The sequence below is a fragment of the Tiliqua scincoides genome, chromosome 1, assembly GCF_035046505.1.
Source record: "Tiliqua scincoides isolate rTilSci1 chromosome 1, rTilSci1.hap2, whole genome shotgun sequence".
Classification (NCBI taxonomy): domain Eukaryota; kingdom Metazoa; phylum Chordata; class Lepidosauria; order Squamata; family Scincidae; genus Tiliqua; species Tiliqua scincoides.
This window is the reverse complement of record NC_089821.1, coordinates 103405151-103549329: the sequence shown is the minus strand read 5'-3', so window position 1 is coordinate 103549329 and position 144179 is coordinate 103405151. Positions and strand designations below refer to the sequence as shown.

General features: G+C 43.2%; 1 protein-coding gene across 5 annotated transcripts; it reads right to left on the bottom strand.

Moving 5' to 3' along the window:
* Positions 1 to 36641: 36641 nt before the first annotated feature.
* XIRP2 (xin actin binding repeat containing 2) lies at positions 36642 to 129519 on the bottom strand. 5 transcript variants are annotated; one of them, XM_066612138.1, is made up of 9 exons: positions 129445 to 129519; positions 89278 to 89441; positions 73595 to 73720; positions 56293 to 56406; positions 54399 to 54471; positions 52729 to 52862; positions 41476 to 50926; positions 38527 to 38660; positions 36642 to 36730 (listed from the first exon to the last, which is right to left on the bottom strand). In XM_066612138.1, the coding sequence occupies exons 1-8, from the start codon at positions 129479 to 129481 to the stop codon at positions 38566 to 38568; spliced, it is 10194 nt and encodes a 3397-aa protein (XP_066468235.1). In that variant the 5' UTR covers positions 129482 to 129519; the 3' UTR covers positions 36642 to 36730; positions 38527 to 38565. The 5 variants fall into 5 exon arrangements, with proteins under 5 accessions (XP_066468235.1, XP_066468237.1, XP_066468236.1 ...); XM_066612140.1 differs by having other exon boundaries at positions 56293 to 56403; XM_066612139.1 differs by having other exon boundaries at positions 73595 to 73717.
* Between the last annotated feature and the right edge of the window lie 14660 nt (positions 129520 to 144179).

The window sequence follows — 144179 nt, the reverse complement described above, 5'->3', positions numbered from 1 at the left end:
CTGGGGTAGGGCACACAGGCAGCGAGGAATGAATGGAAGGTGTGCACTCCTGGGAAAATCTTGCAAGGATGGTGGTGCTTGAGCCCAAGCCCATGCGGGTCTACTCAGAAGTAAGTTCCATTACAGTCAGTGGGGCTTACTCCCAGGAAAGTATGGCTAGGATTGCAGCCTCAGGGCCCAATCCTATCCAACATCCCAGCACCCCACTCAGAACAAATGAGGTACTCCAAGGTAACAGAACAAATGTTCCCAGACCTTGAGGAAGCCTCTGTCACTGCCTTTCCATCACAGGTTGCAGCGCACGCCCCACTGGCATGGCTGCACCGGCGGCACTGGATAATTGGATAGGATTGGGCCCTCGGTCCCTTTCTGCAGAGAACAGGGGTGCCCATCCTATGCAAATTTTCAGTGTGGATGCCACCGCAATACAGCTCTGAGGGAAGAGAAAAGACATTCTCCGACCTCGAGGGGGTCTCTGTGACTGCCCCCCCAATGGCAGGGTGCAGCACATGCTCTGATGTCACAGCTGCATCAGCGCTGGAAAGTTAGATCGGATTAGGCCAAGGGACTGTCAAAGAAACATGATCCAGGGTTCCAAGCCACAATGACAATTTCCACTGGCAACCATCAAAAACTTCGCCTCTCTGCTCCTCTCAATTCCCTCACCCATTTCCAGAGCTTTCCTTTTTCTTTAATCTCAATAAATTATTTTTTTTTGTAAGGTTTCATGTTGTGTTTTTTTTAAAACAAATATTTTCTTTAATTAAGGATTGTATTTATTATAATAAATGTGCAACATATTCTCAGAGTCAGAAACCTTTACTGGCATCATGGACAACAAATAAAACCTATAAAAGCAGCCGACAAAATAACCTATAAACATATATATTAATACAGCACAAAACCATGACCCAAATGCAGGGCCTGCAACAAAGTGAATAAAGCGTATGGATACATTATTAATGTTTAAAAGTTGTGATATTATGAATGGTTGCAGAGTGTATTTAATTAAAAATTTTATACCTCATTTTTCCCAAGCTGAAGCAAAAGCCCAAGGTGGCTTATGACATTTCAAACTAAAATGCACAGTTTGTAAAAACAATAAAATTGTTGATAAAACAATAAAACTGTGGGGGGGGGCACCTATTTCGACTATATATTACTATTTATTATTACGGGAACCCATCACCCAAATACCAGACGAAACAGAAATATTCTGAGCCCTCACCAAAACGCTATGAGGAAGGAGGTAGTTCTTAATTCACCCAGAATGTATTTCCATCATTGTGGCACCACTACAGAGAAAGCTCGCTCTCATTCAACCATATCTCTAATTTGGGGAAAATGCAGCACTTGTAGGAGAGTCAGATGACCTAAGAGGACAAATTCATGGGAGAAGGCAGTTCCTCAGATAACCTGAACGCAAACTGTGAAGGGTTTTAAAGGTCAAAACCAGCTCCTTAAGGTCAATACCAGCACCAGAAACATATGGGCAGCCAATGAAGCAGCCGAAGCAACCTAGCTCCCATAACCAAATGGGCTGTCACATTCTGCAGCTTCCAAACTATCTTCAAGGGCAGCCCCACATAGAGCATGTTACAGTAATCCAGTCTTGAAGTCACAGGCAGCCAAACCTAACCTGTGCTGGTACAGACAGGCCAAGTGGCCTGCGCCATATTCAGCACAGGTTAGGAGGCGGCTGTGGCACAACTCCGAGTAAGGGGACTTATGTCCTTTACCCCAAGTACAGCCACAGCCTCCTCAATGGAGCTACTTATTTTCACAATGAAATGGAGTCTCCGGAACAAGTACCATTGTAAAGATGTATTATACGCAAGCCCCCTTCCCGCTTCACGATTGGCTCTCTGAACGTGTGTCTTTATGTGTCAGATATGTCTCTGCATCCCTTGCAACATAACTCCAACAATGCATATCTGATAGCCCAATCCTAACCTGTGTTGGAATAGGCAGGCCGGCTGGCCTGCGCTGTATCCAGTACAGGGTTTGAGGTGGATGGAGCACAACTTAGAGTAAGGGAACTTATGTTTCTTTACCCCAAGTAATTCCCCAGTAATTCAGTGGAGCTACTCGGATCTGTGCCAACCAAATCACTGGCACAGATTCAAGCAGCCTGGTGTAATGCAGTCTCGTGTTGGGAGTTAATATTCAAAATAAGTGTTGGAGGTTGGTCCCACAACACTTTTGGGCCCAGTCCGCCCATCAGCCCATCTGCCCCTGCCCCAAAACGCCCCTGTTCTGTCCACCCCACACCAGCCAATCTCGACAATCTTACCTCCGGCGGTACTGAGGCTAGATGTGGTTCTCTGCAAGCCAGCTCACATCCATGCGCTGGCTCTGCCAACTTCTGTGTCATCGCATGCTGTGTTACAGCATGTTTGCAACACTCCCATGTTGACGCAAGAGACTTCCACTGACCCATCAACAAGGCTGGAGTGCACCTTGAAACTTTTACATATGTTTCTGTTAGATTTGTGAGAGATGAAGGCTGCAATCCTATCCATAGTTTCATGGGAGTAAGTTCCATTGACTACAATGGGATGTACTCCTGCATAGACATGCATAGGCCTGGGCTCATAGTCGGTTTTCTCTCTACGGAAACCTCAAGCTTTCTCTTAAATGTCAATGCATTGTTACATTTGTGAGTCACTTTTGCCACAAGCACGTACACTTCCCAACAAACCTGTGAGGTTGAGAGATTGTGACTTGAGTGCACTTTCTAGCAGAGCAGGGATTTGAATCTGGGTTTCCTACATACCAGTCTATTGAGCCATGTAGTTTGAGATACCATTTGTAGCTTCAGTCTCTTGTGGGTTCCATTTTAGCTACATAGTCTTAAAGACTTGTTTTCAGGGCCTGGGGAAAGTGTGTGTCTGTGTCTGTGTCTGCATGGCAAAATGTCTAAAGAACAGGGAAATACTGTACTCCAAACACATAAACACAGAAGTCTCTTTAATTCAGATTTACTTATTAAAGAGCAAATATCATCAATGTCAGCACTGATGTTTACGTATTTTGTCAGTTCACGGATATCTGTGGGAGCTATGCAGAAAGCAAATGTGCCGGAGTGAGTAAGACCAATGATACTTTTTCTTCCAGCTGGCTGTTCACCTGAAGGAAAGAACCTTCAGCCTTTGTTATTATTGCCTTGGTAAAAATACCCCACATTCCCTTGACTGCAAAGCACTTAAAGAGCAAAGCATTGATCTAAATGCTAATAAAATCCATGCCTATATGTCAACATTGCTTGGGTTAATTACCCCTGGGTATTTTCAGATTTCTTTTTTTTTTTTACAAAGATGTGTACAAAAAGATGTTTTAAAAAGAGCTGGCTCCAGTGTTTAAACACAGCGACACACAATTTACAAAGGTAAGCAGACATGCATTAGCAGGAAGGAGGACTGCTACCTCCTTTGTGGATGGACAGCCCCAGAATGCACAAAGCTAAAGCAGACTCTCATTGTAGGTTGGATCGTGGACCAAACAGAAGAAGTTGCAATTACACTACAAAGAAAGTGCACTACTAACCTAGAAAATGGCAAGTGAACAAAGAGCATGATGTTGATCAGGATGAAAACAAAGCAGTTTTTTCCCCCTCTAAACTTCCAAATAGAGTGGCGCATACATCAAGAGTTCCATAATATGCTGGTTAAAACAAAGCTGCAGAACCTTCCCACTTCCAAATGTCAAGCAATTTAGAAGAGGATGAAAGCAAAACAGCATCTCATATGCTGCTTTATGATTAGGGAGAAGGGAGGCCAAATGATTTAATCCAAAACTGGCTTCTTCTGCACTCCCAGAAAATGAAGATTTGAGAGGATCTGCAGAGCCAGTTGTAATCTCCTTTCAGTAGAGAGCTGATGTGTACCATGTGGATACCTTTGTCATATGTAGCCACTTCCATGTTAGCAGCTGAATGTGTAAATCTACCTTGTGTAGGATGTGGGGGGGGGGGGAGAGAGAGAGAGAGAGAGGTGATGTGGTGACGGCATCTGGCCTGGATGCCTTTAAAAGGGGATTGGACAAGTTTCTGGAGGAAAAATCCATTACGGCTTACCAGCCATGATGTGTATGTGCAACCTCCTTATTTTAGAAATGGGCTATGTCAGAATGCCAGATGCAAGGGAGGGCACCAGGATGCAGGTCTCTTGTTATCAGGTGTGCTCCCTGGGGCATTTGGTGGGGCCGCTGTGAGATACAGGAAGCTGGCCTAGATGAGCCTATGGCCTGATCCAGTGGGGCTGTTCCTATGTTTCTGTGTTCCTAGACAGTCAGATTTGGGAAGTATATACAATGACACCTAGTAAATTTCCTCTGTCATTATCAGGCAAGGTTAGAATTGCATGTATGCCAAAAGATTATGTTTTGATTACACAGCTGCCTGAGGTAATTGATTAGTCGTATCACTGAGTCCTTTTCCTATTATCATTCCTTCTCCCAGGTGGGGACAGTTCTTGGAGGAGAAGCTACAAACACTCCTTTCCTAACTACATCTCCCTAGGGATGATTTTGGGCCTTGTAAAAGCTGTAGTAGTGACTAATACTATACAGGTAGATTATCCTTTATCTGGACATCCAAAATCCAGACTGTTCTGAAATCCAGATATTTTTGTCCAAGGCATTTTTTTTTTAAACTTTCTGTAGTGTGAACACTGGAAGATCTTGTGCTCATTTCCACATATGAACATTGTTGAAAAATGTCAGAGGCCAGCAGACGCCCATATGGGTAACAGTGAAAAGAGCAATAATTTATGCAATTATTCCAAGATCCAGACAAAACCGAAATCCAGACACATTCCCACCCCAAGCAATCTGGATAAGAGATACTCACCTTATATAAATCGTCATGCCTGCTCCTTCCTTAGATGTATAAGAAAAGGGCAATGATCAAAATACTTTGAGGTGAGATGGGGTGTCATCAGCTAAAAATGAGTGCAAGCACTTTTCTTATATTGCCTCCTCCCCATACGGGCTCAACCATCAAGTCCTTGGACAACAGAAAGGGACACCCTGAAGCCACCATTTGCAAGCCTCTGATTTATGGAACTGGAGATGGTGGCGCAAAGATCTCAGTAGCAAGGGAGATGTGCCTAGAATCCCATCAGGAAAGTATTATAGAGATTAATGTTCCCAGCAATGCAATCGCAGAAACCAGGCCCATTTGGATGATGTTTTCCATTCACTTTGTTCATTTTCTGAAAAAGCAAGTCAAAACTTAACATGATCTGTATGATTTGTGAGAAATTAATCTAGGCACTTGAACTGCTTAAGCTTACAGAACTTGAAGAAAATTAAACCAATTAATTAAGCAGAATTCTTCACTGGATTTTGGGACTTCTCACTTAAGCACTTGCAAGTCTTTAATTCAGAGCATAGTAACTGAATTACTAAAAGCTACCACTGATATTGGTGCTTTTATACTTTAATGTACTTGTTTTAGTCATAAGCCTTCACAAGAATGTATTGTAGAGCAGTGGTTCTCAAACTGTGGGTCGGGACCCACTTGGTGGGTCACGATCCGATTTCTGGTGGGTCGCGAGAAGCTGATGGCAGCCATCTTGGAAGATGGCAAAAGACCTAGGTGGCGCTATTTTGGAAATGGCAAGCCTGGGCGTTGCCATTTTAAGCTTCCTGGCATTGAGACGTAACTAAGAGCAGCTTGCACATGTGCAAAGAAAGCAGCATGCCGCTTTTCCCCAGAAAAAGCGTGCTGCTGCCTCCAGCTGGACCTCCCTCTGCACTTGGAGGCTTCCCTCAGGGGGGCCAATCGCGGAGTGCAGGCTTGGATTGCAGGCAAAGAAGGACTGGTAGAGATGTGGATGAGCCAGCCAAGCTTCTCACCACCAGCCTTTGTCAGCTTGGCTGCCTTGATGGGATGGGCTGCCTTGGGGTTGCAAGACAGAGCAGCTCCCCCCCTGCAGCTGGACTGGGCTGGAGAGTGTAGGCAGAGACCTGAACACAGGGCTTGGGTGAGTCGAGGCAGACCCACATGATCTCCCCTCTTGTGAGCCTGCCTTGAAAGCAGCATCACCGCCACCATCACCCCGCTGCCATTCTCATCCTCTACATCACAACCTCTCTCCCTCTCTGAAATTGCCTGGAAGCCACGATCCTTTCCTTCCCTGACTAGCCCTGACTAGTCCTCTCTTTATATCTTTGTTGGGGTGAGGGGAGATCCCTGGCTGCCTAGCTGCCAAGAGAGCAGCCAGGAGTAGGGGCAGGAGGGAGGGCAAGCCTGGCATGTGGTGGGGAAGCACCCAGGGAGAGTGCTGCTTCCCCAGTCACCTCTCTGATGTTCACCCTTCCCCTCTTCTTACTTCTCTGTAAGGCTGCAATTCTGTCTACTCTTACCTGGTAGTAGCCCCATTGCCAATAATGGGAGTCAATTCTGAGTGAGTCAATGAGACGTGCTTAGGCTTGGGGGAGATGAGGGGAAGCGTCCCTGCTTATCTCCTTCTGAGGGGGATACTACCGTTGTTATTTCCTTTATTTACAAAAGCTCAAGCTACTTCTTGTATTGAGGTGCATGAGTAGGGTGCACTTGTTTCTGGCTAGTGCTGAGCACAGCATCAATCGCCACATCAATGTTTGTTAGTTTCAAGTGCAATACAAGAAGTAGCTTGAGATTCTGTAAATAAAGACAGAAATAAAAACAGTAGTAAATAAATAAATACACAAATATTTTGTTCCAGATGTAGTTTTATTTGTTGCTTGATAGCAATGGTAGCGAGGGCAGGGAGAATTGGAAGAAGCTTCTGAGCGAATACTGTCTCCTGTCATTTACAGTTTGAGTTTCTAGGCAAGAACTTCCTGCTTGATGACATCACTTCCGGCTCTGACACCACAGTGATGTCACTTCCTGTTTGATGATGTCATTTCTGGCTATGACATCACTTCCAGGTTGCTGACATCACTTCCAGTGGGCCCCAGACAGATTGTCATTCTCAGAAGTGGGTCCTGGGCTAAAAAGGGTGAGAACCACTGCTGTAGAGAAATCTGCTGGCACGGAACATGTATGGTATAATCCATACCACTACATCTACATAATTTTGACAAGAAGACCTTGGTTATGACAATATGAGATGGCAACGTTCTTAGTCATGAAATCTAAGTCACTGACCTTAGCAGTGGCAAATATAAGAAAGCAAATGTGGACACACAACAAAATTTGCAACATATCCGTGTGGTGAAAACATCTGGATTTTCCCTCTTTCTGTCCCAAAATGCTTTAATGAATACCTCAGGATCACTGCCATTACAAGCCACCACATGGTCTGTTATTTAGATTAAGCATCTTGTCAGCGTGAGCTAGGCATTAGTTTAGCTCATCTCTCCTAGTGGAGCTGGCACCCCTGCCCAACTGGCTTGGTGAGAATGCCCAGGTGACCATGACCTGACCACTAAGGTAGAAGAAAGGGCATACAAGATTAAATCAAAGCAGTAGCATAGCTAGAGGGGGACAAAATGGTAGGGAATGCAAGTGCCGCAACACACCCTCTAAGCAGCCCCTCCCACTTACTACTGGAGCCATTCTGGGCAGCAACAGCAATGTGCAGGCACTCACAGAACCAAATGGCATCTCCTGCTCATTGTCATCACTGCCCAGTGTGGTTCTGACAGTGAGTGGGAGGGGACGCTTACAGGGCACATTGTGGCGCCTGGGTATTTACCGTTTTGCCCCTTCTAGCTACACCACTGAATCAAAAGAGACTCTTGGCCCCAACAAAGGCTGCAATCTTTTCCACACTTACCTGAGAGTAAGGTCTACTGACTATAATGGGACTTACTTCTGAGTATGGATGTGTAGGATTGGGCTCTGAGTGAATCACAGGTCCTTGCTATCTTTTGCAGAGAGGTGTTATGGTGGATGAGAACCATCCTTCTGAGTAAATACAATCAGTTACTTTGTTTAGGAAGTCACACCAGATTTACATTTATTTTCATGCTTGTCTTTTACCTAATTGCCACTGTGCTGCCAGAATTGCTTCAGCCCTTCGTTGCATACATCTTTCTGATTTAATTTTTAATTCTGCTGCCCCTTTTTAATAAGCTTGAAATTTTATTTTAATCTTTTGTTTGTCTGGTCTGGCTGGCTCAGTGTAGACAGTTGTCTTGTGCCTGTAACCATTAGTCCTACACTGCTGCACCTGTTTTGGAGAGTCCCTGACAATCTGAGGCTCCCATTACACATCTGTGAGGAATTCCAAGTCCGGTTTTAACCTTGGTGGCGGAAGCAATTACTACTATTTTATTCCAGAATAAGGGTGAACTGGGTAGAGGAAGGATGGTTCAGCCCCCTTCCCCTCAGCCATTCACAATCCCCAGTCTGTAATAGAAGAGCTCCTTTTGAGCCCCAGTTTTGTTGGAAAGAGGGTTTTGTGATGCTATTCAGGGCTCACAAGGTGTGTGAGTCTGTGGATAACCTGTTTCACATCACAACCTATTCAGTCACATAGCTAGAGGGGGTCAAAATGGTAAGTATTGCAGGCTCCACACTTGTTGTCAGAGCCATTCTGGGCAGTGAAGGCAACACACAGGAGACGCCATTTTGTTCGGTGAGCAACTGTGCACTGCCTTCACTGCCCTGAATGGCTGCTATGGTGAAAGAGAGGGTCTTCTTATGTTGCATGTTGCGGCGCCCGCAGTACTTACTGTTTTGCCCCTGTCAGCAATGCTTCCAATCCCTCAGAAAGCCATTTTCTATTACTATTGCCTAAGAAAGGAATTTTCATTGAGGTTGTAAGAGGTTAATTTTCAGGGCAGCAGAATGGGGTGCCTGCAGCCCTAAGTCAGGTGAAAACATGCAACAGCTCTTATTTCAGTGGTGTGCATGGGTTTCCATGCACATCCCAATGCTAGATGAGGGTTCTTTCCTACACTCGGGTGAGGACCTAATCCAAAAACCTAGAGCCTTTGTTTTCTATTCTGTTCCAGTCCATGCTGGATAATGAAAGATTGCCATGAGTGTTCATGCACCACAATGTGCACAGAGTTGCAGCTAATGAAAATAATCCAGTGTCCTCTTGTGGTCATAGAGCTGTAAGCATGCAATCACATAACTTTTTTGATTGAAAGGTTTGAGTTCTAACTTTAATGAATGGGGCAGATCCATGCGCACAAAACAAGTGTATGAATTTCCACCTGTACTGAAGCAATTGACACAACCAACATAAGAGTAGTATCGTTAGTGAAGTGCTAAGAAGCTCTTGATTGGGATATAAAACTTCATATGTTTCAAAAGGGCAACAAGACTAATTTTCAGTTTTGATGTTTCAGATACAGCAGTATCTAAATATGAGCTAATTATGAACCATAAAGTACTCAGCCTTTCAATTAACAACCTAAAGGTAGTCTATGGTGCTGTGTGAGAGCATTTATAGCTGTCATTTCACTGTAGACATTGTAGTTATCTTTAGAACATCAATAATATAAGTTTACAATCTTACGTATAATGCATTCTGCTTTTTGGGCTTTAGACATTGTTCAAGTCAGAGAAAACAGGAAAAAAATGTTATGTTCAGGAGTTTCTATCTAAGAAAAAACATGTTGTTATCCCCTGAAAATGCAAAGAAAAAGTTTCAGCCATTCTACTTGGACCACACTGGCTGCCTCATAAAAATAACCTTGAAGATTCAACATTCTGGTCCAATTCTTTTCATAATATAATAGCTCGGATGTGTATAGGAGCTATTTTCTTGTCCAGAAAAGTCTGCCCTCAACCTACGCAGAATCAGTAATCTGTCTAACCCAATTCATCAAAAGTATTGAAGATAACTAAACAGCATTTGGTTGGAATACAAAAACCATCTATCACATCTCAACAGCTATATTGTTGCAGATTGTCCCCAAAAATGTTCACTCTTTTGAATGGAGGTACGGGGGGGGGGGGATTAAAAACACCACTAAAAAAGAGAAAGCTGAAAAGTCAGATCAGTGTTACACTTGTAATTGTATTTCTGAACACTGCTTTGGATTTCTTTTCTTTTTATTTGTATTCTCCCCTAAATGGAAAAGTGGACCTTGAGTGCAGATGCACCGAGCACAAAAAGAGGACCTAGGAGTTGGTTGGATGGGCATTTGCATCAGATAAGACACTCTTTCTTTCTTCCTTTCTTGAAAGAAAACACACACATAGCCCAAGCTTGCTGTCCAAGCTGGGGCCAGAAGCCTGTACATCCATGCTGCCCGCAGGCTGCCATGGCACACTTGCCACAGAAGGCATTTGGCACATGCAAATTCTCAGCTGGGTATAGCAGGCAGGCTGATGGGCCCAATCTATCCAATTTTCCAGCACTGATGTAGCCACAATGCAGCCCCAAGGAAAGGGAGCAAACTTTCCCTCACCTTAAGGAGACTGCCATGACTACACCCCTCTGCAGGATGCAGTGCATGCCACATTGGTACAGTTGCATCAGCATTGGAAAGTTGGATAGGATTAGACCCTAAAGCTCCTTTACAATGAAAAGGGGAACGTGGCAAGACATATTCATCCCCTGAGCTCAAGGCACTAAAGTCCCCACAAGCGTATCAAGGCCCAAGAGGGAAGCAATCTTGCTCTCTCTCCTGTTTAGTCCCCAAAGTCATCACAGGAAGAAAATTGGACTCAGAGAATATCAATTCATGGCACACATTCTCCAAGACTAAATCCTCCCCCTTTAAATTGCAAAGGATCCATTCCCCCTTATAATCTAAACACTTCTTTGGGTTGTCAGATTAGGCTTCCGCCTCCCTTCACCCAATTCTCCTTCCCTGCTGCACTTTCTGTAACCCTTTCCCTCCCACCTGCGGCACAGCATTTGATTGGGAAAGAATCAGATTCTGAAATGAGGCACTCCACTTCAGAGAGAGCCTAAGCGAAGGTCCCACTGAAGCATGTCAAGCCAAATCAAGCCATTTGAAGCAGCCTCAGCAAGCTGGCTGCTTCATTTGACTTTTCTCCTCCTCCTTTGCCTATCTCTAACTACCTGGAGCTTCTTCTTCCATATATATGGAAAAGGGCTTCCAAGCAGTTAGGGGGATTGTCACATTGTCAAGCAAGGGACAATGTGATTGACAGCTCAGAACTGAGAAATACATAGAGGCGGCACGAAAGCTGCTAATTGGTCCTTTCCTTTCACTTCCAATCAGTGTGCTTCTTGGGAGGGAACTATGAACATGTTAAAACATGTAGGTCTTGAGCGAGGTGTTTTTCCTGTCCTATGTAAGGTGTCTCGGAGTGAAGGTTGTTTCAGGAGCTTTCAGTGTGTTTAAATCAATGCATTTCTTTCAATTCCACTGTAGCTAAATTATCTATTCCTCCCCATCCCATTTCCTTCTTTCGTATGTGTGTGATTCAATTATTTTTTTCCTCTGTGAGCATGTTACCCAGGCCCAGACTAAGGCTGCAATCCTAACCACGCTTTCCTGAGAGTAAGCCCCATTGAACAAAATAGAACTTACTTCGGAGTAGACCTGGTTAGGATTGTGCCCTAAGAGTTCAATCCCCTCTTGCAGTAGCACTCCCAAAAAGTGCCATTTTATGACCATGGAAGGTTCATAAAACCCTGACCCCAACAGTTTAATCCATGATAGGACTGAGTTGTAACTTTCCCAATTTCTAGTTCAACCCAACTATTCCTGACCATTCACCTTCTATGCAATATTAGTTTTGCTTTGACTCAGTACTTGATCTCCGAAGAGAAACCAGAGTATGCTAGCATGGTTAAACATCTTTCCCTCTGCAGTGCTGACTGGTCGATACTCTAGGGCAGGGGTGCTCACACTTTTTTGGCTCAAGAGCTACTTTGAAACCCAGCAAGGCCCGGAGATCTACCAGAGTTTTTTTTTACAATGTTCGCACCATCATAACATATAACATTTATGTGTACAATGTATGTTGGTGTACCTTGAGCCCCAATGAGTATAACAGGACTTACTCCTGAGTAGACATGCCTAGGATTAGGCTGTGAGGCTGCAATCCTAGCCACACTTACCTGGGGGTAAGCCCCATTGAGTACAATGGGCCTTACTCCCGGTGTTTCCTCCCAGAGGTACCTGAAGGGGGGGGGTCGGCACTCCGCGATCTACTCATTTTGCCTCGCGATCTACCGGTAGATCGCGATCCACCTATTGAGCACCCCTGCTCTAGGGTACCTTTTGACCAAAGGCGCTGCAACCATTGCGGCATAGAACCTGATTCTGTTACTCATTTTCTTTGTGTTTGTCCCATGTTTAGTAAGCTTCGCTGCGTATTTTTGGGTCCTGTTATTTCTAGTTATTCTGGTCCCCCTAACCTTCTTGCAGCGTTTCTTTTAAACTACTTTTTAGCAAGAAATTACGCTTCTTGTAGCTAAGTTTCTTGCAAATGTGTTTATTTCCAATAGTTAAGACAGTCCCGATCCGGGTTTTAGTGTGTGTAATCTTACGGTTTTAATTAGTGGGTCATATCTGTGATTGTATTTATTTATTCTGTGTGATGCCATTAAAGGTTGTTGATTAACTAACTAACTTGATCTCCAATATACAAAAGTATTTCTTAGTACTATTCCATATTGATTTCCTTGGGAATTTCTGCAGTCTATCATTCTTAAATTTTTCAAGAAATATTTTCAGTCAGCTGTGGATTTCTTCTGATTGGACAGAAAATAATATAATAACCTCAAACACTGTTTGTTTTTATGGATAACTCCTGGACCCCTAAACCTATTTTTTATGAAACTTTGTAGGGTGCTTACCTTGGGGCACTTCTACATTTCCTGTGATTTACATGCAAATTGGCCACAAGAACATGGGGCAGTACCCAGTGGTGTCACTAGGGTTTGCATCACCCTAGCAAAGGAGACCAGTGCATTACGCCTATGATGGACCTTCTCCCAAGCAGTGGGAGGAGCAACTCCTCAGGCAGTGGGCATGGTGATGAACCATCGCTTTGCCCCCACTGGTTTTTTTTTGCCTGTAACTTTTGATAGAATAGAGAGACTTCAATAGTGTTTCTTTCATTGCATTCTCTATGAAATTACACATTGATTGATATATAACATGATGGTGTTCCTGAATGGGCACAGTATTCGTTGGATGGCGGAGAGGCAAACTACAGACAGGAGAATTCAGAGGGCTTCGGAAAAAGCTTTTACTACGTTTTGCAAAACAGGTCCACCACAGAGGCACGATGAACAAAGAATGGGCTACCATGATACAGTTTTTATAGGATTTTCTGAATAGAGGAGGGGCACAAAAGAACACAAAGAAAGAGGGGTAAGCATCCTTGGAAAATTACCAAGTAATTGGGCAGAAAGCATGGTCAGAATCCTTATCAGTTTGGAACGCTCTGTTAGGATGGGGTCTCACACCCTTGGTCTGGTTGGTTATTACCATCTGTCCTTCCTTGGAGGCCCATATTTTGCGTATATGGCTTATCTTGTTTGACCAGCTTGTCTCTGAGAAGGATGGTAGATGCTGACTGGTAGCATTCCTGTGCAAAGGGCAGAGAAGCCAGAGAAGCCTGATTTTTGAAGTTGGGCCTTGTGGGTATTTCAATATTGTGAGCTGGGCATTTTGGGGACAATGGTATTATTCTAAAATACCAAGATTTTAAAAATTTTGGCCAGTAGTGGTGTCACCCCCCTGTGCATTTCACTCGATGCGGCCCACACCCCTTAGCAATGCCGCTGGCGATACCAGCAGCACAATGATCAGACTTCAATTATCCCTAGAATGAAAACTGTAGCACCTATTTGGATGGACTGTCGTTCATAGCTTAGTCCCCTTGTGAAAGCTTCCTAGCACTGTAAAATGCATTCATTTAGGAGAATAAAAATAGTGAATAGAAATGTGCCTATTTAAATCAATAGACAATTATTATTATTTTTTTAAATCAACACTGAAATGAACCCACCACCCAACTTGGGTACAAAACACAGAAAATGGTTTCAATGTTGAAATGAGCCCCCAACATGAATCAGGCCATTGAAGGAAGCAACAAAGTGAAATCTGCGATGAATATTCTTTTGTGCACATTGCTCCTGAACACTGCAGGTGGCTGAAGATCCAGTTCAGAAGCGACCTCATCAGCGGAGGGAGGAAGTGCTGGAGGGCTGCATACAAATCTCCCATCTCAGGCTTTCTTGAGTCCTATGGAGTTTTGTACCCATGCATAATTCCCCCTCCACACCTAGTAGCATCTTTGGAAGTGATTAAAGTCAGGGGCATGAAGACAAAGGGTTAAAATCCTTGCCCCACATCACAGTCCTAATCAAAACCAGTGACCTCTCCCCACTTACACTTTCTGAGAAAGTAAAAAATACTTTCCAATTATGGAACATAATTATGTTCCAATATGTTCCAATTATGGAACCCCAGCATGACACCTAATTAGGCCCAACGTGGGTGTATTTCCGTGCCACCCTGCATCTTGATATTGGTTGTGGCAGTACCCAATACCATATCAAAATGTGGCATCCCCACCACCCCACAACCATATGAAAGGGACAGAACCATTCCGGACCCCAATGCATTATACTGAGGTCTCATAAAAAAATCTCTCAAGATACCTTCTGTAACAATAGTACTTGCTTGCAGTGTACATCATCAGGTTTCCCACCCTGGTGGTCAGAGCTCCAGCAGGTATATTAGTGCAACACCAGCAATGGCCTTGCTGAACCCAAAATTCCCAAAGCAGCGGGTGTGACAGCAAACAGCAGAGAAATACAAAGCTTTCCTTTGCCTTCATGTTTGGACCATTCCAGCAGGTCCATTAGGCACACAGGAAGGAAATGCTTTCCTCAAGGGATGTAATGATCATTTAGCTAATCATTGGTACTGTAGGCTGCAGTTTGGGGGCAGAGGCATGTTTCTTTCTTCCTTTCTTTTTTCTAATGTAAACTTCTAAATATAGATTTAATATGCTGGGGATGAGGCTGGAAGAAAGGAAGAATTTAATATGGCCGTGGTTATGACACCCTAATCAGACCACCTGTTTCCTGGCCAGTGAAAATATCAAAGCCAACCTTGGCCCCAAGGGACCTCAGTTCATTTTGTGTGATGAAGTCAGCATAGGACTGAGATGCTTCAACACCTCCTCTCATGCCAAATTGCTGGCCTGCACAGGGGAATTCCAAATCTATTCCAGGACTCAGACAGAAGGGGAAAGCGTTCCATGTGGAATATATTCAGCACCGGACAGTTTAGGTAAGTCACAGCAAGCCAAAGTCGGAATATAGGGGAGAAAATTACTTGCTGCCTCCTTGTTTCTCTCTTGCTTGTGTTCATTGTGCCTTCAAGTTATCATCTCAAGTTTTCCTTGGGGAGAAACACTCCAAACATACTCCAAAATCCAGGCATTTTTATTCATAACTCACTTTATAGAACTTCTTTATTTTTTTGATGGCTTTATGTTAAGTCTGTGGGTAAATAGACAGCTGCTAATAATCATCAGTGGCACACCTGAAGGATATCTCAATCAACAACATTGCAGTTGTGCTGTCATGATTCACCATCAAATTACTCAGCTCCCTCTGAAATTTCTTTTTCTCATTACACTTTAGTCACTTGTGTGTTTATTTGTGAGGCCAACTTAGTACGATGCAGCATATGTAGAGACCCTTTCCAAAAAACCAAAAGCACCACTTAAGGTTCATGTTTCAGACTGTGTAGAGTTAGGGCGCAATCCTAACCCACTTTCCAGCCCCAATATAAGGGCAATGCAGCTCCAAGGCAAGGGAACAAACATCCCCTTACATTGAGGAGGACTCTGTGACTGCCACCCAACTGCAGGATGCGGCACACGTCCCACTAGCCCAGCTATGCCAGTGCTGGAAAGTTGATTAGGATTTGCATTTTCCAGAGCACATGCACACAGTTCATTGACTCACAGTTCATTGTACTTGCGCTATAGGATTCAGGGCCAGCCCATCCAAGAGACTAACTGAAGTGGTCGCCACAGACAGAAGATTGGCAGGGAATGCCCACTACCATCTTCCCACTCATCTCCACTGCTCCTCTTCCCTCTCTTTGTATTAGAAAAAGGAAGAGAGAAATGACATGGAAGAGGAAGTATGGAGAGAAGAGTGGTAGGCTAGAGAGGATCCAACACTCTAGCTCACTACTCTCCTTTTCCCCACTCTTCCTCTTCTACTTCATTCCTTCTTCCTTTTCCAGCCTGGGAGAGAAGCAGATGCTGGTACATCCCTAGGTAAGAGGTCAGGATTTGACATGTTCCATGAGGTACTGGGAGCCATCCCTGACAGAATTATACCAATATTATATCAATTTAGCTGTTAGGGCTCCTGTCAATGAACCTCTGAGGTTCAGCAGAAATGCCAATATAGACATTCTAAGGTGTAGTGGTTTCAAAAAACATTGCTGTGAAAACAAATGCCTTGGAATTCAGTGAATCAACAGTCAAACCATTTCCACCACACTGAAAACTTATGCTTTTACCCTAAGGGAGCTCAACCTACACTTTCCTCCAAACTAATGTTCTTGGGGTGAAGAAAGTGAATGCCTACTAAACAAGTTTTAAGTCTATAGATTTATCCTGTACTATAGATTTATCCTGATGATAAATACCTAAATGGCCCTGCATATGAACCACAGACCAAATCCTTTTACTTAAAAAGGGGGAGGGAGCAAGAATGTGCTATTTATTTATTTATTTATTTATTTATTTATTTAAAAGATTTCTATACTGCTTTTCTAAACATCCAGAGTGATTTACAATGAAGCTTAAATACATAAGAATGTCAAAATTAATTAAGAACATAAGAACAGCCCCACTGGATCAGGCCATAGGCCCATCTAGTCCAGCTTCCTGTATCTCACAGCGGCCCACCAAATGCCCCAGGGAGCACACCAGATAACAAGAGACCTGCATCCTGGTGCCCTCCCCTGCATCTGGCATTCTGACATAACCCATTTCTAAAATCAGGAGGTTGCACATACACATCATAGCTTATAACCCGTGATGGAATTTTCCTCCAGAAACTTGTCCAATCCCCTTTTAAAGGCGTCTAGGCTAGACGCCAGCACCACATCCTGTGGCAAGGAGTTCCACAGACCGACCACACGCTGAGTAAAGAAATATTTTCTTTTGTCTGTTCTAACTCTCCCAACACTCAATTTTAGTGGAAGTCCCTGGTTCTGGTGTTATGTGAGAGTGTAAAGAGCATCTCCCTATCCACTCTGTCCATCCCCTGCATAATTTTGTATGTCTCAATCATGTCCCCCCTCAAGTGCCTCTTTTCTAGGCTGAAGAGGCCCAAACGCCTCATAAGCAAGGTGCCCCAGCCCCGTAATCAGCTTAGTCGCTCTCTTTTGCACCTTTTCCATTTCCACTATGTCTTTTTTGAGATGCGGCGACCAGAACTGGACACAATACTCCAGGTGTGGCCTTACTTTTATTAAAATAAAAAACCATTAAAACCATAAAACAATTTAAACAACAACAACAACAAAAGAGCAGATAGGATATAAAAAATATATAGCAGCATAAAAGTTTTAAGCAGTTTAAAAAGTTAAGGGGTCCCAAAGGAGTACCTCCATCCCCAAAGACCAGGTGAAACAGATAGGTCTTCAAACTCTGCCAGAAAACATGTACTGAGGAAGCTGCTCTCAGATCTTCTAGCAGCTGGTTCCAGAGGCGCGGTGCAACAATTGAGAAGGCCCTACACCTTGCTGCCATCTCCCTGGCTTCAGATGGTGGCAATATCCTGAGAAGGACTCTCTCTGATGACCGCAGGGGATGCGCAGGAATGTATGGGGAAAGGGGGTCCCTGAGGTATACTGGTTCTATGCCATACAGGGCTTTAGAGGTCATCACCTTGAATTTGGGCTCAGAAAGGAATGGGCAACTAGTGTAGCCACTGGAGCAATGGCATAGCAGATTGTTGTCATGAGCTCTATACGAGGAACCTCATAAATGCTTTTAAATACACTGCCCCTTTATCCCTCAATTTATTCTTCAGTTCATCCAAATATGAGTTTTTGAACTTGGGGAAGCTTGGCCTCACCCACAACATCTTTTTCCCTGTTGCCTTCTAATGAAATCGGAAGTGGAACCTGTGTGCATCTCATGCCTCCTGGGATATCTAAGGCTGGATTTATAACTTGCAAGAAAAGGAGGCTGCAATTTCTTCAAGTAGTGTAAATAGGTATCCACAGTCCACATGAATTATGTCACCTGAAAGGAGATAACCTCCACTTGAACACAGTACAGTAATATGATTCAGCGCAATTCGTTCTGCTGAATCAATTCTGGCAGCCATTTGCTTGTCTGGAAAGATTAATACCAGCAAATGACGTTTATGAAGACAACCTTCACCGCAAGGACTCTGAGCATTGTAATGCCAGTGAAAATTTAGGGCCTCTTTTAAGGACATGCTTTTCAAAAGGCACCTCGAGTTAAAGTTGCCTTAAAATGTATGTCTATGTCAGTGCTAGCATACATGCTCAGCTGTTTGCTTCCAGTGTTTGAGAAAATGTGTACATTTTTTAGAAAAACAAACTGTGCACATAAGCCTTTCAAAGGGGATGTTTGAGCTCATGGCTGGATATCAGGTGCTCCTGCATGTTGCTTAAGGACAAGTGAGTCAGTATGCACAAATTCATGCATTTAAGCTCCAATGGATGCTTCTTAACCTAAAGCAGCTTTAGGGATGATTTTCCTAGAGAAGTGAAAGGGGAGAAGTTCTTAATATATATTCCGGATGTTGGTGGTTCGGGAGTTGAAGTTAGACCTGGAAGAGCCAGGTTCAAATCCCCACTCAGCCATGAAACTTCCTGGGGGGGGGCAATCACTATCTCTCAGCTGCACCTACCTCACAGGACTGTTGTGAAGACAAGAGGAAGGGAGGGACTATGTGTACAATCTTGAGCTACTTGGACGAAGGGTAGTCTAAAACAGTGAATGAATGAATGAATGAGGATCACACCAGCTTTCCACAGTTACGTCCTTCCCAAGCAACTTCTCTCCACCATGGGTTACAAGTTCATGTGGAATTCTATGTCACAGGACTTCTATGTCACAGGGAGCAGTCACAGGGAGGAGTTATGGAAAAGGAATGGTGATAGATGGAGAAAGAGAAGCACCTCTTTCCTTCACCATGTCCCTTCTGCAAATGGCCCACTCATAAAGTTGCTTTTCATGACAAGATAAAGAGGCGGGTTTAAACACAGGTATTTGCATGAAACACCTCCGTTGGCCCAAGGCAATGTGCCAAAGTTCCAGAAATCCTGATGTGAGCTTTAAAGGCTATACAGCTAGTTTCCTGCTTTTAGTGGAAGACTTGCTCTAGGGGAGAGGGAAGGTTTTCTCATGTCTGGCATTTCTTAAGACACATCCGTTACTTTTGATCATGCAATACAGATTTAAAACAGGAGTGTGGGCAGCTGATGCCCGCGTAAGTTATGTCACTTTAAGCTGCATCTTTCACTGGGGCTTCTCAGACTAAATTTCCCATTTGGGTACAAACACCAGCATGCCACTTACAGTGTATCCACTGTGAAAGTGGCATGTATGTATAAATAGCTCTTTGGAAATACGCAGGCCAGTTCTTCCCATCCTGCTTCATAACCTGCACTCTCCTAGTAACCAAAGAAGGCTTTCCCACCAGTTGGTGGCAGTGTTCCCCATTCATGGGCATTCATCATGCCCATAAAACTGTGCAGATACCACCCATGAATTCTGATCTGGATAGAGATGCTAAGGAGGGGGGGAAAGCTGGAGAAGATCTTACAGCCCAATCCTATGCATGTCTACTCATAAGTAAGTTCCACTGAGTTCAATGGGATCTACTCTCAGATAAGCATGCAGAGGATTGCAGCCTTAGAGTCTGAAGGAAATCAAATTACACTCACATTCTGAGTTTTTGCGAGGGTGTCTAAAAATAAGTTATTGCATGGTTGATCTCAATGTGTAAGCTGCCTTGAATGGGACCAAAAGGAAGCATATAATTAAAAAACAAAAACAAAACAGATAAATATGCTGGCCCAGGAAATGTGGCAAAGAGCTTGCAACAAAATAACAAAGGCATTCTAAGTAACGAGAGCCAGTATCACATCAAATACAGAGAGCTTGAAGGGCAAGCATGGCCTTTATTTAATAGGGACCCACTAATGGCCCTTTGCAATCCATCTCCCCAGCCCCCAAGTTTCCTGTTCGCCAAACTATGCATGACCTTAAACTCATCATTAACAGATGGGTTTAAAGCACACACTAGACTGACAGCAGTCTTTCTGCCTTCAAACATTTATTGGGGTCTTGATCTGGCATGAGGAGAGCAGTGACAGAGCACTAACCTTTCTCCCTTCTTTCATTTTTGTGCCAAAACTGAAAATTTTATGTGCCGCAGGCAGGGGCGGCCTTAGGCGCTGCAGAGATCACTGCAAAACATTTTGCAATGCAAACCCCATGCAATAGCGGTGAGGCACCTGTCAGCAGCATCACCACAAACTGTTTGGGAGGGGGGATTTCAAGCCAATTGGACCCCGGGGCAGGCGATAGGGAGGGCCACCCAGCAGCAAAGCTTTGCTCGCCATGCCTACCTTGCAACACCATAGCATGGAAAATTCCATGCTGGAGCATCAGCCACAGGTGCCAGCTGGGGCTGCGGGCACTGTGCTTGCCGCCCCAATGTGGGGTCCCTCCAGGCGTGGGGGCCCAATTTAGTCAAATTGGTCTAAGGCCGGCCCTGGCCACAGGCAGCTTCTCCGCCTCCCAATGCAGCAGGAGATTCTGTATTCCTCCTCCATGTAGTCTGTGCCTCCAGTACTGACCATCTGTACTCTTAATCTGATGCAACGTCATGCAAGAATGAGCCTCTAGCAAGACAGTGAATTTATGTCCAATTTATGTTCCATGCAACACTTGTGAACTATGGAAAAAAAACTTTTCTTCAATATCACACGGAATCAGTGAGTGGCTGATACACTGCCAATTCTTTTCCCCTGACTTAGGGCTGAATTCTATGACGAATGCATCAGCAACAGGCTTAAGTTTACCTGAGACTAGCAGCCACACGGGAGCCCCAATTGTGTGTGGGACCACAGCATAGAGATAGGTGTCATTTAACTCTTTACCTCTGTGCTGTTTTCTCATTGAAAATTGCCCCTCTGAAATAGCTATTTAACTCCAAAAGTGCCAATGGCTGCAAACTTTGTGCTCCCTCCATCCGCCCTACCCCAAGGCACACCATCTGTTTCACGGAACATTTGTACTATCAGAAGAGAAAATTAATTTGAAAAAAACCTAATCCAGTTTTGAACTGGATTAAGCATGGGAAAGAACATTTAGCTTTCAGCTTGCATAAATCTATGATTCTCCTTAATCGTGATTAATATTTTCATTTTATTTATAATTTTGCATGTAATGTCTTTTTAAAAGGCTTTCGCTGGATAAGCTGACAATTGTGTTAATAATACTGAGAAGATAACCTGGTTGTCTTTCCCATACCAGTTATGTTACATGGCTTTTCCAGCAAAGAGCCAGACTTTGGCCATGTGACTAGATTAACCACAGCCAAGTTCTTTGGGAAGCTGGGATAGTCTGTTAAAGGTCAGACTTGTCTTGCATGAAGAACATAAGCCAGGATCCAAACAGCTTTGCCGTGAGAGCAGAAAGTGATTCTGCTTACAGACAAGAAGATACGCCAATTTTCCTTCCGGCTGCAGACCTCTGAGCTATACTGAATCCTACTCAGGAGAATGTTCTGTCTCTGCTATGGTGGTCACCAGGTGTATACCAGTGCGATGGATGTCGCCCAGGGGTCTTAGTTTGAAGACTCCAGCCTTAGTGCACAATCCTAGTGCAGTGGTTCCCAAATTGTGGATCAGAACCCACTGGTGGGTTGCGACCTGATTTTTGGTGGGTCTCCAACAGGTGATGGAAAGATCAGTTAACTAATTGTCTCAAGCCCTGAGGCAATTCAAAAATCAGATACTGTAACTGCTAATTGCCCTGCACAGATCTCAGCACCTGCTATTTGCAAGCATGTGTAAATACAGGGGAGATAAATGTTTGAGGGTCTTTTTCTGGTCATTAATACTTATAGAATTAAATGTTATAGATTAAAAGTTATTAGAAGTTATAGATCATAACATGTTTAGGAGGTGTTGCCTGACCAGTCCTTTTATTTTGATTCATGCAAGGATATGTATGGTGCTAGATGTCTCTTAAAGGCGGTACAACCCAGACTAGTAATGTGGTTTCCATAGTAGGACTGATGACAAGAAGCCTCTGATCCACAGATCAAGAGGAAAGCCACACTTTAAATTGTCAGTGCAATCAGTTCCCTTCCAACTCCATTATATCAAGTTGGTTTGGATGGAGCCTCACCTGCTCCTTGGAAAATTCCATGGGTGTTTGCACCTTACTTGCATAGTACATTTTACACTGTGAACAAAAATCACCTCCTAGGAGCTTCCTGACTTGAGAAAAACAAGTTTTAGCAACACAAAAGAAGCATCCCCTACCCTAGCTGTCCTCACCAATTCCATAGCCAGACTCAATCAAGGAGTCAAGCTAACTTAGCTCCTGGCCTCTGAAGCTAGCTTACCACATCCCCAGCCAGGCCCAAGAACAATGGAAGGACCCATTTAAGAGCAAGGATATACCATCAAGGACCATAAGGAGGATTATTTGATGAGCTCACCCCACAAAAGATCCCATACAACCCTATAGGAGAAAAAAAGATTTAAAAAGCTGGGCCATAGTATCCAACAAGCTTTTGTTCTTTGGCCATCTTCATTCTTTGGTTGTCTTCAGACTTTACTGCAGGTCCAGCATGCATTTACTCAACTGATGCTGCATTAAGCCTCCTCCATTCTAGCCACAATCCGAAGACTACCATGCCAGGGCGGCATCCGTGTAGCCCCTACTGATTTCCTCTTTCTCATCTCTTCCCCTTTTCTCTCCTGAGGCCAGGGGAAAGCTGCTGTGCCAGTACAGGCTGTACAGCCATCTTTTGTTGGCCACGTGGCAACATGCCCCCTTCTCTTGAGGAAGCAATTCTGGCTCTCTTTCCCTGCTTGCCTTCCTTCAGCTAGCGGAGGAAACTGCGGAGGTTAGCTTTGCTTCAGAGACCTTTTCCTGCTACTTAAACTTCGCTTTCAACCAGGAGAATCAGCCAGTCTTGGCACCCTTGTTCCACAGCCCTTGCAATGCATCACACCCCACCCAGATGAAATGGACTGGTAATCTTAGTCCTTGGCACAGCCCCACCATCAACCCACAAAGTCCCTTTTAGCTTTCCTTGTTTTGTCTCATGTGAAATCCAATCAACTACATGCTTAGTGCTTCTATCATGACCTTTCTTCTCACAGATCATGTGACTGCTCTGTGTGTGTGTGTGTGTGTGTGTGTGTGTGTGAATCTAATTGCTTTATTTTGATTCCCCTTCTCTATTACTGTTCATTTATCCCTACAACTAATATTTCATCCTCGCCTCCCTCTTCATTCTCCACCAAATCACTGAACTGTGTCATTGGCCACTACACAAAGCCCCAGCCCATGAGACAGTGATCATATATGTACATATTAATGCACATTTAAAAGCACACCTGGAAACAGACGTAGGGGCACACCATGGGACCAGGCAGTATTAGGTCAGAAGGTGTTGCCAGGCCCTTGTGTCCTACAATCTTCTGCTGGACAAAAGCAACACATGTGGTCTTCCTTTAACACTTCCCTAACGGTAGTAAAAGTACTTGAGGCCTGGTTGTAGCCTACATACATTAACCGAAAAATTCATTCTAACCATGTCTCTAGCTGGTTTGGGGAAATGCTGTTGGGGTTTATTTTATGATATTACTGCCATTTTGCCTGCAAAACCAAGCAACTGAGATGGTGCTCCAGCTGCGCAGAGCTAAGTGGGACAGAAGCAAGAAGAATAAATGTCAAAAAAAAAAAAAATTCAGACTTAGTAGCTTGATAACTAAATGTGTCACTTCTTTGAAGTGCTAGGGATCCTCCAGGGCTAGTGTATAATGAACATATTGGAAGGTTAAACATTTGCATTTCCTACTGGAACCAGGCCATTCTGTATCTTAGCTGTTCAGGCCCCTGAAAATCCAACACATTTAGAAGCCAGATACCCAACTTTTGACTAGAAGACAATGCCATTTTCAGGTGTGGCGTGCAGTCCAAGTAAGAACCCATCTCTCCTCATTTAGTTTCCTGATGCCTCTCCAGCCCTGTCATCAAGAGCCCATGTGTGCTTATGTCAGGGCAGCAGAAAGCACCAGTGAGCTTGACAAGTGAATCATTTCATCGCAACATGAATGACTTTGTTTCTTCGTTGCCTGTGTCCCCATATGGTGCTTTTAAAATGCTTCCAAGGTGTGATCATGCATGGATTGCAGGGTTACTCGCTTCTGAAGATGAATGCTGAATGGCTCCAGGCTTCACTTCCTTGGCCCACAGGCAGGGTGCAGACGGCATCTGTTTTATTGTAGTCTGACAGCCGAGAAAACCACTGGGAGCCTTTCAAATTGCTCTCCATTTCCGCGTACCGGAGAACTTCAATGCTTTTGCCCAATGGGGGCAACAATATCCCCCCCCCCCGCCAAGACCACTCACAGAGACACCATTTGGGTCTGTTTGAAAAATGAGCTCCATCCTGATGAATTACAACCACAGCTCAGGCAGGAAAGCAAAGTTAGAGGATTCTAAACACATGTCTCTTAAGAGCATAAACATGAATCTCTCTCCCTTGTCTTGCTTCACCCTAGGTTGCATGAGCTTCATATAATGAGAAGGGAATAAAAAATGTCCAGCAATGCCACGTGCAGTTAGTATTTTCCATCTCTTCTGTTTTTAATGATTCCATTGTGAAGCTTGCCCACCCTTAGGGGCTGCACCTATACAGGCTCAATGACTCCCTGATCGGGACAAGTGTTACATCTGCAAACTGGACAAACTGGGGATGCAAAAGGGGCAGACCCAAGGGAGAAAGCATCCAACAGTCTTGCACCTCAAGGTGTATATGTGACACTGAACTGGGAGTTTTAGAGGCTCTCAAGCCTTTGCAGGTGGAACAGTCATGACTGACTTTCACTGTGTAGCACCGAAAGTTGGCAGCTAATTTTTCCTGGTCTGGCATCTATGCCCTGAACACAAAGCTTTTCCTGTTGCTTAAAAATCCTCCACCTAAATTTCGCATGTCAAGCTGCTGTTAAAGACAGGAGCAGAGTCAATGAAAAGGTGGCAACTTGAGTAGCAAAATGTCCCTAAGGTAGGGTGGGTAGAAAGCTCATCAATTAAAGTATCTTTCAATAAGATAAAATGAGACTTTAAAAAAACCTGTTGCCGTCTAACCATTATAAACTTAATTTTCAGTCACAATTGATAACCCCCAGCCATTTGCACTTACAAAACGTTTGATTTAAATTCCCATAATTAAGAATGTGATGTTTTTTGCCCTGCATTTGTTTGTTTTGTGTTCAGAGAGGTAATTTAATATGCTTCCGATTGCATTTACCAGTTGGAAGTTAACTTCTGTGACCCAAAACTTACATAAACAATTCTGGTAATTATCTTCCATGTTGGAACTGAGGCCTTGAATATAAATATTTATAACTGAGATTCTGCAGGAAGTGCTTTGTGTTTGGCTAGATAAGTTCAATTCCTTGCATAATAAGATTTTTCTTAAATATCACTGTAGAGCAGGGGTGTCTCTCTGACGCTGTGCTAGGGGCCAGTGGAAAAAAAAGAATTAATTTACATTTAAGATTTGAATAAATTTACATAAGTTTACATAAATGAATATATGAAAGATGAACTTATATGAATGAATGAAGGTCTTGCAATAGCCCAAGGCCTATAAAAGGCCTTGCACAAAACAAGGCTGGCCTTTCCTTTGCTGCCGCTACTGCATCACAGATGTGAAACAGCAAGCAGTGGAGGGAGCCCTCATCCCACAGCTCATGCAAGAGGTCAAACAGTTGCCCTCACGCTGAGAGCAGTTGCATCAGGCCAGTGTGGGCTCCAACAAATCTCTGGAGGTCCAGAGTCTCATTGGAGACTGGGGGCTCCCTGAGGGCCGCATTGAGAGGCCTCGAGGGCCGCAAGTGGCCCCAGGGCTGGGGTTTGGGTACCCCTGCTATAGAGAAATGTGGAATACTGTCCTTTAAGCTAGTGTTAGGGCTGTCTTCAGAGGGGGGTGGGACAACCTCTCCTAGCATACTTTCAAGCAGGTCTGTTGACAAACTCTAGCCTATGGGTTGATGGAGCCTGGGCCAGCTTAGATGCCCTACTAACTTGGATGTAAGTGAGGCAGTGAACCTGCCCAATTCCAGCAGCTGGAAGGCTTCAGCAGGCCTCCTCATCCCATGAACCAGGCCTAGAATGTGTGAGGAGCAGTAGCTCATCACACAGTGAATCAGTAGGATATTAACACTATATAAAATGGAGACAGTGGTGAATTCTCTGTCTTTAGAGTCAAGGATGAGTTTTCTACCCAGGAACAGTCAACTCCAGAAAAACGAAGAAATGGAGTGAGACTACAGTATTTTCAATGAGACTTGAAATCATGATTTCTCTTTTACTCCCTCGCACTCATTCTCTCTCACCTCCCCACTTCCCAGCTCCAGGCCAGTACCTAGAAACCTTACTTACTGGGCAGGAGGGCTGGTCTAGAGCCTCCATTAGCCCGAAGAAGGTCGTGAGTTCGAGGACACCGGCGGCTCCCTGAACAGATGTGAATGGCAAGACCTTGAAGCAGCTGACAAGCCCAGCTGAGTGATTCCCCCTGCTCTTCGTGTGAGCAAGAAGCATCTTGGCTGCTCTCCGTGTGAGAGATGGAGCTGCTTGTCAGCCTGCGTGGGAGAACTGGAGGCCAGAAGTGAGACCAAACCAGGAAGATCCATTCTGAAATGTTGTTGGTTCTTGAAAGAGAGAACCTCTATGATTGTAAAAATCCCCTTGAGGGATTTAGAAACACCTGCCTATGTAAACCGCCTTGAATAAAGTCAGAGGAGTAATCCGATGACCAGAAAGGTGGTATATAAATACCTTATTATTATTATTATTATTATTATTATTATTATTATTATGCAAGACCCCAGAACAGTCATTCTCACACTTTTAGCATTGGGACCCACTTTTTAGAATGAGAATCTGTCAGGACCCAGCAGAAGTGATGTTATGACTGGAAGTGACATCATCAAGCAGGAAAATTTTTAACAATCCTAGGCTGTAATCCTGTCCACACTTACCCAGGAGTAAGTCCCATTTACTAGCAGTGTTAAAAGAATATACATAGTAGCTTGCTAAAAGTACAGGTCTGTAACATTTCCCCAAATGCAGTCACATGCCATGGTAGCATCAAGTCTAATATATTAAAAATAAAATATGGAAATGAATGGGAATCCACCTAAAATTGGTTCATGACCCACCTAGTGGGTCCTGACCCACAGTTTGAGAAATACTGCTCCAGAACATTCTTCTCTCTAAGAGGGGAGATATCAGCTTAGAACTGTACAGCTACTACTAAACAAGGTCACCAGTTTGCCAAAAATAGCTGCTTTTCTTGGTTGTGTGTTGTTGTTTTTTTGCCTTTTTCTCAGGTGCAAGGGCAGCAGACATTAATCACAGGCATTTTGAAATGGCTGGTGGGCTCAGCCTCTTTCCCACTGAATCTGGACCTAATTTCCCAGTCTTCTGGCATCGCCAGCCCCCTCAAGGTATCATAGTCTTGTGATAGCACCAGAAGTGTTCCTAATTTCATACAGCATTTGCATGGGATGACAAGTGGTGAGTTTGTACTAGAGCTGTAAACCAATCAAATAATGTTTGCTTGAGTGTTGCCTCTTAACCAATTGATGATGGTTAAATCAGTGTGTGTCCCTCCCAATCTCAATACTATCCTGTCTATATTCAGTCTATGAAACACAGAAGAGTTTAGTAAACAAACAGAAATACCCACTTAAATTGACTTATTTCACACTATCTAACATACCAGCATGGATATAAAATGACTACTCCACATCCAAGTCTTCCATAGGCAATTTAGTAATTATCTTCCATGTTGGAACTGAGGTCTTGACTATAAATATTTGAGCTATAATAGCTCAAAAAATAAACAAGTGTGCCTTTAATTCACAGTCTCACCAACTGCAATTGGCCCCCACTGAGTAATCAGCTAAAGCTTTGGCTGATTCTTCTACTGATTAAAGAGATGAGAGCCTGCAGTTCTAATTTCTACCAGCATTTGTGACAGGAACAAAATCACCTGTTGTTGACATTTTCTTACCATTCTTCTGCAATGAAGTTTTTTTTTTGGAGTACATGTCCCCAGGTGGTGTTATGGTTTGTTCTGTACATTAGTCATCTTTTCTTGTCATCACACGCGCCAATACTGGGTGGGAGGGATTTGGATGACCCTTCAAGATGGTGACTGATGGATTGAAACCATCATGAGATAGGGGGTGGGGCAATTTTCCTGCCCAGAATCCAGTCCCCAAATACTCATCCATAGCATGATGTTAATCTATGGCTGGTTGACATCAGTGACAAAATCCCACTACCGCCTGTGAGGTTGACGTATTTTGCAGACAACAGTCAGAGGTGATTTGCCCTTGAAATGACCAGTAGTAAAAAGTCAATGGTTCCTATTTTGTGGGTTGTTTTTGCTGCTTTATCGCAGGCGCTGGCTCTACAGCACAGACTCATTCTGAGTTAAATATGGACCTGACAAAACCGAAAATGAAGCTGTCCCAGGATGGCATTTTTACAAAAGACTTTTAGATTTTTATCTCTCTTCCACCAGATTGACTTTTCTGCTTAAGAGAGACACTGTGCTATGCGTCAGAGCAAATGTTGAAAGGTTTAATGTGGCTTTTAGTCACAGTCCTGTGGCAAGGGCACAAAGCGGCACTTTCCCTCCTGCTAGTTCTTAGAGTTGACTGAATTTGTTGGTAACCGCTTGATAGCTATAAAAAACGCAAGGATTGAGCAGAAAGTTGAGTTTTGAAAGCCCTTATGACAACCTTCCTACCCCTTGTTGATATTCTGTAAGGTGAGCAAATGGAGCTGCTACAGGTATTTTGCCTCACGTGAAATCTGAAGTGAATTTGGAGCTGGAAGGAGGAGTTCTTGGGCCAAAATGTTTGGATGTTTCAAGGGAACTGGAAGGGGTTGTACCAAGGGCCCATGGGACCACTGCCCAAAGGTACATTTTAAAAATACAGAATCATCGCATGACTCAAGTCACAGCACTTTTTCACTGCCACATATTCCACAGCAGCCATGGGCAGATCCCCTGGGAGGATCTGGGCTCCTGGCATGTGCTTATGTAGGACGTCCTCTGTTGTTGGCACTGCTTCCCTTACCTGTTTGTCTCAGCATTGGGCCTTCAAACGGTGATTTTAAACCTTCCCCAAAAGAAGGACTTCCCCAAAGTCCAGGGCAGGGAAGGCAAACCTAAAGCTTTCAGGTGAACTCTGTAGTCCTACCATAGCATGAGGCAGTTTGTCTTTCAATGAGCTGTGTGGCTCCATTCGGTCACACTTCATCACTGTGTTGGTGGATGGCATGGTCAGATGTTATATTGAAACAGGAAGTCTGGGGCCTCCTCTTTCGTTTGTCCACGGAAGGGCTACAAGGTAGTTCACTACAGGTTGCCCTTAATGAGAGCTGAGAATCTGTCAACATTTGCAAGAGAGGCTTGAAGGTGACACTTCCCCTACACAACAGGAAGCAACACCCCATTACTGGTGAGTCCAGGTCTGATTCCTTTCCTTTAAAGTATCTAAATTAGAGAACAAGGTGGGAGAAAAGTTGACATGAGCCTGCCATATAGAGCAGCATCCTGTGCCAAGTGTAATCATTATATCTGTACTGACCCACAGTGCGCTCCGTGCCCCCAAATATGAAAAGATATTTTGACATCCATAACCTGCTCAGCCATTATGACTGCTTCAGCCCTGCTTTTCTTCCACCACTCCTTCGATTTCAATACGGCACACCACTGCTATTTCAGAGAACACAATCTCAGTTTTTTCCATTTTACTTTGCAAGAAAGAGTCTTTTCCTATTAGCCTGATATTGGATACTTTCAAGGTTGTCGCTGTGTGACTGCCTCTTCCCTGATCTCTCTGACTTCAACTTTTTTTTTTTGTTAAATGCTAACTGCAGTGTTGCACTGACTGGTTTAGCTTTATTTTAGTGTTCTCCTTTCTCTCAGTCACCCTTCTTTGCGGAAATTGATGGGGATTTAGGCAAGTGATCCATGTTTCTCATTTCTGGTACGGATGAGTTGCCTCATTTTTATCTCCTTCAGGGAAGATTTAGAACATTGCTGCAAGTTTTAGGCCACTGTGCAATGAACACAAAGATACGGAGAAGCTTGTTAGTGAACCCTTTGCTGTCGTAATCGTGTATGCAACGCCGTCTAAGCTTGCAAAGTCACACTTGCCAAACACTCAAAACACCAAATCGTTTTGTTTGAGGCAGGGTGAAGGATACAACTTTTCCTCTCCCCCCACTAGTAAAAATGCGTGGCATCCAGAAGACCATGCAGAATTGGACTGAGGAGGAGAAATGTGATTCTGAGCAAACTTTCAATGATGCGTAATAGGAATTGTTCAAGGTTAGCTTTGCACAAGCCAGCACAGAGGACACCATCAGCCAGTACCAGGAAGTTGACAGTAAGGGAAAGCAGTGGAAGGGATGGAAGTGTTGAGGGGAGGGGAGGGGGAAGGAACCAGGGACAGGGAGGAGATAGGAGGGGGTGGGTCTGGCAGCGGTGCATGGGATCTTACCCCTCTTTCGTAAACCTTCCCATCCCTTTCCTCGGACTATGCCACCCAAATAGGTGTTGTATGTTTGAGGAGACCCATTGGCCACCTCAGGGCTTTACTTACAAGGAAATAAGTAAAAAAAAATTTTTTTAATTTGCCTATGGCTCACTCCTCCACCAAAAGATGCAGTGCATGCCTTTTTTGGTGTGGCTGCATTGGTGCTGGTGGCAGGGGATGGGATTGGGTTACAAGTCTGCCTGCTCCAATATCAGTGCAACCGTTTGGCTATACGCCAACGCACGGCTGTGTTTTCTGCCAACTGGATTTCAGAGCCTCATTTCTCCCTCAGTCCAAGAGCTCCTCCAACTCCCCCATGCTCATAGGATCATGTCTCTGATTCCCTTTTAACAGAGAGCTATTTGAGCTTACAACACTATTTTGTCTCTGATTACTTATGCTTTAAGCTCTCGGGCAGAAGCTTAAATTCCAGCTTCCCCCCCCCCCCCAAATCATGTGCAAACAGCACTTTGCAGTTGCAACACTAGCTACCTAATTTTATTTTTTCAGCTCTCTTCTGAGGCGCTTTTGCTGAGTCACCCGCCTTCTGACTAAGTTTTAATGTGGGACATGTTCAAGTGTTTATTTTTTTGTTTTCATGGGACCAGGAAATGACAGCAGGGGTGGGCCAGATCTGAGGGCCCATTCCCATCAGAAGCCTCACCTGGCCAAACCAACCCTTTAACCCTCAGTCCCAGTGGTGGTAGTAGCACCCAGTGCATCATCATGGGGTAGGTAGGGGGATCCAATGCAAGGCTTTCCCTCAGGACCCCCAGCAGCATGGCATCAGCACTGCATGGGACAAAGGAAAGACAGCAGGAGATTATGCAGAGACTTATGGAAAATATAGCCAAACTTGAGGGTCATGTATTGAGCACTGTGTCATAGGGTAAGCTTGTGGAATGCATTGTACAACCCTATGTAAAGAACAAAATTGTTGGTCTAAGGCAGGGGTGTCCAAAGTTTTTGGGAGGAAGGTCACATCATCTCTGTCAGGGGTGGGGGAAAAAAGAATTAATTTACATTTAAAATTTGAATACATTTACATAAGTATACATAAATGAATATATTAAAGATGAACTTATATGAATGAATGAAGGTCTTGCAATAGCTCAAGGCCTATAAAAGGCCTTACACAAAGCAAGGTTGGCCTTTCCTTTGCTGCCGTTACTGCATCACAGATGTGAAACAGCAAGCAGTGGAGGGAGCCCTCATCCCACAGCTCACGCAAGAGGTCTCACACTGAGAGCAGCTGCATTGGGCCAGTGTGGGCTTCAACAAATCTCCGGAGGGCCAGAGGCTCATTGGAGACTGGGGGCTCCCTGAGGGCCGCATTGAGAGGCCTCGAGGGCCGCAAGTGGCCCCATAGCAGGGGTTTGGGCACCCCTGGTCTAAGGAATCATCACAGCATCATTTTTCAGGGAAAATGGAATGTGATAGATGCTTTTGAGGAGGGGAATGAAGCAGGAATTCCACAGGAAGTTAGGTGTTATCTGTGGCTCTCAGTTACAGGGGGATGATTTCACCTTTTGCTCATCACTATTTTATGTACCCAAATGATGACAAAAGATCCCAAATTCATAGAGTTCCAACAGCTAACACAAATATAATTTTATGATTACAAGTTTCTTGCCTTCTGGATAATTTTGCATCACCCAAAGAGTGTTTATTTTCTTAAATTTCAAGGTTTAAAAAATTTTCTTTTTTTTTTTTGTTATTGTTCAAGATAAGGGCAAATTTCAATAAACTGCTGGTTGAAAAATAGTTAAAGGTACTATCTGAAAAGGAAATTGAGTGTGAGGTCCAGGGTTGTTACATAATCATGCAAATTGATCAGGTTATTGGTTTCATCTAATCCACATAGCAAGGCTCATTTCATATATGACACTCTCCATGTAGCAACTCAGCCCCTTACACTGAATGCTGTCACATGGAGGAAGTCTTTTGTGGCTGCCATGTATGAAGCTACATGGACTTCTGTGAAGCCTTGTTCTCAATTGCAGGAATGATCAACAGTGGCAGACCTCCCCATCCCTTCCCCCCCCCGGGGCAAAGGTCCGTGATGGCATCCTCTGTAGAATGTCGCTGCTCCCACGCACAAATCTGCCCCGCCCCACTTACCTGGAGCACACAGTGCCTTGTGTGACTCCAGGATGCATGCGGGAAGCCTCTCTGAAGTTGCCTGACACTTTATATGCTTCCAGAAAACCAGAAGCACAATTTCTGACCCCGTTGGGAGCCTCAGAGCAGCTTCTACAGGGTCCTAAAGGTGCATAAGGCTCCCTGCCTGGGGCATTTGCCCCACAGAATGAATGGGAGGTCCGCCACTGATAATCGATAACTGAAGCATTCCAATTCCAGGCACTAGGACCCCAGTAAGCCTGGGAACCATTGGTCTATCTATCCTTGTAGCTAAGCAGAACCTCCATGGTCAGAGATAGTGCACACATGACAACCAAATGTTGGGGAGAATAAGCATGGAAAGAGTGTTACTTTCATGCCTTGGCATCAGGCAGGGGTGTCAAACATAAGGCCCGGCCCTCAGGCACTGAGCAGTGCTAAAATGTTACTGCTGAAAGAGTAGCCCACATGAAAACTGGGCTCTCCCATATCTTGAAATATGTCAAGGTTTGAGTGTTTTCTCTTTTGTCATTTGCAGCTAATGAGTTCCTAAGTGAGAAAAAAGTGCTTATTTTTGGTTATGACCTGTTTAATGACATCACTTCTTGCCTAATGACATCACTTCTGGCCCTCAGCAGGCATCATGAATGCTATTCGGCCCTTTATATGAAATGAATTTGACACCCCCACACTAGGGCTTTTCTTATGATCTTATCATGCAATTACTTCACTCATGGGTCAGTGTTTCCTCACCCCCACCCTTTTATTGTTCTCTATGAAGTAATTCTCTTATATTAAAATGATTATAACCATTTGCTATAACCAACATTTTAAAAGAACCCTATTACAGACTTAAAAATAAATTCAGAAAGTACGTTTTGTAAAGTGCTTTTTATTAGGCATTGTCAACTGCTCAGTGAAGTGCTTTCATGCAAGCTCAACTAATGTTTACTGCTATTCAAGACATAAAGTTAGGCATCAAAAGTGCTAAATGTCTCTGTGGGTGTGTGCAGGTTCTAAAAATGGAGCAGAGTTTTCTTTGCTTTCCAATTGTACTGGAATATTTTACCATTGCCTTCCCTGCTCCTCATTTCTGTGGATATTTTCCATGATCTTTTCTCTTCAGGCTTTCTCCTTTGCACTGTTGCACAGTTGGACAGACTTCAGCCAAATTTAAACATATTTAGTTCACTTGGATTTTGGTATAGGAAACTGAGACATGAAACAATTAACTGCCATTGAAACAATTTCATTTTTAAAGCTGCAATCCTATAGACAGACTTCTGATTAAGTCCCACTGAAGTCAGTGGTTCTGTGTTTCAATAGACACAAGATTTGGCTGCACAGTGCATAATGTTGGTTGGATTGTATTCCTTATTTTTTGCTATCAGGCATCATAGTGTACATATTAGTCCATAGGGCAAAATACATCTTGCTTCAGAAAGATAACAATGAAGAGCATATCTTTCAAATATTGGGGGAATGGATGATCTTGCATTTTGATGATTTATTTCAAACAAAGTACTCCAACTTGGTATTTCTTTTATAAAAGAATTCAGGGAGAAACAATGCTACTCCTATAAGCTAAGAAAGCAAATGTACATATTATATCCAGAAACAACTGCTCATTTACTTACAATAATAATAGTAGGTGAAAAAATAACTTTAGAAACTTTCAGAGCACGCCAGGTGCATAATCTCCTAGTAGTTCATAGATAAAGCATATCTTTGAAATAGTGCACTGATAAGACAATCATATTATCATCTGTCTTCAAGGGGTCGATTCACCCATGCATGCTCATTATTTGATGGAGGAAATGCTAAATAATGATTTGCATGTATGAATGGACCCATCATATATCAAACACCACAGACAGAACTTTCGCATCACCCAATGTCACCTCAAATGCATCACTTTTCAGTTCACACCTTCAGCCCCGAGATATGAAGTGTTGAATAAACAAATGTGCATGCATGTAAGAAATAGCCCTTAAATAATAAACACAAAGAAGGATCGGTTATTTGCAACCTGAACAGATGAAACCACCTTCAGTGGTTTCTTAAGTATACATGGATACACTTTATATATCTCTGAGCAAAGTATACACTTGCGCAAAGTATACACTTTGAGCAAATTAAGCGTGAATCATTGGTAACATATAGTACAAATTAAAATGTGCTTTGGATGTTAAAAAAAAATCTAATAGGGTAATTGGAATAAAAAGGTGTATTCCACAAATGGTAGGTATACAAATATTTAACCACATTCCTTGGAGTAAATAGCAACTTTCACTTTGGTCGATGAAACGGCTTGTATTAATTTTCGTCGTGCCAACTCTTTCTTCCTTCGGTGGGCTGCTCTGTCTTGACTTGATCTTCTTCAGATGATTGAACTGCAGCCTGGTGAATCTCTGCGTTTACATTTGTACCTTTCTGCAACACTTCCATTCTTTCATCATCTTGACAGATGTTAATATCACGAGCCACGTAGCTTTTTGCATGTAGGCTGGGAGCAATTTGGGTTGTGGGTGTAGAGCCCAACAGACCAATGCTGTCATTCCCAGGTACAAAAAAAGCTTCCACATTTTCAGATGGAACAGTATTTAACTTTTTGACAGGTCTGATTGCTTCCCTTGTGCCTAATAATTCACTATCAAAAGGAAATGTTGTATTAGCGGCCTCCCTTAAAACGACATTGATAGAGCACGGATTGTGACAGGAGGCATCTTCATTATTACGTCGAAAAAGACTACCTGAGCTAATGGTACCTTTGCTTTTGATGTTTTCAACAGCTGCAAGATTGAAAACCTCGGTGGAATAGCCCACTTCAGAGTCAGTTAAACTGAGCAGTTTTGAATTCACAGTGTCTCTTTCTAGGTTTTCCAATGCATATTCATGGGCTGTGCTCTTTGCATAGCTTGACTGAAATAATGGGGAATACAAACCATCTGTAGATACTTCCTGTCTCCAAATGTTCTGATGTGGAAAGGCAGTTTTGTAACAATAGTTATTGTTGTTGTTGTTGTTGTTGTTGTTCTTATTATCCTGCAGTACATCATCTTCATCAGTATTAGTAACGGGTATAATATCTCCAATGTCCACTTCATTGATTTTTTCATCTTTCTCCTTTACAGCACCCTGCACAGCCAAGTTATCACATTCTTTCACATTCTTTCCATTTTCCTCCTTCCTTCCTGATTCTTCAGCTTCTTTTGTTTTCCCTTGCACAGTTCCAATATCCCCAGTTTTTCCTTTTGTGCTTTCCTCCATCTTAGATACACCAGTGGCAGATGCCTGCTCACTTGATCGAGAGTCACTAGTTTCATCTTTCTTTTCCTCCTCAGTCTCCCAAAGACTGTTATGTCCATTTGCTAGGTGAAGCTGATTTGTATCACCCATGGTTGGCTTTGTGTGGGTGCTGGTGGCCTCTTGTTCAGAAGCATCTGGGGGCCATTTTGGTTTATTCACTTTGACCTCCTCCTCTATAGAAAATGATTTCTTTGGTGCTTCCATAGAAGGAGGCCACGTGATGTTTAATTTGCCCCTCCCTGTGTTCCGTTTCAAACTGTCACCCAGCCTTTCACAATGCACTTGCCGACGGCCAGAATGCAAAATTTGATCAGTTTGTTTATCCACCTTAGTTATGGATGGATTAACTTCTTTAGCACAAGCAGGCCCAGTGGAACCTTTTTGATCTTTGGAAATCCATAATTCTTTATGTTGTTTGTGTCCAAAACCTTCATCATAATTTCCTTTGGCTTTGAAAAGTTGCTTAAAATGGGGTTTACAGTATATTTTTCCATGGAGAGAAGCGTAATTTCCTAAGCTGTCAAATCAAAGAGAAAATATTTTATGGCATCATTCTATCTCTCTATCTATCAGATAAGCATGTATAAATAACAGTGTCTATAAATATAACTTTAACTCATATCACTTTCGAAAAGAAATAAATACATTGTATTTAATGTGTAATACCCAACAGATTAAATAATCTGTTCACTTTTAAGGTTTATTTTATGACTTTGTTTTAAACATGCCTAACTGTTTTTAGTGTTAGGAGACATCTACTTCCTCCCTGTGAGAGAAGCGGCACAAACAGTGGTGGCACGCAGGTCTTGTGCTTTATGAGGGAGTGTGAAGACAAGTACAGTAACCCCCGTATCTGTGGGGGGTATGTTCCTACTGCTACTGTGGATACCCAACACCACAGATAGTAGTGAATCCTGTATTTACTTTTGGAAGTATACTTTTGAAAGAAGCATTTCGGAAAAGGAAGCAGACTGCGAGAATGCTAGACTCATAGCCACTAGAGGAAAGCTAAAGGAGATGACAGCAAGAACGAAAACAGGAAGCAGAATCCAGCATTCTTGCTGTCTGTCTCGTTCTTCTGCTGTCCACTTCTTGTTAGCATTCTTGCTATTGCCCCTTCTAGTTTTCCTCTAGCTGCTACAAGTCTAGTGTTGTTGTTCTCTGCTTCCATTTCCAAAATGCTTCCTCTGTGGTCTGCTTCCTGTCTGAGTAGCTTAGCAAACAAAGGCTGCAATCTTGCCTTCCTGAGAGTAAGCCCCATTGTCTTCAATGTATGTATGCTGTGTATAGCTCTCAAGTCCCACTGATTTCAGCAAGACTGTTAATCACATGGTTACTGTTCCTAATTGGAAATCAACAGGAATGAAACTTGACTTTGATTGGTTGATGTTCATTTTTATGAAGAGATAGATAGATAGATAGATAGATAGATAGATAGATAGATAGATAGATAGATAGATAGATAGATAGATAGATAGATAGATAGATAGATCGATCGATCGATCGATCGATCGATCGATCGATCGATCTGACTTGGTTAATCTACTTCACATTGTGTAACTTTGCAGATTATATAAAAGTGTCGGTCAAGAAGCATAAGCGACTCATGCTTCTTGTCTCCTAAGACTTTTGTGGCAACATGCAAAGAGAAGAGCCGTCCTTACATCTGACACCCACAGCTCTCCCCGCTGAGGTGATGCACGGCTTCCTCTTTCATACAGAATGCCTTAAGAGTGGAAAGAGGCACTGTGACCCATTTGAACCTTCCACATAACTATACAAAGCTGACCTTCAGTTTGAACTGACTCATCACAAAGTACTGAAAGCAGTGTCAGATACTCTGCACATTCATATTCCTGCAAATCGCATCTTAGCTTGACAATTCTACCAGAACTGGAGAAGAAAGTGGAGAGAAACTGTAGTTCACAACTTGAGATCTAAAGTTGCTCTTTCTCTCTCTGCACTTTCTCTCTCTACTCTTTCCTTTCTCTGTTGAAACATACCCCCCTCTCTGATTGTGCAATCAGAGCTAATGATAAGTAACTTTTAAAGTACAAAATCAACTTGATAATTCTTCCCACTTTAATTCTAGCTAGAGGATTTATGTCACAGATGGCTTCCAAAAATGATCAAATTCTAAAATGCGGAGGAACAATACTTTTTTTCTCCTAGAACTGGAGATTTCCAGCTACACAGAATTCAGCAGGAACGCTACATCTGTTGACTTTTGATCCAGGTATCACTCATATGACAACGGTTATCAGTCACAGTAGCATTTGCATGTCAGCCCTTTCATTGTTTGCTTCCTCTTACCTTAATTTACTGCCACAATGGTGACACTGAAAACATGATTTATGAAAGGTCTGCTTGTCGGCAACCAGGCACTCCATTGGATAAACTCTCTTTTGACAAAGCAGACATGTTTCCTTTCCCTGAAGTTGCAGTTTCTAGAAATAAATAAGACAGGGTCTCAGTGCTATGTGTTATTATTCCTCCCCCACCCCCCACCCACCATCATGCCATGCCATGCATAAAATATTTCATAATCATAAGAAATGCTGCAAAACCTGGCTCATAGATAATTAGAATCTAAGCCTCCAGCTTTTCAGGTCCAATAAAATGTATGTTATAATGAAACATATTCTCTATTCTTTGGAAACTTCAAATATGAGTATATTTGCTTGAAGAAATAGACCATGTTCTGTGATTTTTTAATATTATCAAACCAGGGAGAGGGGGAAGTGTTGTGTACTGCTTCTCGGACAAGTAAGCCCAGAAAGGGAGGCCTTACCATAGGCAGCCAGAAGCAGCTTTGCATCAGCAGCAGATTGCAAGGGGAGCAAGGGTTTGGTGTTCACCCCAAGACTGCCTCTGTCTCCCTCCAGTCCACCGTGGATGCAAGCCCCATTGATCCCCTTCTCTCTCACTCTGGTGAGACGGGAATCACCTGCTTCCTTACCATGCTCCTCAATCAGTTTCCTCAAACCTAGAAGTGCAGGACTTCTGGCTATTCATGGGGACTGTACGAACAAAAGACCCTGTGACCCAAACCCTTGTTTCACATGATCCATTTAAATAAAAGTGGAAGTCCTAAGTTTGAGGAAATGGCATGAGGAGCATGATAAGGGTCTTTTTCCCCCCTTACAGCCTGCTGCAGCAGAGACAGCAGCAGTACTGAGTGGCATTTGATATTGTGTTGCCCCAGTCTGGGCAAGTGGTTGAGCTGGCATTATTGCCTCAAGAGCATGAAGTGACCTCTGCCCAGACAGACCAGTAATCAGAGACAGTCCTCGGATAAGTTGCATTGTGTTTGCCTTGGATCTTTTCACTGTTAGTGACAAGTAGTTGAATTATTACATGTCTAGAGTGTGCTGCTGTCCTCACGTACTCAGAGAAAGAGGAAGCATGATTGACTCACACTTTTTAGTTGTGCACTCCCACTGTAATGGTCAAAGCAGGATTTTTCACAGCGACCTGAACCTTTCCACATATGGAGCTCTACCCTCATCTTGTCACAGAAAAGAGGACGCTCTCCCTGTGCAAATTACAGGGAACAAACTCATGCTTCCTCTTTCACTGCACTGGGGATTTCATACTGGCAGAAGCACATACATTTTTAAAAGCTGGATCAACAATGCTGATCAATAATAAAGACTTTGGATGTTTTTTTTTTCTCTGTTGAATCAATCTGTCTTCCACGAACAGCAGTGTTGATTCTTTGTGTGGATGACAAATGGTCCAATCCAAGTATGCCAGTGTACTATGAGTTCCACCAATGTGGAATCCTCTCTGCCTGCCTGTGAAGCACTCCTGCCTGTGCAAGGGGGGCCAGGAATTGAGGTGGATCGGGAGAGGACAGGGGAGGATCTTGGAAGCACTGGCATCTCCCATATCAGGAACCCTCATCCCAGGCCTGACACAACCCCAGCAGGCTCCAGAGCTATACCAAATACAGAGCTGGTGTAGTACTGAGGAGTCCCATCAGGAACCATGTGATGGACAGAAAGGTAAGTAACGTTCTTTTACCGTTCCCAGCCTGCCTTGTTCCATGTGCTCACAAGATCTCATGAATCTAGTGTATGGGTGAAGAGAGCAGACAGAGGGACTGAGCGTAAGTCTGCCTTAGTCTTACACAGAAACAACATGTAAGTGTCGAATTGAGATTCTGAGAAATCTCCTTCTGAGATTGACAGCCCGATCCTATGCATGTCTACTCAGATATAAGTCCCATTAGTGTCGATGGGGCTTACTCCCAGGAAAGTGTGGATAGGATTGGGCTGTAAATCTTCTGTTATGCTTATAACTTCTCTTTTTTCACTGGAAAAATGGATAGGATTGGGCCCTCAAAATGCCTTCTAAGGGCCAGGGAAGCCATGGCTCCTGGGGCATTTGCACCCCTTGCTACCCCTTGGAATGTAGTGGAGCCTGCTCCACCATCACTACCCTCTCCTGAGTCCGAACCACCCTCCTCCCTGCCCTTCCCCATTCTGAAACATCCCCTCCCTCTCCCATTCATCTCTCCCTCACCTTCCTGCCACCTGGTGTTGGTCTTACCAGGATTGGCATGGGCTGTTCTAATGCTCATGCAGGCCTCTCTACTGGCAGCACTGGCCTCTGTGCAGCTGCAAGGTGCTTTCCAGAACATTTGTGACTGTGCGCATGCCCGTCCTGCCGGCGGGAGTCAGTTTAAGATTGGGCTGCCTATAACATTAAACTTAGTAGGACTTTCTTCCAAACAGACATGCTTAGGAATAGGCTGTAAATCACATTATAATCATACACTTTCCACAGTCCTATACAAAACAAAATGAGGTTGCATTCATGGTGCTTCATTATGAACTTCTCCTGGTCTAGCCAAGTTGAAATAAATGTGAGCTGCACAAGATCACACTGCGTTTTTTATACCATGCAAATCCAATGGCCTTGACTCAGTTTAATTCTGTAAAAGCACATTATTGTATATTTGTTTCCATTAGTAAAATTCAAGTATAGTATTTACCTTTGGCAAGCAAAAGCTTGGTATTGGTTAGTCATGCACTCAGCACGTACATTAAGGCACATGCCTTTGGAAAGAGAAGAAAGAGCAAAGATTTCTGAGAGGAAAAGAAAGAAAGGGGAGAAGCACAAGTCAAGAAATGTTAGTTGGAGTTACATCACTTCACCTTCCACAAGTACATATTAGTCGCACAACGTGGTTTACTGCCACTGTGTCATACTCTTTAAAGCTGTGCAACCTTCTTCACACCTAGCATGCTTATTTACCACTGATAAACTCTGCTTCCTCATGGAAGCTGCTTCTCATTTCTGCTTCAGCAGCATCTGAGACAGTGTAGCCAAGGCTTTTAAATACCCTTTCGCTTTCTTGCCAAGTCTTCTGGAAATTCCGTAGCAGTTCTTCGGGTGAATCGGCAGCAGAAACATCCAACATGTGCCCTGAGATGACATCTTCATAGGTTGGAGGCGCACGTTTGAAGCCAAATGCTGCCTGCATCCCGTCAGCACTTCGCGATGAGGAGGTGGCGGTTCTTGATTCAATGACGGTGTTCTCAAATGTATCCATAGCGGAAGAATGTTCGCTGTGAGACTTTGCATCAAAACACACCATGGGTTCAAAGGAGTGCTCTTCAACTAAACATTGCTTTTGCCTGTATGATTTGTTTTCCCTTGGTTCTCTTTGCTGCTTGTCTGGAAACTTTTGGAAACCATCCTTTTCTTTTTTACTCTCTTGAGAAATTTGGCCAAATTTCTCCTTTCTAGACCTGTGCCTTTCTCCCTTTATCTTGCCACTGACCACACCATTTTCAACACACTTTTTCTTGGATTTTGCTTCAGCTACTGACTTATCCCATTTCCCAAACGATATATCTATTTTATCCTCATTCTCATTGCTGGATCTTTCAGGGAGCTCTGGCTCCTTTCTTATGTGAAACATCTGCTCTGATGCTCCAGACCTACATACAAGTCCTTTATGATCAGCCTTAGAACCCTCAAACTTTTGAGCAACGGAAAGAGAGTCTACATTTTGTCCACATGACCCTAAGACTTCTGGAATGTTTCCTGTCTTTTTGGAGACGGATGTCTTGATTGCTTCAGATTCTTTGTGCATTTCATTCAACTTCTTCACTGTACCAGCAGTTACTTGTGATTCATTTACAGGTGGCACTTTTGAAGATGGAACATCAGGCTGCCGTGTCTCGATCTTGATTTGTCGACGGAGCGTTGCAGGAGACTTAACAATCTCCGACCTTTTTTCTACAATAGGAACTGGGGTTACCGACCTGGTTTGTGTTGCTCCTTGGGACAGTTTTACAGTGGTGTCCTTAAGCTTGGCAAGCTGCTCAGAACGGCTTCTTGTTGGAGAGGGGGAGGGGGAGGGGGAGGGAACTGACTGCTGGACCTTAGATGTTGGAGTCACAGATCTGGGAGGTGGTGATGGTGGAATTGGAGTACTTTCCCTTTGAACAGGAGACAAAACTTCCCTGACAGGAGAGTCAATGCGCCTTGATTCAATCGTAATGTAAGTAGGCGAGGGTGCTCGTGTTCTTAGGGATGGTGAAGCTGTTTTGATTTCTGAGAACCTATGAGCACTCCCTTCCTGTTTTATTTCCTGATGTGTCATTGTGTCATGGATCACCTCCTTAGTCTTCTGCAAATCCTTCCTGCTGGAGCCAATGCTTACTTTAGCTATTTTCTGTGATACCTCTCCACTACCAAGAGAGTCTTTTCTAGATTTGAGAGGTTTTGTGGAAGTCATGGCTGTCTGGATCGCCTCTTCGCATGATTCAAGCATTTTGGAAGCCTGATACTTAATAGCTGATAGTTCTTCTTTCATCTTTTCCACATTATTCTCTTGTGCGATGGAAGTTAATTTTTGCTTCCTTTCGAGTTCTACAAGCCACCCAGGAATAATAGTTAAGAATGTCTGAAATGTTTTGAATCCATTTTTACTTGGCTCACTTTCCAGTTCTTTCACTCTGGACAAAACCTGCTGTACTTCTTCCCGTTTCCTCAAGAACTCCAATACATCTACCGAGCTCTTCTCATTACTTGGCAACAATCCTCGTGGCAAACTTGACACTGGGGATTTTTTCAGTGCAAGCTCCTGTATTGGCTCTGTGGTCTTAATGAGGCTTTGCCTCTGTTGCATCACAGTTTCCCCAGCACATTCTCTTCCTTGTAGAGTTAGACTACTGTTTTCCTCAGACACGGTTTTGCTTTTGACTTTTGTTTCAGAGATAAGGGTTTGCTTTCGCTCAGAAGTCAACGTGTGTGAGTCCTGGTGCATATCAATTATCTTTTGCTTGACCATCTTCTCTGGTTTATTGCTAATTTCTTGTTTCCTTTGAATTAATACTTTCTCTTCTTTAGGGCAAGCAATTACCTGGGTCTGCTTTCCTTCTACAGCCTGAGACACTCTCACCTGTTTAATTTCTTCTTTCCTGGTCTCCTTCCTTTGAGCTAACCTTTGTTTCACTTCACTGGATTCTTTGCCACAAACACCTGGCCTGCCTTCTGTGTGTTTTCCAAGTGTGTTTTCCATTCCAACCTTCTCATTAACATGCACCTGATTATTTGTTTTGGCAATGCTTTGCTTTTTCTTCATCAAATTGCTCACATTTTCTTTCTGTTTCTCTTGCATTTGTTGCCTGACAGTGCTTTGCATGCTAGTTTCCTCTTGCTTATGGTGCACCACAGCATCCTTGTGGCTTTCGTGTGCGCTTTGATCTAATGTGGGCAGCTTGATGGTTCTGACTTTGAAAGTGGGGGACACAGTTTTATTTTTGGACACCTGAAAATGCTCCTCAATCTTCTGTTGCTCTGTCTTGTTCACTGTGTATTCTTCCTGGGTCTTTTCATTCTGGGAAGAAGTGTCATGCTTGATAAGATGTTGAGCATCTTGCAAAGCCTTTTTTCTAACATAGTCTTCCACTGATGTTTTTGAAATGTCTTGAGGCTGTTCAGCTGCTGGTACTTCTGGCGTAGGTTGTGGTTCATCACCTTGTAATCCTGATGCTGGTAGCTTTGCCTGACATTCAGGCTCAACGTTTGTCACTTTTTCTGGACCTGCAGAGGGCAATGGGCCTTGCAGAGGAGTTTGATGCTGTTCCTCTGGTTTTGGGAGATCGTCCTCTGACTCCGTATAAACTGAGCTTCCCCAACTTTCACTGTTTCTTCTCATAGCCAGTTGGCAAACATCTTTGGCTTGCTTCTGCTCCATCTGCTCCCTTTGCTTCCTGTATTTTTCTTCAGCAATCATTAAAGGGGTTTTAAATTTTCGTATATTAGGCTTGGGCTTCATTTGTGTTGCCTCAGCAGGAAGGGAGGGAGATCTCACAAGAGGAAATGCACTTATTTTCTTTACTGCTGTCATCTCTGGCTTGACCACTTCTGTTACAGACAAAGGCCTTCCAACCTCTTCGGTTCTTGTACAGACTCTTTCCTCTTTTCGTTCCTGGCTAGTGCTAGTCTGCATCATTGCGTGTTCTCTGCTTTCTTCCCTTGTTTTTGTAGCGTCAGTTTCTTTGTGTATTTGAACAATACCTGGTTGGATTTTTTTAGGCAGATTTCCTTCTGACTCTGTCTGGGGATGTTTCTTGATGGATGGGACTCTACCAGGTTTAACACTGCTGTGGAGCTGAGTTGATTGTTGCAACGTTTTGTCTAAATGTTTCAGGAAATGTTCTTTCTTTTGCTTTGTCTGTGGAATTGCAGAGGGTTGAGGAAGTGGTGGCGGGGGCAAGGAAGACACCAATTCACTTTCGGATTTGTCCTCAATTGGGGGTGGAGGAGGAGGAAAATGATCATACTCCATTTTTCCCTGTCCTATTGGCGGTGGAGGTGAAGGAAAACTTTGTCTGTCAGACACCATTATTAAATGGGATAGAGGAGGAGGTGGCGGGAGAGGCAAGTCAGCTTCAGATGAAGTAAATGAAAGAGGGGGTGAAGGAGGAGGTGGTGGTGGTGGCAGAGAATCAATATCTGACCTTTCTGGGCCTTGAGGATTCTTTGGATTTAGAGGATTGTTCCTCAGACCTCGAAAGCCTGATTCAGCAGCTTCCACTTCAGCCTTTCCTCGAAACCTCAGCATGGATTTTTCATTTTGCTGGATAACGTTACACTTTTGCTTCCTTTCAGTTTCTTTAAATTGGCTGTGCATTTCCTGCGTGATTCTGATCTTTTGATTGGTTTTCATATTTTGTTCGGATGCCATGGAAACCACAGCTTGGCTTGCCTTAATGTTATTTTTCTTGTCGTGCAAAACTTCCTTTGAATGCTGAGATTGTTTTCTGTCTTGCTGCACCTCTTGCTTTTCAAAATGACTAGTTGCCTTGGAGATCCTGCCCGTTGACAAACTGACCCTTTGCTCTTCCCCTCTGTGGCTTGAGCTGTCATCATATGTTGATAATTTGGATTTTTCTCTTATCTCTTCCTGGTTCTTCATGCCAAAATGTTCTTTATCTTTACGTTCCTGAAGTACACTCTCTTTTTTCCCAGCTAATTCTTTGGAGGACTGTACAAAACTGGACAAATGATCTTTCTTCACTGTTCTGCTTGCCTCCAATTTCTCTGCCCTTTCATTCTTCTGAATGTTACTATGAGAAGCAGATCGATCAATCTCATATTGATTAGTATGACTCTTTGCTCCTTTCTTTGCAATGTTCTGGATGTTGACTTTATCCAGAGACTTATCTGCTTTTGCAGTGACCTTGTGCTGGGCCTTAGATAAGCACTTCACATTTTTCTTATCAGCCTCTTGTGCCTTCATGCTCTGTTTCGGATCTAAATGAATTGCTCTGGTATCCTCACCGAGGAAGCTCTTGTTTTCAAATGTCTTTACCTCATGATGTTCCTGATGAGATTTAGTATGGTTTTGTACACTTCCAGTTGCATTAATTTGGCTCTTGACAAACTGTTGAGATGGCTCAAAAGGCATCTTGGTTGTTCTTTTTATGACTCCACTTGTGCCTGCTTCACATTGTATTTTCTTTTCTGCTGAGGCTTCTGACAAGCTCTCTGCAGAAGTCTGAATATCTCTTCTGATGACTTCTTCTTTACTTATTTCTTTGAAAGACCGCTGAGCTGCTTTTAGAGATCTTAGTGTGGACTCAAGGTCACCTCGAACCACCTCTTCTCTGAGGACTTCATTTTGCGTGTGCATTGCTTTCTCCAGAGATTCAATGGCCTGCTTAATATCGCCAGGAATGACATCAGGTTTTTCTGTTTCTTTCAGTCGATAAGCTGATTCTTTGAGAGACTTCAAAATTGCCAGGATGTCAGCTTTTATAATTTCTTCCTTTTCTGTAACCGTTGTTTGATTTATGGCCTGACTGAGGGAATTTAGAGCTGCCTTCAAATCACCTTTTATAATTTCTTCTTTGCATACATGACAAGATGCATTTTGTGGCTCAGTCATAAAGATTTTAACAGCGTTACACACATCTCCAGGGATGATGTCAGTTTCATTAACTGTACGTTGAATCTGAGACTTTTTTCTCTTTAGTAACAGCTTTGTGCCTTCCACATCACCACCAATTATTTCCTCTTCCTCTTCTTGATTCCTTCTCTCAAATGTTTCATTTGTCCCTGTCTGGAGCAGTTTCAGATAATCCAGGGCCCCGGCTTCTATGCACGTAGTGAAAAACTGAACATTGCCCCTTTCAGAATCATCTATTTTTGCTCGTTGTGATATTTCATTGTTCACTGTGGAAGACAGAAGGCTGTGAATTGTACGCTTCACATCGCCACCAATCACTTCCTCTTGCTGGGTTTTAGTGCTTGCCTTTTTGTGAAAGAGAGAGTAGACTGTCATGTTAAGATCGCCCCTCTCATTTTCCTGAATTAAAATGCCACGTGTCACAGAGCTATCCTTACTGAACAGGTTTTTTATGGCTTGCTGTATATCACCCTTCACTATCTCTTCTTTTTCAATCTGAACATCTGTTGATCTGTTCAGCAGCTGCTCTTTGGTCAAACTCACATTGCCCTTTTCCTCTTCGTTCACTTTTGTTTCCCTTGCAACAGTCCTTGGTTTGGACAGCAAGTTCAACATGATGTTGGCCAGATCTCCTTTAATAATCTCTTCCTTTTGGATTTCAGGAGCCTCCTGATTCATCAGCTTATATTTCGCCATCCGGACATCCCCAATTTCATCTGCTTCCAGGATAATTCCATGAGTCTCTACAACTTTGTGAGCGTAAAGTTCTTTCAAAGTTTCTTTGACGCTTTTCCCTATAATTTCCTCCTTTTCAATTCTGCTCTCATTGAATTCGTGGAAGGGTGTTGTTTCAAAAAGCCAGGTTGTGGTCTTCACATCTGCCTGGGGCATTTCTTCCTTCTCTATTTTGGTATCGCTTTCATCCGTCTCCTTAATGGAGTCTAAAGGTTGGTTTTCAAAAAGCCAGACTGCCTGCTGCACATCACCTTCCTGCACATCTTCCTTTGTCACTGTTTTGACACCTTTATACTCTGAGCCCTCACCTCTAATTTCATCTATCGTATATGTTTCAAATAACCAGGTAGATGTTTTAACGTTGCCTCGCTGTATTTCACTGACACTCACAGTTCTGACATACGTGCCTCCCTGGGCCTCTTCAGACTCAAATAATTTCTTATTGGCCTTCACATCACCACCTTGGACAGTATCAACGGTGGGAACTATGAGTTTTTCCTCATCTGAAATGGTGTCGAGTGGTTGTGTTTCAAATCTGTATCTGACAGAATTCACATCTCCTTTCTGAATGTCTTCCTGGGTGACGGATTTTATGATATAGACATTATCTGATTTATTTATTGACCCCAAGGGCTTCGTTTCAAACAGCCACCGAGTTCCACGTACATCTCCATGAAGCACTTCTTCCTTCTTAACGGTAGTCACCTCATGATAATACCCTTCTTTGTCCTGAATTGCATAAAACGGCTGGGTCTCAAAGAGCATTCTGTAGCTTTTCACGTCTCCCTTTGTAATTTCTTCTTCGTTTATGGTTTTCTTGGTGTTTACGCCTTCTTCGGATGATTCCTCTTTAATCTGGTCCAAGGAAAACGTCTCAAAGACAAAGCAGCCTCTTCTCACGTTTCCACCCTGGATGTCTGTAACCGTTTTCACTGAAGCCCTGTCTTCCTGGTGCTCTGTTATCTCATCAATAGACCGATTCTCAAAAAGCCAGCAGCAATGCAAGACATCTCCTTTTTGTATATCTTCACTTTGAATGGTTTTAATTTTGTTCAAAACATCCTCTGACTCAGAGCTGAAATTTATGGAGTCTAATGATTGGTTTTCAAACTTATATCTCATGGTAGAGACATCTCCAGGCTGGATGTCAATTTCCACAACTCGCTTGAATTCTTTTCCTTCTTCTCCTTGTATATTTTCTAGTTTCTCAGTCTCAAAAAGAAAGCACGCTGTGCGGACATCGCTGCCCTGGATCTCCTCCTGCTTCACTGTGTGCAATTTGATGGCTGCTTCTGATTCTTCCCCTATCGCATCAAGAGGCTGTGTCTCAAAGAGCCAGGTACATGTTTTGACATCTCCTCTATGTATCTCTTCACTATCTGTCATGGCCTCGACTTTGTCATACAGAGATTCCATTGGCTGTGTTTCAAAGAGCCACCTACACATCTTCACATCTCCTTTGACAATGTCTGTGGTCTCGGTTTGTTCTCTGCTATCTTCATCTTCAACATTGCTAAAATATTTAATGGAGTCAAGAGGCTGCGTTTCAAACAGCCATTTAGCTGTTTTCACATCACCAGACTGCACTTCTTGTGAAGAGATCCCTTTGATGATCTCAATTTTTTCAATGCTCTCATCAAACTGGTCAATGGGCCTCGTCTCAAAGAGCCACCTGCAGTTTCTTACATCCCCTCTTACAACCTCTTCTTGTCGAATTGTTTTAACTTCATGATATTTCCCAAGGCTATCCTGGATTGCATACAGTGGAGTCATTTCAAAAAGAGCTTTATTTAATTTTACTGCACCACTTGTTACACCTTCAACTTGGATTTTATAGGAATCGTCGTACTTATTTAACTGGCATGTTTCGAATGCATGTTTGCAACTGCTCACATCTCCCTTGTCAATTTCCTCAAGTTTCACCGTTTTTATGAATTCTTTTCTCTCTTCTCGAATCTGTTCAAGAGGCCGAGTCTCAAAAATCCATTTCTGATGACTCACATCCCCTTTTTCTTCCTCGGTGGCAGCCATTTTCTGAAGCTTCCCAACATCTGGGCTGTCTTTCAACATGTCCATGGGTAATGTTTCAAATAAGTGTTTAGTGGTATTTACATCTCCTCCTATTATTTCTTCTGTGGGTACAGGATTTGTATCTTCGCTTTCCTTTAGGGTATCAAGAGGCTGTGTCTCGAAAAGCCAACATTTTCTGCAGACATCAGTGCCTAGGATGACTTCTTTTTCCACAACAGATGCTTCAGAATCCTCTTTAATAGTATCCAAAGGCTGTGTTTCAAATAACCATTTGGCCTTGCCCACCTCACCTTTGACGCTTTCCTCCATGGAGATTCCACGGACAACTTTGATTTCCAGGGAGTCTTTGTTGATCATATCTAAAGGCTGTGTTTCAAACATCCAGCGTACTGTTCTGACATCCCCTTTCTCAAGGTCTTCTCTATGGACAGTTTTAATCTCTAGCATTTGGCCTAAATTGTTTCTAATAACATACATTGGGAGCGTTTCAAAATGCCTTATGCTTCTTTTCACATCACCTTTAATCTCCTGTAGCTCAGATTTGAGCTGCAGCAACTTTGCTTCATCCACTGAGCACAGCTGCCCAAGCTGATCCAGATGCTGTTTTTCAAACATATATCTCACTGTTTTGACATCTCCACCAGTGATTTCCTCAGTGGATGTTTCATCAGATTCCTCTTCTTTTTCATGGTGAATTTTATTCATGGAATCCAGAGGCTGAGTTTCAAACATCCAAGTGGCCGTGCGAACATCTCCTCGAGCCAGCTCAGGAATTTTGTCTGCATTTTCTGGATTGTCTGAAGAATGTGCACTTAGTGCATCTATGGGTTGAGTTTCAAACATCCAGGTGGTATATTTTACATCTCCACCTGCAATGATTTCTTGATCTGCAATGCTTTTAGCTTTGTCTGGATCAGGGGATTCATCTTTGATCAAATCTAAGGGTTGATGCTCAAAGATCCACCTCATAGACTGAACCTCTCCCTTTAAGATTTCGTCCCATTCCAAATATTCTCTCTCAGGGCTCATGCACTTCTGAGGGCTGCTGCCTGTGTTTTCAAATACAAACCTAGCTTGATGTACATCTCCTGCTACTGAGCTACCAAATTCTGCATCATTGGAGACTATCTCAGAAATATCATTGATATACTCTTTTTCTAAATTCTTTCTCAATTCTGGGTGAATGTGTTTGTACAGACGCTTTAATTCATAAAGATTCCTTTGCTTAGAATACAAATCTTTGAGAAGCATGTGCTTTGCTGGAGGGGGAGAGGGTTCAGGGGACTGGGAAAACTCCGTCATCTCAGATGGAGCCTGTAGTAAGTCTGGAGATGGTGGGGGAGGAAATTCCTCTGTGCTTCCATATTTAGAAGAGTTGCTGTAGGCTGCAGTGGATGCATACCCTGTTTTCTTTGCCATATATATTTCTTGTTGTCTACTCCCAGAAGCCGTTTCAGTGGAAGAGGCAAAGGCTGCAGAAGGCCAGACCATTTCTTCAAACCCATTTTCAATCTTTAAGGAACAAAATTAGTATTTTTTTAAACTTATTTTCTAGGCTATAATTGTCTATTCACTCAGCCCAAAAAGCAAAGCCACATGACATCAAAGGAAGCGAAATGTTCTCATTTGCTCCCAAACAAAACTTCTGAACACCAGGGTAATTCTATACTTTTTGTGAATTTAGCTATTATAATTACTACATAACCTTTTATGACTGAAATAAGCCTGTTTATACTTAGATCATTTATCTGCTCTATATTCATATTCCATTCTGAGATAATCGTGATATAGTCTGCTTTTATCTCATATTAACAGATGTAGCAGTCAAGGATTTACGCTTTCTTGTAAGAACTGGAAACAGACAGAACAGAGATCATATGCCCAGAGAAGATAATAGCTGAAAAATACACAAAAGGATGCTTAAAAGAGCAAAGCTGTAAATAGATATTTATCAAGAATAAAGGACATTATTCAAGATTACTTCAGTTGTGTATAATTTAATACACAAATTAAATCCTATCAATTCTATGAGTCACTCAGCAGGGACAACTGTTCATGAGACCATAAACATCCATACATTGGCAGGATAATATAACTTGCAGAACCCACCTGTGTCGTGGGTACAGCAACCTTTCATGGATGAGAGTGGAGGACCACATGTGCTATCCTGTTTCACAACATCCTAGCAACCAATGTAATCAAAGTCAACACAATCTCCCTCCCTATTTCATTGCAGTACAGGAGGATCAGCAAGTAGGTTCTGTACCGCTTGACAGAGATGGAAAAACACTTGACTGGCAACCATTGTTTGCTGCTGCTAAAGTGGGCCCAAAGGATTTGAGCAGAAATCACTCACTCTCCAAATGCACCCATGGTATTCAGATTTAGACCAGTATTGTAAATGCAACTGAAGCAAATGAATGACGGATGCCTACTCTGAGTTTAGGGCTAATGCAACTCTGAAAAGAACAGAGAAGCAGTGAAGTGCGGCAGCAGTGAAGAAGGCCAATTCTATGCTTGGGATCATTAGGAAGGGTATTGAGAACAAAACGGTTAGTATTATAATGCCGTTGTACAAATCTATGGTAAGGCCACACCTGGAGTATTGTGTCCAGTTCTGGTCGCCGCATCTCAAAAAAGACATAGTGGAAATGGAAAAGGTGCAAAAGAGAGCAACTAAGATGATTACGGGGCTGGGGCACCTTTCTTATGAGGAAAGGCTACGGCGTTTGGGCCTCTTCAGCCTAGAAAAGAGACGCTTGAGGGGGGACATGATTGAGACATACAAAATTATGCAGGGGATGGACAGAGTGGATAGGGAGATGCTCTTTAAACTCTCACATAATACCAGAACCAGGGGCCATCCACTAAAATTGAGTGTTGGGCGGGTTAGGACAGACAAAAGAAAATATTTCTTTACTCAGCGCGTGGTCGGTCTGTGGAACTCCTTGCCACAGGATGTGGTGCTGGCGTCTAGCCTAGACGCCTTTAAAAGGGGATTGGACGAGTTTCTGGAGGAAAAATCCATTATGGGGTACAAGCCATGATGTGTATGCGCAACCTCCTGATTTTAGGAATGGGTTAAGTCAGAATGCCAGATGTAGGGGAGAGCACCAGGATGAGGTCTCTTGTTATCTGGTGTGCTCCCTGGGGCATTTGGTGGGCCGCTGTGAGATACAGGAAGCTGGACTAGATGGGCCTATGGCCTGATCCAGTGGGGCTGTTCTTATGTTCTTATGTTCTTATGTAACATTTAACTTGTAACCGAAATGAGAACTGCACGCACAGAAGTTTCCCCTTTCAGATGTACGGACCTTGATCTGCTTTGCAGGCGTTCCACTTTCTCTGCCAGAATGAGAAGTCTTTCCATGGGTTGTTTTTTCAAAGTGCTGCTTTAAGGATTGGGTGGAAATCTTTGGGATCTCCTCGTTTGTAGCTGCATTGACCACTGCAACATGAAAGGAAAACTAAACATGGTTATTCAAATACCATACTTTATTCAAGTTCATTGACTTTAGTCATTGGTGTTTCGTTAGCAACCTTACAGCAGAGGCGTATCCAGGGGCAGCGCTGCCAGGGGCGAAGACATCATGGGGTCACGCAACATAGTGACATCACATGATACTGTGATGTCACTTCCAAGTTCAGAGGAGGGCGGCAAAAACTTCGCATTGTGGCTGTGAAGCACATTTAGCTCTCAATCCTTCCCCAGCAGCTTCTGGTCTGACTTCCAGCTTCTGCCAAGCCTCTGCAGGCCCCCGAGAACAGTGCTTGGAGGTTGGCAGCGGCTGGGCAGAAGCAGAGATTCGGCTGCAAGTAGCTGCACAATGGCACCCCCCTTCAAGTGGAGCTCAGGGCACTTGCCCTATTTGCCATAGTCTAGGAAAGGAAGTAATTATGTTTACACATCTATAAGGGCATTCATGGATGGAGGAGGCTGTCAGAGGGTTGGGTTCATGAGGGTTCCACTAATGAGGCTATACTATATCTTTATACTATATAAAGTATATACTTTATACTATATAAAGTATGATAAAAATAAGGTATAATAATAATATCTCCAAAACTAGACGTGATCGGGCAAAACGGATGCCGTTTTTGGAATTGGCACCCCAAATTCTTATCAAACCACTGTAACGTTTGGGAAAAACTTTTCTGACCCTCAATTTTGTAGGCCTGTGTAATTAATTACAAATCTACCTGATCTTCATTATGTGTAAATATTTGCATGTAAGAGGAATGATTCCAGTTAAAAAAGTCAAGCATTTGCTTAATCCCATTTCAGTTATGAAAAACATCTGCGCTTATACTTGGCAACTTTTAGCAAATTCCTGTTCATATTAATGGAACTGATATAGGTGCCTCACAGGGCAAGGGAAGTCTGCTGCGATGGAGTAAGCTGATATATCCTTCATGATATTCTAATCTGTTGTGCCAGCCTGTTGCACTGGCCACCGTTGTGTGCAGTTGCAAATGTGCCATAAAGCCAGTGCAAGAAGGAACACATGTTGGAGCAAGAAAGAGTTGCTCTGAGCAACACAGGGGTGGGAGAAGGGTGCGGGAGGGAGGGAAGAGTGTGTGAGATGAGCAGGTCAGGGAGAGGGTGGAATTGGCAGCAACTGTGAACACCATATCCTATTTCCCTTCTTGGGCCTGAAATCCTGACATGGTTCACTTAGATTTATGCCAGTGAATTAGCAGGTGCAGGTCCAAGTAAACCTGTTGCGCAGGCTGGGGCTTCCTCAGGGCAAAGGGACAAATGTCACCTTACCCTGAGGAGACCTCCAGCCTGCTCAGTTCAGCATATGATGCAGCATGGCCATATTGGCCCCACCGCATAGACACACTGGTTAGGATTTGGGCTGTAGGATTTCCAAAATGAAACTGCACATGGATCAGGCCTTATAACTGTTAGATACAGAATTTGCTGGCAGTTACTTGTTATTTCTTGCTGTTTTCCATTTTCTTCTGATTCTTCTCTTACCTGACTCTTCAATATGCTGAGTGACATTAGAAGTTTTCTTAGCCTCAAAGGAAGTTTGCTCCTGATGAGACACCTGCGCAAAAATAAAAACGAAAATTTCTATTAATTACAATATAAACTAGTAAGATCGTAGGGATGTTTTCTGTGTCTCTGGGAGCACCTAGCAATGCCATATGAAGGAAATGGCCTGATGTCTATGCTGGCTGCAGTTGGTGTACTATACAGCCCTGCGAACCAGGAAGACCGCATTCAAAACTCACCATTCCCACAAACACATTAGGTAGGCTTAGCAAGATGCTATTGGCTCTCCTCTTGGTCTTTAATAAATATAATATAATATAATATAATATAATATAATATAATATAATATAATATAATATAATATAATATAATATAATATAATATAATATAATATAATATAATATAATGGAATCTTATAACAATGGGGTCTTAGAATAGAATATGGGTCTTATACTTGGCTACTTGAGGGCTACTTTAAAGATTAGTGAGACAATATATTTGAAGTGCTCTGAATATTCAAGAGATTCTATATAAAAACAATATGTCATGTGTTACCTAAGTCAGAGAAGGTACTTTCTATTGAGTCAGACCAACTGTGATCCTGGCTCATGGTCTGCCCAGGGCCAGTACCGCAAAATGCCTCCCCAAGGAAACTGCTGTCCCCCACTTACTGGTTATGCCCAGAGCCTCATGTGGCATCCTCTAGCCCTCCAAAATCCTTTGCAGTCCTCTGGAGGGTCTTTACTTTTGGTTTCCGTTGGAAAACTGGAAGTGATATTTAATGGCCCTCTGGAGGCTTCAAAAGGCTTTTAGAAAGCTAGAGGACACCGCACAAGACCTCCCTGGCCCTCAGAAGGGCTCTGGAGGGCTGGTGGCAGTGCAGCGGTGGGGCTGCTCGCAGTGATGTCACCCACACAGCGCCTCACAGGGGTAGCACCCCATAGCATTTGCTCCCACCCAACCCCCCAGGAATTCCAGTGAATCAGATTACTGGAGATCTAACTCAAGATTGTCAACACTGACAGACAGTGGATCTCCAGGATTTTAGCCAGGATTTTTTCTCTGCCCTACCTGGAGGTGCCAGGAATTCACCTAGGACCTTTGCATGCAAAACATGTTCTCTAACATGTGCCCCTCCCACATTCACATACATGAGTCGCCATATTGCTATGAATGTGGATATATGGCCATGGGAAGGAACATAAATGTGACTGTGATTTTTCAGATGGCACAACTGCACAAATAGGTACCACCATTTCCAGGTATTGTTCCTTTCATAGTTCATGCAGACATTTCTTCCGGCATTTGGGTGCTTGTGAATATGCTCATGCGGTAGGAAAAATTAAAAAAAAACAAAACAGTTGGCCACTAGCCCTACAAGGGATTTCACAAATACATGTTCATCACACAATGACCAAAGCATGAGGTGATGAGATCAGAGATCCGACACCACAGACAGAGGTTTGGTAACATCACTTGAAAATACTGTTGAACAGTGGCTGCTGGATTATATCTTACAGTCACTGAGGGCTCAATCCTATCCAGCTTTCCAGCACTGGTGCAGCCACAATGCAGCCCCAAGATAAGGGAACAAATGTTCCCATAGTTCACAGTTGCCTCTGTGACTGCCTCCTCACCACAGGATGCAGCGCACACCCCATTCGCACAGCTGCACCAGCACTGGAAAATTGAATAGGATTGGGCCTGGGGAGTGATGAATAACTTACAGGGAATGAGTTCTTGAAAAATACCTGCTTGCCACCAAAACAGAATGGCTGCCACAGGCCCAATATGGTGAGAACAAAATGGAGTTTCAAAACTGTGCATCTCTGTGTAGTTGCATGGTGACATAAGTATTAGTTGATACAGATACCTTTGCTGATTGAAAGGCTTCCAGTTGCGTTGCTTGAGAAATCACTTCATTCACTTTGGTTTCTGTGCTGCTGCTGCTGCTTGACATCTTGGCTTGACTTCGGCTTGTCACCTTCTGAGGATGAATAAAAATCATTGACTATGCATTTCCAGTTAAGAGCACTTAATGATTCTTAATATACCACAGCTTTGCGGTATACTAAAAAAAAATGCGCACATTCATCACCTTATTTCTTTCTTGTAAATTACTCTTCAGTACATATAAACCAATATAAAATTATTTAGAAGTAGACTATAGTGAATAGCATACTTGACAAGGGTAAGGTAAACAAAACCAAGATGAGTTTTGTTATAACACGTTAATTTCATCTTATATGAAACTGGAAATTTTTTTTTAAAAACTAGAATCTGTAGCATAAGATGCATATTAAAAGAAGCAGTATAGGACAAAGTGACCTGGGTTTTAATGAAAGTTCTGTCGATTTGATCAATCACCAGGTCCTATCTACTAGCAAGTGTGCGATCGGAATATATAGGAGAAATGTAAACTGCTAAAATATATGGATGAAGGCCTTGTTTGCAGGCTAGTTATAGCTACAGCATGTGCAATAGCTGCGCAGCTACAGTCTGGAAGCTCCAATGGTTGAGTGACCAGGAGAGGCACTGGCAGGCCAAAGAAAGTCTGACTGATTTCAGTGCAGGAATTAAGTTGATGGTTAACAGCTTAACAATCCTACCTGGGCTGCTAGCGCCATGGCACAGAAGTGCCAAAACAGCTGCTGCTGTATCCTGTGGGACCAAGGAGGCAGCCAGAGTTCTGGGGTCTTGGGGTAAAGGAACTTTTGTCCAGGACCAGACAGCCCCTTTCAGGTCTGTCAGGACCTGGTACAGATTTGAGTAGACCATGAAGGCTTTCAGGCATGGGCGGAAAATAGAATTCGGCCTATGTTGCTGTCCCCACCTCCTCCCGCGTCTGAAGTGCCTTCAGACTGCCCTCCTCTATCCAGAAACATCCCCTTCCTGTGCCTGTTCCGCTCTCCCCATGCCGCCCCGCTGCTCAGCAATGCACTTATCCCTGGTTGCCAGGCAACACTGGTCTCCACGCAGACACTTATGACTGCGCATGTACCAATTCCGCTGGCGGAAGCCGGCATAGGTAGCAGGCATTCTGAAGAAAGTGATAGGATTTAAAGGTGCTTAACTTTGACTGGTTCATACCCAATAGTAGAAAGTGAAAGAGGAGAACTTTCATAGTGTTCCCTAGCAAGTGACTGAGTTGCTCTTTCCCAAAGCCATAGTACCATGATTACGCTAGTACTGTAGTTTGCAGTGCCACATTTGAAGGCTGGATGCCTGTCATCATCACGTGAGGGTCTGGAGCAGATGCAAACGGTCTGAGATACAAAAATGTGATGCAGAATGTAGTCCATATCCTAAAACCCTCATCAGGGACAGGAGGGTGCGTTTTTATGAAAGCATTTCCTTCTTTGATATGCCCTAGTTTCATAAATATTTCCTTATAGCCAAAAATGAAAGAGGGAATGTGAATTGCATGTCTTAAGAAGCCCTAACTCTCTGCTTATTGCTTACAACTGCAATAGTTGAGGCAGCAATTAGGCTGGCTACAGGCAGAAGACACTAGGTTCAAGCTACATGGGAAGCAACTGGAAGAATGAGCAACATTATTATGACAGGCCTTTTTTCATAAATGTAATTGTGGAAATGCTGCTGTAAAGCAATTTTCACATAAAAATAGTGTGCTATGGAAAGAAAATGAAGAAAAAAAAAATCAATGCATATCCCACAGGTAAGAATGGATGTTAAGCAGTGTTCAAGATTGACTTTTACATACAGAATAGATCACAGTTAAAGGAAATTGCAAGTCAAGGAAGAGCTAGGCACAGAATTGTAAATTAAATTGGATAGGATTGGGCCCTAAATGGTTTGGGGACTACAGATGTTTCATTGAGAATTTGCCCCATCTTTTGTCTTCACAGAGACTGAGTGGAGGGCACAATATGCAAACTGTGAGGTCTTGCTGATTTTACAACCGTGTTTCATCTATAGCTATTATCTGAGCCATAACAAACTATCGTTAGTTTCTCATCTGAATTGGCCCCTACACTGCTTCATTAAATCAATAAATAATAAACTTTTACAAAAGAAAAAGTTCTCTAAGAACTATATATTAGGTGACTAAACAAGAAAAGAATTCAATAATTCAAATTATCTTAACAAAAAGGTAATAATGCTGTCTTAATTTCTTTGATGCATTCATAACCAGTTCATAATTTCATCAGTTTTAATAGGTAACAAAGTGCAATCCTATATGCATTTACCTGGGAGTAAGTCCCATTGAATTAAATTTTGATTTTACTTCTGAGTAGACATGCATACGGCAGGATTGCACTGGAGCTATAATCTGCTTTTTAAAATATTCTAAATTTTGAATTGAGGATTATGCTTTATGCACACTTACAGCCAAACTGCATGTTATGCCAAAAGCACCATCAAGAGACATGCTCAGGCTTGATAATCTCTCTTTTTTAACAAAAGTAGGCCAAGGAGGAAGGGGTTGACCTACACCAGGGATGTGGCTCATGATATGACAAGATTTCCTATGCATATCTGCTTAGAAGGAAGTCCAACTGAGGTCACCGGGACTTATTCCCAGGTAAATGCGCATAGGCTTGCATATAGTGCATATAGGATGGCAGCCTGAGTGTGGGTAATGCCTTTTCCTGGATTGTTCCAGGGAAACTCCAGACGTTTTTTGCCCCCAGGTTGCTGAAAGCAGCCACTTTGGGGTGCTAATAGGGGCTTCGGGGATATTAGACCTGCAGACTTTGAACTTAAATTTACCTTTTCATTGTATTGCTTCTTTGTTACGTTGCACAGGTTCATTGTTTGACACAGTAGCAGGTATGAAACAATTAGAGAATACTAATTTTGTGTTAAGAAAAAACGATCTTGGACTAAACAGCATGGGCAGTATGAAGAGTTTCCGCCATCTCATTTATGAACTATATTAGAATCAGCATGGTTTAATTTATCCTCTGTATCCAACACTCAGTCTCTCTGTCTGTCCACCCATCCATCTTACTTTGCTTTTGTACATCCGCGGTAAAAACCTGTCAATCCCTTTCAAGCAAAAGCCTAAACAGAATGGATGAGGCCAACGTGTTAGTAACCAATATCTATAATCACATTCTCCTGTGAGAGATCCAGCTCGAGGTCTCGGAAGGGAGTGATGGCCATATTCTTCAGAGGTGACCCAGGTGCACTTCTCTGGTTCTACTTGCAATAATCCATTTTTCCTGAGCTTTCTGTGTTTTTATGATGAGCCAAACTTCATAGTAGTGAATACTCTTTGTTATGGCTTGGTGTCCTCCAGTCTATAATAATTCACCTTGTATTACATTTATCCGTTTCCATGAAGAAAGCCAGGTGCTTTTTGTCTGACAGCGTTTGTGCCTGACAGACAGGTTTAAGCAGTACTGACTATCTGGCTTCCCTAACCTTCAAAATCTATTTAGGGGATGTGCCTGAGATTTTTTCCCCCCCAAGAATGGAAATGGTTCTTCCCATTTTCAACAACACAAGGCACACACCTATGTAACTACAGTAGATTGCATTTTATTTTTCTAAAAGGCTCAAGTCCTGCATTATATATTATTTCTAATAGACTTAAGTCTAATTATAGTAAATGAAGCTTACTCCAAGTAAGTGTGGATAGTATTGCAGCCTCAGAGCCCAATTCTGGGCTCGCGCTCCAGCTCATTGCCAGCGCACACTGTCACAAATATGCCATAAGGCACATTTGCAGGCCCTACCATCGGGCGAGCGCGATGCGGTCACACGGACCACCGAGCAGCGGAGATGTAAGTGGGGTATGGGGGAGGCGGGGAGGAGGCGTTCCAGGGAGGGGGGAGGCAGGCAGAGAGGGTGGAGGCAGGGGGAGGCGTGCTGGGGGGAAGGAATGGAGAGGGAGGGAAGCGGGACAGGTGGAGTGACGCTCCACTGGATCCAGAGCCTCCATGTTGAGCTTGCTACCCTACATGGAGGCTCTTGATTCTTGAGTAGACCCATTTTGGAGCTACTCTCTTTACCCAGGGGAAAGGGACAAAAGTCCCCTTCTCCTGAGGAGCCGCCGGTGGCTGCCTGAAGCGCACAGGATGTGGCGGCAGTCATTTTTGGTGCCGCCACAGCCACGCGTGCCGGGCAGCTCAGAATTGGACTGTCAGTTCCCTACCTTTTCCAAATAGCAGCTGAATAAAACATGAAAAACTGTTCATAATACCTGAGGCATTGGGAGAGGGGGAAGAAGGTACAGAGAGGCACTGTCAAAACTGACAGCATTGACCATTTGTTTGGGGTTCCATACATGGTCCCAGCCCAGCAACAGGACCCTGTATCAGGCTTAGGTACTGGATGCAGGGATTCAGCAACAGGAAATGAACATATGGAACACATTTGCTCATATGGGACCAAGTCCATTGCAGTTGTAGCGCTATCTCTATGAAGAATGTCCCATTGCATGTGCATTGCATATAATATATCAGCGGCTGTCATACTTACCAGGACCAGGACCACCTTGTCCTGTGTGTGTGTGTGTGTGGGGGGGGGGGTGATTCAGATTGGGACTGCAGCAGGTGGAGAGGTCAACCTTTCCTCCTTGTGCCATTATCTCTGCTGAAAACCACCCACTGTGCCACTGTATGCTCCCAAAGTGGCTATTTGCAGCAACAAAGATTCTTTGTCCAGCCCTTATCCTTAGGGATCTTGTCTATCTTGAACCTGATTCTTTTCTGTCTCTTTTATGTCCTTTACATTCTTCTGTTCTTATTTCTGCATTGTCCACTAGTGAGCTTGTTTCAAATTCTTCTTCCGACCACAATTGATGCTCTTGTTCCACTATCTATTTGTACTCATCATCCTTGTCCATCTCAGTCTTGGTTTTATTCTTCATTGTGTTATCTTCATTGATGTACTTGGGCTGATAAACATTTACAGGACAAGGCCTGAACAAATGGAGAATTTCTTCATTATGAATGTATGCTCATGCTACTTTCTTTTTGGGTTCACAATCTTATTTTTCAAAATTGATTTATTCTAATCTTCCATCTTCTGGCTGCCTCTCTTCAGCTACTAATTCTGTGCTCCACCTTTCTATACCTTCCTCCTCCTCCCCCAATGCCTCAGGTATTAGGGACAGTTTTTCATGTTTTATTCAGCTGCTAACTTCTCTATTTCTGTTATCTAGTCTTCTTTTGTTTTCTGTATCTCTTCTGTTTGACACTTCTTGAGTTACGATAACCCCTTACTTTTCTACTTTCCGATTTCTTTGGATGGTCTTATTTTTTGTTCTCTAAAATTACTGCTTCTGTTATTGGTATTATTCCCTCTTTTTTCCTTCTAAATAAGTTTATTCCATTTATACTGGGTTTTTTTACATTTTGATTCTTTTTTTTTTGGTATTTGATGAATTTTGTTCAGACTTGGGCAGCCCAATCCTGAGCGGCACAGCACCTGCACTCTGCCCACTGTGCCAGCACTGGGTGTTGCAAAAGTGCCATAAGGGCACTGGTGGGAGAGACGCAGCACTAGTTGGTGCTCTACCTCAGTGCCGGAAAAACGCCAGGAGGACCAGTGGGCGGTATCCCTACCAAGTAGTGGTGAGGCTTTTTGGGGTGGGGGAAGGAGGAGAGGTGGGAAGGGGGCAGAATTGGGTGGAGGGAGGGAGAGAGGGCAGATCGGATCTGGGAGGGGGGCATGGATGAAGGCTGAGGCCTCCCTCCACAGCCATGGAAACCAACACGGATCTTCTCAGTTATGCACCCGCACAAGAGCGGGCACAGATTCAAGTTGACCCATCAAGGTAAGCTGCACTGGACACGGGTAAGGAAACCAATGTTCCCTTTTCCCAAGTCGACCGCCAGTAGTTTCCCTGGCTCCACAGTTTACGTTGCACCAAGGACGTTTAGAATTGGCCTGTCAATCTGCTTTAATTTCTCTATTTCTAAAATCTTGAATATTTTATAGTTTTTTCTTCTTTCTTTTGTTCTTAAATTGCTTGCACATGTTATTTTCTCTCAGTATTTGGATTTTATTATACAAGTGGAGCCTCTTTATCCACAGATTCAGCATCCACAGATTTGCCCCACTGTGAATGCCAAACCCCTGGATCGTCCCCCCTGCAGATCTCCCAGACATGACCAGAATCTTGTTCTGATTGTACCTGGGAGATTTTCTGAGCCTCAGAGAGGCTCTCTGAGCCTCTCTGAGGCTCAGAATGACCCCCAGAGCTGTTTTCGGATAACTTTTGATTTTACCAGAAGTCATGAACCATTCTGAGAGTCATTCTGAGCCTCAGAGAGGTCGCATGAGGTGGCGCACAGTCTCTCCGATGCTCAGAACAGCTCTAGGCATGAGGCTGTGATCACATTCAGAGCCAAGGTGAGCTCCGAATACTGCAGATTTTATTATCCATGGTTTTCAATATCTGCAGATGGTCTGGGAATGGAACCCCCAAGGATAAAAAGGTTCCATCTGTATCCAATACTTTATTAATCCTTATCAATCTGATTCCATGCTTACCAGTGAACAAAACTATTTTACTTTCATTTCTTAACTTATGTGAGTGAACAAGTATTTTGTTCTTTTCTTGATCTGTCCTCTGTCTTCAACACAGTCAATCATCCTTTCCTTTTGTATGATTCTGATTTTTATGTTTCTGTTGCATCTTGGTTTTCCTCTTAGCTTTTTAATCATACTTGTCAAGTTTTTGTTAATCCGTATTCCTTATGGTTCGGTTTTAGACCCTTTGCTTTTTATTCTTTATCTTCATCCTTTAGATTCCCTTATTCAATCCTTTGACATTAGTGTTCATGTATATGCTGACGATATTCAATTATCCTTTTCTGTCCCTGTCTTCTTCTTTTGTTAGTATTTCATCTTGTCTTGATGATACTCCTCATGGCTCTCTGCTCACTCTTTGAAGTTAAATCTTCAAACAGAAGACACAATTTCTTATTTTTCCTCTGGTCTCTTCTTTTCCTGTTCCTTCTGTTTTTTTTTGTTTTTTGTTTTTTTTTTTGGCTGTTGCTGATGTTATCATTTCTTTTCCTCAAGCTAGAGTTCTTGGTGTGACTTTTTGATCTATTTCTTCACAGATTCTATCATTAGCCAAGTCCTGTCATTTTTGGTTTTCAAAGATTCCTAACATTCATTCTTTTCTTTCTATTGATTCAGCCCATGTTTGGATCATTCTGCTTTTGTCCCAGTTGGGTTACTGCAATATTCACTTACAAGGGGGCTGAAATGGGGTGAAAGGGGCAGGGAGGGGGCAGGGAGGAATTAGGGGGGCAAATCTGGCAGTGCTGGCACATGTTATACAGTGGTGGACCTCCCCTCAAGGAGCCTGGGGCAAAGCTTTGAGACGCCCCCCATGTGAAGCTGCCCTTCCCCACTCACCTGGACTGATATGGAGCCTTGCACGACTCCAAGACCAATGGGAGACCATCTGAGGCTTCCTCGTGGTCTTAAACTGTTCTTCCAAAAAACCAGAAGCACAGTTTTCAGCCTAATTAAGGCTTCCTGTATGGTCCTGGAGTCACGTGAGCCCCATTCATCTGATGGGAGGTTTGATGCTGATGCTACACTTCCTGGTTCATTTCTAGCTCTGAAAAATGAAGCTCTTGTCTGATCTTGGAAGCTAAGCAGAGTCAGACCTGGTTAGTACTTGGATGGGAGACTGCCAGAAAATACCGGGTGCTGTAGGCTTATACCATAGTCTTTCGAGACTGAAGGTTGCCAACCAGAACTTGTTTTCTATTAACAATTTCCAAATTTTACCGTATAAGTATAATGCTTTTTATAATGCTTTAAAATGCTTCCCCATCCTCAACCCTAGGATTGCAATACAGGGCACCCCCATATCCGCAGATCCTGTATCAGCGGATTCAGTTAACCATGGATCGAGTCTGCCTCCTGTTTGCCCATATCCACAGTTTCAGCCATCTGCATGGGGGTTCTGGAACGGAACCCTCGTGGATAAGGGGGCACGCCTGTGCACAAAACAAACTTTAAAGTAACTTACTGAAGAAAAATAATGAGAACACAGTTCTATCCAACTTTCCAGCACTGATGCAACAACAATGCAACCCCAAGATAAGAAAGTAAATGTTACCTTGCCTTACCTTGAGGAGGCCTTAGTGACTGCCACCCCCACCAAGATGCAGTGCATGCCCTGTTGGCACAGCTACATCAGCACTGGGAATTTGGATAGGATTGGACCCTAAGTAAAGTCAAAAGCTGCACAATGAAAAGAAAATCCAGGATAAAATTGTCTACATTTGACCTAAGAGATGAGGAATTATTACTGTAATTTATCATCAGATCTGTTTAAAGGAACATTATGCAAAACCATCAATAGTATTCCTAATATTGGATTATGTCCAGTGCTGAATCTTGCTCAAACTCCTATGGCAAACTTGGGTATAGTGGCTGGTTGGCAACCTTCAGTCTCGAAAGACTATGGTATAAGCCTACAGCACCTAGTATTCCCAAGCGGTCTCCCATCCAAGTACTAACCAGGCCTGACCCTGCTTAGCTTCAGAGATCAAACAAGATCGGGCATGTGCAGGGTAACAGGATTGTGATGCCATTGTCAAATAAGGGCAGATCTGGATTCAGATGTTACCATAAGCTACATGCATTCTTGCTTGTGATAGGATAATGAGATGGACTTATCTTTACATTTCCTTGAGTGGCTTAAAAGAACTTTCAAAATGGAAAACATCACACTGATTAAAAGAAATTGATTGATTTCTTGTGGTGGCAAAGTACTGGGCATGAATTCCCTTAAGAACCATCAAAAATCTGTGAACTCAAAACCTCAGCTTATGCTGCTCCAGAAGGGAGAAAATGAATAACACGATTAGATGAGACTTTTGCTGGAGGCTACTTTCTGTGTATGTGTCAAAGATCCCTCAAGGGATGAAGATACCACATGTGTCTCATATGCACTTATTTTTAGCCTTGGGTCTACTCTAAGTGAATCTGATGTGCAAGGGATACGTACTAGTTGAGACTGCACCAAGGGAACATTTGGTACATTACTGCCAAATAATGTTAAGTCAGACAGTGAGCACCTATTTTCCACTAGGAGTGTGTATTATTTATGATTCTACGTCTAACAGAAGAGAAAGCGCCATCAGATACAGAGCGCAGGGAAAGTCAAAAAAAGAATATGAAAATGCACAGCAGAATTGCAGAAGTATCTGCCTTATATATCAGAGGCAGAAAGAAGGTCACTCCAGAGCTACCAGCCATTCCTGAACCTTTTGCTCCCCCCCCCCACTCACGGTGGTTTGAATTTGTTGGGTTCTCCCTTTCTCCCAGGAGCAAATCCCAGCCCAGCTTGGAAGCAAGGGTGGAATATTGAGGGGAATGCACTACTGAGGTTTGGGTGTGTGTGCGCTCATGAATGCATGTCTATAAGAACAACCAAAAAGGTGTCACTTTTGCAACTAGCTCCACCTCCCCAAGCTGCCATTTCACACTGGTAGCTCCCAAGGCTCTGGCAGAAAAAAAGGGCTCCAAAAGCCTACAGACTGCCCTCCTATAATATCATATGCAAAATGTTAATGATGCAAATCCAGGTACAGCCATCAACCACTAAATACAATTCACCCATCAACTACTAATACAACACCTACAATGCAAGTTTTATTTAATATGTATTTTATTACATGCATTTTAATAGTATTGGAAGCTGCCTTGGGTGCCCTTTGGGGAGAAAGGCAGGATATAAATTGAATGAATGAATGAATGAATGAATGAATGAATGAATGAGCGCAATCCAGTCTAAATGAAGTATTCTGTGTTTTGCTGCTTTCAGTAGAAAGATTAAGCATATAATGTGAGTCTCTTGCACTGAAATTAGGAGAATATAAAAAGCCCCACTTTGGATGATTTTTTAAAAATCTTTTTTTTTAGTTGCAAAGGCAGGTAACTCTATAAAGGAAATAACATGTAAAATAACTCAATGAACAAACTTTTAAATCAGTTAAAGTTAAAAAAGGGAAGTACAAAATGTATTTGGCCTTGGTATCCCATGTTGGGGGGCAGGGGCTTCAGGGGTGCTTTTCAGCAGGTAAACAATAATTGAGGTGAAAAAACTCCTCTTCCTCTGCTGCCGCTCCATTCTAAATTGTCCCTACTTATTCCTACAAGGAATGACTGTTGGGGTTTGGATGATGGTGTGGATCAGGTTGGGCTACAACCAAGGGATTGAGTATATAGTTTACAATTGCTGGCACTCAAGTTAAAGGATTTCAGGTAATGAGAAAAACCTCTGCCTGAGACCCTGAAGAGCCACTGCTAATCAGAGCAGACAGTACTGGGTTAGATGGATCAATTTTTCTGCTCAGTATAAAGCAGATCCTTATATACAAGTTCCTGTGAGATTGGCATTGCTACCTGCACAGTAAGAAGTTGCGTACTTATCAGAATCAATATGTAACTCATGGGAGGAAGCAACTTTGCTTTCTTGAAGAACACCACTTGCTGTGAATTCAGCAACTGTTGAAGTATTTTATCTTTGCATCTAGCAGTAGCATGTTAAGCACATTAACAGCCCAATCCTAGGCTGTCCTACTGCCAGTGGTGGGTAAATGTACGGTAAGGAAGCAGGGCTGGTGGGGAAGGTCTGTGCCACTCTGTCAAAGCTGCAGATTGACCCCTGGACGCCACTGCTGAGCAGGTAAGCACAGAGCAGTACAGGAGTATGAACAAAGTGGCAGGAGGAGGGCAGGAGCAGAATGGGAGCAGAATGGGGGGAGGGACAAGCCCAAGAGGGGGTAGAACCAGCAGAGGCCTCCTCTGTTGAATCCTATCCTCTGTGTCAGATTCTAAAGCCCAACACAGGGCTTCTCGAGTCTCTGCCAGTGAAATAGCTGGTGAATACTTGAGAAGCCCCATTGAGTAGGCTGGGGCTTTACTCGGGGTAAGTGGACGAATGTCCCCTTCCCTCAAGGAGACCTCCAGCCTGCTTGGATCCAGCATGGGATCCGGTGGTAGCTATTTGGAGCCACAACTCCTGTGCTCAATAGGATTGGGCCCTTAGAATGTTATTTGGATTCTTTTAATTTCTTGGACACCGAAATGCGTAAACTATTTTTTTCGAAATTGCTTTTTCTTGAAATGCCCCTTTGTTTTACCTTGATTTATAAAGCCTTCTGCAGCTTCGGAATGCGTCACTCTGGGACTACCTCATAGGCATATAACAAAAGAGAGTTAAGGAAAGTGTGCATAGCAGTACTCAGTACCAGCCTGCAGCCCAATCCTATGCATGTCTACTCAGAAGTAAGTCTCATTATAGTCAATGGGGCTTACTCCCAGGAAAATGTGGATAGGATTGGGTTGCTAGACTGTGGTGAAGTTCCAGGAACCATTTTCTGTCTAAGAAAAGGGATTGCATAAATTTCACTTTTAAATATATTTATATTGTCTATATCACTTATACTAATTATGTTTATTATGTATATATTAATATATTAAATATTTTAAAACATATTTTATCATTATAAAAACATAATTATATGTTTTAATGGTCGTATTATTATTTTTTGATTGTACACTAAAAACAGGTGCCAGTTTATGCTGTGTTTTTCTCTTACACACACACACACACACACACACACACACACACAAACAAATACACATGCCCTAGTTGCTATTAGCTACAGAGAAAACCATGGAGGTAGTCATACTGTACCTGTGTGCTTTCCTCTATGGCTGTTTGTTTATTTTGTGAGAAAAGCATATAATTTATATTGAGAGATGGCATGTGGAAAAAGGACTAATTCCCCCCTCAGTTGTGTTTCGGCTCTAATCCAAATCTCTTACCACTACCTTCACTGCATCTTGTAGCCTTAAGAAAAAGATCTGAATTGGGATCTCCTGCATCATGTAGAAAATATAATACCAGGTTGTTTTTTTTAAAATAATGTTGTTTTATTGTTGCTAAACAAGATTTCATTGTTTTATTGCCCAATCCTATACAGGCCTTACAGTGGTGAATCTCGTGATCTACCAGGTAAGGCCTGGAACAATGGTGCAAAAGTTCTTCCTTGTTCTAAGGGTCAGGCACACCACTGCAAATGGCCAGAGGCCATACACAGGCACCACTGACCCAAAGAAACTCCCCCATCCTCCACTGGAGTAGCTCACTGGTACACATGAATATTATATCCCCCTTTCTGGCCTGGCCCGCCCCCCCTTCTCAGATTTACACCAGCTAGAGCTGCTATCAGTCCAAGAAGACCCACTGGAAGCCAGGCCGCCTATGAGGAAGAAAGTAAAAAAAAAGTTCTCTCTCCTTAACTGTCTGGTTACTCCCCCACTGGCGTTTGGGGGGGGGGGGATGCTAAGTTTTTCAGGTGCCTGAATGCCTATGTAAAGCAGCCCTTCTCACTTGCCTGCAGAGCTATTTGGAGTAGGGAGAGTGAAGTGGAGGCATCTTCTCTGCTTTACTCTCCCTTCTCTGAATGGCTCTGCAGGTGAGGGGCTGCTTTGCACCAGGGTTCAGGCACCTGAAAAAATTAGTGTTTTGCCCTCTCTTAGGAATCCCCCAGTGGCTCCCCACCCCAGTACCATACATCGTGTGCTCCAGGAGTGGCACTGCATGCTATGGACTGGCAGGGGACAGGATTGGGCCCTTAGTGCATTGACTTTGTAAGCTGTCCTAGAAATGCTTATGTTGAAAATTGGGATAAATATTTACAAATAACAAAAAAAAATGAGGAGAAAAAAGAGTCTTGCAACTTCTGGAGACTGAAAGAGGCTTTCATTCAATTAGTAATATCTCATGAATTATGGCACTCTTAATTGGATTTTCACATGCAGCAGCTTACCTACTACAGGTTTGTAAAATGCTAAGGTAAGTGAACCTTTAGGCATCTGTTCTCTCATCTCTGTGTGCTGGCTTTATACAAATAAATCCTATTAACAGTAATATGTGCTTCGGGGCTAATAGTACCTCAGTACTATTAAAAATATGTTGGCTAAAAAGGAATCCCAAACACAGGATTCATTCAAAGAGAAAACAGAGGTTACTTTTTCAGTGTTAATGAAACAAGGCAGAGCAGCAGGAGGGACTGTATGGATACAACAAGTGGCCAATCTTATCATGATTTAGAAGAAAGCCTCAAATGGTTCAATGGAACTTACTTCCAGGTACGTGTGCACAGGGTGACCAGATACAGTGGAGGACAGAGTGCCTATACCTTTAACCAGTGTATAGAAGAGGAAATTTTGGCAGGTGCAGCTCAACATGAAGGGTTTGAAAAGCTACACCTGCCAAAATTTCCTCTTCTACACACTAGTTAAAGGTATAGGCACTCTGTCCTCCATTGTATCTGGTCAACCTGGCCATAGACTATGTGTCATTTAAGTGTTACAAGTAATAATTGATTAAACTGTGATAATATTGGTTTAGATACCCTAAATTCAGATTAAATATATAAATATATCTTTTCAGTATACTACACTGAAACTCAAACTGTTTCTCAAACTGTGGGCTGGGACCCACTAGGTGGGTTGCGAACCAATTTCAGGTGGGTCCCATTCATTTCAATATTTTATTTTTAATATATTGGACTTGATGCTACTATGGCATGTGACTGCATTTGGGGAAATGTGACAGGCTGTACTTTTCACAGGTTACTATGTATATAGAAGATCTGAGGCTGCCAGTTCGAAACAACTGGAAGTACCGGAGAACTGATGACACGCTGATATACTGATGAGCTGACCCTCGGTGGCAAAGAGGAGTTGCCGTCAAGTGGAGCGTGGGAGGCGAAGGGCCAGAGAGAGGCCAGACCGGGAAGGAATCCAGCTGGAACGAGGAGTTCTATGAAAGACTATTCAATTGTAAAAATTGAATAGCTGGAAAGAGGAGTTCTATGTAAACTATTCAATTGTAAAAATCTCTATGGGGGTTTAGAACAGCCTGCCTATGTAAACCACCTTGGATTAAAGTCTGAGGAGAAATTTGATGACCAAAGAAAGGCGGTTTATAAATACCTGCATAAACAAATACAAATATGCTTTTAACAATGCTAGTAAATGGGACTTACTCCTGGATAAGTGTGGGTAGGATTGCAGCCTAAGATTGTTTAGCTGCTTGATGATATCACTTCCAGTCAAGACCACTTCCGGTGGGTCCTGACAGATTCTCATTCAAAAATGTGGGTCCTGGTGCTAAAAGTTTGAGAACCACTGCAGTATAGTATTTAAATTGAGCATAGTCAATTCAAGATGACCCACCTCAGCTGCCTGTGATTTGGCAGGGGTGCTACAGCTCAGAAGGGTTCAGGAAGATGTAGATGCTCTTGTCCTTGACTGTGTGGGTGTGGCTGATGGTCATCTGAACTGGCCCAGGACATAAACATGTACTGTATAAATAAACATGTGCCTTACAGATTTGTTATGCAACACAACACAATCCTATACAGGTTTACTCAAAAGTAAGTCTCATTGAGCTGAATGGGACTTACTCCCAGGTAAGTGCATGTAGGATTGCAGCCAATGTCTGTTAATGATTTTGCATTTTTATTGTGATTTCCATAGCAAAACAAAATCATTACCCTCATGACACTATAAGATGTGGTATCATCTGAGCCAGCACCCACTGTCACGAAATGAACTTGTTGGCCCCAGTTCACCAGTTCTCTGCATGCACAGGACATCCAGTGCACCTACTTCTCCCACAGTACACATCTGCCTCTATTGTTTTGAGTTGCAAAATCCACTGCAACTGCTTCAACTAGGTGTACGTATGCAATATTTTAAAAGTTTAATGTGAAGAAACTATATGTAGAACTACGTATTATGTGAGGCATGGGGTTACCACCAAAAGTGGCACCCACCTGTTGATCTTTGCAACATCATCTTCTGATTTTACCCACCCCAACGCTGCTAAATATCATTGGCAGCTGCTGGTGGAATGGGGAAATGCAGAATGTTAAGATGTCATCACATAGGGTAAATTGTCCTACATGTTTGAGAGGAGGGGGCAAAGCTTGACATTGACATACAGTCTTCAGATGGCAACCGTTTGCGGCATAAAACATGTCATTCCACCTTGGGTCTTAATAGACAGCAAGAAAGCATAGCAGCTATTTTAAATTACTCTTTTAAAATTCACTGTTTAACTATAAAAGCATCCTAAGAGCATAATGTCTCAGTTGTTGACAACACCCAAACTCCTGTATGTTTATGAAGTATCCAGGAGAACCTGGTTCCATAAAGTCTATTCTTAGTCATTTGAAGCTTTTAAAGCTCCCATCTTTTATAATGGACTAACGAGACAGGTGGTACAGTACTCTGGGAAGACAGACAAGATTGGCTTTGTGCAGTTAAATCATGCATTTATCTATCAGCAGCCTTGCTTTGGTTCTTGCCTCCTCCTCCCTCTTTGTGAAATCCATTTCCCCCCACCCACAACCTGATATGGCAGTTTCACATCCTTGTTTCTGTCAGATTGTGTGGAAGAGTTTAATCAAAATTCTGCATTTGCAGATGCTCAGTGTCATTGACATGTACCTCCAGCATTAAACGCACAGAATTTGTTAGCAATGTTTTTCATTCTTTATATATTCTTCACAGCCCATAGAGAAAAAAAAACAAAAACCTGCCTTTGGATACAAAGTTTTGTTTTTATGTAAAGAAAACCTGCTCACGTTGATATCCAAAGGCTGTTAACTGTCTCATTGTGGGCTTTAAGAGCTGGATGGCATAATTGACTATGACCTTGTGTGTGGGTGACCTTGACAACTATCCTGAGACCACAGGGCTTTATTTATCCATTCGGTGGAGTTTTAAGTGAACACCATTTGGTTGCTTCATAGATGAGCACAACATATTAGAGTAAATGTGACTGTTTATCAAGAAGCCATTACTATTTTTCAAAATGAACCGCACAATGAGTTTCATTACACCATCCCTCACATATTCCAAAAATCATTAACTTGTCTGCAACAGTTTTTTTCCTTCTTCATGATATATGATAATGAAGTAATAAAATACATAAACCTCTTATCTAAATCAACATTTGGAAGCTGCATTTATATGGCTTTGTGCAGCATCTGGTTCCTTCTGTGTCATTTTTGATCTGTTTAGAGAAGCTGATTAACTTTAACACAAAGAAAACAGCAAATTCCTGAAGAGAACAGCTTAGCATAGCTTCAAGCAAAATATATGCAAAACACAAGCAGATAGTTTATAATGAATTATAACCTAACGATGCGGCTTATATTTTCATATATTTGGCCTTAGATCAGATGTAAGTTTGGATCACTATTCTATAGCGAGAGGTTTAGCGGGCTTTTCTTTTCTAACCTTCGGAGACAATAGTATGCGCAAAATAGAAATGCTAGGTAGGCATGCTCATGTCAGAAACTACCTCTTTAAAGCCAAGTGGATGCTCTTGCAGCGATTCAATCTCAAAGACAGATGAGATTAAAGCGGCCACTGCAGTTCTTCACTTATGCCTGGATGTGTCTGGGAGTGCAATCCTATGCACACTTTCTTGAGAGGAAGCCCCACTGAACTCAGGGAAACGTACTTCCGAGTAAACATGCAAAGATTGTCCTATAAGGGTAGAGCATCTGTGTCTTTAAAAAGCAACACAAAAAGATGCCTGAGTTGAAATTGTACAACACACACAGTCAAGGTGACCAGATGTCCTCTTTATCCAAGACATGCTCTCTTTTTTAACCTCGTGTCCTGGAGAAAAACTTAAATGTCCTCCTTTCCCTGTGAGCAGGCAGTGCATAGCTTTCTTGGAATTAATAAATTCTATGTAATGTAGTTTTAAATTTAATAATAAGATGGTGTTTAAATTAACCACATGAAATCAACATACGAGTGTTTTTCGCTTTTATTTTGTCATGTCCTACATTTTTCTTGAATGCCCTACATTTTGGGGTGCCTGGTCTCTTTTGCGATTATGACATCTGGTGACCCTCCACACAATGTGAGATTACACAGGCCTGAAGCTGAACCTTCCAGCAATGCTCAGTTTGTGGGGATGGGGGAGGTTTGGAGCAGGTAGGATAAAAGGGCACATTTTTTTTCTTCTCCACTCCCTTGAGGCCCTCCTCTGTGGTGCTATATTTTTGGGCTGGTTTTTGACTGGTTGCCAGTCTTGAACCTAGACATTTTATAGCTAGATAGCTCTGGGAAGATGAGTGACCCAGAAGGTCATTATTATTATTAGGAACACTGCATAGTGTTACCTGTATAGAAGTGTGCTGGTGCTGTTGTTGGTGCTGCAATGAGACACTTTCCCCTTTTTCAAATTGGTTCTTCACACTTGCCAAGCCTCCAGGTATCCTGCAAGCCTCAGATTCTTCCATAGCCTGCTGAGATAAACAAAGTGATTTTTTTTAACTGTTGCAAAAAACAAATATCTACACCTCTGTGTGTATGTACCTATGTGCCTCCTAATCTTTCATTTAAGCCTTAAATATTTACTTGTACAATCCACACATTCTGGATTTATTTATTTTGTATTATTATTTTTTATTTTGTATTATTTATTTTGTATTATAAATACAATATTTATTTTGTATTTTTTCTCATTCCTTAATTATAACTTGAGTTCTTACAAATTATGCTACCTTTTTGTAAAAAAAAAATTGCTGCCTCTTTGTTTTTTAGTATGTAAAAACATTTGAAATATTTAAAGTGTGCAAAACTGAAACAGGCAAAAAAAAAAATTCTGTATACAATGTTCTGAAATATTTCCTACTAGTCTTGGTTTGGCTAAAGTGCCTTTTTGATACCTGATGGGTCAACACTGTTAATGATATTCCAAAGTAGCTCCTTCACTTACATTTCTTAATAAGTCATGACAAAGTTATACAGCAAATCCATTAGGAGACAGTCAGCAAAAATACGTAAAATATGAATGGGCTATACATTATCAAGATTCACTCTTCGAAGCTCTCTGTGGTATTATGATCTCATTGATTTAAAAGATTAAAGGCATACTAACAAAAAGCAACCTTCAGAATCCCCTAATCAAGAGCTGATTCAATGCCATTAATGACTTTATACCATCAGGTGTTCAGAGACAAGGACAACATTTTGTTGTTATATGGCTACGAATTAATCTGTTCTTAGAACCGGCCTGTGAAGTCTCACAGGCCTCTGCCATAATGCTAAGGATTAGTGCAATAATGCAGATTATGCGTTTGGAAAGAGGAACTATATTCAGCCACTGACACCGAGATCCACAAAGCGGGTTAAAAGCCAAGGCTCAATGACAAATTGGAAGCAGAGATTCTGGTTGAGACCACAAGATCCTCTCTCTGGATCCCAGCCATCTGCAATGCATCAGGAAGGTACTTACGTCCTCTGACAACCACAATGATGACTAATCTTCGCTACTTAAGATTTTCCCATTACCCATACATTCTCTTTTGCTCTGCTCAACCTCAATAAGATGCTGGTGTTTTTAATACTTTGTGGAAGGAGGGAACAAGAAAGAGGAAGAGACAAGGGAGTAGTTTTGGTCCCCTTCTCCCTTCATCAGAACATGACATTGAGGAATCTTTTGTGTTTGTTTATTTATTTACAAGAGTTCTATCCCGCTTTCTCTCTGTGTTGAGTACCCAAAGCGGCTGCTAGGCACTCAAATTATTGCAAACTAACCTTCTCCTGGATCCCCAATTGAACTAATGGTGTTGTACTGTGAAAGAACCAGTCTGCACATCACACAGCTGCACATCACACAGCCAATCAAGAGAACAAAGAAGATCAGGCCATATAGTCTAAGAAATGCATCAGTGTTATTTGCTTCCCTGGTGGCAGGTTCTAGATTCCTTTTCCTTCCAGTGTGGCAAACACCATTGCAAGGGAGCTCCAGATAGACTCTAAGAGAAAGCTTCAGACAGCTACCATTATGGAAGGAAGGCTTTTCCTTTCCCACTAGGGCAGACTAGGCAGAACCATTGCTACATTACCAGTGGTGAAATGGCTGCACAGTAGACAGAGAAGGTAGAAGGTTTCTTTTTTTAGTTTCAATGCACGCACTGCCTTAACTTGGGTGTTTGTGACTCTCATTGCCAGGACTGCATGCAGAACCTTATCTACAGCAGAAAGAATCCCTGCCAAAATGGTGCACTCGGGTCAGTGAAACCCGCCTTTAGGGGAGCTGTTGTGCTTTGCCGATCCCTGCTCTGAGGTTCTTGAGCTATTGTATGGTGTATGAGAGTGAATCCAGGGTCCTTTCTGATAGATACTACTGCAGTGACATGAGAGTTTGTGTTGCATGTGTATCCACTCTAAGCCACTCTGGCCATTTTAGGAGCTCCAGGTCTCATGAATGGAGCCCAATATAGCTTACAGGCATTTATTATTTATTTATTTATTCAATTTTTATACTGCCCTTCCTCCAAAGAGCTCAGGGCGGTATACATAGCTGCTCCCCTCCTTTTGTCCTCACGACAACCCTGTGAGGTAGGCGAGGCTGAGAGAAAGTGACTGGCCCAAGGTCACCCAGGAAGCTTTGTGGCTGAGGGGGGATTTGAACCTGGATCTTCCAGGTCTAAGTCCACTTCCCAAACCACTACACCAATTACAGATTCTTAATTATGATGTAAAATGAAAATGAGTGCATTTATACACAAACTGTATTCATTGACATTGACATTCAAAAATTTGCTGTAGAACTTATATATTTAGTAACACAGAAGCTGCTTCCTGCTGAGTCCAACCTTTGATCCATCTAGCTCAGTGCTGTCAACACTGACCGGCAGCAGCTCTCCAGGGTTTCAGGCAAGGGCTTTTTCCAGCCCTACCTGGAGATGCTCCCAGGTAGCATATCCGGGACCTTCTACATGCAAAGCAAGTGACTGGTTCCTGAGCTGTGGACCCAAGTTTCAGACCTGGTAGCACAGTCTGATTCATAGGCTCATCTGGAAACAAGAGGCTAATCACTCCTTCAGCACAGACTGGAAGCTATCTCCCCATATCCATGAGAGATGCATTCATGGCCCCACCATGGATATAGGAAATAATGCATATTTATGGACAGGAAGTCTGGTCTAGAGGGTAGAGCCTCCATTTGCCTGAAGATAACATCCACAAGGTTGCCAGTTTGAGGCCACCGGCACCGTGCGACCTTGAAGCAGCCAGTCTTGAAGGACCTTGAAGGAGGCCAGAATGTGAAACCAGATCAGAAAGAAACATCTAAATGTTGTGGTTCTTGAAAGATAGAACCTTCTTTCAATTCAATTTCAAGCCGCCCTGGGTCCCGTTAGGGAGAAGGGCGGGATAAAAATAAAGTTTTATTATTATTATTATTAACATCATCATCATCATCATCATCATCATCATCATCATCATTATTATTATTATTATTATTATTATTATTATTATTATTATTATTATTATTATTATTATATGGGGAAACCCTATCTCCTACAGCTAGAGAGGACAACTCAGGTAATGTTAACAGGAAGCAGGAAGCACATTTGCTGCCTGCATACTTGTCTTCCTATAAGCTTCCTGCTTATAGTGTCTTGTTAAAGCAAGTATATGATTCCTTTGTGCATCTATAAACAACATAATGAAAGTAATGGATGGGGCAACAAACCACAGATAACCGGATCCGTGGATACCAAATCCAGGGATACTGGAGAGGGGGGCATCTGTATTCCCACTTTGGTGTCTCTGGAATAGAGCGACTAGTATACGATAGACATACATTGTAGGCTTCTCCCTGGTGAGCTTACCTAGAAGGACCCTGATGCCATTGGTGGGGTGATAGACAGACACATGTGGCAACGGTTCTTACACTTCTAGGGTAAATGTCAAAGTGGCAAAAGTTGTCACACTTCTAAGGTAAGTGTCAGCTCAAGTGAACAGCTGAGGACATAAGGTCACCAAGCAGTAACCATTGGCTTGGATATGCTGCCATGGCATGCCAAATGTGGAGATTGCAGTTGGCTGGGATCTATCAACAGTTGGCTCCCATTAATTTCCAAGGATTTAACTAAAGAGGTGTTTGCTGCCATCTCATGACATGGCAGTGACATGTTAGGGTATTCACACAAATACTCATGGGCGATTTCTTATCATCTCAGCTGTTCATCTGAACCAAGACTGAAGCAGATGCAGGGATGCAATTTCAGCAGGCAAACAACACTGAGCAATCAGAGGACATGAATATGTGAATTTGTACTCAGGGGGATCGGTGTTCCCATCTGCTCTGAGATGGTTTTGGCAGAAAGTATAGCACTGGTTTTTCTTTTTTTAAAAAAAGAATATGTCCCAAGTTGCAGAGGTCACAGAATTGTACAGCTCTCCTTTTGATCACATTTATTCATGTCTGCCGCCTGCAGCAATTAAACATATCGGCAATAGCTCCTAAGTCAATGTTTTGACAAGAGATGGGAGATTTATGCTATATTTGAGTTTGGGTCATGCACATGTAAACTCAGCCTGGACAGATTGGAGTCAGGGAAGACTGGAACATGAGACACTTTTGATATAGGAGCAAACTACATGTTACATATAAATGCATGTAACACACCAACAATGAATGCTGTTTGTTTTGGAAGAAAAGAGGTTTTAGAAATGGCCTATGGAATTGAGAAGTAGTGGGTGATGAAGGGGTGCTTAACCCTTGCTGGCCATTTTTTCTTCTCTTGTCGTGCTAGGCTGCCTTTTACTCCCACTCAGAAAAAAGACATCCACAGCAGCTTGAGAAGGGACAATCTGGAGTGTAAACATGGCTAAGAATCCTCTACCCACCCACCACTTTGTTCTTTGTCAAGCAGCTTTTCGTAAAAAAAAAGTGGTTGCTGGGACTGCATTTATGTGCATTTGCACGTAGCGTTCAGTTTGCCCATAAGCATATTGATTCCATTTCTTATACTTTGTTGTGTTGTTTATATTTCAAAGTATTTCTTATACTTTGTTGTGTTGTTTAAAAAGTGGGTGGGTGGGTGAAGCACATGTTTTCCTCTCTGACTGCCAACTTGATAAATCTGCACATTTGCTCCTAGTATGCTTGCATGTGAAAAACTGAAAAACAAATGAACATACAGACATTAAATCTCAATTGTGCACTTCATTTTCCAGAAACGCACAGGAACCTATTTGTAGAATGCATTGTGGGATTTTTAAAAATGTTTTGGGCAGAAATGTATTCACTCAGTGATTCCGCAGCTTCAAGGCTGGGAAAATGCATCCCCACTCCTTACACAGACTCAGAAACACGTCTGATTTTTGGATGAAAAGTTCTGCTTTGTCCAATAGCAATGTGCATTGTGTATGGTTACTGGGAAGCAAGTTTATAGCATTTAATGAGGCTTGCTTCTTAATAAGTATATTTAATGATGTTTTATATGATATACTTGCCTGCTGCTATATGTATTTTGAATAGCTACTTGCATGAGCAGTGCAATATAAGAGGAGGGAGATCAGCTGACCTGATCAGGAACACATTTCATGCTTTATTCTGTCATTTTGCATGAGCTGTGTCCTCATGCTGTTCACACATGTCAACCACAGCCAAATCTAACACTGCGGCTGCCAAGTACAATGCAAACATAATTCATAATGCTTCACATGAAGCACTATGTGAAGCATCCCAATTATCTGGGAAACCAACCATGTTGTTTCCAATCTCTGCACCTTGAGAACCTGACACAATATTCATTAGAATCTTGTTCTCCAAACTTAATTTCCTGTTCAACAAGGGAGCTCCCTTGCTCTGGGACTAGCAGGGGGAAAGTTAAGATGTTCTTTGTGCTGTGCCTCACTCTTTGACTCAGGTCTCTAGTTGCCCCTTTTACAATGGGGTTTTTGCACTAGGGCGCTAAATAGCCCAAGCGACCAGAATCTGACATGTTTCTAAAAACATGATAGCAACAAGCAAGTCAGTGGGGAATGTAATGTTCTTGAAACGGCCGAGTCATTTTGCGCAGCCAGTACATATATCTGAGGGGCAACTAGGCATGTCCTGACAAAACAGCACTGTTTTCCAACGGATGCAAAAGACATGAAGCTCTGCTTGAAGAGCTATGTTTTGTCAGAGCAAATGCAAAGAGCCAGTTATATTAGCAAGCGGCCTAGTGCAAGCCAGTGAATTTTCAATGATTTGTAGTGTACAATTTTAGTCTGACAGTCTTTAAGCTCTCCACTGAATGTTACTTATATAAAGGCCACTGGGAAATATCCATTGTCCTTTCAGGGTTCCCGCTCATGAAAAAAACTAGCACAGATTTGAGTGGTAGGTTCAACTAAGCCTGTAGTCCTTAAATGGTACAGAACAGTGTTCAGTATTCAGTTAATTTATAATGCATACATGTCTAGAATCCTTAATATAGTTCTTCCATTTGGAGAGAGATGACAGGTTTCTGTCAAATTCTAATTATAGATCTTTTTTTAAAAAAGTAGAATCTTCTCCCAACAGAAAATATAACACAAAATACGCAACACCTTTCAACATCACTAACCAAAGATGAAGCACCAATCAACGGACCATCTTGAAAGACAAACAAGTTCACACTTTCAATGCAATGGCCATCATAGAACAGGTGATGGTTAAGATGTGATAAGTGTACCATTGTCCAGTTGGATCCAATTGCTGGATAACTGCCTGAGGTGTTAGAAGGCATTCATAAGTGATGGCTGATGACAGCAATTTCAAATATCCATTCACAAGGGAAAACCAGGAGTACCAAGTGACTATTGTATTGCAGGAGGACCCTCAGAGAAACAGAAATGTGAATATGCTTGCTCTGTTTAAGCATAAGGGCAGCATATTCATAGCTTATGCAGCCACGCGTGCTGCATTGAGTAGCAAATGAGTGCTTATGGTGTGGTACAGATTATAGAATATAATGTGCAATCACCTCTGCCGAACAGTGACTGAGGATGGGAGGACTCCCACACTCTTGCCCAGGGATGTTTCTAGAAGGCAGCCACTGCTGGTGCCAGGTTGCTGAAGACCTTGGGGCAAAGCCCTACACTGGTCTCCCATGGAGCCTCTGTCTGCCTCCTGATGCTGCTTGGAGGGCATTACCAACAGACTGAGGGTTCATGGGTTGGTTGATGACTATGGGCCACTGGCCCACCCCAGATGCCACCTCTGAAGACAGCAAAGGCAGAACTATGTAGGTGGTGAACGTTTAGCAGTACCCAGTACTACACAAAGCAGGCCCTTGCTGCTTCTTTTTTTTAAAAGCAGCCTTCCTCCCTCCTAGTGTTGGCAGTCAGTTGGCATTCAGTGCAATGCATACAATGGACTTCAGCTGATGTGGGCCTAGAGTGCTCAAAATAGCTTGCTACTACCTTGTCACAATCTACGGGCACCCATGCATCTAATATATCACTCTAGAACAGAGGTTCTTAACCTTTTTCTTACAATTACAACCTCTCCCCAATTGATTGCCCAATGTGTCCCCATGTGGTCACTGACACCCAGAGCCCATACATTTTTGTTGGCCCTATATGGCATAATTAATTAATTACATTGCATTTTTATACCACCCTTCCTCTAAGGAGCTAGGGGTGGTGTGCATGGTTTCTCCTGTATTTTGTCCTCACAACAACCCTGTGAGGTTGGTGACACTGAGAGATAGTAATAGTCATGTCATGAAATGAATAATAATATTGGCCAGAAAATAAATGCAGTGAATATTTCCCCTCAAGCAATTGATGAAATTCTACATCAAATGATATATAACATGGTGGTATTAGTCCTAAAAGCCACATTTCCACAATTTTGGTCACTAGGGTGTCACCCACTTTTTAGAATGACAGTCTGTCCAGGACCCAACCACGATGCCATGGTTGGAAGTGACATCATCAAGCAAATTAAAATAATAATAATAAATAATTAAATTAAAGAAAGGCAAATAATTAAATAAGGGGAGGCCAGCCCTAATCCGTTAAGTGAATTTTCTCTGTAGCCTGCTTGCAGTAACAGCTCGCCCCCCACACACATAAATCAGTGAGATTTTCAGCCCTGCCCAGTGCCCTGTTCAATTTATGTTCTTGTATTTTAACCATATCACTAGCAGGACCCACCTGGCTTTACAAGTCTAAAAGAGAAAAAAATTCACCTTACCAGCTCACAGCCCAATCCTGAGCTGCCCAGGCTTGGCGGCACCAAGAAGAACTGCCGCCGGATCCTGCACCTCCCAGGCTACCATGGGAGGCACCTCGGGAGAAGAGGACTTCTGTCCCCTTTTCCCAGGTAAGGTAAGCAGCCCCACAATGGGGCTACTCACTTTACTGCCGACCAAAAGGCCTCAGTGTCACGCCTCCCCCCGCCCTCTCTCCGCCCTCCCGCCAGCCTCCACCCTTCCTGGAACACCTCCTCCCCGCCCCCATCCTTGCCCCACCTACCATGCCACGCTTCGGCGGTCCAGGAGACCACTGAGCCATGGAGGCTAGACAACCACCCTGTGCTAGCCCAGCACCGGCCGTTTGCGACAGTGCTCAGCGGCATGCAGCCATGCCACCGAGCACAGGATTGGGCTCTCAAGCCTCTGTTTTATTCTTTTTACTGGAGGGAAGGGGCTGCCTTCTGGAACATTTGTTGAACACCATGATCATCATATCAGGACCATTCTGGCAGCCTCGTATTCCTCTTTGCCTGACATGACTGAGTCAAGGTATGTTTGCTTACCCGCAAGTAAATGTAAGCATGTGGCTTACTTTCACTTTCCAAAGAGCTCAATACATTCATCAGCTTGGAGGGAGAGACTTTCTTCTTGGGTGTTTTTGTGGGGCTGTGTTCATCAGATCAGGACCATTCTGGAGTCGTTGGATTCCTCTCAGCCTGCCCTTTCCTATGAACTATGGCAAGTTCACCTACTCATAAGTAAAAGTGTGATTTGACTCAGTTGCACTTTCCATGGGACTCCATGCATTTTTGTTTTCTGGTTTTCTGGCCATAACTTCTGATAGAATGGAGATATTTCACTCTGGTTTTTTTCTTGCATTCTGCTGTAAATTCCCCATTGAATGACATGATGGCATTATTCCTAAACACTGCAATTTTAGCGATTTTGGTCACTTGTTATGTCACTCCCCCCCAAGGCCTTAGGGTGGGACCACCTCATGTCCCTTGCTAACTACGCCACTGTCCCCATGTCCCTTTCATCAGACTGTCAAAATCATCATCGTCACCAGTCCTATTAGTATGGCATCAAAAGATGTCAATAGCTTGGATTTACTGGTACTTTACATATGGATAGCTAGGAACAGAACGCCTCAATCCATGTTGATAATGGTGATAGTTATGGTGATAGTTAAATCTAATCTAACAACATTTTTTTTAAATTGCTCAGAGATCGAGTCCCATACTCCCAAGATTTGGTTTTCATACCCCCAATGTTATGGCCACCCCTGTTAAGAATCCCTGTTCTAGAGTTTGGAATCAATAACAAGAATTCTATTAAATGAAGGAGTGTAAGCAGATCAAATAGTACCTTCAAGAACCTCCATCTTCCCCAGTACTTCCTTACACATTTTAATGCAAAGCTAATGGACATGTAGCACATATTCCAACACTTGTACTCTGAAGCTACTCATTAGAGACGTCAAAAAAAATTGCAGTTAATTAATCATTTGACTTTTGACTGATTAATTGATTTAAGTGTTGTATTTAAATATATTTGAACATTAACAAAATCTAGTTTTGAAGGACGTGTATGATAAATACACTTACTGATAAATCAATTCAAGCCTGAATCAGCAACTAAAGCATGTTAAATATTATCGATAGCATTGCTACCCCAAGAGAATTCTCAAGTATAGGATCAGAACCTTATTTTGAAAAGCTGCACAGAGCACAGAAATATTAGCTGCTGAATTTTTATTCCCTTTTCAAACTTAGGCAAGGGAACATAAGAAAAATTTGCCCTTCACGGCTTCATAATTTTTGATGTCAGCCATATGGATAGCTGTTCCCCAACTGCACTGAGAGAGTTCAAGTACCTTGACATTTCTCACACTGGTGTAGTAAAAGATTGTGACATATATCATTTATTTATTTTATAAATGCAATGCTGAGGGTACTGCTTATGGACTCTGTTCTGGCATGTGCTAGCACATGCAGCCTCCCTTTTAGGAAGAACTGCAGTATATTAAAGATTGGAGTATACATACACTCCAATGTGTAGGGAAGAAAAGCAAATGTTGCGTATGTATTATGCAAATACAGGTCCAGCATATTTATACATGGATTTTTTATACACGAATTTGACTCAACACAAATGGCCACTGCAAATGAGAAGGAATGTGCTGATCCCTGGAGAAGGGGAAAAATGCATCTGTCACCCAGGGACTTATCATGGGCAGTGATCCACAGCAGGGAAAAAGGAGGACCAAGGGGGGATAGCTGAAGGAAGGGGTGTCCAGCCCAAGGGGACCATCAGGGGAATGTTCTGGCAGAACAAGGAGCCAGCCAGAGACGGCAAGGCTCCTGGGTCGGCATTATAGCCAGCCTCCTCACCCATTGGGTGAGGCAGAGGCCTCCTCAGAGACACGGCAGCCCAGGTGCAGCTACCCCTTTTAAAAGGAAGGGCGGGGCCTGCAGGGAGAGGACTTGAGATCTCACGAGATCTCAGACCCAGGTGGGGCCAGGAAGAGGCGGGGCTAGAAGGACTGCCCGGGAGGATAAGAATGGAGGAGGCAGCCAAAGGGGGAGGAAGCACCTTCCGGAGCTCCAGGGGGAAGGAGCTAGGGGCGGCAGGAGAGGAAGGGAAGGCCATGCCTCTGGGAACCTGGAAGCAAACACAGCCAGGAGATAGCCTGAGGCCGGCTGAGGCCAGGGACTATGGCTCCGTGAGGAGCCCCTCGTGCCCGACACTGTTCCTGGTGAGGATTGCTGGAGAGGGTATCCTTGGGGGTAACTGGGCCCCCCCTGTTTCGGGTAGTGATAAGGACTGTAACTGAAAATGTATGGGGAAGGCCCCCGGGTCCTGTGAGGAAACAGAGCCCCTCAGATGAATGTAAAAACCGCGACCAAATTAAAAAAGGTCAACAAACCCCTTTTTACGGCTCCCCGTTCTTCGCGCCGGCCAGGGAGAGACTGGGCTAACCTGGACTGCACAGCAAACCCAACCTCTCGTGACTCCACCCCCAAGATGGACATCACATCATCCCTTTAAAATCAGTTTTAAAGACTGAACAGTCCTTTAACAATAGCTTCGTTAATGAGAGGGGGGGGGCAGCTGGCTGAAAATTAATCAATCCTTCTCTCTCCAGGCGACCCCTCCCTTTCCCCTGAGCACGTGAAAGAAAGGTGATTGCTTTGCATTGGTGAAGGGAGGAGCTGAGTGAAGCACTTGGAGGAGGACCGATTGATAGATTGTCTTCTTAATGACTTTTATCTTAGAGTCAAAATGTCAGCAAGGCTGTTTTTAAATCAAGGGAACTTTATTTTTTAAATTGATTTGCTATAGTGCGTTTTTCGCCATCCACATGAGTGCTTAGAACAGAACCCGTGCAAATAATTAGTCTCAACCTTTAAAGGCTCCCAAGAAAGAATGAAACACATGCTCCATTCCCGGTCTTTGGCTCAAGACTGAAACCTATCACAGCTACTTTTGTTGAAAAAAAATAATAATGGAGAAAGGTCAGTGATAGCCATTTATGCGTGCAATTCTAACTGCTTAAATCAAATCAAAGTCTGTTTCTCCTGATCTTTTTTTCTGCAGATGAAAAAGCAGAGGTTGCAATCAGGACCAGTTGAGGAGCATGTAGGAAAGAATGCTTGACTCTTTCCTACTTACCTGCTTCTCCTAGGAAAATGGTCCCCCTTCAAGCTGTTTTTACATGGAGCTGGCATGTCATTTGGACCCAAGTGTGAGCACGGCTGCACCTTGTTTGTGGAAAAGGCCATAACTCAGTGGCAGAGCACATGCCTGTATGTAGAAAGTCCCATGTTCAATCCCTGATGCCTCCAATTAGAACGCCCCCTGTTGGGACAGTCCTTGTGTTGTGCTGAGCTCAGGGTTGACAATACTGAGCAAAATGGACCAGTGGTCTGATTCAGGGCAAACAGGCTTCGACATGCAGATCTGCTGGGCTGGGTATGAGGTGTGCTGCTAGGCCCCCTGAAACTATGGGATCATGTATGCACAACCACACCAATTACTCTTTTTGAATCCTTTTAAAGCAACCAGTTCTGTCAAATGACAGACACAGCAGCAGGCATCCAGACTGCTGCTGCTTCCATATTTCTCCGTATCGGGGTATCCATCTTCATTACAAATGGCTAATTATTATAATGATCTGGTAACATTCCTGTTGTTTCCCTCATAGCAGACGGCAGCTGTACCCGTACATCAGTTGTTTCAAATTCCTTAAATTGATTAACTAGCAAAAGGGAAGTAAATATTCTATTATTATCACTGTTATTAGGATTTAAAATCAACCGCTAGCATAGAAGCCGACGTTTCCCTATTATTTTCTCAAGTGACAGCATTGCAAGTATATACTTTACTTCTGTGTTGACAAAGCCAGTTCTAATAGACTTTGTCCCACTGAAGACTCAATGTGAGTGTCCTCTTATATTTAGCAGGGGGAGAGCAATTGTCCCTCTTCACCCCAGCATGGAGTCTTTTCTAGTGGTTGTTGCTGGTGTCTCTTTTGTATTTTTTTTTAAAGATTGTGAGCACTTTGGGAACAGGGGACCATTTAAATGTGGTCCCCTGTGTGGGAACGAGAGGACCATTTAAAATTACCATTTTACTGTGTAAACAGTTTTGGGAATGACCCCTGTTGAAAAGCTATATAGTTTTAAAGGTATATAAACATTATTATAATTATTATTAATACAACAACAACAACAACAACAACAACAACAATAATAATAATAATAATAATAATAATAATTATTATTATTATATTTATATAATTATATTTATTTATTATAACATTATAATAATTATAATAATAACAATAATAATAACTGAAACCTTGACAAAGTTCTGCTTTGTGATACACAATACACATTATCTGTCATGCCTTCTGCTTAAGTGTAGGCAATTCTTAAAATACTAGTGTTATAATTACTGGTAGTAGTAAAGTACTATTAGTGTTCCTAGAAACCATCTTTATTATTATTAGGTGTTATTAGGTGAAGCTTTTCTGTTTCTCTAGGTGTGCTACAGTATTATAACCTTGGGGGAATTTTGGATTCAAATGTAAATTCACTACCCCTGGCAGTAGTGAATCCGCTTACACAGGAAAAGTACAGAGATGTATTTAGGGGCAGCACAGGGGGGCAGGCTAGAGATGTGAGCTTCCTATGATTTGACTCAAACAAGAAACACTTGGAAGGGAATTGAGTTCTTCCCCCATATATCAGAAATCTCACTTCCTAATCTGAGACTCAAAAAGAAAATCTTTTTCATGGGTTGCCTGCTGGGAAAGGTAGGAAGGAGAAAAGACAACACTGGCTACTCCTGATGCTGTTTAAGGGACTGTACCTTGTGAATTTAGAGGAAGTAGAGGAAATACCATGCCCCCTGGGGACTCTCCTGTTGAAGGACTCCCCTCCAAAAAAAACTGGGTGGGGGGATAGAGAACAGACAACCTTCATGGGATCTCTAGAGTCCTCCATGGTGCATGGTGTGTGGCACTTCACCCCTCCCCCCATTTTTAAAGAGCATCATAAGCAATAATGTTTGCAGTGACTGCTTTTGATGCTCTTGTATTAAGAACATAAGAGCTCCACTGGATTAGGCCATAGGCCCAACTAGTTCAACTTCCTGTATCTCGCAGAGGCCTACCAAACGTGTCAGGCAGCATATAAGACAAGAGACCTACATCCTGGCAGGGGCAAATTCAGTGTTTGTGTTTGGGGGACGACGACCATGAGTACTACCAACTCCAGAGCCCAGGTCAACCAGGTGAGTAGCCTTGGGTTCCGAGTTTAACTTTATGGCCTCCATGGCCATGGTTTACTGGGTGGGTAGATCTGGTCTCCCACCTGGACTTGGCACCCAGATATACCAGCTGGGTGGACCTGGGCTCCTGCCTGGCCTTGGAGACTAGGTCTACTAGCTGGGTAGACCTGGACTCCCATCTTGCCTTGGAGCCCAGATCTACCAGCTGGGTAGACCTGGGCTCCCATTCTAGCCAATCTCACCAGCACCTGCCCAGTGGGTGTTGCCCTCACATCCAATTTTGCTCCCCAGCCCGGCAAGCACCCTTGCCTGCTGGCAGACAGTTTTGGTGGGCCACACACCCATTGACTCCTCTTGTATCTGCCCTTGCATCCTGGTGGATCTGGATTCCCTGGAATGAGTGAAATGCCACCCCCACAGGGAATCCTCTGGTCCAGGGAGTCCTTGGGGTAATCTTTCCTCACCTCCCCTAATTTCTGAGGTACAGCCCCTTAAGAAGAGCTTTGGGAGTGACCCTCCGAGAAAATCTCCAGAGGCCACTCCTAATTCTCTATTTAAAAAGCTAGATCCCCAAAATGGGAAGAGGGTGACCCATGGGGGTTGCCTGTTCTCACCGACTCTAGTTTTTTCAAGGGGAAGCCTTTCAGAAATACCCCATTCAGCCTCTATGTAATGTAATGGAACTCTAGAGCTCAGTTACTTTTAAATGAAGAGCATGAAAGCAGCAATTCTTTGACTCCTAATCTGAGCAAACAAGAATGTGGGGAGCTTTTGACCTTCACCTCTGCTTGGAGACAAACTTTAACAAAACCTTGAAATTCATTTCTGAGCATCACTTGGGAGAATTTGGCCAGTGAAGTTGACACAACTCCAATTCTGAATCAAACCAAGGAGGAGCTATTCACTCATTCATTTATTTAAGATGTTGCCCTAAACCAGCTAGCATATAAATATGCATTATGACAAGAACAACAGAATGCCCAGTTGCTGCTCGGAACAAAATGCAGATCTAGATTCTGTCGCAGATGAACAAATAAGGAACCAAACCTTTTTTTGTTTGTTCGGTTCAATGTTTTGTACAGAGTTGGAGCTGCTTTGTAAAGATTAAAAATCTATTGCATTGTATAGGCTTATTTCACATACACAACTGGCTAATCTTAATTTGGATGACTCCTTTTGAGCTATAAAATGAACATTTTTACAACATTTGCATAACTTTTTATTTTCTTCCGCATTCATGAAACAGAGTCATAATTTTGGAAGTTAAATTATTCCAGACTCATTTTGTGTGTCCCCAATGTGAATTCTCATGTGCAGCTAAGCAAAGATTAATTCTAGAGTAAAAATTCTCACTAGCAGAGTGGAAGCCAGAAGCAAAAGAAAAAAAAAAAAAAACAGGCATCCAAGTGGGTGCACTGCAGCGACCCTCCTGACCCAAGTTATTATCTTCGGTAGAGAGCAATTTATTTTTCTAAGCAATCCAGGAATTAGTCACACCTTCAGAGCAAGGCCCAGGAGTTTAGCTCCTAATCATATTTGTCATCCCCCAGCAGGGCCTACAACAAACATCTCCTAGTACTACCAGCTGGGTACATGACCAATTCTTAGATGCTTTGAGATGTCACCGCTGGGTCCTCTAATTCCAGAGCAGTTGCATCTATTATATTATTTGGGGAGTTTTGTCTTTCTGTGTAAGCTAGGAACAGAACCCTGAATTAGGCTGTGGCCATCTCAGAATTATGCCAGTTCTGGTGGAAACATTTTTGTGAGTAAAACAAACAGGGTGTGAGAGATGGTGGATCAAGATACCAAGTTGCTCCTCTACTTGATCATGTTTTGGTTGTGTGAAGCATCTATCACAGATCAGACACATCTGATTGTGCCTTCTTAACAGAGAGCACAAGATATATCAATGAAAGAGAAAGTAGACTGTCCACTTGATAAAGACTGTTTGAAATAATGGTATGAATTTGTAGGGCAAAAGATACCAGCACACACTACAAAACTAAATTTAATAGAAAATATGGATTGCTTACATTGGCAGAGGAATTGCTGATCTCCACTTTGGACACGGCGGCCTGGTACAAAGCCATCCTTTCCTTCAATGGGACAACTTCCTGGAACTCAAGGGGCAGCTGCACACTCTGATTTGTCCCTCCTTCTGAAAGTCCTCTTGAAGATTTTTGACTCACAGTGGAAGCTAAAAACAAAAATAAGATGATGTAATTTTAATAAGTTTTTTTTTTAAGCAATGTAACGACTGCATCACAGACAGGCAAAACTTCTCATTCCATTTCTCTTTCTCGATGGTGTTACAAATGATGTTGCACAAATGCAGCACTGTGAACCTGTTACAAGGTCATAGTACGTATATTAATGGCCCAATCCTATCAAGGGCCTATGATAGCAGATCTCATGATCTGCTTCCATCATTCCTAGGCCAGCATCATAAAAGTGGTACCGCTTTTATGTGCTGTGATTGGAGGCTCCACTAATGGCTAGAGGCTCCATGTATATGTCAGAGGGTCACCCAATCTGTGCTGGATAGGTGCAGTTTGGGGGACGGTCAGGAGACAGAGTGGGAAAAACTGGGGGTAGTTTAGGGGTGAGAGATATAGATCACAGTGGCGGTGGTGTACACCAAGTTCCTATCCCCCTTTTCCCAGCCTGACATGTCCCTAAGGAAGTTTAGACTTACACCAGCTGGTGTAGCTCTGAGGAGATCCATTAACGGCCAGGTGGCTTATGGGGAAACAGTAAAAGGGATTTTTGCTTTCCGCCCCCCCCCCCCAATAATGGCATGTATTTCATACTCTGTCAGTGGTACTACCTGCTATGGGCTGGTGGGGGATAGGATTGGGCTGTAAGTCTAGTATGACCATTTTGAATTAGAGGCCAAGCACCTGTATCTTTCCACCATGGAGAGCGAGGGGATGTTAGAGGAGGGGAAATGGGGGGACTTGAAAAGCTGTGAATGGTTTAGAAATGTTGGCAGAATAATAAATACAAAAAGGGCATAGTGGGCTGTACTTACAAAGGACATTTCCCATACCCTTCTGCCCTGTTTACCAATGGGCGGGGACATCAGGGGAGTGAGTAAAGAGAACTCTGGCATACACACATCCCTCGGCAGCAGCCCCATTTTTTCGCGGTATGCTTTTTAAAGGGGGGATGACTTGACTCGAGTCCTCTACAGTCACTAAAAGGTACTTGGTGACTCAGAAACTGCCCCCCCCCCCGTTATGACTCTATTTCAAGTTGAGTCATGGAGGGCAGTGACTTGACAATTCAACTTGAGTCAAGCCATGCTGGACTTGCCCATCCCTGGAGTACACACACACACACACACACACACACACACACACACACACACACACAGAAGCAGCATCAGAGGTTAGGCAAGTCAGGCACTAGTACCCATGCCCATCAGAGCGCCCACTTGATCAGACCGTACTGTGAATTCCAGTCCCAACAATCATGGCAGCATCCAGTATATCATGGGGGTTGGCCAGGGGTGCCAAGTGCAAGATTTGTCCCAGGGCCCCCAGCCACCTGATGGGGCACCGCACACATCTCAAGGTAAAAGAGGCAAGTTCAAAATTACCTTTCTTCAATCCAGTACATTTCCAGGTTCATTGCCCTATGCTATGCTGCACTGTAATGTCAGAGGCAAGGTCATCTCAAACTGGCTCATATAAGGTATTAGAAAAAGAAGAAAAGGGGAGACAATGCTGTCCCTCTGTTCATCCAACTCAAGCAGCCTTAAGATATCTAACATATTGATCTCCATACTTCAGTACCATGCTATTAATTATTTGGTCTGCACTACTGTGACAAACCTTAGCAAGAATTAATTATTCTGATTTCAGCCTAAACTACTGAGAAATGAAGCTTCTGTGCAGGAACAAAATATTTCACCGAAGTTTACAGGTTACTGAGTTACTTTAATTCTGTAAAACTGCTTGTAAAACTGTAAAACATACATTATTTCCTCTATTAACCTTACAACCAGGTCAGCAGTTTTCTTTGCAATGAGCAATTAATGAAATCATTCTGTCAAACACGTGCATTTTCTTGTCATGATATGCTTTTTTATTTGCCGCTTAATGAGCCGAACACCCATTTTACTAAGCTCTAAACTGGACTACAAAATAATCTTTTCACTAGAGGAATTCAGAATAATCAGCATTTGTAAATTTGACAAAAGCAAATGCTTGTACATTATGCCTGTGATTGATTGTAGGTGCATTCATTCATTTTCACTGTTAAAAACTATGCAACTGCAACACGCAGGATCAGAAAAGATAATGGAACCAAGTTCCGAACTGCCAGCCCAACCATGTGGCAAGATGAAGTGTACTGCATCAGTGGCAGGTTGTGAGGGGCCTAAAGGGGCAACGGATTCAGAGTATGCTTCACCCAAGTCTTCTACTACTTCTCTCTAGCCCAGCGCTTCCCAAACTGTGGGTAACAACTCACTGGTGGGTCATGACCTGATTTCTGTTGGGTTTCAAAGCACTGAGCAGAGCCTGCAATGGAAACACCAGTGATGGCAAGATCAGACAACTAATTGCCCAGGCCCTGAGACGATTCAAATCAGATTGCTGCTAATTGCCATGCAAGAGCTCAGCTCCCGCAGTTTGCAAAATAGCTGCTGAGCACTGATGCAGTACGCTGTCAGCAGGGTAATCAGTAACGAGCTGTTTGCAATTAGTAGGTATTTTGCAAACTGCAGGAGCGGAGGTCTTTGCAGAGCATTTAGCAACTATCTTGCAAACTGGAGGAGCTAATCACCCTGCAAAGAGCTCAGCTTCTGAAGTTTGCAAGGAGCTGAGCTCCTGCAGTTTGCAAGCATGTGTAACTATGGAGAGATGTGTCTAAGTTGATGCCCCCAGTCAACAGTTTTCAACCACTGTGTTCCGCGAGGCTGCCTCAGGTGTGCTTGCAGGGCGAAAGGGGTCAGGCAGCAGTCGCGCACGTGGGGGAAGCAGCTGCTTTGAGCCTCAGTGGCAACAGAAGAAAAAGGAGAAGGCAGCCAGCAAAGGGGACCTTTGGAATTTGAATTCTGAACCTTTGGAAGCTGAGGACAAGTGAGGGCGGGGACAATAAGAGAGGTGCTAACTGCAATTATGAGATGGGGGGAATGTGCCTGTGGGTGGGAGTGGGGTGAGGAGCAGTGCCAATTGCCTGCTCCTGTATTTAAGAAAAAAGAGTGCGACCAAAAGCCCAATCCTAGGCATGTCTACTCAGAAGTAAGTCCCACAGGCACATTCCTCCATCTCATAATTGCTGTTAACACCTCTCTTATTGTCCCCCCCACTTGTCCTCACTTTCCAAAGGTCCAGAATCACTTGCCTCACATTCTCTCCCCCCCAGCTGAATCCTGCATTTGTTTCAATCAAGTCTCTTCATTGCCCCTCACCCCACATCTCTCCATTATGTGCTCAGTCTGACCTCTCTTCGCCAACACTTTCTGGCATAACACTTTAATAACAACATTTTTCCTCCTTTCCAGAATCACATATACTTTCCTCTCCAAGCTTCTTGTGAGTTACTTTGACATGTAATGATTTAATTTTATTAATTATATTAATAAAAAAATGAATTGTAATGTAGTGATTTAATGTATGTAAAAAACTGGTAGTGTGCCTTGACAATTTTAGTGTCTTGTCAATATGCCGTGAGCTGAAAAATATTGAAAATGGTTGCCCCCGATAAAGAATTAAAAAAAAACAAAACCCGAAGATTTTATTTTATTTATTGGAAGAGAAATGCAAAAGGAAGGAAAGCATTCATTAAAGTTTGTTAGGCCTGTCTTATTAAGAGAAATTGATTCGTAAATACATACATACACACACACACACACACACACACACACACACACAACTTGAAAATAAATAATTTCTATAATTTTTTTTTAAGTATTGTAAACCTTGGTGAATCCTGATAGAGTGTCATTTTTAAAAGTGGGTTGGTGCTGAAAAGTTTGGGGACCACTGCTCTATCCAGTTGCTGACACAAGCCACAATGATCCACTTCCTGCTTGCCTGAGTAAGAAACTGACCATCCACTTCCTTGCTCCCTGTGCAGTTTTCTTAAAGCCAAAGTGCCAGCCTTTGGGCTTTATTTACAGCAGGGGTGCCCAAACCCCGGCCCTGGGGCCACATGTGGCCCTCAAGGCCTCTCAATGCGGCCCTCAGAAAGCCCCCAGTCTCCAATGAGACTCTGGACCTCCAGAGATTTGTTGGAGCCCACACTGGCCTGACGCAACTGCTCACAGCGTGAGGGCGACTGTTTGACCTCTCACATGAGCTGTGAGATGAGGGCTCCCTTCACTTCTTGCTGTTTCACATCTGTGATGCAGTAGCGGCAGCAAAGGAAAGGCCAGTCTTGCTTTGTGCAAGGCCTTGTATAGGCCTTGAGCTATTGCAAGACCTTCATTCATTCATATAAGTTCATCTTTAATATATTCATTTATGTAAACTTATGTAAATTTATTCAAATTTTAAATGCAAATCAATTCCTTTTTTCCCCGGCCCCTGACACAGTGTTGGAGAGATGATGTGGCCCTCCTGCCAAAAACTTTGGACACCCCTGATTTACAGGGACAATTTGGCCCTTTATATAAAACCAGATTTGATAGTTTCATTAAACTCTCAGGTTTGAGGAAACCATGTGAAGTGTTGGTGTGGGACAGAGATGCAGGTGTGGGACAGAGATGCATTTGGGGATTAAATATGCTGCAGTCTACTCTCATGTTCATCTCCCATTTGTTTCTATGACACTCTCTGATGAGAAAGGAAGTTATATAGATTTGTGCCCAGTAGTAATTTCCTTTAAATCCTTGCATTTTGTTTGTTGTTGTTCCTCCCACTTTGATCACAGCAAGGCTGGGAAATTGCCAGGCACTCTATTTTCGAAGTCTTTCATGATTTTATTTGCAGGAGCCTTGCAATGTTTTCAACCTCAAGTAACCCACCACATTTTGTAGGCCAAAGCTTTCATTTCAGAAGACAAGCTTATTACCCTCCTAGCTAGAGACATCTTTCCACTCAAGATTTCAAAGTACTCACGAAGTCACGTCTTCAGGCTTCTCAGAGCATGCCGGTGAGACAATGTGGAGTTTCAAACTTCTGTATGAGTTGTCACTAGTAAGCACAGAAGGTGAAAGACTCCGCTCACACCACATATGTGCTAAAAAAACCACACCTGCCTGTGAAACCACACAAGCATGACAGCGTGCAGAGGTGCAAATGTTTTCTAGCCAGCAATAAGGCAGAAAGCCAATGAGGTCTGCACACTGCAGCCGGCTTTTGTGTATGTGCAGCTTCTCACTGCATGTGTGACTGTCTACCCTGCATTGCAAACCTCTCACATGGGCTGCATCCAAACCAGAGAGAAACCAGACCTGACTGAAGCCCAAAACTAGTTCTGAGAGTGTTTTCTGTGAACTCAGCTGAACCTGAGCCTAAAATCTGTGGATTGACTTGCAAATGAATTGGAACAAAAGTCCTGAACACAAACATTTTAACCGAGTCCAAATGAGTGCTTCAGTAAACATCCACATTGTCCAATTGTATGATCATTTTCTTTTTAAAAATTTTTTTAAAAACTTCTGTTGCACGTATTTTGTTTGTAAAAATTTTACAAACCATTCTTTTTCAAAAAGCATCCATGGCCTAAAGCAGTGGTCCCCAAACTTTTTTGGCTGCTGGCTCCCTTGACCTACTGGGATACTGGCTGCAGCTCCCCATTAAGGCTACAATCCTGTACACTGTGTAGTGCTACAGGAGAGGATTTCGTGGCTCCCCTGACTGGTTTCTGCTGCTCCCTGGGGAGCCACAGCTCACACTTTGGGAACCACTAGCCCAGGGGTGTCCAAACTTTTTGGCAGGAGGCCCATTTCATCTCTCTGACACTGTGTCAGAGGCCAGGGAAAAAAGAATTAATTGACATTCAAATTTGAATAAATTTACATAAATTTACATAAATGAATATATTCAAGATGGAACATATATGAATGAATGAAGGTCTTGCAATAGCTTAAGGCATAGAAAAGGCCTTGCACAAAGCAAAGCTGACCTTTCCTTCACTGCCACTGCTGCATCACAGACCTGAAACAGCAAGCAGTGGAAGGAACCCTCATCCCACAGTTCACAAAAGAGGTCGAACAGTCACCATCATGCCAAGAGCAGTTGCGTTGGGCCAGTGAGGGCTCCAGCAAGTCTCCAGAGGGTCAGAGGCTCATTGGAGACTGGGGGGGGGGTTCCCCATGGGCCGGATTAGGAGGCCCCAAGAGCCGCAAAAGGCCCCCGGGCCAGGGTTTGGGCATCCCTGCACTAGCTTAAGGGACAAGACTGCAGTGCAGCAGGGAGGGGAGTTTAACCCCTTTCCCCAGGGTCAGCCAATCCATGAGGCCAACTGGTCACCTCTCTCTCTCAGTCTACTTGCCTTCTCTGCTCCTCCTTCTCCTTCAAATCCTGAATTGAAAAGGGGTATAGAGAGGAAGAGGAAATGTGGAGTGCTGAGCTGCAACATTGGAGAGTGGGAGGAGCAGAGGGTGGCACATCATCAGGTAAGGAGGATAGCACTTGACATGCCACCTTAGGTGTGAGTCTTGTGCACATTCTGTCTTTCCTTCATGCTGATTTCCTAATAGCTTCAAGCTATTAACCACAGAAGACAATTTACAGCCCAATGCTAACCAGCTTTCCAGCACTGATGCAGACACACCGATGGGTCATGGGCTGCGTTCTGTGGTGGTGGGGCAGTCATGGAAGCCTTCTCCCCGGGGCTGCATTGCAGTTGCATTGGAAAGGTGGTTAGGATTGGGCTGTATGGGGCACAATTTTTGCGCCTTAAAAATTCCCCCTTGGAAGTTAATAGCCATTTCAGCATAGATACAATATGCAGGCCTGTGATATGGAGAGCAAAGGGCTACACACTCCCCAAGTTGTGGTCCTAATTAAAAGCCACCTGGAGCAGCTTTTTGGGGGGAGAGGGGAGCGCGCACACACACACACAAAGGTTGGAAGCTCCAATTTTGGAATTCCCACATGGCATCTAATTTGGCTCTCGGTCAATCAGTGTCAGAGGCTTCACTGTCACAATTGCAATGCAACAGAGACAATGGCTTGGTGCGGCTTTCTTCACACATTGCCTAATCTGTCTACACTTCATTAGCACAATGCTTGATGTTTTATTTCCCTCTGGAAAAAGAGTGACAGTTTTGTAAAATCCATACATTTCAGCCTGTAGCTTCGCAGAGAATATAATCAATTGGATTCAAGAGAAGTGCCAGTATATCTGTCTCTATTATTCTCAGTTCCACTTGTTAATATTCTAATAGCAAGTGATGGCTTGAGAAAGACAAGAGTTTTTAGGAGATGTGAAAATGGTTTGAGAGAAGCATCCCTTCTTATGGTGCACAAACCACATTTATTTTTGGGTCTTCTGCCTCCAATGGTTAAGCGGTAGCAAACCTGCTAAAAACTCTTAGCAGAAGAAGTGACAATGGGCAGAAATGAACACACACTACCACATAACCTCTTTGAATATCTTCCAAACCCTCTGGGAAAAAAAGAAGATGTCTCCTATAATGCATTTATAGCAGTCTACCAAATATAATTTTAACTGTTTTAGAAGATGTAATTTACAAGACTTTAAAATAGTGTGCAGATATTTCTGCTTTTTTTTAATGAAGAACAGGGAAAATAGTAATCAAGATACACAATAGATTTTAATCACTCCCAGAGGGTAGCTGTGTTACTGCCCAATCCTGTGCTGCCTGGGATGTGGGGCTGCAGCAGCACCAAAAATGGCACTTTCGTCTCCTTCCCCCGGGTAAAGCCTGGCTACTCGATTCTATGACAACCCGAGGGTCGGTGTAGAATTCACAGCCTCCATGTTGGGTGGGTGGGCGGCCTGACACGGAGGCTCAGGATCTGGTGGAGCAAAACTCGACTGGTCCCATCTCCCTCCCGCCCTGCTCACTGCCCTCCCTTCACCTCCCCCCACCTTAGAACGCCTCTTCCCCACCTTCCCTCATGCCCCCACCTACCCCTCCGCTGCCCGGCGGTCTGCACGACCACCAAATGGCAAAGCTCTGGTGTGCCACCAGCACTAGCCCAGTGTCAGCCAGCGCTGGGCTAGCATCGGTGCTCCACTGGTGCTAGGGCCTGCAAACGTGCCTTATGGCACATTTGCAACAGTGCGCCCCAGTGGTGAGCTGGCATGCACTCTTTGGGATTGAGCCCTTAACCTGTAGGAGCAGAAATAATAAAGAGTCTCGTGACACCTTGAAGACGAGGTGATTGTAGCATAAGCTTTTGTGGACTACAGTTCACCTCAACAGAGGCAGGAAGTGAAAGCCACATTAGGCAGAAAGTGAAAAAAAAAACAGAGTTGAAGGTGGTTTCCCATGATACACTAAACAGTCATATCTTTGGTTGTACTGTCAGTGCTGGTCAAACAGGATCTGAACTTTTTTAACCACTAGAATGATCTGTGAGCAGAGAAAAATGCCATTATTCTTTAACAAAGAAAACAACTGAAAAAAGACATTTCAAGAGCAGCGAACGGATGCTTGCTCGGTACTCAATGAAAAAGTGTTTTCATTCAACTGTTAAACCAAGTTTTGATTATGCATGCCGCATCTTTGATACGCATGATAACATAAGAGAAAGATAATTAGCACAGAGCCTGAACTGAAATCAATGGGCTTAGGGGTGCTTAACTCTGTGCTGGGTTGTGGACAATATGATTAATGATTTCTGCTGACATCATTTAGCCAAGATAGCAGCATCAATTGCAGGTTTAAAATACAAACCAATTGCATTTTTTGGAAAGTCAGTGTCAGGGAACCAAAGGAAATGAAATGAAACAGTGTAACTTTTCTGTCATTTTCCTGCTAGACACAAGAGAAGAAACCTCTGTGTTAGTATCTTCACTCCTTGGGACTATATTCAAATGAAAAAAGAAACTGATATCTTGTTTCTTTCTCTGGAGGTCACTTTCTGTATTGTTTTCATTGATGGGGTAATTATTCCCTATTGATCCTTTTAAAGATTTCTGCAGCCTTTGATATCATGAGGTGCTAGAATATAGTTGGAGAAGTGCTGGGTACTTGTGGAGCATTATCAAATGATTCTATTCATTTGTATCAAAGCCACCCAAAAATGGTGATCAGCAACAACTGCTAATAATCTCTTTTGGGAGTAACTCAGGTTGCAATCCTATGCACACTTTCCTATGAGTAAGTCCCACTGAACACAATGGAACTTACTTCTGATGCATTCTGATGCAATGCCTAGGATTGTCCTATCAATGTGTTTTCCTTGCTTCTCTTATTCAGCATCTTTATTAGGAAATTTTTGAATGTCCTAATATTGTATAAGACTGTATGATGTGAAGTAAGGTACCATTATATATAAGAAGCTGTCTTCTCCTGAGATGGACTGAATTGTGTTGTCTACACTTTCAACAGCACTCCAGGGTTTTCGGGCAGAGGTCTTTGCTTGACCTACCTAGCAATGCCAGAGATTGAAGCTACAGTCCCTCCCCAACACTGATGTGTTGATAGCTTTTATTCCATGCTTATTCCATGACTTGCTGTTACAAGGGTAGAGATGCATACCAGTGAGTGTGATTCTGCTTCCTTAAGGGCCAAACTACACATGATGATAAACACACTGATATATGACAAGGGGAAAAAAGGCCAAATGAATGTATTTTATCATCATGTGGAATTTGGTCCAGGTTTTTGTTTTCTGCAATAGTACTGCATTATTGCAATGCGCTCTACGTGGGGCTGCCTTTGAAGACAGTCCGGAAATTACAACTAGTACAGAACGCGGCTGCTCGTGTGGTTGCCGGGGCACATCGGTTTGACTCTGTCGAGCCATTGCTCCAGCGGCTACACTGGTTGCCGGTTCTGTTCCGGGCCCAATTCAAGGTGCTAGTTTTGACTTTTAAAGCCCTTTACGGCTCGGGTCCGGGGTATTTGAGGGACTGCCTCCTTCCCTACAATCCGGCCCGTGCTCTTAGATCTTCTGGGGGGGGGCCCTTTTGACTGTGCCGCCACTAAGAGATGTGAGAGGGGTGGCGGCCAGGAAGAGGGCCTTCTTGGTGGTGGCCCCCAAACTGTGGAATACCCTCCCCTTAGAACTGAGAACTGCTCCCTCATTGCTAACGTTTCGGCGTGGACTGAAGACCTTTTTATTTCAAGAAGCTTTTAATTGTTGACAGGCTGGCTGGCGTTCTTGCTTTTTATATGAAAATCCACGGGGTTTGTTTTGTTTTGTTTTTAGCTTTTTAATCATTGTAAATTGTTTTTAACTGTTTTTCATGTTGTATTTTTAAATTGTTAGCCGCCTTGTGTGCCCGTTGGGCAAAAAGGCAGGGTACAAATTAATAAAATAATAATAATAATAATAATACTGGCGGGGCACCCAAAATGGCAGGAGACCTTGCAAGGATAACGAGCCTTCAGCATTGTGCCCCACAGTGGTTTCAATCCCAGTTCTGTGCCCCCTCCCATTAGAAAATAAGCTTGGAAGTCTTATTTCCTGACTAAAACAATGCAGGGAGGTGTGCAGTGTGTAAGATCAGGCTATAGGGCCCTTAGCCCTTTTTGAGATTTTGCGCTGTTGGGGGGATGCTGCAATGCTATTTTAAAAAGAAAAACTAGACCATCAAAGTCTTAGCCAGCATTAACCATAGTAGCAGTTCAATGAACATCCTACTTTTTGTAGCCCATCTGATGGTGTACTGTGCTCATTCCACAACCACATGTACCTCTCAGGGCACAATCCAAAGCACCCTTTTGGTTGGCACAAGTTCCTTGTGCCGGCTGAAGAATGTTGCAAAAGTGCTGTAAAGTACTTTTGCACCACTCTCTGGTGAGATAGGCTGGTGGACGGATATGCGCAGGCCTCCCCATGCTGACATGGGCCCCAGGAATGGTTGAGTTTGCATTGGCTGAGCTTGGCCGATGCAGAGATCTTGGGGGGGGGGGCCCACAGGGAAGGCAAGGAAGAAGTGGGAGGTGGGTCCAGGATCTGGCACTTATGCCAGATCCTAGCCCATTCCCAGACAGCCCAGGGCAGTTCCAGGCTATTCAAATTTGTGCCACCAATTTAGGGGGCACAGATTCAAGTAGCCCCATTGGAGCTGCTGCGGCTGTCCTCGGGGTAAGGGGAAAAGTATCCCTATGCCTCAGGCCAAGCTTCAGACAGCCCAAAACTTGCGCTGGATACTGCCTGTTCCAGCGCAAGTTAGGACTACGCTGCCTGAGCCACAAGTTTGACACATGTAGCCTGAAAGTTTCATTGGCCTACTACACACTAAATGGGGCAGGATGCAAAACCAAACAAATAATGCATTTGGTTAAGTATATGTCTGCTTCTTGGAATTCTAAATCCTTGGACTTAAACACACCAAACTCCAGTTTGTGGTGTGGAGTCTGAATATAAGGGTTACAATTTACAGTTAATTCAGTGGGGCTTCCAGTTAAGTAAAATCTGCAGTAGAACGGTCTCACAAGAAAATTCATTGATTTACACATTTAGTGCACAGTGTAGATATCATTGGGATAGCAGTGGAAAGATATCAGAAAATTGTCCCCTAATAGAGGCAGCTGTTGATGTTTGCCATTCTGCTGTTGTAGAGCCCAAAAGAAAAGAAAACAAGATCTTCATTTGCTGTGGGCTTAGAAAGCAGAGCAGCAAAATAAAATTCCCCTTTCTTTAAAGATCAGCTTGACGCTGTGCCAGAACCACCTTTCAGAGCGCGATACCATAGTCTTTCGAGACTGAAGGTTGCCAATACCAATACAATACTCTGCTGCTGCTCTACAAACACAGTTTGATGTATGACAGAAAAACTTTCCTTCTGAGACAGAATTATGCTGGATCCTTCCAGAAAGCTGTGGCTGCAGTTTTTATTATTAGCTGTTCAGACGATCCCTGCCTAAGAGTAGATTTTGGGCAAAGCACAATAATGATTGGGTCATTTCTTAAGAGCACAGCAGTGCTCTAAAACACACCAGTAGATGGAGTCTCTCCTATAGGTATCTAAGGAATCTGCTGTTCCAATGGCCCATGGAACATGCAGCAATTTCATTTGGGCAAAGGGGCCTTGATTGTTGATCAATAGTGATCAATCTGCACATTCCTGGCCATTTCTCCTACATCAGACTTGAAGAGTGCAATGTCTCCAGTTATTATTTTCTCATATATTCTGATGTGCAACAGGAATTTCCTTAAGACACTGGAATAATATTTGCTTCAGTGGCCTGGAAAGGAAACCACAGCTGTACGTTAAAAAGAAAAACCCTGTCTATTTTTATTCTTTGCTTTTGTTTTATAGGCTGCTACTTATGGGCACAGCATATTTTAGAAATGTACCCTCTTACAGAGTGTAGAGTGCGGTTGATGTTGGTTGTTGCTCTCAGAGACTAAGAAATGCAAAGCGGGTAGGCAGAACTTCCTTCAACTTGCTGTAGGATGCTAATATATGCTCCTTGATCCAGTAATACAGAGAATATGTACACAGCTGCCTGGATCATCTTGGAAATTGCACTATGAACATACCAGCACTGAACAGCCTTCTGTTGGCACTTTCCCCCATTCCCCTGCTATGCAAAGAGGATCATATATAATTAACAAGATGCCTTAAAAGCATCACAATGAGTATCTTCACTCTTGGCTTAGATGGGGATGAAGAAAAGAAGTTGTGAATGTTCTCCAGTTCATCTGTGGGTTGAGAATCAACCATCCGTCTCCCCCCAAGCCTACTGTCATAAAAATTGTACCAGTCATTTCAGAACAATGAAATGCATGCCCAGGAACACACAATTCCTGTAAACAAGCCGCTTCCGTTTGAAATGGGAAATGTTAAGCCTGCAATTCTATAATTACTAAAATATTCCAAAGTCTCCACCAGAACCTGGCCATTATTCCTACACAGATTCACCAAGCTAACCTTTGAGTATCCTTTGGGAGCATATGAGGCCTATAAAATTCTCCAGCTGAGCACACAGTTCCAGGAATGCAGTCCCTTGGTACAGTCTCATGAAACTTAATGTTCACTGCTGTGAATTTTGAAAAAAATACACTCTACCCATCACAGTGTGTGTGTGTGTGGGGGGGGGGGGGGACCCACAAGGGCAGAGAGTTTGAAAGGTTCAGTAAAAAGAACATAAAAATTAACCACATTTAATTTGGAGGCAGATCCTAACAACTAGTAGCAAATGCTTTCAAAGGAAGAAGAGCCATGATGTGTAGAATATGGTACATTGAAACTGCATGCACTGATAGACTGTAAGATTTTAGAGAAGTTGCAAGAAGGCAGTGTTGCCTATCAGAAAACTACAACAGCCCCTGCAAAAGTTACTAAAGAAGTCTTAGATACTTCCATTAATTTAGAGTGTGGGCACCCATCTCTCTCTCTCTCTCTCTCTCTCTCTCTCTCTCTGTATATAAAATATTTCTGTGACAATTCATCCAGGAGGCTAATTTAACTCCTGTAAACTGGATGTACACAATAATCTCTCATTTTCTGTCTGAATTTTAAAATATATTATTGTAATGCTTAAGATAATATAATTTCAGTTTTTAAAAATTATTCACAGGATATATACTAGCATCTGGTCACTGCCCAGCAAGCATTTATTGGTAAAGGTATCTGTAGTTGCTAAAAAAAGATCATTTCCCCACATTGCCAACCTACTTCCTCCTCTCAACCAGAATCTGGTATACAAAATTAGAGCCCAAGCCTATGCATGTCTACTCTGAAGTAAGTCCCATTCTAGGCAATGGGGCTTACTCCCAGGTAAGTGTGCTTAGGATTGCAGCCAGGCAGCCCAATCCTGAGCTGCCCGGGGCTGCAGCAGTGCCAAAATTGTTGCCGCTGCATCTTGAACATCGTGGGCAGCCACTGGCAGCTCCTGACGTCACCTGGGGGAAAGGGGACATTCGTCCCCTTCCCCGAGTAAGGGAAGTGGCCCACATTGGGGCTATTCAACACTGCGCTGGCTATTTAGCTGGTGCAGAATAAAGCAGCCCCGTGTTGGGCCGAGAGGCCTGATGTGGGGCTATGGATCCGGTGGAGCTTAACTCTGCCAGCCTCGCCCCCCTCTCACCTTGCTCCCTCCCTCTGACCCATCTTCTCCTCATCCTCCCCCACCTTGGAACACCTCCCCCATGCCCCCATTCACCGCTGCCCAGCACTTACCTGGAGTTCTGGGCGGTGGGCCTCTGTCTACTGGCTCAGCACTGAACCAGCAGAGACTGTTGCAAGTGTGCCTTATGACACATTTGCGACAGTGTGCGCCAGCGCGCATTGCTCAGGATCAGGCCCTGAATCGCCTGGCTTTTTACATGAAAGAATGGTATGAAATAAGAGAATTAAACTGTAGCAAGATATTCTCTCCTTTTAAAAATCATGTATGCTTGTTTTAATGGGTTGCTGAAAAAATATTTGAAGACATGCAGATCTGTATATATACATACACACCGCATATTATCATGATCTCAATATTTAACAGCAAAAACCTAGTACTATATTTTTATGTATTATTACAGAATGTTATACCGCATCAGAATGTAATAACAACTAATCCTAATTTAGATAGCCTTTAAGGAGTACTGTGATTAATCTTTAATATGTAAATTGTGGTTATGACCTCTGCTAACTGAGTAAGAGGCACTTTTTCCAGCACGTTTGTGCCAACTCAGGAGCTGGCTGGGTTGGCATGGAGGCCCACAATGGATCACCAAAGCCAGATCTAGTCCCTGCAAACCTAAGAAAGGTAGGTTTGTGCCGGGTGGTGCAGAGGGTGGGAGACGGTGGCGAGAGGATGTTCCAGGGGTGGGGGGGAGTGTTTCTGGGTAGAAAGAGGGTGGACTGGGGGTTGGAACTGGTCCGGGGGGGGGGATTGGTGGCAGCAGTGCACACTGGATCCGAACTCCCACATTTAGGCCTGGCAGCCTTACATGGGCTGCTCAGCTTTGTACCAGCTAAAGAGCTGGTGCAAATCTGAGTAGTCCCAACAGGGAGGCTGGGGCTCAACAGGGGGTAAGGAGAAAAATATCCACTTGACCTCCAGCAGCCAGCATGTGTTGGATATAGCACAAACCACTATGGCCTGGCTGTACCTGTGCAGGTTAGAATTGCGCCCTAAATCATGTTGCAGTGCAGCCCCCAACTTCAGGAGGGATGTGTCTCATTATTAACGGAACTACTGAAAAGTGGATATAATAAAAAATCAGATCTTTCCACCAGCTTCCACTCAGTCTCTCATCCCTATAACAGCTACATCTGAACTAAGCTATTATTTCAATAAAGATATGATGTCTTAATCGATAGATAGCCCAATCCATAATGAGGGCTTTGCCCATGTAACAAAGAAGTGGTGTTCTTTCTTAATAATCTCCTACCTTAAGTGCTGTCATCATGTCTTTCCTTTCGTTGCTCCTTTATAAATTAAACCTGGAGAAGTAACAAAATCTGACAAAGGAACTACCAGGAAAGGGATGATAAAAATGAATGCACCCAAATGGCACATTAAGCGGGTCACACTGAAATGTTCACTCATGAGTAATCCAAGCTATAATCTATATGGTATGTGAGCCTAGAAATGTACAATTTAATGCAAAAGGAGAGGGAGGGAGGGAGAGAGAAGGAGAGGTTTAAAAAAGAGAGCGTATGGGTAGTTTCCTATCCATTAAAATATCACTGCTCCTTTTTGACAGTCTTGCGGTTCTGAAAGCATCCTGTCTGACTCACTTTGAAATTATTTTTCAGTGGCACAACATTTTCGTAGTGTTGATATTACCTTTTAAGTTAATAAATGCAACCCTGACATTATGTTTCAATGACCCTACAAGGACACAAAGGACTACCTGCCAAGGTATTGCATTGATTTGCCAAGACCAAATCACTTAGAGAAGGGGGCAGCTGTCATACTGTCGTGACATGAGCTGTCATCTGAAGAGCTGATCTTTTAAATGGAGAAAATGCATTTTTACATCAGGGGCCAGGCTTTTGCCCTTTGAGATGCTCTAAGAAAACAGAGGAGCCAGATTCAAGGTTCTTCCATCACAGAACTGTAAGATAAGGAAAGAGAAAGTATCACCTGATGAATGAGGTCCTTTTTTCAGGACAAGTGTCATGTCCATTTTAGAGAATGGTTTCCCTCGTCGAGCCAGGTTGCGATTCATCTCAGAAAAAGCTACCTAGCCAACATTCACTCCAAGGACTACAGCCATTTGCTTTCAACCCAGACATGGGCACAAGCATACACACACATGGAGTCACATTTAGAATGTCTTCTTGGTAAATTCTGCTGTTTGCACAGCAATACAGCAGTTGTTTATATATGAAAAGATTTCAGACAGTTTCCTTTTCTGGCCCTTGATGAGAGTGTTCTGTAGAAGATAAGGACTAGGAAGATGTTGATTGGTTTTTAACCTCAGAGGAACTACCTTTCCTGAGTTCAGGGAAATCAAAATTCTCTCTTATTTCAATGCTGGATAAACCACAAAGCAGCTAAGGCCCCAACTTATCCCTTTCCTCTTTTACCCAAGAACATGAGCCACACTGGATCAGGCCAAGAGCTCATCTACTCCAGCTTCCTAAACCTCACAGTGGCCTACCAGATGCTTTTGAGAGCCTACAAGGCAACAAGATACCTGTATCTTGTTGCTGCTCCCTTGCATTTGGTATTTTGAGGTAGCCTGTCTCCAGAAGGTTGCCTACAGTCACCATGGCTTGTAACCTGGAGTAGATTTTTCCTCCAAAAATCTGTCCAATCCCTTTTTAATGGAATCTAAGCCAAGTGCCATCACAATGTCCTCTGGCAAGGAGTTCCAAAGATTAATTAACCACTGAGTGAAGAAATACTTGTTTTTGTTTGTTCTGATTCTCCCACCAGTAATTTTACTGGATGTCCCCTGGTTCTGGTGTTGTGTGAAAGCAAATGTACTTCCCTCTATCCACTCTATCCATCCCATGCATAATTTTATACATCTCACAGCCCAGTTCTAACTCCCCATATGGTGATGCAATGGGGCTGGCACAGAGTCCACTGCATTTGTGGGGAAGTTTTTGTTGCTGCAGGTCTCCTCAGTGTAAGGGAACATTTGTCCCATTGCCCTGGGGTAACACCGAGCAGCCACTATGGGTCAATTCAAACCTGTACCTGTAATATCACTGCCCTTTACAGGTGTATCAGGCATGGGAAGGGGGTTAGGATTTGGCGGTTGCTGCTGATCCCACCCCCTTCCCAGGCCCAATCCACCCATCCCCATCCCATCTCCTCCCCATTCCCTAGCCACCAAACATGCCAATCCCCCCACCTTATCTTGGTAACTCCTTTATTATTCCAGGTCTTTTCACACACCCCCTTTGATCACAATCTTGATGCAACTCAATAATTATAAATTTGCATTCAGTCAGGGCTGCCTAAACCCCGGCCCAGGGGCCACTTGCGGCCCTTGGTGGCTCCTAATCTGGCCCGCAGGGAGCCCCCAGTCACCAATGAGCCTCTGGCCCTCCAGAGACTTGCTGGAGCCCATGCTGGCCCGACGTAACTGCTCTCAGTGTGAGGATGACTGTTCGACTTCTTACCTGAGCTGTGGGATGATGGCTCCGTCCACTACTTATGGTTTCATGTCTGTGATGCAGCAGTGGCAGTGAAGGAAAGGCTGGCCTTGCTTTGTGCAAGGCCTTTTATAGGTCTTGAACTACTGCAAAACCTTCATTCATTCATATAAGTTCCATCTCAAATATATTCATTTATGTAAATTTATTCAAATTTTAAATGTAAATTAATTCTTTTTTTCCCAGTCCCTCACACAATGTCAGAGAGATTATGTGTCCCTCCTGCCAAAATGTTTGGACACCCCTGATTTAAGTAAATAAGCTATACCAATGAGGAAATGCAAGTGGATTATTCTCTCTGGGAGAGATGGAGCTGCCAAATCACCCTTCTGATCTGTTTTTTGAAGAGAGAAACCAGCTCTAAGAAACAAGCTCATATGCTGTTCAATGACATCTTGCTATAACTAAATTCTTCATTTCCCTGATCCTAAAGATATTATATTTAGACATAAGTCCCCTTGATCTCCCATCCTACAACAATGAACTATCGCTAAGCTAAAATATTAGAAATATTACAAATTCGTGCATGTTTTGTTATCATATAGGTGTGTTCTGCTTCCTTTGTTTGAAAATGGGAGAAAACACTTGTCAAGGATATCACTTAAGTAATTATCATTGGAGCACTTATAAGGCATGAAAGAATGGGAATTAAGCTCCCATGGCAGATTAAAAATAGAAAGCGGTTTTGAACCTGTGAACCTTCTATAATGCAATCAAGCCGCCTGCCAAAACCCACCGAAAGGCGCCACATGAGCAAGTGAAAATTAAAACTACAAAACTGTTTGTATGAAAAGCAAAACAAGTACCTTTTGGGCTTTTGGCCAATCCTGCTCCCTGCCAGAAATGGAATGTTTCCATTATTGCAGAGCAGCAAAAATCTGTATCGTGTTTGAAAATGTGTTTTTCCCCCATCAGGTACAAAGATCTCTTTCTGACAGTCGCCAAGTCACAGCAGAGACCTCAATTTTGGCTGTGAGATTAGAAGCCTCGCCCTGAAATTCAGCTGCCTCAACCTGCAAACCGACCTTGGAATTTTATGAGAAATAAGGTCAAGTACAGAAAACTTACAGGTGGCATACGTTCTGAGACCAAACAGTCAAATTGTCAACTTCAGCCCCAGAACTGAATTATTTATATAATATGATTCATTTATTCATACTGTGCCGTCACTATATGTGACACATTGCCAAGTATCATCGACAGGCACGTGCGGTGTGGGGGCGGCAGGTAAGGCAGAACTGCCCCACCAGAGTCCTTCAAAAAGCAGTGCTGCTGCCACCACTGCCACCACAGCTGTGAGCACACAAGCACTCACAACCCATGTGCTCCGAACAGTGGCCGTGGTGGCAATGCTTTTCAACGGCTTCTAGTGGAGTGGTTCTGTCTCACCTGCCGCCCCACACCACACGTTGTAGGTGAGAGCAAGAATGAGAGGAGGGGGTCCCTTCCTGCAGAAGTTTATAATCTAGATTTTGATTGTGGCGAAAGCAACAGCAGAAGTGGTGGCACATGCAACACACACAGAGTGAAGAGAGCAATTGAAGAAATAACGTGAACATAGGAAGCTGCCTTATGGAGTCAGACTCTTGGTTCAACTAGCTCAGTATTGTCTACACTTACTGACAGTGGCTTTCCATGGTTTCACACAAGGATCTTTCCCACCCATACCAAAAGATGTGAGGAATTGAGTATGGGACCTTCTGCAGGCAAAGCAGTAATAATTGGCATACCTGTTAGCCATGAATTTGTCCAATGCCCTTTTAAAGCCACACAAGATAGTGGCCATCACTACAGCTTGCGTTAATGACGGCTTAACCCTATAGGCTGGTTCTGACAGCAGAAGTCACCACCCACTGCCATAAGTGCAGCAGCACCATAGCAAATTGTGTGCTGCTGCTGGGTGATTTGGAGCTGCTGATAGAAACCAGTCAGCACTTCCACACATCCACCACATCTGAGGAGCCTGGCCCCCCACCAACCTAAGTAAGCTAGTGGAGGGTAAGGTTTGTGGGCAACAAAGGGGAGGTTCAGGTTGGGGAGAGGGCTGGAGGGGGTGGATTTCAAAAGTGCAAGCCAGACCCTATCCTCCATTTTCCAACCCACACTACCCCCTTTTTCTCCTTGGACTTCTGCTAGCTATACAGCTGGTGTGGGTCCAAGGAAACTCACAGGCAGCCAGAAGGCCTACCTAGAGACAAGTAAACTTTGGTTGGCTCTCTGGTTCCCTGTTCCTATTCCTTACAGCTTGCACACTGTCAGCACCATTGCATCATGTACAACAGTGGGGGATAGGATTGGGCTGTGAATCCCACAGATTAATTATGTGCTACGTGAAAAAGCACATATGAAAGCATAATACAATTAATTACGTGCTATGTGTCTCCCTGCCAGGGAGACAGACCAGGGACAGACTACACTTGCTCCCAGTGTAGAAGTGATTGTCACTCCCTAATCAGCCTTTTCAGCCACACTAGATGCTGTTTCAGAACCACCATTCAGAGCTCAATACCATAGTCTTTCAAGACTGAAGGATGCCAACATGATGATGTGAAAAAGTATCTCCTTTTATCTTTCCTAAATCTCTTACCAATTAGTTTCATTGAATGAGCCTGATTCTAATTTTGAGAGAATAACTCTCCACATGTTGCATAATTATATGTTTCAATCATGTCCTCCTTTAACAGCCACGTTAAAAAAAATTCCAAATGTTGTAGCCTTACCTCATAAGAAATGTGCTACATCTCTCTAATCTTTTTAGTTACCCCACCTTTTAATTTTTTTACACATTATCCAGCTCCACAATATCTCCCTTGAGATGCATTAATCAGAATTGTACACAGTATACCAAATGTACCCTTTTGAGTTAACCGGCATAACTCCAAGATCTCTTTCCCAGTTTGTCACCAATAGATCAAATTCCACCAGTTTATATGTGAGGCTGTACTTTTCTTTTGCCCCAACGTATATCACATATTTATTTACACTGATATCCATTTGCTCTTTAGTTGTCCACTCGCACTGTTTGGTGATGTTTTTCAAGTGTTTGGTCTGCGATCTGCACTCTGAATAATGTGACTTTATCTACAAACTTGGCCACCTCGCTCCAGACCATTTACGAACACGTTAGAAAGCACTGTTCCCTTGAACAACACCATGGTACGTTTAAAGACAAATACACCAAACAAAACCCCTGATCTTTAATATTTGAACTCAGCAGAGTTCTGAATCCATCATGCTTCTCTTCTATTACATACATTCTATTTCAAACTAGGATTCCCATGAGATTCCACATATTTAAATATGCAACCAACAATTTTAGAGCACAACTCGCAGTAAGACAGAACGCAAAGAGGCCTTTCCGGATGGTGCCACATGATCCATGGCTAGCACAGCAGGCTCCCAAAATAAACCATTTTAGGATTTACCAGTCATATTTTCAACTCAAGTCTAGCATTTGTTGGGGGGGGGGGGGGAGAGATAACATATTTGCATCAATAGACACACCTAAATTTTGGGCTCACCGGGACAAAATTTCCTGTTCAAATCCAGGAAGTTGTGAAGCTTGTTTAAGGTACTCAGAAGATCTTTGGTGAAAAATGATATGTGTCCAGGGACAGGGCACTGCGAGAGAAGGGCTCATATAACATGGGCGAAGAACAGATTATAGCACACACCAGAGGTAAAAAATAAATCAACTCTTTTATTTTCAGCTTTAATTATTCACATGATCAGATTTCTTTTTCCCTGGACCATGCCTATTTTTAAAACTTGTGGAAAACAAACTGAATAATGGAGATAGGAGTAAACTGCTTTATTGGTATGGACAAACAGGGAACTGAATGAAATGCCCAGTGATAGTATATGTTGTTTTTTGCTCCAAGTTTAACATAAATATGACTATGTTTTTCCTAACAATACATCTAGAACAGGGGTGTCCAAAGTTTTTGGCAGGAGGGCCACATCATCTCTCTGACACTGTGTCGGGGGCCGGGGGAAAAAGGAATTAATTTGCATTTAAAATTTGAATACATTTACATAAGTTTACATAAATTAATATGTTAAAGATATGAATGAATGAAGGTCTTGCAATAGCTCAAGACCTATAAAAGGCCTTGTACAAAGCAAGGCTGGCCTTTCCTTTGCTGCTACTATTGAATCATAGATATGAAACAGCAAGCAGTGGAGGAAGCCCTCACCCCACAGTTCACGGGAGAGGTCAAACAGTTGCTCTCACGCTGAGAACAGTTGTGTCGGGCAAGTGCGGGCTCCAACAAATCTCTCAAGGGCCAGAGGCTCATTGGAAACTGGGGTCTCTCTGAGGGCCACACTGAGAGGCCTCAAGGGCCGCATGTGGCCCCAGGGCCGGGGTTTGGGCACCCCTGATCTAGAAGACTGAAATCCATTTACCCCTGTATAAGCCTCCTGCTCCTCAATGGGTTTCCTCAGTCATGCACCAGCAATTTTGCTAGTGGGCGTCTGTGGAGAGAAAGGGGGTGGGGTGGCTGATGCTGGAAGGGACAGGAACCAGTGTGCACCACCACCACCAGATCCACCCCCTTCCGCAGCCTCCCCCCTCCTGTTACATACCTCCCTGTCCAGTTTCACCCCTCAGGGCCCCTGTTCAGCCTTCCCCCACCCTCATTGGCCTCTTCTGCTAGCTTACCTGCTCTGGCAGGCGGTGGGAGAGCCAACGATGCACATAGGAAGACTCTGGCCTTACCGCTGGCAAGTGGGCCCTGCTGGAAAGTGCTTTACTGTGCCTTTGCAGTAGTGGCGGAATAAGCGTTCTGCTGGCAGTGAGGATCGCGGGCCACTACAGATGTTACTAGCCCTAAATACAGTGTATCTGCAGTCTACTTTCAGCACCATTCTCTCCCATTCATTTTTATGAGAGGAAGTAGTGTGCAGGTGCTGTTATTTAGACTTGAGAATCAGCTCCACCGTTAAAATCAATGAGGACACCCACGTGCAGGAGAAATTCTCCCCGGCAAGTGGCAGGAAGTCATTTCAGGGCAGGGGGAAGGTGGGCTGAAGGATGGTTCAGGCTTGGGAGGGGGGGGGCAGGGACGGTAGTAGAAGCTATTGCCGAATCTTATCTCTCCCTCCCAAGCTGCAGAGCCCGACCCATGTCTTCTCAGTACCGTGTTCAACTAAATAGCTGGTGCCGCTCCAAGTGAACCCATTGGAGCCAACAGTAAAGGAACTGTTATTACCCCAAGGAGACCTCCAGCTGCTTCTCTGGCCCTGCAATGACCATTTCGGCATCACTGTGCCAAACAAGCATTGAATAGGGCCCTAAATTAGTTTGAATCATATCTTTCTCTGTAGATAAGCATTTTTGGCTTTACCAACCCCCATTTTTTTCCACGCAATTCTAAAGTAAATCCATGCTTTGGATGACTAATTTTAGGATTATCATAAGTATATTCCTTTGAATCCCTGGCTAATTTGACATTAAGTGGTTAAGTGGTTCATGATAAGGAGGAAAGAAACAGCATAGCTGATGAATGGTTTGAATGGCAGATACTGAATGATTATAATGAAAGCTGCAGATTGATGCACAGTTCAAAATTATCTGCTTTATGAGGAACTTAACACGAGTCCTAGTCCTGGTATAAATGGCTAGCCAGCGATGCTGAAACTGATCATGACCTCAGAAGGGCTTAGAAGTTCATGTATAAAGATGGAGACTTGAAAGACAACATGACTGGCAAATAATGCTCAGTTTGTGGATGGTGGGGAAGGAGATAGAGATGAAGAGAACTGTGCTTATTAGATCAGTGTTTCCCAAACTGTGGGTTGTGATCCCATGTGCAGTGGATCATGACCCCCTGTTATCTGGGCCCGATGCAATGCTCCTGGTGGTGCTAGAATGCTTTTAGGAGGACCCAGAGGCCTCTTCCAAAAAGTTTTGGAACCACTCTATTAGACTATTTGAGAAAGTAACAGGAAAGGATACTAGAGGGTCAGTATCTAGCCAGGAAGTATAGAAGTGAACTTACAGAGAGATGCTCATTTTGGAGTGATAAATCTCACCCATTGTAAATGTTTTTCTACTGACACTTGTCCTTACAGTTTATTTTTATTGTCCTGGTTTGAGAAAAGTTCAGTCTAAGCACTGCAGACATCAGTACATGAAGTTTAACATCTTAAACTGAGCGTGTGAGAACCTTCTTCCACTTTATGGTATCCCCAGTTTTTCATCATCTATACCAGTAATTCTCATACATTTAGCACCAGGACCCACTTTTTAGAATGAAAATCTGTCAGGATCCACCAGAAGTGATGTCATGACAAGAAGTGACATCATTAAGCAGGAAAATTTTTAACAATCCTAGGCTGCAATCCTACCCACACTTACCCAGGAGTTAGTCCCATTTGCTATCATTGTTAAAGAATATACATAGTAGCTTGTTAAAAGTACAGGTGTGTGACATTTCCCCAAATGCAGTCACATACCATGGGAGCATCAAGTCTAATATATTAAAAATAAAATATTGAAAAAAATGTGGATCGACCTGAAATTGGCTCGTGACCCACCTAGTGGGTTTGAGACCCACAGTTTGAGAAACACTGATCTATACTAACTGAGAGCTCAACCGAGCCACCCCTATGGATGCAAACACTACATGTGGAAGTCAGTATAGATAGGATTTCAGAGCAAAACTAATGCTACCTAAAATTGTATTATTCTACTGGGAAATTGTTGTCAGCGCTGGCTTCACCAAGAAGCAGATTCAGATGCAATTAAACTGTAAAGTCCAAGCTGAATGATCTTATGAAGAAAAACCTGAGGGAAAACAACCCTTATCAACATCATAACCTTTTCACTAAGAATCTTTTCTACAACACATGTAAAGCACTAAGCTGCTATTCTATGTAAGTGATACTTGAACATACAGTACCTCTTTATTTTCATCATGTCTATTTTTATAAAGATTGAGTTTGGTAATGGTCTTTAAATATTAACTGCAGTAAAGGACTAGGCTACATGCATCTTGCTTCTTAATGCCTTGTGAACCTATTAGTCAAGGTGCCACAATTAGGGGTGATGATCTCATTGAAGGTGCAAGTAATGTGTAAAGTAAGCTTAGATGACATTACACACAAATGCATCATTAGGAGGCAAATAACACCTACCTAACATGAAATAATCTGGAGTGCTACTACCCAGAATTTTCCAAGATAAATCATAAAGAAAATGTACTAATGTGCCAATTATTGTGGTGAGAGTCTAATCCTAAGCAAACAGTTTTGGCTAGATGCCATGTGAAAACTTATTGTCATCTGCTTTCAAATGAAAACCTGCTAATATAACATTTTTGAGAGTTTCAAGATTCAGATACAAGTTAATGTTTTCTAAAATCTGTTCAAAACTCTTCATGCTTCAGCAGCACAAGGATCATAGATCCTTGCAAAAATTAAACATTAGGAAATCACATGAAATACTTTTACTATTGGTTTGATTCTCAAGCCCTATTCTGTGCATGAACAAACCCTGCTACAGACTTCGGTCATCCAGGTCACTGAATTTCATCCGCCAAAATTTAAGCACCCACAAGTGTGTCAGCTCCCAGTTGCATCCTCAAAAAATCTGTACAGAATTCTAAGGCTACCTTTAATTAAAACCATATTTCTTTACAATGCTTTTTAAGTTCATCTGTCAAGCTGAGCTGGCATGTAAATGACAGTTTGTAAAATGCGAAGCACTCAAGAACTGAAAATGCAAAAAATACATATAGTGTATTCACTTTAAGGAGCAGTTGCTATTTGCTTCAATGGGACTTGCTTAGGAGGGGGAACTGCATCTTGTTTTAATTAGCATTAAGTAGAAGCCCCAATGATTTCAAGGGGGGGGGGTTGGATCCAAGGAAGTGGGACTGGAAAAAGAATTGTAATGTGTGGAAGCTGGGATGGAACAGTTTTTTCACTCAGCGGCAGCTGCTCATCAACCTGTAGCTGCTGTGACGGAGTGCCAAGTTGCCTATCCATGCCGATTTCAACAGCTGGTGTTAGTGTGAGCCGCAGCAGCAGCTCAGTCCACAGCTGGGAATCAGTGAAGGTATCAAAAATTTGTAGCTGCAGCTAGCAAGAATCCTTGTTGAACTCATTTCTTCCCAGACCATGGGTGTACACATTTGATCCCTTCTGCAATGTTGGGCAGAAATGACTTAAACAGGCACTTAGGAGCATATCTTAGTTGAACTGACTAACAGCCCAACCCTATCCACACTTTCCTGGGAGTAAGCCCCATAGACTCCAGTGGGATTTACTTCTGAGTAGATATGCACAAGATTGGGCTGTCAGACTCATATTTTATGTTGCTTCTCAGTAAAATTCAAACACCTTATATGTGCCTTTTCCTCCCCTTTCTGAGTTTCTCCACATGGCTTGTCATATCCACAGATTGTAAAAAATCTCACATAAAATTGACACCTCAAGAAATAAGCAGTTTCTTTTCACCATTCACCCTGAAAACGTTTTACTAGCTACCTCACACGAATGCTCCAAATCTTATTCGAAATACTGGAACGCACTTACCTCTCTTCCTGTTCAGAATTCTCCTTGAGTTATAGAACTGCAGCCTCTTCGTAAGGGAAAATGCTTTACAGTCCTTCCCCCTGCCTTGATTTTCTTGTTAAGACAAAAGTTCCCAGTCCCCTGAATAGACAGTCTAGTGGAGACCAGCTCCACTAAAATGCGCACCTCTCCCTTCTCTCAAGCAAGGAGGTTGAGACAGCTGATTTTATTTTAGCCCTGCATACACAACATGGCACTTGGCACCTATTTTTAGGGACTGAGGCCTGCCGAGCTTGTGCCTGAGTCAATGGCTTGTTCTAGAGACCTGTTCGTAAAGGCAATCAGAGTGGCCTTTTGTCATATCTCTCACTAGGCACGGCATAACCACTTGTTCAGTCAATCAAACATTCACTTAGCTAAGCCTCTATTCATTCCTGATTAAGAGTGTTTAAAAAAAAAATACTCCAAAACTCTAACAAACAAAAACTCAAGTTATCCTAATAATAGCATTTCAGATTAACATTTCTACTCCTTTCCCCTAACTATACATACCAGGCAATATTTTTAGGAGGGAAGGGATTTTTATTTTAAAATAAGAAATCCATCTCAATAAAACAGCACACTGAAAAGTAGAAGAAAAACAGACTACAAACTCAAATTCTTTGTGGATTGGAGCAGAATTGAACCAGGACTCAGGCCTGGTTCTCAGTGTTACCTTTGCCTATATGTGGAACAGTAATAAAGAAGCTATGCCTTTAAGCATGTACAGAGTGCATTTTGTTACCACTGTATAACTACTGCCAACTCTCAAGCATGTAAGACTGTCACCGAAATCCTGCCTAAAGTGACATTCGAATTGGCAGTGCAAGGGGGGCGGGTGTGTTTCATCAACAGAAACATCTCAGGAATGTTGAGTTAGGTGAAACATCTAAGGGATTTTGAAGGAGAGTAAAAAAGATTCTATAAAGGTTAGAATCCATTCTCAGGGTTAAGGCATTGCATGTCCTTGCCGGGACTGCTTCTGCAGAAGAGGATGGGCTTCTGGGCAGGTCTGCATCATTCATTTTTAGAAAATAACACCTGAGGGTACTAGACTGATGGTTCAATCCTACCGTTGGACACAACTGCCGGAACTAGTGTTGTGACGGTGGGTTGCTCTTTATGGCCGTTACAAGCAGCCTTCTGAAAGTGTGGTGTGTAGAGCTGCACACTTCCAGGACACCTGTGGTGAGGCTGGAGCAGATGGCACACATGGCTGCAAGACAGGGAGCAGCTGCTGGACCAAGTAGGAGTGGAGGCGGAATAGGTAGGGTGGGGGTGTGAATGAGGTGAGAGGGGATGGCACCCAGTATGGGCAATGTGTGCCAGATGATATCCGATAGCAGTTAGCATGCCCCTTTCTCTCCTCAAACTTCTGCCAGCTGAGAAGTTGGGGCGGGTCCATGGAGACCCATTGCTAGTCAAGGGGTTTAATGGGGAAATATTTTTGCTTACCTCTTCCAAACCTCCCAATCTGTTGTCCCTGCAAGATGAAGCACAGCTGCATTAAGGCACAGCTTTTTGGCACAGCTGCATCAAGGGTGGGGGTGGGAAGGATAGGATTGGGTTGCGAGAGTAGCAGTGATTTTATACTGCAGCATTTATGAATGTTAAGTACTAAAGGAAAAAGAATGGGTTCCAGGCTAGTGTTTGGAATTCAATATTTAATTTCAGGACTATTCTTCCCCTACATGGGACAGGGAGGAAAGCATGGGTACTGCCATGTATGAAATGATGCGATATCTAACTCATTATGTATTTGGAAGTAGCTGTTTAATGTGACTTCCAAAAGCATCCAACGAAATAAATGCTCACACAGGCTCACCTTGCACTTATGTTTGGTTTTATGACAGCGTTATAACTCCTATTCCAAAAGTCATTCTGATTTCACTTAATTTGGGAGCAATCGCAACCTCTGGTTGCGCCAGCACAAGTCTCTTGCACCAGCGCACCGGCGTCACAAAAGTGCCGTAAAACACTTTTGCACCTCCGGAACAGCAAGGAAACCAGTGCATGGATTTGCACTGGCCTCTGGAGGCCGAGGCAGGACTCACTTGGCCAGCACAGGAGGTAAGCCCAGGGCAGCTGAGTCAGGTCGGCATGGGGGTCTGGGAGGGGTGTGGGGAGGGCGGGGAGGGCAGGGAGGAAGTGTTTCGGGGTAGGGGAAGGTGGGCAGTGGGCAGGCCCATTGGGGCTGCTGTGGCTTTACCCAGGGTAAGGGGACATGACTCCCTTTGGCCTGGGCTGAGCCGCTTTCAGCCCCAACCCTGCTCTGGATGTGGGGCAGGCCTGCTGGTCTGCCTGCTCCAGGGCAGGTTAGGTCTGCCTATTTTTACCCACTGTGTTTCTCCATTTCTTTCTTCACCTTCCTTCCTTCTCCTCCCCCCCCAACCTGCCTTCCTTTCCCCTTTAGAACCCTCCTGCCACTGCATCACCTCATTCTCCTTGGAATCGCCTTTGGCTGTAGAGTTGCTGGCATTTCAACTTTTGGGGTCACACACTGATGACATCAGCAGACTAGTATCCAGAAAGAGACCACTGTGAAGGGCTCCATGCCAAAGTCATGCTACGGCAACGGGTTAGCCCCCCCCCAAAGCGGCAACGGGTAAGCGGCAACGGGTTAGCCCCCCCCCCAAAAAAAACAACTGTCTTCCAGTTAACTCACCCCCCAAACTGCTATTTTCCCCATGGAACAAATCATGGTAGGCAATCATAGAAGTTGGAAGGGACCTTGGAGATAATTTAGGACCCAGTCCTATCCAACTTTCTAGCACTGATGCTGCTGCAATGTAACCTCTGTAACTGCCCTCCCACCACAGGATGCAGTGAATGTCCTGTTGATGTGGCTAGAAAGTTGGATAGGATTAGTCAGTGAAGGCAACTGTAAGTGCAGGCAACTACTGCAGCATCTCTGACAGGTAGCTGTGCAGCCTCTGCTTGAAAATACTTCCAATGAAAGAGAGAGAGAGAGAGAGAGAGAGAGAGAGCTCACCACTGCATGAGACAGATTGTTCCGGTCTCAGTGAATTGGAATAGTGGTTATGATTCAGTCGTGAACTTAGATGTGCTATCTACTGGATATTTACTTGCAGCAATCAAAATAACTAAATCCTAAAGCTGTGATTTTCAATCTTTTACATCTCACAGCACACTGATAAGGCACTAAAATGGTCAAGGCACACCACCAGATTTTTGACAGTTGACAAGGCACACCATGCTGCCAATGGGGGCTCACATCTCCCATTGGCCCTATTAATAAATTACCTTCCCCCCAATTCCTGTGGCACACCAGTGTGCCACGGCACAGTGGTTGAAAATGGCTGACCTAAAGTAATTAAAGTAATGATCCATACTGATTGATCACATGATACCTGATTTCAGCACTTTCCCACCTTTATGGAGGGATAGCTTTAATTACGTGAGAAATATAGACCCTATGCCCAGGGAGTGGGGACACCCAGGGTGACCGGACACCTCTTTTTCCAGGACTTAAATGTCTTAAATGTCCTCTTTTTCTCTGTGAGTGGCCCCTGCAGACAATGCATAGCCTTCTTGCAATTAATAAAATATATGTAATAAATTATATGTAAAATAGTTTTAAATTTAATAAGTGTTTAAATTAACCACATGAAATCAATAGATGAGTGTTTTCAGCTTTTATTTTGTCATGTCCTACATTTTTCTTGGTTGTCCTACATTTTGGGGTGCCTTGTCCTCCTTTGCAGCTATGACATCTGGTCACCCTGGGGACACCCAGCCTTACTTGGCTGTCCTTTTACTGAAGGATTTATATGTCTCAATAGCTGCACACAGGATGAAAAAAGAAAAGACCCAGATTGTAAATGGATGATATATTTGTCAAATGCAGAACTTAAACTTGGTGAGATAAAATAATCTGGAAAGGACACCTCTATCTCTCATGCAAATAAAATGTCAGGCAGGAGAGCTTTAAAAAAAAAAATTCTAATCTTATTTACAAACATGACAAGGAGCGAGCGCTGCACACTGACATCAGCTCTCCAAAAGCTTGTCAGATTTAAAGAAATACATGCTGCTGAATATTGCTGAAATAAATTCTCTGGAATAGGTGTACAGAATCTGCGTCTTCCGGCACGTATAGTGGTATAAATGAGCAATCACTCTGAGGTGACATTGTTATAAAACCAACATAAGTGCAGGGTGAACTCCATCTATGACTATTCGCTTGTATCAAATTATGTTAATCCAACAAAAGCTACTAGTATTTACTGCTACTATTTATCATTTACGGTTAAAGTTATTACTCGAAACAAGTATGATTTCAAGGTTGATGGAAGCCAAACCCCTACATAACTTAGAACTTTTTTTCTCAAAACCTAACCTTTGCTTCGTCTCACAGAGTACTGCTAACGACATCCATCTCTTGTCTTTTAGCAGATTAGAACGTTCGCTTTCTATTTTACCTTCATTTCCTCGAGTCAAATACATTATCTTCTTCAGCCATGATTCTGGTTAGCGAAGAGCAAAACTAGCCATGAGGAATGACTAATTGTCAGTGGCACTTAAATTATCTGAATTACAGGATGATCCTATGGCCCTGTAACCCAGGGCCAATCTAAGACCTCCTGACACCTGAGGCAGCATGCCCAAATGTTACCCTCTTACTCAATGATGTGTCAGCCTTTGTTCCTTCCACTCTCCAACGCTCTAGCTCAGCACAATTCCTCCACATTACCCTCCCTTTCTGCCCTCATCCTCCTTTCCAATCCAGGGAGCAGATGGAGAAGAAGTAGCAGTGGAGGCAAGTGGGTGGACAGAGAGGAGCACCCTCCACCAATCTGTTGCCTGAGGCGATTGCTTCAGGAAGCAATAAAATGGGCTGCAACTGCAATGAGGAAGCTGGAAAAGACCTTTGCTGAATGAATATATGAAGATGTCTTATGGCGCAATCCTAAATTGCCAGAGTGCCGACAGAGCTTGCACTGTAAAGCAATTTGCTGCAGTCTTTGATTGTGGTGCTGGCACCTGTGGAAGGAACACTGCGCGCTGAAGGGAGGGGGAGGACCTTAATGGGGCAGGCAGAGCACAGTGACAGACCCAAGAGGGGGCGCAATCAGCAGCACTGGTACGTACTGCATCCTATCCCACTTCCAGGGCAAGATCTGCCAACACGGGCCCATTAGGACTTTGTGCTGGCAAATTAGCAGGTGCAGGTTCCTGCACCAGTAGACCTGTTGCTGTGGCTATGGCTTTCCTCAGGGCAAGGGGACAAATGTTTCCTTACCTCAAGGAGATCTCCAGACCGTAGGTTTCTCCCACAAGATGTAGTACAAACCATGCTGGTGGCACTGCATCAGAGCAGGGCAATTTCTTTAGAATTGGACTGTTATGCTATGAGACCCTTGGCCCATCTCAGTCAGTATTGCCTCTTCCCTTCCTGCTTGTGGCTCTGCAGGGTTTCAGATGGGGGTCTTTCCCAACCCGGATAGGTAGTGCCAGGGACAAAACCGGTAACATCTGCAGGCAATGCCCATACTTGACCACTGAGTAAGTGGGAGTAAATAATATAGAAAGATCTTGGCCATGTGGAAGGTCATTTCTGATTCATCTAATACTATATTAAACGCTGCATGGAACTTCTGCTTAATTCTACTTCCACTGAACTGCAGAAAAGTAATGCCTCAAGCAGTGCCAAAGAGCTCCAGCGTGGAAGGAAGTCATTGACTGGATTGTTAAGAGAAGCAAAATCCATCTCTCACCCTATGAAAAAGCACTAAAGACAGTGGAGCCCAGAGACGGACTAACTGGGGAAAATGTGTTCTGCAGAGCTGCTGTTACAAGGAGTGAGAAGGGAGGGTGGGTGGATGAGGGGCTTCCATCAGAATGCAAGCCCAGTTCACCAGGCTGGCATTTAAACAAAGGAGGACGTCTGAGCAAGCCTGGCTCGGAAGACAGTGGAAGATAATAAACATGAAATCTCATTCTTATTAAGCAATATTTCAGAGTAGAAACACCCTTGGACACATTGCTTTTAACCTTAACACCCTTAATGGTTTCAGTCTTGGCTATCTGACAGTTCTCCTTCTCGGGTAACGTATAAGGGAGGGCTGCACTTGCAGTCAGCCAAAGGAAGTTAGGCAGAAATCCTTTTAGATTAAACAGAAACGAGTCAAGAGAAACAAACAAACCCAAAACCTTCCCCTCTGGACTGACAGTGTTTTTGCACAAAACACTAAAAGCCTTCCCCTGTCCGCCGTCCGCCCCCACACCAACACACACACTTCCAGATTGCTAATGGGAACGCAAAGCCTAAATTGGCCAGATTGTAGAACGGATTTAGAAATGGCTCTCTGACTTCCTATCAGGAAAGGAACAAGGGAGACAAAGCAGAGGATTGAGTTAAGAAACACTGGCATACTGGCACCCAGTAAGAAACACTGGGGGAATGTCTGCCAAAGCCCCAGGCGGCACATGGAAGGGGGCAGCCCCACACCACCATCTACTCCTCAGCACAGTCTGGAATCACACTGATAGTGGCTGCAAATAAAAAAAGGTGGGAAGAAAGGGGAGGCTGTCACAGTGGCACGTTTGGTAACTTCCAATAATACTTCTGGTAACACCGGAAGTAATTGCAGGAACCTTTTATGCTATTGTCCCTGGGGCAGCAGGGCAGCCAGAACTGCCAGTGGTAAGAACATGTACTACACACCCAGTGCAATTTAGTCTTCCTCATGCTGTATACTTCGATAAGGTTGCAATCCCATATACATTACCTGGGAGTAAGTCCCACTGACAGCAATGGGATTTCCTTCTGAGCAGACAAGCATAGGACTGTGGTGTAAGAGACCAACTCAGACATTTTAAGCAAAGTAATAAATGTCTTAATGTACCATTACAGGTGGAAAGAATTTTTTAAAAAGACAGAAAATAGTGTACAGTATTTATTTAGTTTTTATATGTATGCCCTGCGTTTCCCCTCCTAATCAGGAAGCACTAATGTGCTGCCAGTGTTGAACATTATTGTCATGTAGTGATTGACAGCATGCGATTTGAGTCAGGGGATCTTTGCTATGAATCTCAGCCAAGTCATAAGCTCATCAGATGTCATGATGAAAACCAAGATCCCTCTGCTTCCTTCTCCCCCTTCTCTACCCATAATAAAAGGACAATAATATTGGTCTTCACTGCTTGGTCTTCACTGGACCAATAATAATCTTAATGGTCTTAATAATGGTCTTAATAATATTGGTCTTCACTGGACAATAATATTGGTATTCACTGCTGAAACAGAGACGCCTGCGTTGGCTTGGTCATGTCGTGAGAATGGATGATGGCCGGATCCCAAAGGATCTCCTCTATGGAGAACTCGTGCAAGGAAAGCGCCCTACAGGTAGACCACAGCTGCGATACAAGGACATCTGCAAGAGGGATCTGAAGGCCTTAGGGATGGACCTCAACAAGTGGGAAACCCTGGCCTCTGAGCGGCCCGCTTGGAGGCAGGCTGTGCAGCATGGCCTTTCCCAGTTTGAAGAGACACTTTGCCAACAGTCTGAGGCTAAGAGGCAAAGAAGGAAGGCCCATAGCCAGGGAGACAGACCAGGGACAGACTGCACTTGCTCCCGGTGTGGAAGGGATTGTCACTCCCGGATTGGCCTTTTCAGCCACACTAGACGCTGTGCCAGAACCACCTTTCAGAGCGCGATACCATAGTCTTTCGAGACTGAAGGTTGCCAATACAATACAAAATATTGGTCTTACTGCTGTATGGTTTACCAATGCCAGTGAGTTGTTATGCTGTACAACTTGGAAACTGTGGTTGCCCTGTATGGGGTAGTACACCCCCTTAAGGACAAAGTACATGTTGTGAGGTTGCTATTCAATCTGGCCATTTCATTGGAGGCCCAAGTGGATTCTGTGGTATGAGACACCTTTAACCAGCCACTGCTGGTGCTTCAGTTTCAGTCTCTCCTAGAAAGAAGTAGCTTGGCCACGATAATCCATGTTCTGGCAACATCCCGTTTGAATTATGGCAATGCATGGTAGACAGGGTTGCTCTTAAGTTCAGAAATGTCAGTACAAAATATAGCAGCCCATTTAGGATTACTGGCTGGGATTGGGCATATATGAAGCACATTTTTGTCAATCATACAAGACCTGCACTGGAAAAGAGGAGCCAGCTCCAAGTTTCAGAGGGCCCTCAGCAGACTACCTGGTATGGGGCTCCCCTGCCCACGTGGACCCTGAGATAGTCACTCTGCCATTACCAAGGAAAGGCAATGGGCACAGGACTGGTTTCAGGGATCAGCAGTGGGGTCGGTTTATGTGGCCATAATGCAATCATGTTGCTATCGTTTTGTGCTGTTTCAATATATTCATTGCAATGTATATTTGCTTGTTCCTACTAAAATGTTATGCTACTTGCTCTGGGAGGCCAATTTTTTGAGGGTAGAATGTAATTTCACTAACTAACTAAAGTGCATATGGATGCATCTGTTTAACTGCCGTGCCCATGTAAGAAAAGTGTGACATAATAAATACTAAATACTATTATATTGTTTCCCATAATTTGGTACCCATAAAAGCATTCTTGTGGCTTTACTTTAGAAGTCTATCACGTTAAAAATATCATAATTAGTGTGACTTTGAGTGTGTAAATTTTGCTTTCATACTATGAGCTATGACAGATGTTCCCAACTTCTTTTATTGCAAGGCTCACCTTCAGAAATTATGTTTAACTAAGGGTGCAATCCTAACCCCTTATGTCAGTGCTTCCCAGCACTGACATAAGGACAATGCAGCTCTAAGGTAAGGGAACAAACATTCCCTTACTTTGAAGAGGCCTCCGTGAGTGACACCCAACTGCAGGATGCAGCACATGTCCCTTTGGCACCACTATGACATAAGGGGTTAGGATTGTGCCCTAAGAGTGCTCCCCTTTCTGTCTTGCCTGATTGGTCCAATTGGCTTAAAGCTGGTCCTATTGCTTTCAGGTGGGCCACATTCCTAAGGGGGCCCCGCACTACTCTAGTATGCTATTTTATATTAAAATATGCTTTGATCCATTCTGCCATTAACTCACATGCACTTTAAGCACACATTTTGATTGCTTTACATTCTGCCATACAGCAAGTCTATAATACATTCTAGAAAAAATTCTAGAAAAAAATTCTACGGATCTTGGCTGTGAACCTGGGGCTCCACAAAAAATGCCTTCAATTGGAACCTGCAGCTTCTAAGGCCAGCCCTGTTTCCTGACTTCTCAACCAGTCAAGATCAATTTGTGTCCTTTGCTTTTTATCTCTATATTATCCCTTCTTACCCATTTGTATAATTTCAGGCTGTCTTCTCATGCTTTATTTTTGTTCTCTTCTGGGGTTCCCTTAGGTTTCTGACAGTGCAATTGTATGCACTCAATTCTACTCAGAAGTCAACCCCAGTGAGTTTAATTGGATTTACTCCCTGGAAAGTCTGTATAGAACTGCAGTATTAGGGCCCAATCCTATCCAATTTTCAAATGCAGCTGTGCCAAAGGGGCATGCACTGCATCCAGTGGTGGGGAAGCAATCACAGATTGCTGTTCCCTTACCTCGGGGCTGCATTGCAGCAGCACCAGTGCTGGAAAGTAGGATAGGATTGGGCCTTTAGTCTTGGAAACCCTGGATTAGGAAAGCAAAAGGGGAGAAGAAGCCTGCTAAAAATTAAGTTTTGGAGAGATATCATTTAAGATCCTTTCTTCTTAGCTATGGCCTATCAACCAAATAACACAAAACAAAGGAAAATAGAGGTTTTCACTCAATATAACTAAACAGGACAATTTTGAAGGGAAAAAAGGTGTCAGTTTTATGACACAATGGCCTCATAATAACTCTCGCAGTGACACAGATGAGTAATACAAATGTCAGAATATTCTTAACTATATGATTTAAGTGTCCAGTTTGGTCTGTCACTGAATGAAATATAGGTTGTTATCAGGTTGCATTTCACCCTGCATGCTACATCATATGAAATCATTTGGCTAAAAATGTACCTTATTACCCCTTCGCGGTTGACAGCCAACCCATTATAAAGATAAGCAAGCCTGTTAGAACTCTTTGAGATCCTGATTTATGACTAGTCTTACTTGTGGAAAACACAACAAAATCTCTTTTTAAGAGCGCACTGCTGGGAAAAAATACATTTTCCCCAGGTGGAAACTCCACCCAATCTGTTCATCCTGCTATGCGGACAGTTCTGGTTAATGCACAAGCCAGGCAAGGTTCACACGAATGGCCCGTGGGGTTCTGCTTGTTCCGTATTCATGTCACTTTGCTGCCTCAAGATTTACTTGGCTCATGGCAAAAGATAGCGCTTCCCTCAAGGATGATAGATCAAGGTTGATCTGGAGATTTCACCAGAGTGCATAAACAGAGCAAATCAGAGAGACTTATTTTGTGGCTGTTCTTATTTACAGTGCTTAACTTTTTAAAATAAAAGGCACTGAAGCTCTGGCATGCTGGAAAGACTCACTTCCTCTCATCTGCAGACACATAAGAGCTGACTGTGCCCACAGTCGCACATTCACTGGTAACTGTGTGATAGTGTGGCAGTTCTGAAGGTGATTGGATATGTCAGGCAGTGGAATCCCTTGCCCCAAAAGACTGGCAGCAGGGTCCAGGGATCTTACTCCCTTTGGTATGCCAGCAGACGGACAGAGGAAATTATTGGTGCAATTGCTGCTGTGCTGGAGACCACAGAAGCAGATAGAACAGATACTGTTGTCTCAGCAGGGCTGGTCCAAGACCACCCAGTGCCAAAGGGACCGTGCCCCTGCACTGCCTAATTTCTCCCGAATGCTTCCTCTGCACAAACACACACACACACACACACACACACACACACACACACACCCATGCATGCATCCCCATAGATGTTGGGGAGGGCAAGCACACATGTGCATGCCCTATTCTTGACTTACTGCTTATTCTTGACTTACTGACCACACTCCTGGTAAGTAAACTAAAGGGGACAAGCTCCAATCGCCTGTCACTTCCTACTCAGTGAGGCGATTTGGAATGCAGTAGTCTCCCCCCCCCCCCCGTTTCTTCCAGCAGCACTGGAAGGAGAATAAGAAAAAAAAAATGTTCTCACTGTGCTCTGTCCTCATGTGGGGTTTAAATGCCCTGCAAGTTTAGAGCGTGGGGGGGGGGGGAAGCGAGTGATCCATTTCCTGCTCACATTAGCAAGCAGACCAGTGTTGCTTGCATCTGTGGTGGGCTGGAGGAAGGCAGTGGCAGACTCAGGGTTAATGTCATCCTAAATCTGCTGCCCCTTCCACCCACCACCCCAATGCAAGGCACATCGTAGCTTCATGGTTGGGCCAGCCGTCGCTCTTAGGCCCCATCAGATCAGGTGACTGGAGAAACATAACTCTTACTTTAGCCTTTAGTTCTTTAATCTGTGCAGCTTGTTGGACTGGTCACCATCATGGGTTTGCCTCCACTCCACCCAACTGGTACGTGTCCAGCCTGCCTTCAACTGTACCTCTTGTCTGGCCCTTCTTGTTTGCCTGATTCATCTCCCTAATACTCAGCAACAGACCGTTTCTGACTATGTTATCTATTTCTGGTCTCTTGAACCTTCTCTGCTGACGCTGAAACTTGATTACATTGCAACTGAAAACCACTTGAACCTGGCAGGATGACATGTGTTATCTATTACATCTGGCTGTTGTAGGTGGCAGCTGTGGCCAGGGGGCGGAGGTGGCAGCTGTGCCACCTGAAAGCACAGGTGGCAGCTATGGTGAGGAGTGCTTTTGTCCAGCTTTGACGTGCACCAGCTGTAGCCTTTCCTGAAGAAGGCAGATCTGGCTACAGTAATCCGCAACTTAGGGCGCAATCCTACTCTGCACTGGAACAGGCAAGCCAAGAGGCTTGCACTGTATCCAGCACAGGATAGGGGCCCAAAGCAGCTCAGCCAGAGGCAAGGGGAAACTTTTCCCCTTACCTCCAGGTAAGGTGACTTTGCCCCAATGGGTCTCCTCGGACTTGTGCCACCTCCTGAGTGGCACAATTACAATTAAAACAGCACATTTGGTATTAAAATATATCCATGACATTCCCCCAAAGGCCCCAGACCTATTGTTAAAGTCTTACTGAAATTAAAGGGGCAAAAGTCAGTTGGGATTCACATGTTTGATTGATCTGCATGGGATTTAAGGACAACACTAGCATTTTCTGGATCAGGGTCATAACAGACTGCCCCTCCTTCCTTCAAACTCTGCTGAACTGCCTTTCTGCCCCCGGGTCATCAGGCTTGACAGGCTGTTCTACAAAGCAACATGAAGCACATGGGAAAGAATTAAGGGCACTGAAGTGTCACAAGTGAGCAAGCACCAAGAAATTCTCATGTTTACAAGTTGTCATGCCCATGTCCTGCCATTAGGAGGCATGCAGATATATAGTCTTTAGTCTAGTTCAGGGATGTCCAAACTTTTTGGCAGGAGGGCCGCATCATCTCTCTGACACTGTGTCAGGGGCCAGAAAAAAAAAGAATTAATTTACATTTAAAATTTGAATAAATTTACATAAATGAATTTATTAGAGATTGAACTTATATGAATGAATGAAGGTCTTGCAGAAGCTCAAGGCCTATAAAAAGCCTTGCACAAAGCTGACCTTTCCTTCGCTGCTGCAGCTGCATCACAGATATGAAACAGCAAGTAGTGGAGGGAGCCGTTGTCCCACAGCTCATGCAAGCGGTCAAACAGTAGCCCTCACGTTGAGAGCAGCTGTGTCAGGCCAGCATGGGCTCCAGCAAGTTTCCGGAGGTCCAGAGGCTCATTGGAGACTGGGGAATCCCCATGGGTTGAACTGGGAGGCCCCAAGGGCCACAAGTGGCCCCAGGGCCAGGGTTTGGGCACCCCTGGTCTAGTTCATTGAATTGAACTGAGCTTACTTCTCAATTAAATGGGCATCTTATGCACAGTTGCAGAGTAATCAATATGATTTAAGCAGTCTATGTGCAGCAGTTTGGCTTGGTTATGCTCCCAGTTATTTCACTCATCAGGTTTTACATTGCTTGTATCTAATATTGGATTGCAGTTATATGGTGTTTAAATGTCTCCCTACAACATTTTTAAACATCTAGCTTAAACGAATGTTTTTAGTTTAAATATGAAACATGTTAGAGATCTGATTAGTTATGCAACTTATGTACTTATAGAAACCAGGAGAACAAGCACATGCTGGCTTCAAACTGCAGAATGTAAAATCCTAACTTTGCATCTTCAGAAATACTAAATATGTATCAGTATTTTAAATCAGGTATTTATATTTTGTACTTCAGACACTGACATCTATAGCCAACTCTGCAATTTTACACATACAAGCTATGAACATTTAAATCACATTTTCAGAATGTTAACAAATCCAAATCCAAATTATACTGAACAATAATTTATTTCAAAAGTATGACACCATTCTGTCATGTTTTACCCTGAATTCATTAATATGTCTTAAGGTAATCATCTGAAAAAGAAAAGATGGAAAGTTTCTTTTCCCTATTCAAATTGGAACACACAATTTATCCTTTTATTGCAGCTTTGATTGTATAGTCATGATTTTCTTAAGGTATTTTTATGATATCTTTTTCAAGATACCTTTAAAAAAAAAAAAGAGTCCTGTGCTGTTTTTGGCAACAAAATTAATTTTTTTTTTTATACTGGGGAAAACTGTTTTAAGAGAACAAAGTTGTTCATCCTTGCTTGCATTTTATTTATTGCAAAGAAATAAAACCCTTCCCCAAGCATTATAGTGCTGAAATTTTCCTTTCAAAATTGCCAGAAAGCTGAATAAATTCTTGCTTTTCTGCACCTAATGCTGTTTTCTTCAGAAGCCCATACATTGTCATCACCTACTTTGCTTTGAATCTTACGGGGGGAAATGCCCATATAATATTTTACTGTCTTGCTTGTTCTCTCTAAGATATAAAAACAAGAAATCAGATCAAAAACGCGTTATGCTAACCTTCAGAGTTGTTGTTCTGAGCATTTTCCGATGACATCTTGTCAAAAAATATTTTGCCACCTTTCGCTTCTTGGTCTTTCATGGGAATGATGGAATGGCTCCCAGGCTGGTTTTTAAATGCCGGTGATCGCAAACTTCTTTCAATTTCTACTTCCTGTTAGAAGACATTAAGGGAATGTGCATTAAAACATATCAGCAGGAAACAGATGTGGTTGTCTGGGGGAGGAGGATGTGAGGAGGTGAGGGAGAAAGCAGTAGGGTTCCATTACATGATTGATGTTTTCCAATATGCTTCCGGATAAATTGCTATAACATGGCAGAGGGTTACAAATGTACATTTGCAGTCAGTTTACATTTCAACATGTAGAGAAGCCGGCTGTATATGTTCACTGCAGCTCTCATTTGGCATTTCTTTTATGTGCATTTCCCCATCACTAACACCACCTTTCTGGAAAGAAAACCTGCTTATAAGGGTCTCAGTTTAAAAAAAAAATGCCAGGGTGTACTTTTTCCAAAACTATTGGGTCTTCCACTGTTACAATGCATTATGAATAAACAAGTCAAAAGCATACATTTGGACATGTTTCTGATAAGTTTTAATTGACTATTCATCTGGATATCTTTCAAATAGTTCTCCAGACCATCAAAGTAGACCTATACTCTTTTTCTTTATTAATTTCACTCAGTAATCGTCACACACAGTATCATACCACTATAGTTCACTATCCCTTTAGAACAGCAAAATATAAAAAAAAATGACAGCCCAATCATAACTATACAAAGGCACAGGCCACACTATATCCCATGGGGGAATTCTGGCTGCTGGAGGTCTCCTTGAGGTGAACCCCACCAGCTACAATGGGTCAACTTGAACCTCTGCCAGTGATTTCACTGGCACAAGTCTGTGTTGATCCATGCAGGTCCGTGAAGGGGGTTAGGAAATGGTGTACACCGGAACTGTTGATCCCACTCCCTTCCAGGGCCTGATTTGCACACCTCATCCCATCTCCTCCACTGCACCCACCCCACCCCAGCTCCTCCATGTTGCACCCAACCCTGCCCCTGCACGAGACTTACCTAGTCTGACATTTGTCCCTGCAACCAGCAGGAAGGCTTGTAGTGCTGTTGCAAAGTGCTTTATAGCACTTCTGCGACAGTGTGCACCATCAGAACGTGTGTTCTGACAGTGAAGTCCACGTGTGGGATTGGGATGTGAGTGATCCAAAGCCCTGTTCCTTTTCCACTTGAGATGCCAGTTAAGACACATAAAGAAAACACTTTGGTACTAAAAGCTTTGAACCAGTCTTTGATGTTACATGCACAAGCTAAGTTACAAGAACTGATGAAATATTGCAAGGAACTGTGCTGGAAATGTTTTTCTTGAACTGAAAACATTGTACTCTTTTGCGGTGCAAAGTAGTACATACTTCCAAAGCAAACAGAAGCAACATTGTCAGCAAGTCATTTTTGTTAACTTCTGCTGTTTTATGTACTGAAATTAAAGCAGCGTGAGAAGAGAATGTAACAGAGCTCATTTACTGCAGGAACTTTGCTATGAGTTATTTCACAAGGTCACGTTGTTAACCAAAACTAATTTTTTTTTTCCTATATCTTGGCTGAACATGAGTAAGTGTATTTTTCTTTTTTAAAAAGGATCTGTTGACTTTTTTGTAAATTCACTTTATCTCATACTGGTTACAAGCACCAGAAAAAACTGAATAATAAGCAACACAATAAAATGGGCTTCCATCTGTGGAATAGCAACTGAAATTAAGATCTCAGAACTTTGGTAGCCAGTCAGTCTGCAGTAAAGATGACAAACGGACATGTAGCTGTTCTGTTGAGAAAATGAGGCTAACCCAGTACACGGAATTACTTGTTAGCTGGATGAAAGAATTTTTACTACACATAACCGGATATGGTCATGGAGCTGTATTCATGTAGCACGAATACGAATTTTGATTGCTCAGGGCAGTCATTTTTGAAAAAATTCATATGCCTCCATGGCAACAGGAAAAAAACAGGACAGTAGCAGTTGAACGTTCAGAAAAGGAGGCAAAAATAGTGTTGGCTCCCAGCAATGGGAGCACCTATTCTTATTGACAATATCAGCACAGTCATGGTTGGTTGGCAACCTTCAGTCTCGAAAGACTATGGTATAAGCCTACAGCAGCCGGTATTCCCAGACGGTCTCCCATCCAAGTACTAACCAGGCCTGACCCTGCTTAGCTTCCTAGATCAGACGAGATCAGGCATGTGCATTCTAGAGAATCCCTAAGTTTTGTGCATGTTTACAGCTCTGAGGGTGCAATCCTATACACACTGGCCAGGGAGTAAGCCCCACTGAACATAGCTGGACTTCTGAGCAAGCATGCAAAAGATTGTGCTGCGAGTTTATTACTTCATATCCACGCTCATGCTAAGAAATCAAGATTCATAGGGCCCTATTCCCCATTCCAACCTTTGATGTGAACCCAAATCACTGTTCAAAGTGCAGATGTGCAACATTTCCCCAAATGCAGTCACATACCATGGGAGCATCAAGTCTAATATATTAAAAATAAAATATTGAAATGAATGGGACCCACCTGAAATTGGCTGGCGACCCACCTAGTGAGACATTTTGAGAAACACTGGGCTACAGAATTCTACCCACAGTACAAACACTTAGTCAAGCTCAGAGTTACAGTCAAAATGGCTCCTGTTTCTTCTTATTTTTCATTGCTCAACCCACCGGTAAGGTTATGGGTTCAAAAAGGGAGACTCTATATCCCTCCATACACTTGACTTCAGAATACTCCCATGACAGCTAATCGAAAACTCTTGAATAATGGTTTGAGGACTTTGGCCAAAGATGGTTGGCAGCTGTCATACGTCTGCAACAGTGAAAATGCCAGGCAGGTTGAGATTTAGCAAAGAGCCTATTGTGTACAATTAAAAGTGACAGACCAAAATAAAATGTACCTGAATCAATGCCATTTTTAATATATTAGGTGCTATTTTGACTGCTAAATGGCAGAGCAGAGAGCCAGTGCTAAGGAAGTTGGCTACAATTAATATCTAACTGCACTATTGCTTTCAGATCAAGGCCAAGTTTACTGACAAACTGTAGATTGCTCAAGAATTGTTGTCAGATACTGATCAAGTACAGTTTGTCAATCCAGTTGCCTTGTGGTTGATTCTTAGATTTGGATTTATACAACTATTTGAAGTCTGGAGCAGCAAAAGTAGCAATGTAGAAACAAATCTGAAGCAACTTCCACAAAAATGAGAGTCTCCTGGATCCTTCTCTACCAAGAGACCCTGATCAGCTTTATATGCTGTTGCAGAAATGGTTAGTGGCGCAGTGGTAAATTAATTTTAAAGCACGTGAGCCCTAATAGCCACACCCTAAAACCAAACGTCACACAGCCCAGTCGTCAAGCAGTGTGGCTGGCTCTCCCTTCACTTTTTAAAAAGCTGGTGCTGCATAGTGGCTAAGAGGATATGTTGCACACAAATCAGAACACCTTTGGTTCAAACCGCCCTGAACTCACCGAGTTTGCAATCCTATTGTAACCTAGTAGTAAGGCCCATTCCACACTTTTAGGCTTACTTTTAAGTTGATATGCATAGGATTGCACTGTAACAGCCCAATCCTATCCTGCGTGTCACAGCTTTCCCAAAAGGAAAATTCCAGGGTCTTGTGTAATCAGAGTTGGGGGCAGGAAGTCTTTATGATGCAGAGCAAAGACACTTCCTAATTAGGGCTGGAACCATGTCATAGAATGCCCAATAAGGAAGTGGAAGTCACATGGGTGTCACATGGGTACTATGTTGCAAGGTATAACAGAGAAGTTTTTGGGTGTGGTTCTCAGAGAAACAAAGGATCCACCATGGGGTAACATTTCTGTATCCAACCTGTATCCAACCTAAAATCTCAAATCTATTTCTAATCTGTAAATAGCATGTAAATAAAAGCTCTATACACTTTTAAAGGAGTTTGTGCATGTTTAGCATTGACTCAGAGAACGAATCCGAAATATTTCCATCACTAGGGATACAGCACCGCTGATGGAATGCATATTGCATGCTACGGGCAGGCAGGAGACAAGTCAGTCCAGGGGAGGTAGGTTAAGAACTTTTTTACTTACCTCTTCGTAGGCCACCTCGTCTCCAGTGGGGCTCCCCATGTTGTAGTGCTATTTAGCAGGCATAAATTTGAAGATACTCTGGGAGCAGATCTCGATCAGGAAGGGGGCCTAGGATCAGTGCGCATAGCTGCTGCAAATATTCACCTCCCTCCCTGCCCTGGATCCGACCCCAATTCACCCCCACCACCAGCATACCGAAAATAGCATAGGTTCTGTGGGCCAATGTTGCCCTTGTGTGGCCTCTGGGGCTTTGTGCTGACAACAGTGGCCTTCAGAACAGCAGAGCGCTTGCTGTACCAGTGGAACAGGCCTTGAACGAGGTGACATCTCGTGATATCTGCCAACCAGAGCCTCTGAGAAGAATTTTATCAGGGGGTACAAAGTTTCTTTTGGGCCCCTTCCCAAAGAGCAAGGGGGCAGAAAGAATGGAGGGTAAAATAGGGTAGCGGGAGGATGCTGACAGCCAGAATAGTCTTTGGAGCCCAGGTCTACCAGGATTCTTGATGCAGAGCCCAGCTCTACCCAACCATGGGGCATTGGCAGTTAGATAAAGTAATATGGAAAACTGAACACACTCCTGAGTCTCTCTAAAATGTTTGAAATATAGAAAATTCATTGCAGAAAATTAGTATCATTGTACGAGTTAGGCTCACACTAGAATGGACAGCATGTGATGTGCACCAAAATGAACTTCTGCAGCAGCTGCAGCCCCACAGTTGGGTCCCTGTGCTTCTATACACTCCTTCATGGTTATGGGATTCAAAGACCTACTGTGGCAGGCCAGTTTCCTCCCAGATTTGACATTGTGTTAAGGAGGGTCATGGATACATCTGGTGTGCATGGACTTGCAGCAGAAGTTAACACTGCATGCACATGGTTGTGCCCCGGCATCGTGTGTAGGCAGCGAGTTCAGGTGAGATAGGAAAATGTCAGATCCCAAGAACTTTCTGGGCCCCCTCCTTTGGCTCCTGGGCCCCCTTTCTGACCCTGGACCCAGGTACAAATTACCCTCTTTACCCCCCTCTCCTAGGCCCTGCTGCCAGCATAAGACCTGAATAGGATTGGGCCCTAAGTGACCTTAGGCAAACTACATCTCAACCTCAATATTTCATAATCCAATATGGGGATAACAACAAGTGTCTTACAGGGTGGTTGTAAGGACAAAAACATACATGCAAGGCACTTTGTACATTTAAAAATGCTATCCCAAATGCTAAGTATTCTTTCTTTCCTCCTGCTTCCTTATTCCCCCCCTTGCTTGTTCCTTCTCTTTCCTAGTGCTCTTGTTTCTCTTTCCTCACCCCCGCTTCTCTTTCTCTCACTTCTCTTTCGTTGAGCCCAGATCCTTTACTCAAGCAGCAGTGATGCATGCAACCACAGCTCCTTCTCCGGGCCAACTCTTTTTTCCCCACACTCGGAAAGTAAAGAGAGAAAAAGGAAATAGGGAGCAGTAGAGAGGTGGGCTAGACAGTCTCTCATCTAGCTGATGAGATGCAACTGCTGATTGCCAAAAGCAAGAAGCAAGTCAAATTTTTCTACTACAACATAGTATTATTCACTGAAAACGGCATGTCAGATTTTTTTAAAATTAATTTGTTCTGCCACTGTGCCTGCCAAATAAGGCCATGATCAGTGGAGGAGCTAGTGCACACACTCAAAATTTCATTGCAGTTTTAATTTAATAATACAAGTTCTGCACCACAAATTACTTTCCAAATGTCCCCGCCCCACATATAAAAAAGTGATTTGGTATTACCAGGAACAGCTACAATGAAAAATGGAGAAAGCCTTGAACACATCCTGAATTATTGCCAAACGTATCTATTTGTATGGGAGGGGGGGTTTCAGGTTGTCTGTATTTATTACTCACATGGGAACAGTCAGATGCAAACCTTCATCCACATTTATTTTCCCCCAATAATCTCAATAATCTCTTTCAAATAATGATTTGCATGTTAAAATAGTCCCCTTATGCTCAGCATCCTAATGATGCTTGAGGTAGCCAGAGAGCATGGATACAGGCTGCAGGCACCAGAATTATTCTTTGAAAGGCGCTCATTTAAGGTACTGGAAGACACCTGTCAGGCTACCCAATCCAAACTAACAGTACTGCCACCTGGCAGTCACCTGAACTGCCAGGCGGCAGAGTGGTGAGTGAAGGTGTGGGGGGAAGGTGGGGAGAAAGTGTTCTGGGGTGGGGGAGGTGGGGGAGGGCAGGGAGAGAGCGAGAAGGAGGCGTGGCAGCAAGAGGGAGATGTGACAGGGGAAGGAGTGGGGTGGGAGGAGGGATGAACCGGTGAAGCTCATGAGCCCCACGTCAGGCCACACAGTCCGACATGGGACTTGTCGATTCTGTGCCGGCTCAAGAGCCACCGCAAAATCGAATAGCCCCATTGTGGGGTTACTTTCTTTACTTGGGGCAATGTAAGCATGGAACAGTTAAGAATAGCGGTATACAATTGCCTCAAATTCCTATCTACCCAAGTGATCCAGAAGGATACCATAGCTGATGGCATCAAAAAAACCACCAAGAAGTCCAGGAGAATCAATAGGGTCTTGTTCCTTCTGACTTTCATGCAGTGAAAGTAGATAGCCATAGTGACCAAGGCAGATTCTATCCCAAAATGGCACCTGGCTGGTAAGGAGATAACAGTTTTATCCAATAGTCCCTGGAGTTGGCCCGTGTCTACACCCTTAATCATTGCGTCTCCAAATGAATTAGAATACACACATGTATTCTAGTAGTCACATGCTTGTGACTTAGGGATTTTGTCTGTGCACTAAAGTATGTGGGGGGGGGCACCTCCCTCTGGCCTGCGGTTGGGAGAAGTAGCTGAGTTGTGAAATGTAAACCACCAAAGACATATAGTATTTCATTCCGATTTATCCATAAACAATCCTGCAGTAATTTCTGAGAGCCTCAGAGATTAATGGTACTCATATGTTTTATATATTACCAGAGATGTACTGACTATAATACAGAGTGTTTTTACGGTTATGTTCTCCAAAGAGATCCCCTTCTGAGATACTGAAACAAACATACACAAAACAAAATGTTTCCAGAGAGTCCAGAATGCTTCAGCATAGCAAAGGTCACTCCTTAGGAAATGAAACAACAAAATATAAACTGGATAATGAACCATGAAATTAGCAGAGACAATCAGTAAAAGAGAAATGTGGTGTATGTTATATTCTTCCTGTTTCTCGTGCAAGAACATGTTTCCTTTGTTCTGAGTTCTTTGACAGGCACTTAGCAAAAGAACCAAGGCCAACATCAATTAAATTACTAGATAACCAGAGCCATGTGGATTACTGCAGAGAGAATCAGGGGGAAAAAAGGCTGTTGTGAGCCACTTCAAACAACAAACTGGGTGCTGCAACAGTTGACATTTAGACCATGAACGGAGAAAATCAACAAGGTGCTTCAAATTGTGACAAGACCCATGAAGACATTAACCATTTCTGCCCAATGTTGCATATACACAACAGGGATCAAATGTGTACATCTTTGGGCTGAGCAGGAATATGTTAATGACCAAGATTTACAGCTGTTTAATATATTAACCCTTGCTTCTATACGCTTCCTTGTCTCTAGATCCTTGTGTTATTGTTTCATGAATATGCTGAAAACAGGTCGTTAGAGTTATGACTCTTGACAGCTTTTTAATGTGAATTAAATATCTTCTGGAAAATACAGAAATACATAGATCTTAATAAATAAAGCTTAATTGCTGGGCTTTGTGTACAGTCGTGTCACAGTATCTGCTAGGGTTTGGTTCTGGGACTCCCTGCAGATACCAAAAGCCATGTTAAATGGAAGTAGTTAAAACGTGAGTCAGTCAGGCAGTCAAATAGGGCTGCTGTTTTTAGCTTGCTCCAAGACGGGTGGCTCGCCAGTGAGCCTTGGCTCACTGGGGAGTGGAATGCAAAAAGGATTAATTCCATTTTTTTGTGGGCAGGGCAAAGGGAAGTCGCCATTTTTCTCAGAGTAAGTTGAAAATAGCAACTTACTAATAGTCTAATAGTCTCACTTCCCGACAGATTCTCTAGAAAAGCTGTTTTTAGTACAGGAACGTATTTTTTTCCCCCTTTGCCAGGAATCGGCAGGGTCCTTCTTGTCTGCAGTGGCCGTCAGAGTTGAGTCTAATCAGTGAATAAAATGGCTGGACCTGTATATCTAGTTGGAGCCTCACTGCATTTATTTACTTATTACAGTACTTATATACTACGTTTCTCACAGACTGATTTGTAGCTGCTGGCTGTGGAAGCTCCGAAGGCATGAGAGCTGTGCCACTAGGAAAAGATGACCACACTGTGAAAACATCTGGCGAAATCCTTCATTTGTAGGATTTCAACCCTTTGTTCTACAAGCTTCCACAAAAAACAATACAGGTATAACCTAATTATCCTTTGATTTTTCTAAGGTGCTTAGAACAGCTTCACTCCAAGGCAAATGACCCCTCCCTTCCCCCTGAGCATGTGAAAGAATAAAAGTGATTATCACTTCCTGGTGCAGGGAGGGTTCGCTGCCTCTGAGTGAAGCCTTTCTAAGTGTCTTGAAAGAGACGGATTGTCTGCCTGATGCCTCTGTCCTGCATTACAAAAGTCAGCAAGGCTGTTTTTAAATCACTGAGCAAAGGGACATTGTTTTTTAAAGGAATTTCCTTTAACATAATTTTTGGTATCCACGTGGATTCTGGGAACAGAACCCTCATGGATACCGAGACTCAACCTGTACTTGTAAAAACGCCTTTGAAAAAAGGGACTTAGGACAGCCTACTGATGTAAACCGCCTTGAACCTATGAGAAAGGCAGTATATAAATACTGTAATAAATAAATGGCACTATAATTTGACATAGCAATTTTTAGTTTGCAGCATAGGCACGTCAAACACCACAGCACTATGTATTTCTACAATAAAACAAAGCATCCTTGCTTCTGCTTTTTTTTAAAATAGAAGAGCCCGATACTGCTCTTAGCTAACTCCAGAAGCCCTTTGTTCTCAGACACATATTTCTGAAACTGAAGGCAACATTGATTGATTGATTGATTGATTGATTGATTGATTGATTGCAGTTTGTTCAGACACTCACTTGTGCCCTCCAAAGGGACACCCTAATATTTTATTTCACATGAGAAATCACAACCACAACACATACAGACAGGTCTCATCCATAGTAAGGCTTCTCGTTATTATGGATAGAGTTCCCCAAATATGAATGGGCTATAAAGATTATGGATTCCTACCCTGAACAGCCTGCCAATGATGTGAAGGGAAGCTTTATCTGATGGATGTTTCCTTAAAATGAAAGGTTCACCATTTCTGCTAGAAAAAAATGGTTCTAAACTGCAGGGAAGTGAAAGCAGCTACAATTCCCTAATTAAGGAAGAGCAATATTTCAGGTGCTTCCTGCACAATCTTTTGTCCGTTTACTTGAAAGTCAGTCCACTAATTTCACTCCCCTTCCCAAACGCCTTAAAACATTTACAGGAATCTTATTATCGTTCTTATTGGGGCATTTTATTACATTCATTTTTGCAACCTTGAGGATACATCTTGAAGCCTGCAGGTATTCATTGTTCATGGTAACGTTTTCTTTTCAAAACGTGCATTTCTATGTACACTGGTGCTTTGGGAGTTCAGAGTTAAGATGCCAATCAATCCAAGAAGGTTTGTGTCCTTTAACTTCTGTAATCCCAGGGTGCCTGTTCTAGTTTGGTGAAATCCACTTTCAGGCTCTTTTGTGCATAGAACTTTAAAGACATAGTACTACTTTGCACTTTGAATATTATGAGAACATATTCCTGACACCTGGTTTTTTTTCCCACTCCACATATCTGAAATTCTGCTTTTTCAACATTTTTATATTTATCTGTATTGTTGAGTTTTCTGATATGGAAGGTTTCCCATATCTCAGACTGCTCTCCTATAAGCTTTAGGAGAATGAAATACTGCATTTTTAAACCTCTTGGAGGCTTTAGTAGCACCCTTTTCTCTTTTTCATTAATCTGTTATATGAAGACTTCAAACTGAATTCAAAATAAGGGCCCAATGCCATCTAACTTTCCAGTGCTGATGCAGTTGCAATGCAGCCCTGAGGTGAGGGAACAAATATTCCTTACCTTAAGGAGACCTCTGTGACTGCCCCCCCACCCCCACAGCAGGATGCAGTGCAAGCCCTGTTGGCATGGCTGTATCAGTGCTGGAAAATCTGATTGGATTGGCCCTTATTGTTACATACTGTTTTATTTCAGTTTTGGGCTTTGGAGACAAATTCAGTTTCTCAACCCCTGCACACAGATACATTATTTGATGATTGTGAATAAATATAGCCTTACCAGGTCAGATCAAAGACCCTTACCAACAGCCTGTCTCTGATTGTGGCAGTTTCTGAATATTTTAGAGCAAGTGTCTTACAGCACAGGGTACTAATAGCATACATTCTCCCACTACTCTTATCAATCTCTCACAGTTTCCTTCCAACATGACATACTCAGGAAAGCTGGCTTAAAGATTCCTATTGTCCATGCATGTATCTACTTCCAGTTGCATCCTATCATAGGCATTGGGACTTTTAAGCCTGGGTAGAAGGAAAGCCTCACCCTTTTTTTCAGATATGTGGCAAATTTAGCAGTGAGAAGAAAGTGTGTGTGTGTGTGTGTGTGTGTGTGTGTGTGTGTGTGTACTTGTATATATATACTTCTGTGTGTATGTATGTATGTATGTATATATATATATATATACAAGTATATACAAGTGTATATATATACTTGTATATATATACTTGTGTGTGTGTGTGTGTGTGTATGTATGTATGTATATATATATACACACACACACTTGTATGTGCATGTATGTATGTGGTGTGTATATATATATACACACACACACACACACACACACACATATAACACACACACACACTTCATATATATATTTATTTAGAATATTTACATCCCACTTTTTCTCTATAAAAAGAGGCATCCAGGGTGGCATAACAATATTCAGACAATCCAACTGAAATACAGTATCAGCACAATTAAGGAAAAGAACCCCAAACAACCCAAACGCCACAAAATCATTCCCAATCAGAAAAGGTGGTTTGAAAAAGGAGGGGCTTCATGCATCTCCAGAAAACCTGTGGAGAGGGGAACAGCTCAGGAGAGAAAGCATTCCACATCTGTGAGGCCACCATGGAGAAGACCCTTTATTGTCTTGCTGTTAACGTGACCTTGATTGGTGGTGGCATCCACAGAATGGCCTTCCTCAGCTAATGTTAAGGCCCAGTCCTATCCAACATTCCAATGCCAATATGGCTGCAATGCAGCCCTTGGGTAAGGGAACAAACATTCCTTTACCTTGTGGAGGTCTCTGTGACTGTCCCCTCCCTTCAGGATGCCACACATGGCCCATTGACATGGCTGCATTGGTGCTGGAAATTTTGCTGGATAAGATTGGGCCCTAAGCCCATTTCATCTGGGGGAAAGCATTCTATTCAATGGCACTCTATTCAGGATGTACTGTATTATTCCAGTGTTTTAGGTTGTGAACCCTTTGGGGGCAGGGAAACATTTATTTTGCTATATAAACTACTTTGTGAGCTTTTTTTATGCTAAAAAGTGATATATAAATATTCTTAACAACAACATTTCATGTTCTAAAGCTGAAACATTTAAATCAGTTCCTGAGGTAAGGGAAGGTTCCTGTTAGAGTGAGGGAAGTTTTCTCATCTGATAGTCAGGTCATTCATTCAATTTCCTCCTTTCACATTCAGGGAACATGTGGAGGGGAGTACCTGAACCCCATAGACTGTTTATGCTTCCACACCCACATAGGACTCCTCCGCACATATGGGAATGCTAGTCACTTTAGTGTGCTCAAATCCATGCATAGCTATATACATACAGCCCTTTCACACTAATGTCCACTGCATGGATTCTTTGGGCATGGAGAGCATACACCAAGCTGTTGGGGAGCATGATCAGCCTGTAAGGACCCATTTCCCAACCATGGACAAGTAGACAGTTCTATGCCTTTTGCTTTCCTATGTGGGGATGCTTACAAAATGCTCCTCTATTGAATTCTTCCTGGATTTTGGATTTCCACATTAAAAGAACTGTATGTTGGAGTGCAGCTCATACTACTGGATTTCAGTTTGCCCAGAATACGTACATTAAAAAGGAAGTTTCAAAAAGTAAAAGTTTAATGCTGATGTTCTGTTGATGGCACTGTTTCTAATGGCCCAATCTTATCTAACCTCCTGTGCAGCAATGCCAAAGTGACACCCACTGAATCCCACAAGGGAGTTTTGGCCTCAGGAGGCTTCCTTGGAGGAAGGGTACATTTGTTCCTTCCCCCAGGGGTATGCATCTGCTGGCCCAGTGGGTCAACTTGGCAACTTGGTCAACCTGCACCACAAATATCACTTGCACAAGTCCCTGTTGACCCATGAAGGCAAATCAAGTCCAAGAAGGGGGGCTAGAATTTGGCGTTTGCCGCTGCTGCCAAACCCAACCCCTTCAAGGACCCTTCAAGGATCAGCCCACCCCTGCCCCTGTTATGTCCTCTCCCCACCATCCTATCTGTGTTGGTGGGCTTTCTCTGATCCACTGGTGCATGCAAGGTCTTACTTGGAAAATTGAATCTCCTGGTAAATAAAAATCTGTATGTTGAAAGAGGTTGTTTTGACATTAAGAAAATTAAGAAGTTATGAGAAATCATGAATAGCCCCTTTAATAATGGAGCCTAGGAAAAGGTTAGCTAAGTAGAGTATGTCAGATATAGGGTGGAAAGGAGATAGAAAACATGTGTATTGGTTTCATAGGGCTAAAGCCCAGGACGTTCTTTAATGTTAGCTAATTTGGTTAATTTTTTCCTCTTTGTTTTCTACTTTTATAAAAATACATGTTATGACAATCATTATGGGAAAAATGAAATTCCTTTTCATTGTACAATACATTTGAAGCACTGAGGCTTTTTAAGAAAAAAAAAATGATACTGTGGGCTGACTAAGACTGTATTCAGAAGATACTCCAAACCATATTTTGGCAGAATGCGAGTGTTTACTCTGCTCGGGTGGTCCTTCTTCTCCCTGCTCCCTCTATAGTGTGGGGCAAGATAGAATACTTCACATTTTGCTCAAATGAGTTTTCTGTGTCATCCAAACTGGCAAAGTGTGGTTTGAGTAACTCCTCCAAGCCAGGGCTAAAAATCAGGATCAAATTGTGGCTTGCATTTCTAGTTCAGAGGATCACTCAAACCACAATTTGCAGCTTTGGATGTCAAAACAACTAGGGCGATGAATTAAGAGCCTGATCCGGAAGGGTTCACACTGGCATGCACTGTAGCAAGCATACCATAAAGCATGCCTGCAAGAGTCAGTACTGGCCCAGACACAGCCCAGCGTACCATGCAAGCGCCGGGTGGTGAACAGTAAGTCAGGGTGAGGATGGAGGCATTCTGGGGCAGGAGTACGGGAGGGAGTGGGCCATGATGAGGGAGGTAGAAATGGCGGCAGATCCTTCTGCCATATCCAACACCCCCTCCCAGCCCAGGAGACCTGACACAGGTCTCCTTGAATCTGCTCCTGCTGAATAGCAGATCTGAGGAGACCCATCAGGCTGCCTGGTTGCTACACGGGGTAAGGAAGAGTAAGCTCCCTTACCCCAAGTAGCCCCGGTGCTGCTTCCCAGCACCATGGGATGCAGTAGTAGCCATTTTGGCACTGCTGCAGCCCTGGGTGCTGAAAAGCTAAGGATTGGGCTGTAAGTTTCCTGTGCAAGTGAAGGAAGGAGTACATGAGCACAGCACTTGTGAGCCTCCAAATCATGGTTTTGGAGGGGTGCACAATTGTGACTTATGATTGTCTCAAGTCAATTTAAAAAAGGCCTTCTTTTAATATATTTTTTTCTCTTTATTTCAACTATAGAAAGAAACTAAGTAAATCTGAAATGACGACAACAGCAGTAGCAAGCAGGGCTCTCTGCATCTTGGAATTTAAACATAATTTTCTCGGTTTTTCCATTTCTCCTCTCCCAGCAATTGATTCTAGCACTGTAATACTATATACACTTACATAGGAAGTCCTATTGAACTGAATGAGACTTATTTCTGAGTAAACATACATAGTATTTCACTGTTAATCTCTTAAACCAGTGTTATCCAAACTGTGAGGCGCGGCTCTTTAGGGCAGCGCCAGGAACTGGAAAGGGAGGCGCAGGATGTCCCCTCGCAGCGATACAGTCACACCCTGGGCAGAATACGAGCCCGTCTTCTGCGCTGTTTCTTAAAGCAGAAGAAACGGGAGTTGCTCAGCTGCGAGAGTGGCTGCTGCCGCCCCGCGCTCTTCCAAGCATGCTGGGCTTGCAGTCCTTAACCCTCGCTGATCCTTGTCTGGTTGGTTCCTAGTTCCCAGCATGGGATTGCTTCTCATCAAAGTGAAGTCTCTCTTTTCAATCCCCTCCCTCTTCCACTCCCTCCTTTCGATCTCCAAACCTTCCCGCTTTCCTCCCCCTCCCCAAATAAAATGCTTCCCATTTTACCAGTCACCAGGGGTCTTAAAGTTGTTTCCATGCAGTTGGCAAAGGGGAGGGGGAGAGAG

Excerpts from the sequence above, each read along its gene's own strand:
- XIRP2 (XM_066612138.1), bottom strand. The coding sequence starts at position 129,481 with ATGTCATCGGAAAATGCTCAGAACAACAACTCTGAAG. Across the intron at positions 56,407-73,594 it reads ACCAGCACACTTCTATACAG|AAGGTGACAAGCCGAAGTCA; the intron begins GTAACACTATGC and ends ATTCATCCTCAG. Across the intron at positions 38,661-41,475 it reads GGAAGCAGAGTTTATCAGTG|AAACTGCAACTTCAGGGAAA; the intron begins GTAAATAAGCAT and ends ATTTATTTCTAG.